Raw genomic sequence first — 144179 nt, 5'->3', positions numbered from 1 at the left:
TCCTGATGTATTCACCAAGATGAATGAACGTGAGAAGAGTGAACTGCAACTTGTAAAGAAGATGTCGAGTGACAGGCTGCTTACAGTTCAAATAAACTCAGTCTTTTAAAGCAGATATTAGTCCAGAAAGCTAATACACATTTATATAGAACATTTTTCATCATTTTTCAATAAAACACAGCACTTAAATTTGATCATCTTAAAAGAAATACATATGATAAGCTATTTTCAGTCCTGGTGCATAAACCAAGATATTCTAATATATTATATGCATAAAAAAAAACTTTTTATATAAGCTGATGTGGTTGGACTTAAAGTTAAACAATGCATATGATTTGCGAACTCACAACTGCACAACACAATGCCTGTATTAAAATCAGCACACTGTGCAAAAAAAGTTTGCTTTCAGGAAACAACTGAGGTCCATTTGTTTGAAATATTGCAATAACACATGTAACTATAAATTAAACACCACACTACAAAATATTCATATTTTAGGAAATGTAATTACCACCTGTGTCTTAAATCCTGGTGTGTATAGTCAGGTGTGAACAGCTTCTTGGAGGTCATATAATTCCAGTGTCATGCTGATGTGGTCTGCTTGCCTGTCTTTACGCAGCAGTAAGCTCATCCACATTCATGCATGAAATTCAGCAGAGACACAGCAAAGCTATAAAAAATAGAAGAATGAAGTGGTTAGATGTTAGGATTTTAGCACAATTTCCCCATTAACCATACTATTACTTATTCACATTTAAGATGGATTTAATAACCATGTCTTTAGCTATGATGACTATATCTAGATGGATTCCTCTGCAAGTAATATAATAAAATGGGCCACAACTGGGCATGAAAATGTGAAGTAAAAATGTTTCCTACTCGTTGAATAAATCCAGTGTCATGCTAATGTGATCTGCCCATAAGGCTTTAGATTAAAAACAACTTACTTTTAGCTTCATCACATTCATGCAACACAATGCAATGTTAACATATAATAACAACTACAGCAAGCTGGAACACATGAATACAGATACACTTCTTACATTCATTTCAACACAAACGCTGCAAAACTACATCTCTCAGAGGAAAAAAAGGTCCCTTTTTCAGTATTTCAGCACTGATAATCATACAACTTTTTTAGTATTAGAGAACATGTAATCAGACTTTCGTTCATCCAGATGAAGACGTAAAATATATACAAAGAGCCATTACAGGGGAAAAAATAGCCATGTGAAATGCTTCATATAGGTCAAATAAAACCAGTTTCTGGCTGGTGTGTTTTTAAGCTTGAAAAGAGTAAAGTTAGCTTACATACATTCACACAACTCAGCATAAACACTGCAAAATTATGTCTTTGGGGAAGTATATGGTCTCTTTGTTTGTTTTTGTACATAATCAATTTTCCCATTAAGAACCAAACTACAAATGATTTGTTTTAAGAACAGACAAACACCCCTTTGTAAATGTTTTTGCTCAGAAACATACAATTTACCCACAAAAGTACCAGAAATTAAGCATAATTATAAAATAATTAACACCAACTAACAACTGTGTTTTCAAATCCAGATAAGTAAACTTGCAAATAAGACGTGCAATGATCTGCAACTGTGTCAGAAAATAAATAGAATAAAAAGTAGCTTCTGAAGAGTGCAGTGCATGAACATCTTGGATAACACTTGTACAAGTCCACACCCTCCACCAGTGTGTCACTAATGTTTGCAAGCTTAATGGGATTTGATCTAAATTTAGAGGGATCATGTCTCGCTCGTATTTAAAATTTGGATGGCAGATACCTGGGAAAATTGCTACTTTGCGTAGCTTTCTGACAATGTGTCATGACAAGAAAGACTCACTGCTGCCAAGAAGGACACAAGGCTCCGGGGTCTATTTTTGGTGGGGGGTGAACAAGGAGGGGAAACAGCAACCATCCCCTCCCTCACCTCCCTCTCTCATCAGTGAACACGAGTAAAAGCAAGAAGGCACCCTGTGGCGTTGTTGAAGGACAGGTGGGGAGATGAGTTCCTGACACACTTTGGCATGTGTACGCAAAATCGCCCGTCACGTCAGCGCTTGACAGCGTTCATTTTGTGTGCAAGGATTTGACGTGACAGGTTGGCAGCAATGCAAATGATCATTTCCTGCACCTTCCTTTTTTTTGGGCTCCATAAAAGCCAAAGGTTGGCAGCAGAAAGTTGCTTAAGCATTCAGGGCTGTACGAGTTGATGTCTTGCCTGTGATTTGGGTGGGTTGATGGACTTGTGATTGACAGTATTTTTCGATTAAACTGGCAGAGTACATGCAAACAAACAGACAAGGTCAGACTCAACTTGTTTGAAATGTTGGAGGTCCAGAAGAAATGGGAATCATACTGTTTCGATTGGCTTGGCATGAATTGAAAGTGCTGGGTACTATTAACTTCGACATCATTTTGAGAGTCAAACAACTAACACTGTTTAAGGAGTCAACCTGAATCTTCTTCTGATGTATTAATCCAATAACTGTGCAAATTGGTTCATTTGGGGTCATTTGTGATTCGATAATTCTTTGAAAGTTTCTCTTTAAGGGGATGAAGAACAGGCAGAGACAGGGCTCGCTGATGGGGAGGGGAATAGCAGGCGAGGAAACACCATCTGGTCTATTCTGCATACTCTCTCCATTTGAATTGCAGATCAGAGGTGGACAGAAATATTGGAATCCAAGCAGTGGCAGACTTCACAGGAAAACAACGAAAGCAGGCGAAAGAAAATGTAAAAAGCCGACTGTTTAAGTGAACAATAACGACAACAAGGTCTTATTTAAGAGCTGGACTTTTGTTGCTCATTTTGAATAACATGAATGAACTTGTTGCCTTGGTGTTTAGCAGCAAATGAAACGAGTTACCTGTGTTTTACATCCTCATAACCTTAAAGAGAGCACACTAACAAGGTAGTATCTTGTGTTTTCTTTAAGTCAACAAACTGAGAGATATCATGAACAAATACAGAGCAATTTCTTCTTGACATTCAAATAAAATACATAATATATTTCCAAGAGATATTAAAATGAATACATATACATAGTTTTAATCACACCATTTTTTGCTGCTCATTCACTCTGATTTTGAAGCAGAGATCAAGCCTCTAACCCTGTGATCAGTGTGAAGGGCAGTGCCAATACAACTGAGTACCACTTTTCTTTTCTATATCAGCCTTCAAATGAATATTACAGATCATCTGAAGTCCCACAAAGATAATTATTTTATCTTTTGCCAACAAGAAAATCATCTGGCGCAAACAAGTAGGTATCAAGTTCTCTCAAGAAAATGATCTTGTGTGTACAAGAAAATCATCCAGAGACCGACGCATGTGCACAAGATAATTATATTCTGTGCACAAGATAAATAACTTGTTTCCACAGCATAGCTATCTTGTGCACTCAAGATAAAAATGATAACCTCATGGAGATTAATGGTTTCCACTGATATTTTTATGTTTTCAGAAAAGCAGTGCTATGATGTTGAATGGTACCAGGAATGTAAGAAATGCACATGCACACTCAACTGCACTGATTGGAAATGAAAAGAGAGCTGCAGTTTATTACCATGCTTACGGTAAAGCAATAAATCACACCATCGTTAATCAAAAGCTGTACTATGATATGTATTGCTAGTACACAGACCTTGTCTTTCAAAGCCACACTAGGGCCCTTGATGAGACCGTCAATGGCACTTTCATACATGTCATGTATGCTAACTACAGAGGTACATCGTAGACCCAGGAAGCAATTAGCTGAGGACAAAGAGGTAGCTGTTTGTTGGATCTCTCATTAGTCTAAAAATACACCGACCAACATCTTCAGAACTTCTGTATAAGGTTTATCTTGTAAATCTTTTGACTGTTTTCAAGTACATTTTCAACATGCTAATTAGTGAGCTTGTGGTGTGTTGCAGAGCACCAGTCAAACTCAGTACCTGTTTCTTGAGCTAGGTTTCTCTTGACTGGAGGCATAAGGGTATACTAGCTGGCTAAGCTTATCTTGTCTTTGTCCATCTGCATTTGTCAAGGTTTTTAAGGTTATTTTGGGGCTTTTAATCCCTTTATTCAATTGATAGGACAGTGGATAGAGTATGAAACTGGGAAGAAAGAGTGAGGAATGCCTTGGGGCAAAGGGTGGGCCATCACACACACAGGCCATCCTCTTTGAGGACTACAGCCTCTGCACATGTGTGGTGTGTGTTATTTTGACCAGTAAGCTAAACCAGCTCCCCTGCAGTTATCAGTTTAGCACCCAATTATCAATTATGGGATTTTACCACATAGTGACAGGCGGTCATAAATTGGCCAAGAGGGGATATAAACATGTATTTTTAATTCAAGATTGGTTGCCATCTTTTGAGGATCTCATTGAAATGTGCTGATTCTCTTTCAGCATTTTCATGTCAAATGTTGAGTATGCGTTTTAATCAACATAAAGGTTGTGCACTGCATTTTTACGGTAATAAACATTGACTTCATGATCGTCCATAATTATAATGGTCTTTCCATTATCAAGGATCTGATCCTTACATTCCTGGATTGTGTGCCAGACTGAACAACCTCCACCATTGACAATTCCAAGGACTTTGTTTGACTTAACACCTTAAAAAAGTCCACCATAATGTGCTACTGTGGTCAATGTTTATGAACAACCATAAAGGCAAACTTAGTGTAGTGTCAAAGCCAAGCTATTATGCAATAAAAGTTAACATCCATGAAGAGAGGAGAGGAGAGGACAACGCAGTCATTAAAAAGGAAATCACTGTTGTGTCACTCCAATGTATGCCGTGCATGATAAGAGCACTTGGTTTTCAAGAGGCATGGTGAATGCAGCACAAACACCAAAGACAAAATGGTAAATTGTTGTTTTTATACGTCTAGACGTGGATGATAGTAAGAGAATTTGGTACAAAAGACAAACCTCAAGAACATATTGTGATTTCTTGAAAGTAAAACACTTAATAACACCCCAAGGCATTGGAAAAAAACACACACATCTGTCTAGTGGTTTTGAGTGGAAGCCAGAATATATGAAACTCTCAAAACTTGGCTACTGACTCAGAGCAGACATAGGAAAAATCAATACCAGCAGATGCCCTATTTTCGTCTAAAAGAGATATGTATATTTATATATATAAAAAATCCCTCCCTTCAAAGGTTAATGCCTGTTCTTTTGGCCTATGTAGGAACACTTGAGCCTGGGGACACAAGGTCTGCTGAAAACGGGGAACTGGGATAGAGTGCACATGGTCATGAGCATCTCTGGCATTTTATCCTGCTCTGGAAGTGATGCAACCTTGCCCTGACATTACTCAGCCCTGAGAAGATGAATCAGGTGCAGACAGCGTTCGAGGCCACAAAAAGACAGAGTATTGAGGATTTTGACTGGATTCAAATTCTATTTTTAGATTCATGGTTTATTCTTGATGAAAACGAAACTGATACATACTTCTAAAGAAAAGAAAATGCTGTGACAGATCAAATCAAAACAGGCTAGTTTGAAACCATTTTCAGCCTTAATCAGCACTAAAAGCCGCACAATGAGACAATAGACAAGTCCCGCCTGGCTCGTAATATAAAAATCTTTTCTTGCCCTTGACCTACCAGCCTTGCCGTATTTAAAGTAGCACAGTTGGAGAGGTTGAAGTAATAAGAGGTTTTGTTTGAATGAGTATCATGGGTTCCAAGTGGGTTGTGCCCACTTGATGTGGGTGGCTTTCAAGAGGCAGCACTGTGAGAATGCAGTGCTGCTGTGCGCATCAGGTACAGGCGTTAACGGTTTCCTCGCCTCGGTTCAAGGTCCCAGCCACTGTACGCCTTCGTGTGGACAGTAACTTCATCAAAAGAGCTTTGCATAACATGTTTGTTGGCAGATTACATAAAGCATTCATCCCACGCTTCCCTATGGCAGCTCCAGACCACCTACTTGCTAACAATTGCTTTGGGGAACAGAACAATTATAAAGCACCTTCAGTATGCAAGAAATTATAATATCTTCTGTTTTTCAGGTCACTAATACTCTTCACATTCTGGACTTTGACTCCATGAGCGGTTCATACAGAGGCAAACTCTTACTGCAGACAAAAGCAGAAGAGCAGGCTGACCTCAGGAGAGGACACACAGTGAGCTGCCATGGACAGCAGATTACACTTTATCACATTTAAAGGACTAGGACCTTGAAATAATGCACCTTTAATATAATTACCTGCCAATAGTGCAAGAAGGGGGAAAAAAAACCCACACACATCTTTTGAGTGTCACTTCATATCTGGCCTGACCCTCGCTGAGCCACTTGGATTTTCTGCTGGTGTAAAATCTTATTGTCCTGCTTAACTTGATTTTCCTGTGAAATGGTGACCTCAGGTGAAGCAAAGGCTTTGAATCCAAGAGCGAACAGTTTAATTAAGTTTCCCTTATCACAACTTTGTGATGAGGTGCGCTGAATTGGTTTAAAAGACATATTGATTATGTAATGTGACTTGTTTCGCTTCTCAACCTTTCTCAGTTAGTTTGAAAATGGTTGTTATCAAGGATTTTTGAAAATAGATTCAGAATAAAAAAACTGCTATACCAATTGTTGACGTTGCTTTTATTTTCATTAGTAATGCTAACAACACAACTCAGTCTTAAGTAAGGCATAATGCTGGACAAGGAGTCCATTACCAGGAACTAATGGACAACATGGAAGTGCAGGAAAGGATGGCTGCCTTCAAAGAGTCCATCAATTCCCGATAATGGACACCTCAAAGGGCATAATGACACAACCATCACCGCCTTCTAAGGTTTTTCAAGTAATGAAAGCTTTTTCACTTGTAAAGCTTTGGCTGGGATTTGATCCACGTAACTAATAGCTAAAAAAGTCAACAATGTTAGTCGATAAACATTGAGTAATTTCAATTTGACAGTGAGTTTGTAACCCAAAATAATTTGACTAGCTAGAAACCCTCCAAACCAATGGGTTTCTTTACAGACCGAATATTGACCATGTGTACTGTCTTTCAAAGTAGTGACTTGAACATCAGTTTAGGGGGTTATTAATTTCTTGTGCCTTTTTGAAATTGTATCTATACAGTACGTAGTTGAGTACTGGTTGAGTATGCCTTTACTGCACTGAATTCAAATTCTGTACATAGCACTAGTTATAAACAAGAGCAAAATTTTATTCAATTTGACTGCTATGGATGACTATCATCTCCAATCTTTGTTATCAACATAATGTGTTTTACTTAAGCAGCAACCTCCGAGGTTGAAAAATGAAACCAATGCGAACGTGCAAAAACTCCAGTTCCTCCAGTGGCCACTTTGGACTAGCTCCGAAAGTGAGTCAATCCCCATTGGGCCCAATATTGAAATGTTCATGTTCAAAGCAAATTAAGCATGTTTAAAGCCTGAAAGCCAAAAAGAAGTGGGTGTGGTCTGCATTGCTCATTTACTCAGTAATTCATTACTCATTACACTACAGTTGGATGTGTTGAAGCCTCAGCTTCTTTGCCGGTTTCTATCTTGACTGAAAGTTAGGTTTGGTCAGCATTTTAAATATGGTGACCGCCATTGCTGGGCTTTATAATCCTTCTTCAGGAAACCAATGGCTGACGTCACAAAGACTATGTCCATGTCTGGTTTTAATAAATGTTTCAGTTTACACTATCCTATCCAGGGCATAACTTTTTACCTCATCTGCCATTGGCTGGTGACCCCCAAAAATGTACTGGCCAAAAATATTTTTCGCTGGCCAAATAAAAAAATCATGCCTTATTAGATTTAAAATAATTACCATACGTTTTTTTTTTTTAATGAAAATCCAACTTAAGCATTATTTAAAGAATACAGTTATGTAAAGATAAAATCAGATTATTGCTATTTTATTAGGTTATACTTCATTTCAAGGTGACTGCTGCATCATCATGTATTATAAATATCAAATATTAAAATATTAGAATATGTGTCACCACATCTTCCTCGAAATGCTCTTCCCGCTGTGCTTCTTAAAGCAAAGGGAATAAATAGAAATCCAGGAGCTGACGTCACGCCGTTACCGACGTACCAAATCACAACACAAGTACAGCACTCCGCAAGGGTCAAAATAGCCTGACAGTCGGCAGAAATGGGCAAAAGTATGAAAACAAAACCTCACATGCAATGCAAAATTTTCCATCAGCCACTGGCAGGTGCGTGTTTTTGTTTTACATGACAAACAAATTTTTTACCCGCCACTGGCGCTTGGCGGGTATTACTTTTACGCCCTGATCCTATCCTATGATTATGTATTTACACTTAAAGTGTGTTTGCTTCCCAATTTTTTCACAAGCATATGCATGTACTGTGAGTTGAAATAAAACTCTTAAACCTGTACAATTTGAAGCAGTTGTAACTAACATTGGAAACACAACATGTTGCCAAATGTATCAGTGACAGAATCGTTAAACAAAAAAAATTATATTTATGTAACATTAAAATGAATCAGAAGTTTTATACATCCAGATCTTGAATTGTGGTCAACAGAGTTCTGATTCTGAGGTGTGTGTGTGTGTGTGTAGATTCACCTTTTAAAATAGTCTGTACAAGGTGAATGCTCCACCATTAACAGAGACCTAAGACACATTAGCTTTCTGCTGCCAAGCCTCATGTACAAGCTATTGCTGTTCTTGTTGGGGTCAGCTGGATGTGATTGCCCGGCCAGATTATAACTTGATTGGCTCCCTCGGTAATGATCTGCATTAGCTCCATTATTGGAAACTATAAAACTCAGCAGAGAATGGACTGAATCTTGTTAATATCAATTTTCTTAATGGTAAAAGCACTGAGGTAGATATCTAAAGGGGGAGTTGTAGCGGATAGACGGAGAGAGAGAGAAGGGGAAAGAGATGTTCTGATGCACTGCAGCAAAGTGAATGCGTATCTAATCTGACACCTAGCACTCCTAGCTAATGCCTCAGTAGGGCATAAGTGGATCATTTCTGCCCTTTGGAAACATTTTCCCTGGTGCAGTTTGAAAGAAAGAAAAATCCTTGTGCCTTTTTGCTGAACTGTGCCCTCTTTTCTTCTACAGTTTGTGTAATATTTTCTCTGTCTCTGGTTATATTGATTTTGGATTACAGTCGCTTTATGTTTCCTTGTATTTCGTGCTTATAGTGAGACTGGGATCTGTTTCCTAGTGTAGGTTTCCAGCTCATCAAGCCCAAGGGCTGTATATAGCCCTATGTGGCATCGGCTCAAATGTCAACACAGATTTCTTTATGCTGCACTGTTCTGCCATTTATAGGAAGCATGTTTCTATGAGAAGAGTGTGCAAGTTAATGCAAGAGGTGGGAGGAGCATGACCATCCATCACGTCTGTGCTTTGTCATGGCTGAAAGTACAGTATGTTGCTAGGTGGAGCTCGTTGAAGTGAGAGGTTACCCTTCTTGCCAGGAAAACGTCATATGCTGACTTTTTTATGCTCCACAAGGCGAACATAAAACCATCTGTATATTTTAACTGTTTCTGGCTGTGTTGTGGAGGTTAGTAGATAAAATACTCAACGTTTCCTCTTGCTTTGTCTTTGCTTCAACAAGAGAGTGACTCATGGCTTAATGTATGCTTTCAGATGTAAATGTTTGACCAATATATCATTTAGAAAACGGTAACCACTCCTTTTAGTATTTGCCAAGCTAATCACATATAGGAGGCGAGAGTCGACAATGTGACAAAGCTGCGAGTCAACAATTACCCAACCGATAGTGGAAATGACAGGGTAGACATCAACCTTTTCCTGTGTCCCCGCTCGACACGATTGATGAGTTAATTTATCTCTCCCTAGCCCATCTTCTGCCTTTTTCGCCCCTCTGTTGCTATGAAAATGAATAGCCCTCCAGTAAAATGGAGAAATCATGCCCTGGAAAAAAAAACCTGTCTTTACAATACCACAGAGGCATATTTATTTCATCTTAAAGGGGAGGTTTGAGGTCACCCTCCAGTCCTTCCCCAGTGACATTTTCCAACTTGACATTCTGTGACATTTCCAGTTAAATATTGCTGATACTCCTGCAGAGGAATTAAAAGCATGTCTAAAAGGGACACCAGCATTAAAGCCCTCTCTCTCCCTCTCCATCTTCCTTCCTTGCCCCATCTTTCTCTCTTCAGCATGAACACTGTTTCCCTCCTCTTCATGCAGCAACACAGGCTTACATGCCCTACCTACTAAGTGTGGTTGACTTGCATCTCCAGGTATTAGGAGAAGTCAGTTTAATCCAAAAGGATTACCAAAAATTCTATCACCCAGAATATACCACAGACAGACACCAAGTGTGACTGGAGACAGCTTATGATGCTATTTTGAGCGAGAATTCAGAGATTAAAATGCAGTAACATATCAAGAAGCACATGTGTAATCAGGAAAAATAGCCTTAACAAGTGCCCTACATGGCTGGATGTTAAAATGGATCAGAAGAAAATGTGGAATCCGAATTCAATCTCTAGTGCTAAATATGGTTTCTGTGCATATCCATCATGAAGGCCTAAAACATGTTAAAGGCATATTTTAGCAAATGAATGACAGCAATTTGTATCTTTTCACCACTTAAGCTATAGAAGAGAGTTGAACCATCTATGGAACTTGAGATTAATATTACATTAATATATATTCCAAATGTACACAAAACAAATATATTTTTTAATAATTTAGCATTAGTTTGCTAATAACTGACACATTGAGATTTTGAAGGAATATGGTCAGTGCAACCTGACATCTCTATAACTAACATAAAGCAGATAAATGAGCCTCTATTTCATATAAATATCACAATTTACCTTTAACTACTTAACATTTTGCACTTATTCTTTCTTGACTAACCTGCAGTGATAAGGGCAGCTATGTGAGCTTATTCAGATATTTCTCTCTCACTCTACTGAAACTTATATACACTTTCCTCCATTCAACACGTATTTACATTGTATTTACAATTACATGTTACGTAATTGTTTATCGACCACTTTTGCTATCTAACTGCCAGTTTTGCAATAGAACAATTGAACAAGCTAGTATAATTGTTTAGCATTAGGCAAGGCAAGGCAAGGCAGCTTTATTTGTATAGCGCATTTCATACACGAGGGCAACTCAATGTGCTTTACATTAACACATTAAAAGCATTGGAGACATTCAGACAAGCATAAAAGAACATAATTAAAATGACAAATATGATAAAACAGAAAAGAAAAGGAAAATTAGAAATATATTAAAAATTACATTAAAATTTTAATTTAAAGTGGGTTAAAATAATCTAAGATAGGAAGGCAGAGGTAAATAAAAAAGTCTTAATCTTTGATTTAAAAGAGGTGAGAGTTTGAGCAGACCTACAGCTTTCAGGGAGTGTGTTCCAGATATGTGGTGCATAATGACTAAACGCTGCTTCACCATGTTTCGTTCTGACTCTAGGAACTGAAAGCAGACCAGTACCTGATGACCTCAGAGGTCGAGGTGGTTCATAAAGTAGTAGCAGATCAGCAATGTATTTTGGGCCTAAACCATTCAGTGCTTTATAAACCATCAGCAGGATTTTAAAGTCTATTCTCTGACAGACAGGAAGCCAGTGTAGAGATCTAAGAACTGGAGTAATGTGGTCTACTTTTTTGGTCCTTGTTAGGACTCGAGCAGCAGCATTCTGTATGAGCTGCAGCCGTCTGATGGACTTTTTAGGGAGTCCTGTAAAGACCCCGTTACAGTAGTCTAGTCTGCTAAAGATAAATGCATGGACGAGTTTTTCTGCATCCTGCTGAGACATAAGTCCTTTAACCCTTGATATATTCTTAAGGTGATAGTAGGCTGACTTTGTAATTGTCTTAATGTGGCTGCTGAAATTAAGGTCTGAGTCTATGACTACACCAAGGTTTCTGGCTTGGTTTGAACATTTCATCATTGCAGATTGGAGCTGAGCAGTAACCTTTAACCTTTCTTCCTTGGCTCCAAAAACAATCATTTCAGTTTTTTCTTTGTTTAACTGAAGAAAGTTCTGGCTCATCCAGTCATTGATTTGTTCAATGCATTTACTCAGTGTTTGTATGGGACTATAATCCCCTGGTGATATGGTGATGTAAATGTGTGTGTCATCTGCATAGCTATGGTATTTTATTTGGTTGTTTCTTATTATCTGACCTAAGGGGAGCATGTAGATGTTGAATAGTAGAGGCCCCAGAATGGATCCTTGAGGTACTCCACATACGATTTTCATCCGCTCAGATGTGTATTTACCTATAGACACAAAATAGTCCCGGTCATTTAAATAGGACTTAAGCCAATTTAGTACTGCACCAGAGATTCCCACCCAGTTTTCAAGTCTGTCCAGTAGTATCTTGTGGTCAACTGTGTCAAAAGCAGCACTGAGATCAAGTGATACCAAAACTGAGATTTTGCCGTTGTCTGTGTTTAAATGAATATCATTGAGGACCTTGACTAGAGCGGTCTCTGTGCTGTGATGTGATCGGAATCCTGATTGGAAGACATCAAAACAGTCATTTATCATTAGATAATTGCTCAGTTGTTGAAAAACAGCTTTTTCAATAATTTTACTTAAAAAAGGGAGGTTTGATATCGGCCTATAGTTGTTCATTTCAGATGCATCTAAATTGTTCTTCTTCAGGAGTGGTTTAATTACTGCTGTTTTCATGGCCTGGGGGAAGACACCTGTAAGAAGAGACATGTTGACAATTTGAAGCAGATCCGAGGTCATGCAGTCTGAAACCTTTTTGAAAAATGGTGATGGTAGAATGTCAAGGCAGCAGGATGAGGATTTCAAATGCTGTATTATATCTTGTAGGTTTTTGTAATTTATTGGATTAAATTGTGTCATAGTGATTGAGTTGTTTTTTGGTGGACACACAGATAACACATTCCCAGTACCTCGTACAGTAGTGCTGACTGCTTGTCTGATTTTCTGAATTTTGGCGGTGAAGAAGAATGCAAATTCATTGCAGGCCTTGGTAGATAAGTGTTCAGAGGCCACTGGCACAGGGGGGTTTGTTAGCCTGTCGACTGTAGCAAACAGGGCGCGTGCATTATCTTTGTTTTTGGAGATAATGTCTGAGAAGAAGGTCTGCCTTGACTTTTTCAGTTCTAAATTAAACATGTGAAGTCTTTCTTTATAAATGTCATAATGAACCTGAAGCTTTGTTTTACGCCACCTGCGCTCAGCTTTTCGACATTCCTTTTTTTCATGTTTGACCTGCATGGTATTCCTCCAAGGCGATTTTTTCTTATTGGAGACCACTTTTAATTTAGTTGGTGCAATGGAATCAATAATGTTTGTAATTTTTAAAGTGAAATCTTCTACAAGTTCATTTGCAGAGAACCTAGAGAGGGGGGTTATGGAAGAGAAAGCCTGAATAAATATATCACTGGTACTTTCAGTAATGTAACGTTTTGAGATAACCTCAGTTTGAACATTAGTGTTCACAGATAAATCACTTTCAAAGAAAACACAGCAGTGATCAGAGAGAGCAACATCAGATACCAGAACCTTGGAAATGTTTAGACCCTTGGAGATAACCAAGTCTAGGATGTGGCCCCTGTTGTGTGTGGGCTGCGTCACATGCTGAGTGAGTCCAAAGTTGTCAAGGACATAACACAGTTCTTCAGTCACTCTGTCCTCAGGTTTGTCAACATGGATGTTAAAATCACCAACAATTAAAACAGAATCAAAGTCAGTGCAGATAAGAGACAGTAGTTCAACAAGGTTATCAAAGAAATCAGTACAGTATTTAGGTGGTCTGTAAATATTAAGAAATATAGACCGAGAGGATGTATTTAACTGAAGAGCCACATATTCAAAAGAAGTGAAATTTCCATAAAACACCTGCTTGCATTTGAATAACTCATTAAAAATTATACTAACACCTCCTCCTTTTTTATGCGTTCTAGTCTCACTCACAAAAGAGAAGTTTGGAGGGCATGATTCAATGTGTACAGCTGCACTGTTATCTTGGTCTAACCAAGTCTCTGTTAAAAACATAAAATTAAGATTGTGTTTAATAATAAAATCATTTATTAAAAAAGATTTGCCTCCCAGAGACCTGATATTTAATAAAGCTAAGTTTAGTGAGTTAAAACCAGTTGTGTTATTTTTTACAGCTGTTTGTGGCTGACGAGGAAGTGGAGCTAAATTTAATAAGTTGGCAGATTTAGTCGAGTATCTTCTGTTTCTTAGCAGATTTACCCTTTTTCTATTTCCTGCCAACAGAGGAATTGAGGAGGCTACCTGAATTCCACAGGGCCCCGGCTTTTCCTGGTTGAAAACATTAATGATATCAGCTTTGAAGCCTGGACCCGGCCCATATCAGTTAGAATTGTTATGATGATGATGATTCTGAGGAGGTGAAGGGGCTTTGTGAAGTTTCTGTGATGGTGGTTTCGGGCACGGTGGTGGGCTGGGGGCTGGGCGATGGGGTAGATTTAGGGGAGAGAATATGGGATTTGGACGGGGTGTAAGCTTGATTCCAACATTGACAAGCTTTTTCATCTCATCCGTAAAATCCAGGAGGGGGGAGGAGGGAGAGAGAGTGACTGGAGAGGGCGGGGAGTTGGCTGGTGTTTGGGGTGGTGAAGAATAGAAATCTCCTCCTGTTGGGAGTGGAGGCCACTCCTCTTGTTGGGGGGTGGAAGATGGCCGCAGTGGAGGCCACTCCTCTTGTTGGGGGGGTGAAGATGGCCGCAGTGGAGGCCACTCCTCTTGTTGGGGGGTGGAAGATGGCCGCAGTGGAGGCCACTCCTCTTGTTGGGGGGGTGAAGATGGCCGCAATCTAGGACGCTCCTCTCGTTGGGGGGTTGAAGTTGGCGGCACTGGAGGACGCTCCTCTTGGGGGGGTGAAGGTGGCGGCGATGAAGACTCCTCCTGGCTCAGCGATCTCAGTCGTTTTCCTCCAGAATGTGGTCTTATCTTCTGTTTTGTTTTGTCTTGTCTCTTGTCCTTGGCCAGGGAAGCTGGTGTGTGATACACAGAGTAAAATAGGTTGGAAGTGAACAATCTTACTCCTGACTTGTTGAGGCAAAATCCATCTGCCTTAAAAAGGTGTCTGCGTTCCCAGAAAATATTAAAATTGTCAATAAAGTTCACTGATTGAGCAGCACATGTAGCTTTGAGCCATTTGTTCAAAATCAACAGCCTGCTGAATCTCTCGTCCCCTCTTCGGACAGTCGGTAGAGGGCCACTGATAAACACCACAGTATCAACAGATCTTTGAGCATTAGCGTGCTCAAAGCTGATGCATCAAGATTTAAGAGGAATATGGATAACATTTCAAAACTGACACTTTCTGTATTTAATTCAAAGCCGATAAACTGCAGTTAGGTTAGCATGTTCTAAAACTATTCTTCCTTACTGTGTCACAACCAAGCAGCAACTTCCGGTCTCAAACTATGAGGCTCATGTGGAAGTGTTATAAACTGCAATTATAACACCGGAAACCATATACACACCAATTAAAAAAAAACGATCTTTGCAGCATTAATAAACATCTTTACAGCCTGGTACAAAAAACAGCTTGGCTCTACGTAGCTAATTTTTCTATCATCACACATAGTACTGGGGGAGGGGGGGAGGGGGATTATTTTCTAATCCAACAGTTCAAAAGACATTAAGATTACGAGTTTTTGCCAAAATAAGGACATGACTGACTTGAGTCCCAGATGGGAACACATAGCTGTTGGCTAGGAGGCTCAAACTCTGCCTCTTTTTGTCACACTATGCCTGGTTGAGTTCCGCATTTCCAATATGGCTGCCGCCTTCGATTGGCTTCAAAACAACGCTCAGGAACAGATGGGTGACGTCACGGATACTACGTCCATTATTTATACAGTCTAAGGTACAGACCACTACATTTGTGTTCAATACCATATGAATAACAGAGTTTAACTTTGAAAACAAAACATGGCCCGATAAGTTTAAAATCTGTGGTTAGCATATTTTAGTAGTTCTCGCTCACTCAAAAAGAAAATTAAAACACTATCAGTACATCAGTAAAAACTACCTTTACAAAGGATAAGATGCTTTGCTTATTATCTTTTTAGCCCACTGAAATGGACAAGTAAAGCTAGCTTGTAATGCTACAGTGACTTGCTGTTTTCAGTTAGTCTGTTTTGGTTGGCAGCGTTTGTTGCAAACTGCCATAAATATTTCTCAGCAACTGATTTTTACAACACTTTAAAATTCCCTTAATTATTATTCAAGTTAAAACTAAGTCAACTTGTTTTGTCAATTACAAGATGAAAGCTAGCCAATTGAGACATGAAACAAAAACTAAGTGTTGGCTTTTTATTTGGATGTTACAGCCCTGTTTGAAGCAAAACACAGCAGCTAGTAAGTTGTAATAATTAAAAGTGCAACCCTCATCAATGTTGACATCACCTGTCATCCAAAAGTATTTCACTTCATTTCCTCCTCATGGTGGTATGTTTTTGGCCTGTCACTCACTCAGAGTTACATCAGCATGTTGCTCTTAGTGGTGATGTTTTGCGTTTACAAGGTCCTTTAAGTGTTTCTTATTGATTCATTGGACCATTAGCTCTGACACACCACAGAGTCCCTAAAAGCTATCACTGACACACTATCAGCTGTCATTAATTTAGATTAACAAAGCACCTCTTAAGTCATGATGAGTCACCTCTTTTCCAGCGCTAAGTGATGTGAGTGTAAACTACTGCTCCCCTTGAAGAGACTGCATTTTTCTATCATGACACGTCAGTATTCAGTGTCGTGCTATCTGACATTAATAAAGAAGGTAGAAAAACACCTCTTCATATACTATAGTTTTTAAACTGTGAAAAGTATCCTTGTTAGACTTTGCCTTGATTGCAACTTGAAACAGTATACTCTAATTTTGCCCCTGTATTTAAACCTGCTGTTATTAAGACGTGTTAAATTAAAATCTTCTGTTCGTCCCAGAGTGCTCATTTAGAGGATTGGTGGAGCTTGGCTCATTGATGTTGGATCATTGGTCAGTCAGAGAAAACTATCCAGTTGAAGTGAACATGGAAATGAGGAAAAGGAAGGGTTGATGATGATGTGCTTCCTTTAACTACGCTGTTTTTCAGCTCGGTTTTGAAAGTGAAACAAGCTACTAACACAATATTCCCCTTTTTATCACCTTTTGCAGATGATAAGGTGAATGCAGAAGCAAAAAGTGGCCCACTTGGACACCCAGCAGACATAACAGAAATTATGTGAATGTGTGTATCCCATTTGACACAGCAGCACTATCAGGGCTCTCAAGTTGAAACTGCTGCCTACTGCTGCTGGAAACAAGCTTGAAGGGAGCTGTAAGAGTCAAAACAGTTGGGGGCCACAAAATCAAAATAATAAGCTGGGAATGGTAAAAAGGTTTCATAGAACTGATGCAAACTGCAGAGAATGCTTTTAATTCTTAAAAGGTTTATGAGCAGCGTCTTCTTATTGCATAGTTATTTGATCCTTTATTTGCATGTTAAAAATCCCTTACAGGAACTATAATAAATGAATAAAATGATTGCATTTAGGGCTTTAAAATGTAAAATTAACATAACCTGTGGTCAGAGGTTACTTTTGTCTGCATTAAGTCTTGTGTTGTGTGTCGTTCCGCCTCTTTTGTCCTTGGTGGCACAGCCGGGCTCTGTTCCTGCTCTGACTGATTCATGTGCCACGTCTCCACTCCCCACATATCATGCACACTCATCACACTGAATCTCTGTAAATAATCCATGATAAATATGGCACTACACCCACCTATATATCTTTGTCGTTAGAGGCCTTAGGATTTCCTTTTCTATGTCCAACACCAACAGGATAATGATCAACGCCTCTGGGTGCTGAGAAAAAAGCATAAATGCACAGAATTTCAAGGCTCTTAAATTGCAGGATTTTATCACTATAAACTCACTTTTTAGGACTGCACAGTCAAGCTTTTTAACATTTGGGCCGAGACACAGGATCAGGAGATAGTAATTGATTGTATTCAAAATGTAAAGTAAGCCTGAGCTGTCTCGCTAATGGATTTAATAGTTTATTTGACTGGAGAGGTGAATCAATCTTACAATATTGACCACAGGATCCTGAAGGATTAAAGACAGGCCGAGGGGTCGCAGGGCGGACCAGTTGTGTTTGCTGCAAGAAGGCTAGTGCCTGGATAAAGTCCGGGGTTTCGGAGCAGATTTAGCATATTGAATGGAAATTAACCTTCCTCAGAGGGGGAGTCCAAGACAAGCAGATCCTCTTTCATTTGTTAATTCATTCATTAGTTCAGAGATGACGAGACCGCTGAAGACACTGTGATGCTCGGTTGGCAAAAAGTTTGCCAAAGACAAAACTTTCAGCAACTCACAGGAGCCTGTTTACCACAATGAGCTGGAAGGACACCATTAATATTGAATGGATTCCATTTTGAAATGCAAACATGAAAAACTTGAAGTGTTTGCGGCTGAATAAGGGTCTGCTATTGAAATTATGTACGCAATCTGTACGTGCTCATGATACTGGCATTGTAAGCATGGTGGTGATGGAAGGTTTCAGCTGTGTGTAGCAACAAAAACTCTTCAATAACTCTGCCAGTGTGTGAACCAATCAATGGCACAATTAAGGAACTCCAGTGGAATAAAATATGGATCATGAGCACTCTCTGCATCCGACGTTATAAATGCATGTGGCACATTTTCTCTGCAAATGGAGATAAACCGCACAACCTATTTACATGCTCTGTGTTGACGCTGGCACCCGACCATGCAATCAACACAGAGCACTCGCTTCAGTCTGCAAAAAATTAGAAGTGAAATTTTTGATTGTGCCATTAAAGAGGGCCCTCATTATGACTTGGCAAGGACAATTTGCATGCTCTATTCCACAGAATCTGAATGAGGCTCCAATCAATTATGCTCATTATCCCAGCAACTGATTGGTATGTGGTCAGACACGCAACCTCGCCGAGGTACAGCCGTGGTTACCGGGCAGGCTAACAACAAACACACACACACACACACACACACACACACACACACACACACACACACACACACACACACACACACACACAGGATAATAGAAGAAAGGGAAATGCATAACTTCAGCTGCTTGTCTTTTTCTCACGTGTGCAAACATGCCTTCTTGCAGCACACACATACACACACACACACAAGACAAAGAAACAATGCGTGATGAAGCCGCTGTACAAAGTTAATTAGCTGTTTAAAGCATTTAAATGAGGGTGTCTTTGTTTCGTTGTTTCTTACCCCCAAAAATGTGCCTTTGTTTAAATGTTATGATCCACCCAGCGCTCGTTTGCAAGAACACACTTGCACCCTTCATTAAATCATCTGTTCTGTGTTAGATATTGAAATGATACAGGAAGGATCCCAGTTCAGTTTGAGTATTGTTATGTCAATAAAGATATTTCAAAGTAATTAATATTTATACGAGGATGTCCAACATGTTGGCAAACATGATTTACTGTATGTGTTCAGACATGATCTTTAGTCAAATGTTTGGAAATGTCTACTGTATGTTATGGAGCAGTGTTGGTTTTATAGAATTGCAATAGTATGTACTTTTTCAAGCCTGGATTATTAAATCAATTGTGGATGGCCAGCAAACCTATTGTCAGCTCTCGTGATCTTTGACAAAAGAACAAAAACGTTGTTTTTTTTTAGCATAAACTAAAAAATTAAAGTTTGCAGCCTTGAAACAAAGGTGGCTGTTTTTTTTAAACCTACTAATTACTCCTCACTGGTACAAGTTGTACTACAGCAAAGGTAGTGGAGGATAGTATGACCTCCGTGCCTGGAGATGTCGTCGTTCAGCTTGTGGGCTGACTTCTTTGATGCTGCAAGGAACAAACGCAAGGAGTGTTATATTTCTGTTGTTCACAAAGCATTACATGACCTTATAGGGCCTTAAGTGTGTGTAGTTTCAGTTGTTAAATATACAGTGAAATGTAAAAATGTTATTAATTTGCTTGAATAGTCATACAAATGTAAAGGTAGTTTAATTAGACTCCTCTACTTTAGGATCAGGGCAGTAAAGTTTGATAATTATAACATCAAAATACAATATTTTCTAAAACATACATAGTCTAACATATTGCAGAAATAATGGTGTTTTTCTTCTTTGTGTATCTAGCTTATATACATATATTTTTTAGGGGGTTGGGGGGTCACACCTTTATTAGTAAGGAGAGGATAGTGGATAGAGATGGAAATCGTGGGAGAGAGTGGGGAAATGACTGAAAACTTGCCTGCTATATTGGCATGTGATTTAACCATGAGTCCAAATCCTTACCAAATCCGCCCACATAAATTAGTATATAAATAAGACATAGGACTTCGTTATTTTACCAAATAGCTGATAAACCTGAAATAAAGAAGCAACTTTTTTTGTTTAATTTTCTAATTAACTAGAATTAACTTTTTTAGCAAAATCATACAGACATTCAGCAGATATTTGACGGTTAGTCCCAAAGAAATAACATAGTGACATATTCAAATTTGGACTCTGGGAAAATGTATTTCAAGTCAAATTGTTGAGAAAATAATAGATGCTGCAAATGACATTTTGATCTACAGATCTACAACCCCAATTTGAAAAAAAGTTAGCCCACTGCGTAAAATTTTCATTACAACAGAGTTTGATCAATTTAATTGAATATACTGAAAAGACAACATTGTTGGAACTGAAAAAATATTCTTGTTTTATTAAAAATACATTCTCATTTTAATGTCAGCAACACATTTAAAAAAAGTTGTGACAGGGACAACAAAACACTGAAAAGTTGTGTAATGTTTAAACAAACATCTGTAAAAACATCTCCCAACCAAATAGGTTAATGTAAAACAGGTTAGTCAAAATGTATATATAGCACTGTTCAAAACAACCACAGTTGACCAAAGGGCTGTACAAGCTTCAAACACAATATCAACAAAAAGCAAACATGTGGTCAAAAGAATAAACATTAAAAGCACAATAAATAACATTAAATAGCCAGAATAAACGAGAGTACATAAAATGTCAGGATATGACGCTCAACAGGTATTCAAAGCCAATGCAAAAAGATATGTTTTAAGCAAAGATTTTAAAACTCTCAAGGGTCTGTTAGTAACATGACTCGCTAGAAAAACAAGCCATCTGAAGCAGATTCTCTCAGAGGTAAAGCTGGGAAGAGGTTCAACACTTTGGTGGGAGACTGCTTGAGCAAGTTTCTCAGCATAAAGTTGCATAGATTAATAATACTTAATATGGAAAATACCAATTTTTAACCGTGGTCTCCTCATGCTGTTTTTCATATAAGAGTATTCTTGAGATCTTTCTCTACAGTCTGCCTGGGATCAGTAAGTTCGGGGTGACTCCATTTGTCTCAACAGTGAAAGATTAAACTGAATTATGGGTGAAAAACCTGCTGGAGGAGATATGTAGTGTTCTTGCTTTCATGCTAAAACTTCATCTGAAATGAGCCCTTACACTGAGCAAAGTGGAACTCTTTCCAAATGAAAGCCGAAAAAAGCTTCTAATTCTCACTCTCAAGGCCAGTAGAACTCTGTAACATGGTTACAGTTAGTAAATTGAATTGAATTACTGCTTGCTGAGCATTTAATATAGTGTATTTGTACTTTAACCTTCCTTCAAATAAAGGTTAACTCCAGTTAACAGCAGTGACAATAATAGCCAGATAATAAAGTCTTAGAGTTTACTCATGTCTTCAGAGTTTTATTGTACAAGTCAGCATTATTTTATCAGGGAATCTCTTCACAGTGATGTACTACAAGTGCTGGCAGACGTTGAAAAGGTTGCTGCCGCCCACACACTGCATCTGTATCGTGGAAAAGAAAAAGTCTCACCCACTATCCGAGTTTAAATATTAAAACCAGCGTAAGAGACCTGTGTTTGTCAAAGTTTCTCGCACAATTCTCCCAGTGAGCCTCCCCGAGCAGCCAGGAGAAGTGCTTGCGATGATGCCCACCGACTGTTTGCCAACTTGAGGAATGGTTTGGCAGTTCTTAGATGTGGTTTCTTTGCCTTGTGTGAAGCCTAACCAAACTGCTTCACTGCCACTGGCTCAGCTCGGCTGCAGGGCAATATTTGCTCTCATGAGGATCTGCGAGATCATGCTGCTATCTGCGGGTTAAATGACTGGACAGCAGCCAAAAACGCACGATTGCACTGCCACAAATCAGCTCACCCCTCTGGCGAATACGCTTCCTCATCCAGGCACAGTCGGAGGCTTCCATTTAGTCTTGTATCTAGAAAAAATAAACAGGCTAATCAATGCTGCATTAACCTCTCTCATCAGAAAGATATCTGCAGCCTCGATTCAAGATACGGGCCGCTCATGTTTTGTGCATTAAACCGCAAACGCTGTGATTGCTTCGCTTATTTGTGCTCCTCTATAGAGAGTTGTTCTTGTTGACAGAGCTATTAGTCTGTGAGATACCACAAAATTCATCACAGTCACCCTGCGGTTGTTCCACAAATTCATCATTTCATTACTTTTCCACGGAGGGTGGCGGCAGGGAGACACTTGGTTTGGGATATCATCAAATTCCCCTCAGAAAACAACCCAAACCATGGGTGCTGTTGTCGCTTAGAGTGTGGCATTCTATAAAATCTTCTGTAATTGCCGAAACAACGGTAGGAATTAATATGCAAATTGTTAAGTGATTGGTTGGAGGACTTAAAATGGTTTTCATTATATCTTGATCAGAAAGTCATTTATCTCAAGGCTCTCAATAAGTCTGGCCCCCTAATCTGTGGGTAGATAATTAATATCTGAGTATTGAGTAAATGAAAGTCATTATCTTGATTTCCTTTAGATCATTTATCTGTCTGTGCTCAGCAAGGACACTCGACAGTGTGGGCCACCTCACCTCAGCAGGTATTAAATACAGTTTTAATTTCAGTTTATTTATGTAATCAGCTGCTCGGTCAAGGTGGGCTCTGTCAATAAAAACAGACAACACAAACACAAAGGAAAGATGCATGCATATAAAAAGAAATCATCCTTGTCTGAAGCTTTTTTCACCACAATAAAACTGCTCCTCTTCACTTCACTATTACAATGCCCCCACATCTCTTAAAAAGCCCACCCTCTCTCAAATGTAGATCCCGACTCACGCTCTGGAAACCATAGCAACCAGCATACATCAGACATACACTGATTGCCACATTCACTGGCCACATGCAGGCGGTTAATAATGATTTGGCACATTAACACAGACGCCAAAGAAAGAGGGGCTGTAATTTGGGAGATGTGTTTTTAAATAATGTTATAATTACTGATTTTCAAAGCGCACATTTGCATAATAAACGCAGCCATGGCCAACTGGTATTTCCAAGCTCACACTTGAAATGTCACACAGTGATGTGCAAGAATGGTCCCTGATTCAAATATATATGGACAACTTTTAAGTGTTTATTGATGGAACAACTGCAAAGTAATTTAACCTGAAAACTAATGGATGGTAAGATTAATATGCCAAATTAAAATATGGAGAATGAGTTTTCTTCTTTTGTCATTCTGCAGGGCTGTCGTGAAAATGGGCAGAGCTTTGGTCCTGATCATTTGGTTGAACTCTGAAGCAGGGGAAACTCACAGGAAGGTGTGGAACGCAAACCAAAGGTCATTTTCTTAAAAGACTTCTCTCTTAAAGTTAAATTTTTGGACATTTTTGCCTTTAATGGATATGAAAGCTGAGTGGAGGAGGACATGCAGCATATTGTTGAGGCAGGGGTTCAAACCTGTGACCACTGCAACAAGGACTAAAAGCCTCTGTATATGGGCCGAGCGCTTAAACCGCCAGGCAAACTGCACACCTTAAAAGACATTCTTTAAGGATTTCAAGCATGTCACTGAAGAACTTCACTTTATGCTCTTATTTCATTGCTTGAAATTTTATTTCATCGCATCTCTGTTTGAGTGAGTGTGGTTTCCTTCTCATTCTTATCTCTAATTTCCCACTTTTGACTTAAAATAAGTATGTTTTCACACCAAACATGGCCTCAGACAGTTGATATGTTTGCTTCTCCTCTCAATATGTTTCTAAAAAAATGTACAGCCAGACTGATACTTCATTTTAGAAACCACTACAAATATCAGAAGGGAAATATTCACCGATTACAAAGGTTCGTCTGATGAAGGGCATTTTTGAGCTGGAATGGAAAACAATAGGACTTCCGGCACAATGCGGTTGAGGTTCAGAATCGATGTGTTATTACTGTTTTATTCAAGTTTTATTTCTGAGTTCTGAATGACTTTATGCAGAGATGGTACAGTGGATAAGTAAGAAACTGTAAAGAGGGAACAGGGAGGTGACATGCAGTTAAGGACCATTAGTTGAATTGAATGTGGTCCAACCACTATGAGACATGGGGCGTGTGATTCACCCTGTTGGCCAAACCTGTGCCTCAGCATTATTGTTTTTTTCTCAGTGACCTACTATTTTGTCCCTTTCTGCACACCATAGTTAGGCTGCCACAGCGTCTTTTTGCTTCCCACTGCTGCCGTAATGGAAGGTAACCACACCACGCTTTATAAAACTCCCTGACAGCTCATTTGACAAGTCAAAAGTAAAATACACACTTTGTGTCAAACTGAATTGATTTATCTTCAAAGTACTGTGAGTTTGAGCTGCCACCTACGAGCTTAGCATCAGTCATCCAGTAAGCATAATTCTGTGTATTTCTTTAAGTATAAGCATATAACCCTTAAAAAATACTCAAAATAAATGCTGTATTTCAGAGAACAAGCACAATGAAGCTGTCCAACCTGTAAGTCATGGTTTCAGACCACACAGATGTAGCAGTGCAGTTTCTTAAAATAATATATCTAACAGGGTTCCCAAGCGTCCTGGAAAACCTGGAAAACAGTTGACCAGTTTTCCAGTACTGGAAAACACCTGGAAAATGGGAGAAAAGGTAAAATGTCCTGGAAAATCACATATAGTCCTGGAAAATTATTCCAACATGGCTGTGTGCGACCTGACCCGATTAACAAAACACATCCCCATTCATTGAAAGTTGAGTTCACGCTGTGCTGGAAAAGACAGCAACACTGCGCAACTTTTTTCACATCTTTTCTCCTTTGTTTCATAATCATGCATTCACAGAAAAGGGGGGTATATTGTCTAGTATTATGATACAGTAACCTTGTTAAGTGCTCTATTGATTCAAAGAGTCTTATATTTAAGTTATAGTGTGACTAGTGGAGTCGGGCAGAGAGCTTGGGGTTCTGTGCCTCACAACTTTCTCTGCAGGCTGAGAGCTCAATTTCCATACTCTAGCTCAGTTGTTCTCAAAGTCGGGGTCCTGGGACCCCTGGGGGTCCGCGACCCATAGTGTGGGGGTCTGTGAAACAATTTGAATACATTTCTGATAAATAAAAAAATTGTGCTGTGTCATTACAAAACAGCATATACACCATTGTTATGATACCATTTGGTGGCTCGAAGGGATATGTGAGTCTTGTTACTGTTCATTTTCTGAAAGCGTTTAAGATCAATTACTTGAAAAGTATAAATGCTGTCATGTTGAGTCCACAAGGAATGAAATGACCCTCTGTTTTAAAGTATACAAGTGGTATTTACTTGATTCAAATTGAAGTGTTATCTGTTTATCACTATGGTACAGGTCTAGGGTTAGGGTTAGGATTAGGGTTAGGGTTAGGGTTAGGATTAGGGTTAGGGTTAGGATTAGGGTTAGGGTTAGGATTAGGGTTAGGGTTAGGGTTAGGATTAGGGTTAGGATTAGGGTTAGGGTTAGGGTTATGATTAGGGTTAGGGTTAGGGTTAGGATTAGGGTTAGGATTAGGGTTCGGGTTAGGATTAGGGTTAGGGTTAGGGTTAGGGTTAGGGTTAGGATTAGGGTTAGGATTAGGGTTAGGATTAGGGTTAGGGTTATGATTAGGGTTAGGGTTATGATTAGGGTTAGGATTAGGGTTAGGGTTAGGATTAGGGTTAGGGTTAGGATTAGGGTTAGGATTAGGGTTAGGATTAGGGTTAGGGTTAGGGTTATGATTAGGATTAGGGTTAGGGTTAGGATTAGGATTAGGGTTAGGGTTAGGGTTATGATTAGGGTTAGGGTTAGGATTAGGGTTAGGATTAGGGTTAGGGTTAGGGTTTTCATTAGGGTTAGGGTTATGATTAGGGTTAGGGTTAGGATTAGGGTTAGGGTTAGGGTTATGATTAGGGTTAGGATTAGGGTTAGGGTTAGGATTAGGGTTAGGATTAGGGTTAGGGTTATGTTTAGGGTTAGGGTTATGATTAGGGTTAGGATTAGGGTTAGGGTTAGGGTTAGGATTAGGGTTCCGGTTAGGATTAGGGTTAGGATTAGGGTTAGGGTTAGGGTTAGGATTAGGGTTAGGGTTAGGGTTAGGATTAGGGTTAGGATTAGGGCTAGGGTTAGGGTTAGGGTTAGGATTAGGGTTAGGGTTAGGGTTATGATGAGGGTTAGGATTAGGGTTAGGATTAGGGTTAGGGTTTTCATTAGGGTTAGGGTTATGATTAGGGTTAGGGTTAGGATTAGGGTTAGGGTTAGGGTTGGGATTAGGGTTAGGATTAGGGTTAGGGTTAGGATTAGGGTTAGGGTTAGGGTTAGGGTTAGGATTAGGGTTAGGGTTAGGATTAGGGTTAGGGTTGGGATTAGGGTTAGGATTAGGGTTAGGTTTACAACCAGATCTAAACTTAAGCATACAGAACTAGAACCAAACTCATGCAAACAGAACCAGAATCAAACTCAACCAGAACCAAACCAGAACCAAACCAGAACCCTAATAGAACTGAACCAGAACCGACCCAGAACCGAACCAGACCCAAACCAGAACCGAACCAGAACCGCACCAGAAACGTACCATAACTGAACCAGAACCGAACAGAACCAGAACCGAACAGAACCATAGCAGAACCGAACCAGAGTTGAACCAGAACCGAACCGAACCAGAACCGAACCAGAACCGAACCGGAACAGATCCGAACCAGAACCGAATCAGAACCGAACCAGAACCGTACCAGAAACATACCAGAACCGAACCAGACTTTAACTAGAACCGAACCAGAACCGAACCAGACTTTAACCAGAACCGAACCAGAACCGAACCAGAACCGAACCAGAACCGAACCGGAACCAAACCGGAACCGAATCGGAACCGAACCGAACCAGAACTGAAGCAGAACCGAACCAGAACCGAATCAGAACCGAACCAGAACCGTTCCAGAACCGAACCAGACGTGAACCAGAATCGAACCAGAACAGAACCGAACAAGAACCTTACCAGAACAGAACCAGAACCGAACCAGAACCAAACTCAAGCAAACAGAACCAGAACCAACTCAGGTAAACCGAACCAGAACCAAACTCAACCAAACAGAACCAGAACCAAACTCAAGCAAACATTATTAATGTCCTCAGGTTGGTATTGAGAAAAATCAGACGCCTCAGCTTGGATGGGCTGATCCGATTTCTCCTCTCAGTGAGTATTTGCCCGGTCTTCAAGAAGACTCTCTCTGAAGGAACAGATGAAGCCAGGATACACAGCCTCCCCTCCATCACCTGTATCCTACATCCTCACATATGATTGGCCACATGGCCGCCATGCTGACCAATCAAAGCAAAGTTCTGCTGTGAGCAGAGCTGGGGCTGAGCACTGAGAGAGCTAAGGAGGGAAAGGAAAAAACTGGGAGCCGTCTCTCTCGATGCGAGCCGGCTCTTCTGATTCACTATAAAGCATCGACTCTCAGAGCCGCAGCTTTTGATCATGACACATCACTACTGTGCTTAATCTGTGTTACAATTATGAGGGGGCCATGGACAGTTTTCTCACCTGTAAGGGGTCCCTGGCTATTCTATTATAAATTTGCCATCATTTTTAAGTATGTAAGAGATGATTTCATGGATAGCCATAGACTACATGTCTTTCAATGTAGACTTCCACTGAGAGGAACATATTAGACTATTTAGGAACTAAATTAGGAACTAAATTTAGACGGTCATACCAGCTTGATCATCAATGAAAATGTCCTGGAAATGTCCTGGAAAATGATCTCTGGAAAAGAGTGGGAACCCTGCAATTGTGTGAAAGCCATAGAGAATATACCCTTTTATTTGGATTTTGCAGCCATATTATGGCGCAAAGAAACCCAGAGTACAGCTGTCCCAAACAAATGACCGGAGAGAAGATTGTTTAGCATGTTTATGCATTGTCAATCAATTCCAGTGCTGACTATTGTTCATGTGCACACAGAGCTGAGAGTATTTCAGACGATGTAGTTGTCAGACTTAAGTTCACAAACCATTGCTTTCTTCATCATATGTTCTGTGACAAAGTGACAAAGTTGTTGAAGTGAATATTAAAGAGATTCTATTTATCATACTTAGTTTGTTGACACAGATTTACCTGAGGTAGGATATTGGTTCCAAATTATCAGCCAAAAGAAATATCAGTCAAACTCTGCCTGTGTCCCCTCTTCTTGCTTGTGGGATTTGGTTCTGCCCAGACGAGCAGCAGCGACTCTGTATCTGCGTCCTGCTGTGCGCCCTCAGGGGTGAGTGGAGTCTACAGTGCTTATCGCCTAGGTGGACATCCAGCCACAGAGGCTGCCTCGACCGGGCCAGGCGCCCCTGCTGACAAGCCTCCGGCCAGCTGCCGTGGCTCGGCTGCTCCTTGTCGTCTGGCCCAGCAGGTGGGCTTCTCTGACAGGGGTCGTCCCTCTGCCCAGCGGACGCAGGGGTGGAAATAAAGCAGTGTGACTTCTCATCTAATGGGCCGAGGCATTACAGTGCGATCGTGCAACTGATGGTGTTGTTCACACTTTATGTGCAAAGCCAAGCAAACTTACAGTTGGTGGCTGGCAGGGCTGCGTGGGTTTTGCACGCCTCGGGGTTAAATTTAAAGCCTCTGTACAGTCATGGCCATTAAAGCCGGTCTTCACCCTTCTCATGCCCTTCATTAAAACTGCAGTTCTACAGTTCTTAACAGGATGTTAGGTGCAAATGTGTGTACAGACAAGCAAAGACTTGTGTTTTTCAGTAACATGAGAAAAGCAAACCTTTTTTGAAAACATAATCATAAAGAGGTCACCACTGCACCTGTAAGTGAAAATATTAGGTTCAAAGATCATTACTATTATTTCTTGTTTCTTAAGGGAATGTTTTTACTTTCAGAGGAGGAAAGGTCTTAAAAGGGGCAGTTAGGATTTATTTATTTATGTAATGGGAGTGCCAGCCAGCTGTTTTTCTTCTGTTGTAGTTCAAATGCTACACTAAATATAGCTGCAGTTTGAATTATCACATGCTGACGTGGTAGAAATCTTTGAAATCCTACTCTTTGCAAGAAAACAAATAATTGTGTATTTGCCTAACTGTTCCTGGTCACCATTAATTAGTACCGGTCCTTTCTCGTAAAGCAAGATGTCATTTTTATTTTATTTTTTTGCAATTTTGCAGACTAGTTTTGTTATATTACCAAGGGAGATTTAGAGGTGCTGTTAATTGTAATTATGAACTTTGAGGGCTAGCAAATAATCCATCTTTCTATCATCTTGTGTTTTCTTAAAAAATGAATAACTAACCCTTTAAAAGGCATGATATTCATAACCTAAAATACTATTAGTAATTCAGTGATCCATCTACCAAGTCCAAAGCCAATTTTGACTTTTGAAGAGAGCTAGCAAAAAAGCTATTTCGCTGCAGCCTCATTTAACTCTCAGAAGAAGAAAAAAAAAAACCTAGAAAGCTCTTTGCGGAAAAATTACATTATTAACATAAAAAAAGTAATTATTATTTAGTAACCGTTGGTGAAGCAGTGATCCATCTACCAAGATCAAAGTTAATTTTGACCTTTGAAGAGGGCTAGCAAAAAAGCTATCTCACTTTTTCTAATCTTACTAAGAAAAAAAGGTAAAGCTATTTGCTAAAAAGTTAATTTATTATCCTTAAAAAAGGCAAAAACTGGTGATTTCAATGTAATTTGCAATCTTATTGAAAATTAACTATTATTATTTTACTTTTATTTAATTATTATTATGATTATCTTTTTCATTGCTTGTTGTATATTACTTTATCCATTTGTCTTGTTTTTTTTTCTTTTTTCTTCGTTTGACTAACTGTATGTTATAATCTTGAAAAATGGAAATAATAAAAAAAAAAGGAAATTCAGTAAGCATTGGTGAAGCAGTTGTCCGTCTAATATGTTTAGACATTAATTTGAACTCTGACAAAGGCTAGCAGACAGGATATCTCGCTATCATCTCTTCTTACTGTCAGAAAAAAAACTAGAAAACTCTTTGATAAAAAATAGATACAATTGTTTCTCTTAAATAGGAAAAAAGTAGTATATTTTAACCATTACTGAAGCAGTAGTACATCTATAAGGATTCAGGGTATTATTGAACTAGCAAACAGGGTATTTTTTTTCTGTTTTTAAGCTAGGCTAACCTAAATCGGCTCTGGCATCCGGTCTGTGCTTATGAGAAATGCTTGAATGTGGTATCAATCATCTTATCTAATTTAAACCCAGAGTCATGCAGTTTTTCATGTAACGTGATCTAAATTTCTCTGGAATTGAATGGTAAATCTTAACCTGTCCAAGGACATTTCTGTCTGTTAGTTGCCTTTCTGCACCAGTCAAAACCTGAGAGAAAACATACAGTCCTCACTTTCCTGTCCTTTTGAATAGAAGCAGCTGTGATGGAAAGAAGGGGGTAAAATGGATAGAAAGCTGAGGGGGGTGCCTGTGTCTCTTGACGAAGCACAATTTTGGCCTGTCTCAGTCGAGGAGCTTGCTGATATTTAGGATCCTCTCTGTCCTGTCTGTCTGGCCCCTTAGGGATGACGGCTGGTGGGGGCTGGTTGTGATGGTGGGTAGCACTTTGCTGCAGACTGACAGGAAGCTTTATCATGACATCTCTGTCACTCACCCGTATTAGACCTTCCCTCTACGTTCCGAGAGCTGTCATGCCACAGTTTGCCGCTCAACTCCTCTTCACCCCCTCTGCCTCCTACCCCCCCTTGTTGCGTAACCTGCCACCCCTATCACAAAGACCCATCACAAACCCAAAGCCTTACACACACAAACACACTTTCAAAAGCACCATGAGAATGAGATCTGACTGCTGTGAAGGCGCTCAGTAAAGGGCGCTATAGAATATGTGGGTGAATGAGGTCCATTGCGGTGATAATACTGATCATACAGTGCTGGAGTCCAAAGCAATTTCCTTTCCTCTCCCCAGCACCTCCGCCTCTGTATCGGACATAACATCCTGAGACGGCGGAGATTGGTAGCCAGGATGCTGAATTTTTCATGAGGCAGGAAAGGTTAGATAAGATCCTCCCACGTATTGGAGATAGTGCACTTACAGATCTGTCTTTGGAGCTGAATGGTGGAAAATAAATTTGAATGGCTCACAGTTTGAATGTGACCTCTTGAAGAACATTCAGAGATAAGATTTCCCAGAGTTTGGAAGTGACAAACTAGGCACTGAAGTGGCACATCTGTGACTAAATGCTTTAGAACTGCCATGATGGATGACATTGTTGCATATACATGTTTGCAATAAAATTTGAGGATTAGATTTTTCTTGCATATTGCTCACATGTAATGTCTTACATGCTTAAATACTTTTGCAATTGTAATCCTTATTCACAGATTCAACATAAAGATGTTGAAGCTGTCCTCAGTCCTGATTTAAGTAAACAAGTCACGAAAGCAAATTGGTATCAGAAATCTAACCTCATTTCATAAGACACTTTAAAAGTTTTCTTCTCTTCTTTAGGAGAGGAATGCATTTTTCACAAACAATGCTGTTATCTCTGAAAACGTAGGTACCGTTAATTACAAGTATCACAAGGATACATGTTCCTTTTTTGGGTTCATTACCGCTGAGCTCAGCCAGAGAGAAGTCTGTGTAAGTATTAACAGTGAAACTGAGACTCATTCAAAACAGATGAACAGGTGGTACTACAGGGGAATGTAATGAACCAAAAATGACTGGGTCTCTTATTCAGACACATTGCTTTACTTTTAATCTGAACAGAAGGTCGCTTGTCAAATTGAGTGTAAATACTGTAGTGCATTGAAAAGAAAATATTTTAAGGAAGTCAATCATCGCTCAAGGTTAGCTACATCTGAATCAAGGAGAGGTGGGCCATTGTTCCTGGGGGCATATGTTGTTCTTTGTTAATAGATGATGAGTTCCATGAGTGAGAAAAAAGGAAATATTAACAATTAATGATTAGTTTTCTTTAAAGGGAAAAGAAAGTCATGCCAGTTCAATCCAATTAAATTTTTCTTTTTGTAAAGCATATTTCAACAAAAGTAAACCAATGTATGTCGCAGTAAATCGTCATGCCAAACGTATCTTTGTATTGATCGTCACTGAATTGCAGTATTTTTTTCCAAGATAAATGCCTGAAGTTTAAACAACAAGAACTTAATATTTTCAGCAAATTAAGCTTCAGAGTGCACATTTTTTAAACACAAATGACTATAGGTGTCTTGAGAAAATGTGCTTTAAAAAAAAATCCACTTAAGGGGAAAATGGGCCTTATTTTTGATTGCTGTGATTTTCTATGATAATTTTTCTTTTCTTAATTCACAAAGAACAGTATGAAAATAAATGTAAAATGTCAACAAAAGAAACACAAAGGCAAAACCAATGTTTGATTGCTTGAGTAATACCATTGTTCTGGCAATGACACATTCTTTTGCTTTGATAAGGGAACAAAAAAATCCATGCTGTCAGAATTGTAAGGATGTATTTTAAGAAGTTTTTCCTCAGTTTGATGTTAAATGTTATTTTTTTAACTTTAGAATGACATTTTGAATATTTACTGCATCAACCGATGTTTAATAGTGTCAGCACAGGTTTCCTGTGTGCAGAGGTTTTTAGTTTATAAAATGTTTGATGATAGAAAAACGTCTCACTCAGAAAAAAAGAGGCAACCCCATGGTAATACTTCTGTTTTACTCAAGATGGTTTGTGGCAGAGAAGATTACAGGCTGAGAAACAACCACAAGGCCACACTACGAGGAATCCAACACAGAGATGGGAGTTTGATTGAGGGAAAGGCTTGATGGTAGGCCTGGTAAACGCTCCCCTGGGCTTTCTCCAGGGAAAGACATCTACAAATATTTCCATAATCACTGAAAAGCTCAGTGACTCCCAGGCTCGGATCCCTGGTGTAGCAGACAACATGTTTGAGCTCTTAGCCGTAAAGGTCAGTAGCTGCTCCTCAAACATGGATAAAAAGGCATGCTGCCATTTCCAGGCAGGTTCTAAACCACAGGTTGCACGCTTTCTTGACAGGAATGAATTTCTTTCTTTCTTATGCCGCAGTCGAGATGAGATCACATTAGAGGAGAGTAAATCATGTTTTTCACTCAGACTTCCCAGCAGTATATAGATTGTTTGACTTTGCAGTAATTTCATGGAATTTACCAAGTTTGTTCTGCCCTCTTTTTTGAGGCCCCTGCAAGCTTAGCTTGAAATAGTAGAAATGTACAAATGATATCAAAGTTAAAGGTCTCATTAAGCAGTAACACAAATCATAGTGAGAGTACTTGGTATGTTGTGTAGCTCATCCTGTTGTAAAGATGATCTCTAACACCTGTATGGGCATGACCAAGTTTGATTGGCATCTGTAATATATAAGCCTGTATAACATGGACGTAGTCTCAGTGACGCCTCTGATTGGTTTCTGAAGAGGTATTATGAAGCCCAAAGATTGCAGTCACCATATTGGAAATACTATATCTAACCAACTGCTGGATAATCTGACAAAGAGGTGGAGTTAAGGTGTGCTTTTTGCATCCTGGCAAACACCCACTTATCAGATGAACCAGCTATATCCCTCATTATGCTTAATTCTTTGCCCCAATATAAACTGGTATTGGCATTAGCCTTTGAAAAACTGATATTGGTTGACCATTAATTCACGGTCACCCACCACAGGCTTTGCCTCTTTGGGTAACAAGGGTTCAGAGTCTTGCCCAACACCCTATGCTTTAATGTGCAGACTGCAGGAGCCAGGGATCAAACAATCAACCTTTTGAGTGGTGAAGACATGCTCTGCCACTGTGTCAAAGCACCCCCAATTTAGACTTTAGATTAGTCTGTTCAGAAATCCTAACATGTTCATATGACTTTTATAGATTTGGGTGTTCAGAAGCTTTAAGTTTGTGTGCATCAAATATAGTAGTCTTATCTTAAAACCACTTCTGCTCACTTTTCACTATCTCTCTTAGCTGCTAGCTTCCAGTCGCCCACCTCATTTTCTGGCTATAGGCCCTTCATTTAGAGATGTTTTGACATCAGGTCAGAACAGAATTAAGCTTACATGACACTCACAATAATCAAGTAATGGCGTTCCATTTGTGCTCGGCTCTGCTTGTTGAGCTGACCATTAGCCGGACATGACTCACCGCTTGTTTGGCGGCATCGATGACGTGTGCCAACTCTGTTGCAAATAATGATTAAATGACTTTTTATTGGAGTGCGCTTTTCATGTTGAGGGATAAAAATGACCTTTGAGTGCTTTTCAGAGCTGAAGAGTTGTCAAAGCATAATGTGGGAGGGTTGAGTTGATGGGTATGTAATTTATGGCAAAGCTATGAAATTGTTTTTTGAATGCTGGCAGAAACACAGTCAAACTTTATGGAAAGAAGTAAGTTTTCTTGGTAAGCAAGAAGTGTTGCATTCTTAATCATTCTGTTGAACAATTCAGGATTATATTTATAGAAACTTCTTCATGTCATCTCAGTCCACAGAGCCTGTAACCTGAGCTCATTTCACCATATTAGAGAGCTCTTTGATAATGGTTGGAACTGCCAAAGCAGGGGCAAGAATGTATTCCAGCAGTGCAGGTATTCACCTCCTCTGACACTCAAGGACAGAAGATTCGCAGGCAATGGAGCTCCAAAGGGCTCATTTGATGACCCCTACAGACATGCTTTGATAAATATGCATGTGTTAGTAATGTTTTGTGCAGATGGGCAAGGTAACAGTACAAAGGTGATCATTTGTAAATCCAGAAGCTACTCAGGTCATGGTGATGCACGCAAAGATTAGACAAACTTGTCCTCCCTGTGCTGAATAAAGTGACCTCTGGGGGGGTGGTGAAGTCCATTCTCCTTTGTCACAGCCAAATCAGCCTGAGGGTGAGTATGGGTTATACCCTAAATGAGACATTATTAGTCAGATATCACAGTGTGCATGGGTGTTAATAATAAACACCTGAATTCAGAAACAAGGATAAGGATAGTATGTGTTTAAAAAGTTTAGGGTTGCATTAGGTATACATAAAATACAAGTGACGATAACCAATAACATATGTTTAAAAATGTAGTTTGTAATGGATGACAATCTCTGAAGCTTTTGGAAATGGCTGGTTATGTTTTGATTGACATATACCTGGCATTGCTCACAGTGCTCAGTTAGGCATTTGGAAATTAACTTAATTCAGATATGAGCAGGAGTTTGTGATTGAAAAAACCCTTAGCCTGAAAATGATGCATTCCAACTCATTTCTCGTTACTACGTTAAGCTAGATTTCGTTACGGCACTTTGTGTTACATTGCGTTACTTGACGTTGCATTCAAGGGCGTAGGTTTGATTTTGACATTGGTGGGGACATAGGCCCCCCCTCCCCTTGTGTAATGTACATCTTTGTTAAGTACATGAATAAAGATGAAAGAAGAAAAACAGAAACAATGTTTTGCATTCATTAGCGGTTGCCTATGAGGGGGGACTATTTTCCTCTGGTGACATACACTTTGTTTGTTGAAGTAGTTTCTAATGTCCATCTTTCTTTTCTTCCCTGCCGACATCCTCAGACATGAGTGCACCGTCAAAACTGGCTAAACCTGCAGTGAAACAGCCTACAGGGAGCTAAGCCAATCAAAAAACAGACCAGTCTCAAAGACATATTTTGGAGGCGGTGCCGAAGTGGGAAAAGATTTAACCCTTTGTGTGCCACATGGAGCACATTTTTTCCCCCCATTAACCTTAATATTGGTGGGGACATTTCAGCCATCGTTTGAGATTGGTAGGGGAACGTCCATACGGACCATACACAATTCTACGTCATTGGGTGCATTACATTTTGACAAGATATGACAAGTTAAGATGTGTTTCACAATGCATATTTTAACAGGATATTTGGATTGTGTTAGTCAGAATCAGCCAGCAAGAGTCCTATAATCTCAAAATTTTGCATTCCAAACCGATTTTTGCTACTATTTTCTAAAGAGGTAACGATACACTCAACTAATGATATGATGCAATACAATACAATGCAATGCAATATGATATGATTAGTGATGCTGGGTTCATTTATATAATTCATTCACATTTCTTTTCAGTATATGAGTTATTCGATGTATGTTCAAGCTTCAGAGAATGTCATTTCTCATAAAAACTATTATTTGTGGGGCTTTCATTTTGCCTTTTCACTGACTTATGTTTTGGTAGCTTTGTTTTTTTGAGTTGATAACAATTTTGCTGTCATTTTGTGATGACACAAGAAGTACTTCTGCTGGATTCTAATGTTATGTGTAAAGAAATACAGTTCAGAGTGTAATTCACAGTCAAAACACTTAGCACCCCCAAAGAGGCCTTGGCTCATGAGTTGTCAGATATCTATTTTTTCTCTAAGTGACCTGCAGAGTAGTTGTGGAGATACTGCTATTTACATGGAGCCTACAAGAGGATTTGAGTGAGAGAGAGTGAGCAAGAGAGGGATTGTTGTTTGATTAATAACACATGTCAATCACATGAGTAAAGAAAGAAAAATGTTAAAACAGTCAGCTTAGTGGGCTGCCCAGGTATTGTCTGTGTTAGAAGCACTTGCTGTGAACTCTTGACCACAAAATCTTTATCTGCTTCAGATGACAGACATGTAATGATATCAAACAAAAGAAGTCAACAACAGATAGCGCCCTACTTGTTTGGCCTTACTTGGCTGAGATACCCTCATTTGTTCTCATTTGCTTTGTTCGTTTTTTTGTATCAGGTACGAATAACCAGACTTTTTGTCCTTCTTACAAGAAATACATGAGCAGTTACAATAATTCCTGTGTTCCAGGCAGTTTTATTTTTCATGTAATGTCAGATTAGCCAAGCAACAAATCGATTTTACTTAAAGGCAAAGAAATCATTTACAAAATCTATCTGTCCTTGCTTGCTTTTTTTCCCCTAGAGGAATAATGGACCGAACAGTGGAGCATTAGGGCTGTCCACCCCTTTCTCCAGCTTAAATGAAAAACATCACCAGCGGAAGATTGTATCAGCTGTAGTTGCCAAACAATACTGTGAAGGAAATATGTCTGAAGACCAAAATGAAACTGATGGTTGTCTGCTTAATATGTTTTCTGCAAGTCATCTTCATTCACCAAACATCAGTTTAAGACACCAATTTCTTACTCTTTTCCAAATCCCTATTGTTCAGTTTTTAAGCATGTTGACATGTTAATTGCAATAACAACTCTGCTGTTTGGGATTTCACTACTAGTAATTTTCCTGTAACATCACTACTGCGCACAATTTCCTGGAACATCACTAGTGACAAATCATTTACAAAACTACTGGTGATATAATAACCCTGACGTCACTGGTGTGGGTGGCTGAATTGCTTTTGACACAGTGACTTTATATGTCATTGTTACACCCGTTCATTTGCTCATGACAAAAATTGGTGTCATTCTGACTAAGGCTCCACTAAATAGTCTTAATGCCTGGTTTCATATTCCTCGTGACTTCACTGGTCTTACAATGCTCTTAACATCACTCCTGGTATAACGCCAGTGACATCACCAGCATGTCGTGGTCAATTACTCATGACTTGACTTGTTTCATATTCTTTGTGGCATCACTGTTTTCATTTGGGTGCAATATCATTGAGGTGCAAATGGTTAGGAAACCGCTGGTGTCCCATGTTATCTCTTCAGTCATTAAGCTTGTGACGTTACTGATGTCATATTACTTTCATGTTACATAGGCATCATCTTTATTTTAGTGACATCACTGCACTGCCTTGCAATTCAAGATAAACGTGTCATCTTTCCTGCAGCTATCAGTTGTTACACTGGCCTATTTGTTTCAAAGGCAGTTTGGAGGTGGAGATAGAGTTGAAGAACAGGAAAAGTGGGGAATAGGTCAGATAAGTAGTCTCAGTGACATCACCCACTGATTTCATAAGAGGTGTTATGAAGCCTAAAGATGCTAATTGCCATATTGGAAATGCTGACCCAATGTAGCTTCAGGTTAACATAGAAACCTGCAAAGAGGTAGGGTAGCCTTGCCATCTTGGCCATGCTAATTCTCACCTCTCAATCGAATAGCCTTGCCCATAATTCAGCCTGAAATTGCATAACTCTTAGCCTTAATATAATAAAAATGGATGAGTTATGAAAAAACACCTTGTTGTGAAAAGATCCTTTGTTATATTTTGCAAAGGATGATATTTAGGGAGTGGGGGGTTATGCAAACTAGAATCCTACAAGACCACGATGCTTCACATATTCAAAACCGCATTTAGAATAGGAATGGGAAATAATGTTTTTGCTACAGTGTCAACAGGCAGACTTACATGACACACAAGATCAACTGTTTTTATAATTGGCATGGGATATGTGTCACATCCATCTGGGCAAAATACCACAGCCAGTGTTTGGAAAGGACAGAACCTTTCAAAATCAAACTCAAAGGGTGATTGAACAAACATGCTGTCAGTCACATTCATTATAACGTAGAAGGCTAGGAGTAAACAACATATTGCAAGCTCAACGGGCAGCAGTTGTCATGTCAATACCGGATTCTTGACATTTTGTAAAGAAAATATGTGCATTAAAAGCCTTTGCTCTTATTTTAATACAGAAATGTCCACTTCTGATCTATTTCTTCTATGGCTGCAGCCACAGTAATCTCTTCACGGGCCACCATTGTTAACTGGCTTGCAGTAGCTTCCCCTTTACTCCACTAAAACCTCTTTCTCCTACAATGATGCTGATTGGTCCGGTCATTTTCAGACCAGGCCTCTGCTTATAGTTTTGCAAGATGGTTAAAGGCAGATGTGAAATGTGTTGTACTCCTTTCTGCATATTGAATTGATATGGAGTGTGAGATCAGGTTGTCCCTGTTGCTGTTGAGAATGCATCCCTGTTATTATCATGTTTTGACCAATCAGAATCAGGCATTTAATACAGCTGCTAACGCTGAACCACTTCCACCAGAAAAAGAATCAACAATACTGTAACATCTACTACACTTTACTCACCCACCTTTTTGTCTGTTCAGCCTTGCCAGTGATTATGAATGACCCATAGTCCTAATGTTATCAGCATGTACAAGTTCTAAAAATATTCACCCCCTGTAAAGTTGTCTCTTGAGGAATTGCATTTTTTTTTTAGCTTCTGCAGTGGCTATATTTTTTCCACTGAAGAGGAAGCTGGGGTACAACATGAATTTGTATCTTCTTATATTATTATTATAACCTTTATTAAACCAGGAAATGCTCATTGAGATTAAAAATCTATTTTCCAAGAGAGTCCTAGCCAAGATAGGCAGCAGCACAGTTACAGAGTTACAATATTACAATAGACACAAATAGCAGACGCATACAACAGCTACACAACAGGTACCTCCAGAAAAACAGCATGTCACATTTAAACAAAACATCTACAGACACACTCTTCAGCCTCCAAGTTGTTTAAGGACCGCTTAAAAGCATTCAAAGATATCATATCAGACAGTTTTAAATCCTTTTGTAAGGCATTCCTGGTCGAGGGAGCAGCAAACCTGAAGGCCTTTTTTCCCAAGTTCAGTCCTGACCCTCGGAACAGATAATATTAAAAGATCCTGAGATCGAAGATTATGATTTCCTGAGTTCTTTTGTGCAATGTATGAGAGGAGCTAAGAGGGAAGTAGTCCTAGGATGCATTTATGAATTAGAAGATGCCAATGTTTTTGCTAGTCAAACCAAAGCAAGGATGTAGTTATTGTAGCATACTGTTACACCTCAGCTACCAACCGTGCAGACTATGCCTTAAAATAATGTTTACAATGTGTTAATTATATATCATGTTTGTTGAATGTATGTGCACAGAAGAGCCCCTCTTTAGATCACTTTGGCTATACATGGCCTTCTAAAGTCCCAAGGGGGTAATCACTACATTTCCCAGTGATGCCTGCTTGGCTAAGCAGGTTTAATACACAAATCAATTTTGCATTACCCCCTCCTGGCTGTGAGTGCTCATAGTGTGAGAGCCATGAAAAATTGATGGGCCTTAGCATGCAGATTTTAACCCCAGTGAATCTTAAATCTGGTCGGGCCTTTTTTTTTTTTTTTTTAACAAGACAATGTCAAAGGGGTGGGCTGACTGTTTGTTTTGCTTGTAAAACCATTGTTCTGCTTTTTCAGCCGGGTTGAAAAGAGAGACAGCTGCTCGAGTGAATAAACAACTTTAAGAGGCACAGAAAGAAAAGTAGGATGATTAGAGGCGAAGCAAACTGAGTGAAAAGTTTTCCGCTACCACAAGTGACACACTCAGTCAATATAAACAAACACTGGGCTCTGAGTTAAAATGTATTAAGCATGAGGACCGGTATCTTAAAACCATTTGTTTTTGCCACAGCAATTATATTGTGTCATTTGGCAAGCCGCTCTGTATTTGACCAGCTGATGACTCGGCTGCTGGAAGAAATTATAGCGCCCATAATTAGCTTTCACTATGAAATGAAGCCATCATGGGAGAGAATGAGGAAATTTCACACTATGGAAATTAGATTTTGCAAGGTGCTGTGTCGATGTCCTTGAGTATAGTCACATCAAAAGACTCTTTCTTCCTCTCTCGCTCAGTCTTTTCTTTGGCAGACACAGACAAAAATCTGCACTGAACAGTGAATTGAGCAGCGTTGTGAGGGTCTAGCTGTCACATTTGTTAATGAAATGATTACTTTCAGTCCTTCAATAGAGAGAGTATCTTTATTAATTCACTGATGCTGAAATCTACACAATTGGTAATTGCAATGAAGTCTTTTTGAAGCCTGACTTTGATATGACATTTTGTTATGACATTTCATTTTGTTCTATCAACATTAAATTAGCATTGAATTACTTGTTATCAACACTATTTGCCTACATTTTAAATTGAACACTGTTTAAATTAAACACAGTTCATGAAACTCAACTCCAAACTAAAGTCTTCAGAAGCTGAATACGGCGGCTAGTTAGCAGCCTTCTCTGTTAATTAGCTTCACTTTTTCTTGTCCTCAAGTGGGAGGACCTATGTTCAGACAGGGTTAGGATTAGTAAGTATGATGGGCTTAAATATATCTTGATGAATCCTGCTAAAATACATTTGTTAGCTTAATGCCACTGCACCTGATTTTCTTTATGTTCACATTTTGGCAGCCCTTGTGGATGAAGCAGTACATCCCATCTCTTGGCTAATCATGTCATTTTCTGTGCTATTGGCCTAGTTACTAGTAAAATGTAATAAATTAAGCTACTACTTACCATGCCTTAGATTAAGCTTCAACACAGGAAGACAGAAATGTTTGTCTCTCAATCCAACAGAGACAACTTTTAGCAACAAGAGGCATGCAGTCTGACATGTGGAGATAGATCAGGGTGTAAGTGGATGTAAGTACGCAGTGAAGCGCAAATACTGTAGGAGGCAAATGCATGAGGGTGAAGCCTTATTAGGTTCATTGCATCATTTATAAAGTTAACCATGATGATGTTTGTTAAGTTGCATGATGTTGACTACAGCTAGCTGGCTCCTCTGTTAGCCAGGCTGTCTTATTTCAGTTCAGCCTGAGCAGTCTACGCCAAGCGGCAACCTCTTGTCGTGAGAATTGAAGCCAATTCAAAACTGTTCAAAACTGCAGTTCTTCGATTGTCCGCTTGAGGCTGGCTCTGGAAGTACCTGAAACCACATAAACACCAATTGAAAAAAAACAGATCTTATCAGCATGAATAAACATGTTTAGAGCCTGGTACAAAAAAATAGTTTAGTCTGAATTGCTAATTTCTCTTTCAGCACATACTACACGGGGGATTCATTTTTTAATTACACGGTAGTTTCGTAAATCTTGAGATTACAAGTTTTCCATTATGAGAGGAACAGCTGACTTGACTGACAAGCAGGAACACTGTAGCTGTTAGTGAAGAGGCTCAACAGAAGTTAGTTTGAGTTCAGCATTTCCAATATGGCTCCAGCCGATAATTGGCTTCAAAACAACGCTTCAGAAACAGATGGGTGGCATTACGGATACTACATGCATTTATTATTTATTATTATTTATTATTAAGTCTATGATCTATGCTGTCTAGAAAGGGTGGGGTCTGTTGTAACCTTGGTCCTCTGAATGATCCAACCCCTGAATAAGGACATAGTTAAACTACAGTGCCAGTTTTGTTACTGCTCCACACTTGGGATACATACTGTACCTGTGTTGGGTTATCTTGTAAAAAATGTCCTGTTTTTCTTTAAACGGGTTAATCTACTAATATATAAACAAAGGCTCTGTTTGTCTTGTATTGTTTAACAGAAACCGACCTGATGGCAGCATTGAAAGGTTTCCAGGAAACCTTCAGTAATAGTCAGTCTTCTAGCTGATGGTCTGGTTTGCTTTTGAGCATCAGAATTAAATTAACACTACTATATAACCAATCAAAGTCTCATTTATAGTCAATGGATTTGTACTTATATAGTACTTTCCTAGTCTGTCTGACTACTCAAAGCACTATCACACACTACTCGTCACATTCACCCATTCACACCCATTCTCTCGCTGATGGTAGTGGTTGCTATTTAGTGAGGGACCATCAGTATTAGCTAATGTCATTCATTCACAATCACACACCACTGAACACCAGTGGGAGCAATTCGGGGTTCAGTGTCTTGCTCAAGGACACTTCAGCATGTCACCGCAGGAGCTGGGATTGAACCGCCAACCTTCTGATTGATAGTTGACCGACTACCCACTGAGCCACAGTGAGCCATCGGCTTGTAACTTTACAATGTCAGTGAGTGTAAATTGGAGGAATTGGCATTGGCAAAGTGAGTAGGAATAAAGAAAATGTAAATGAGTATTTTCAGAGCACAGTAGTTTGCTTAGGTTCATGTAGAGCTAGCAGGGTGAGGTTTAAGTTCAGGTCTCTGAAGCTTGTACGTGTGTTGTTAAACTGTCAAACAGTACTGTTGAGGTCATACTCCACTCTTCACACACTGTAGGACTCAATGTGCATACTGAAAGAGACCTTGTGTGTTAAAAGTCACCTTTTTTGATGTGCACATATCTGAATCTGATTTACCTGCCTCCTAAACCAGGATGTTGCATTCTACAGCTGCTCTATTGAGAAAAAGAGGTTTGTTGCCATGACAATAGTCATGTCACTTCAGTGGCAGAGATGTGAAGATGGCGGCTGTGTTGCATTTCATATGCAGGTGCTATGCACAGAGGCAAAAAGTGATACAGATAATGGAATCAATTTCCTGTGATTTCTGAAGCAGAGAGCTTGCTGAGAAATAATAAAGGAATTAAATGAGCTGGCGCTAAACATCATCCACCGGTTACCGACGGCTATTTGACTTCAGATTGCTACTTAGCTGGCAGAATTGAAAAAAGCCAGACATTGCTTTCTCTCATTATTGGCTGTGATTCCTTATAAGCTCATTTTTAACCCTATGAGGAGGATACAGAAGATGCTTTGAAGGAAAGCAGGAGAGCAGCTTTGTATTGACAGGCAGGGGGGTTTGTTTTTGGGAAGGCTACACACAAAACCTCCTTAAATCCGTGTCCTCAAAGAAAGATCTATAAGTGACTCCACTACTGTGATAATGTTTCTCCTTTAACGCATGGCTGGCTTGCAGCTCTTATTATTGCACATACACGGGAAAGTAATGTGATCAGTTGCTGCTGTATTTGGCTATCTGATAGCTTGTTGCAGGTCAATGACAATGATTTTTTTCTTACCATCTGCCGGCTCAATACTAACATGCTTATCTTGTCCTTTTGACCTGCTCGGCCTTGTGAGCAGTGATGTCCCCTGAAAAAACACAGATTTAATTTACCATGGCAAAACAAATTCCATACAGGCTCAGCACTTTCTATCGAATCTGGTGTCACCTTTGAAGGGTCAGAGTGTGACGTACACAGACTGACGGCTGAAAATGAAGCTGGATCGACATCTTTTGGCTGATTCCCAAGAAGATAAAAACACTCTTATCAAACTTGTGGTTGAGTGTGAGTGTGGAGATGTTCTTTGGCTTCACCTTCATGCATTTGCCTCCTACAGTATTTGTGCTTCACTGCATACTAACATCCACTTGTGCCCGGATCTGTCTTCGCATGTCAGACTGCATGCTTGTTGTTGCTGGGAGTTGTCCCTATTGGATTGCTATGTTTTAAGAGAGACCAAACACTGTCTGCTCTGCTTTTTGTTTTTGTTTTGGATGGCTTCTCTTTTCACAAAGCATATTCCAAAAGTAAATCCAGATTAGAAACATACCTACCTTACTTGATTCATTTCTGTAGATTAAGAAATGTTAGCGGATTAAAGCCAGGCCGAGTTATAGTAGAAATATTATGACTGGATCATGTAACAATGCTTAATTTGAAAGGACTCATTTTTTGTGGATTTTCAACATAACCAGCATTTTACTTGTAGAGTAATGAGCTGGTGTATTGCAATGCACAACAAAACAAGTAAAGAAAGAAAATAAAACGTCAACGTTCAACGTCCATTATCTTCCTTGTTTCATGCTCCGGAAGGCAGCTGCTATCTGCAAAAACATCTCTGATAATCCACTTATGTGCACCATGTTAAGCTTTAAATAGTTGACAGAGTTAGTAGCTATTTGTTGCAGAGCACTAAGCATCTAAGAACCAAATGTTCTATTGAAAAGTTGGTGGAGACCAAAATTGAGGCATAAGAAAAGTAATATTTTGGTTTTCAGAATAAATACTTCTATATCTCTGTGTCTGCGGTATTTGTAAAGCCACATATGTCAATGTTTGTTTTAAAAACCTATTAAAAAGGAGAGGATGAAAAAACATGGATACAGACTTTCTTTTTAAAAAAAACGATGTACTTGGAATACAAAATCAGTACAACATGTATCAGTCGGCTGTTTTTAAGTAGGACTGCATAAAGACATGGGCGTGTCCAAAAGGGTTAAGGGTCGGCATGGCCCCCCCTTGGAAATCTGATTTGCCACCCAAGGTTCCACCCCAAAATCATAAACTTGACAGAGGATAGACTTGAATAAAAATCAACTATTTTGACTGTGTTGCCACCAAGGCTAATATTGTTAATGAACACTAATGAAATTACAGAAACTAGAATATAAAACAAAAAATGTTAACTGAAATAAAAATGAAAACTACCTTCACAAAAAAGACAAATAACTAAAACTTTATGGTACAAACATTTACAAAACTGAAATGAAATAGATTTACAGAGGAAGGTGTATCTCATTTTTTGTGCTTGACACCAGCACCCCGACTGACATTCCTTACCATTTGTAGTGCAAGCTGTTTAATTTTGGCTAAACCTCTTAACAGCAGAACATAAAACCCTTTCACACACTTATGACACCAATTGCTATGAGTATCTGTGCTACACACTAGTATGGCTAGCCTAAATGTCTTGCAAATGATTACCTACAAACATGCACACATCTTTTAACAGAGCTAAAAACGTGAACCCATATATAAAGGTTTATACTAGAGATGAAAACACCCCAAACTTTCTTCAGGCTATGCTAAAGGCACAATGGCTCAAGGTAGGAAGCAAGATGTCCATTAATGTAGCTCAACAGTGTCATGCTTCCCCTGCTGGAAGCACTCAGTAAATACAAGAACAAGTCTTTACACTGCTGCTGTTAAAATGATATTTTTAACAAACACAGAAATACGATTGTACTATATTGATATTAACTACTGTGGCTGAAAGTACATTTTAACCATCATATGAAATTCTGAGGTATCAGAATACTGGTGATACATTGGCATATGTTGGTATAAGTTGATTTCACAAGCTGATAATGTCCATCTCTCCATGCATCTCATTCAAAGTTTGTTTTATCCTCATGTAGTCAAAGAAACATATAAATTAAAGCTTCTTTAAAGAAGAGCATTCTGTATTTTCATATAGATGCAGTTGGTAAGAAGAATAAGCCTCCCTCTATGTGGGAGCATTCACCCTCATTGTTCTGAGAATTGCTCACATTATTTTTTTTTTGCAACTTTTCCAGTAAGTTTATGAACTATCAATAACTTTCACACTGAGCCAATGTACTGACGCTAGAGTCTTCAGTGTTTTTGTTGTCTCCAGCTCTTTTCAATTACGCTCCTGGTATCTGGAAATAGCAGAGAGAAAACTATCTGCCTCCCCCTCCACTCTGACTGAACCCTGCAAAGACCAATTCCGGTGCTGCAATAAATTTAGCTCACCATTATGAAACGTCGACTCATTTGGCTGCAAGGTGGCTCGGTCTCCCATTGCTGGACAATCCCATTGATTGGACAGTCCTCTGAACATAATTTTAGACGTGTTGAAAGGGACATTAGCTGCCTGTGCAAGCTGTTCGGGGGAATATTGCTCCTCTACATCAAGTCAAAGAGGCTGGAGAGCCAAGAAATTCTCTCTCAGTCTGCTCAGTGACAGAGAGCCGCACGGCAACTTAATGTACAATGGTTGTTATGTTTGCTGCACACCCACACGTCACTCAAACTGTGCTTGGAGTTGCATTTAAAGCAATTGGCATTAAAAAGCAATGTTGTATGTGACATGTTTTTTGGTGCAAATGAACTGAGAGCTTTTAATACATTTTGCTTGGAAAATCTATTTCTTTAAATATAATGTGCATCTGGTTTTGTAGTCACTACATAATTTAAAGATACATTGAATCTTTAAAAGTTCATGTTACAATATCCAATATCAACAGGCCCCACAGAGGATACATTGGATTCACAGGGTGTTTTGTTGCAGTGTCTAAGTCTGTAAGTTAGGGATCATCTTCCATATCTTTATATATGATCGATTGTATTTCATGGGATAAATTGTATCTCTGTAAAAAAGCACAGGTGAAAATGGGTAACATTTCAAAGAGTTGAATTACATGTGCTTTGAGGAACCTTAAAGTTAGATTACATTTATCATCAGTAACATGGTGCAACATGCATAACTGTACAGTAGAATATTTAGATGTATGTGTAATTACCAAGGCAAAACTAAGACGGAGGATAAGGGCTGCAATTAGGATGGAAACAAATAGACTTTGAGAATAAAATTGTGTTTTTAAAAAAATAAAGTCGGAAGAAAAAAAGGCAAATATTTACTAAACTCAAGTTGTGATATTAAATTTAAGTCCTTTTTTTCATGAGAATATCGTCATGTCAGCAAAAAATTTAAATTTACGAGAATAAATTTGGAATCTGATGTGGATTAAAGTTGTGATTTTTTAGGAAGATTTTGTCATCACAGGCTTTAATTAATCTTTATGTATGCTAAAACAAAACAAAGGGTGATAGAAGAGCAGCCAGCCTCCCGCAGAAGAGAAATTGTCTTCCTGTTAGCTTGCCTTTCTTCAGAGTAGATTCAACTTCTTGCACAATTTATTTAGAATCCTGGTTCTTGTATCAGTGCGGTGCAAATTTGATTAAAGATTAAGCAATCAGTTATTTATGAAACTCATACCAAAGTAGGCCTATAGGCAGCTGGCTGCTCTTGTGACCTTCACCATCAAGATAACATAGAGACCAACCATTACCAAGATTTATGACTTTTTTTTTACTCATAAATTTCAGCTTTACTCTCGTATTTTGTAATTATGTAAGTACGTACGTGTGATGTGCTGTGTTGGCCATATCTTTGCACTGCACATGCTAAAGGAATAGCGCTGTTAAATCTATCATTATTTGACTTGTACCGTGTGAAGTCTCTCACATGTGTGTTATCAAAGACAAAAAGAAACACCAGAGTTTGAAAAAATACAGGGATTGAAATAGAATCTGATATGATACTTTTAAATACTGGGAAACAATATCAAAATGTATTTTTTAGAAGCCCTTAATTTTGTCATCCTTTTTTTGACATGCTTTGCAGAGCCAGCACTTGTTATTTATCTTGAAACAGCACATTTTTCTGTAGGATCCCAGTTTTCACTTTGACCAACCTGATCTGTGTGCGCACCTTACTGCATTTGTTGAACAGAGCCAATAGTAATGGCTTCTGCCTGAAATAACATGGTCAACTGTCACAAGAAAGATTTTCTAAAGCCTGAAAATTTGATCAAGTGGTGCAAAAGTCTTGGTTTGTACACCACTGAAATTACAAAATATTAAAAGCTTTAGTCCAGTGTGTAATTGTTGCCCAGTGTAATGAAAGAACCATATCTGCCTACCCCAGCTTTAATCCCTGAATCCTCATAAAATCATTTTGATCTCAAAGTGCTGAGAACACAACCATGCTCTTTCAAGGTTATGTCATTTCTGAAGTAATGATGCATTTAGCAGAAACTCAGGAGGTAGACCTTTAGTTATAAGTAATGGTGAGCTAATCACAAGCTAATGAGGCTTTCCTTGTAACAGCACGGTATGATGCACTACTGTGGAAAAGGGGACACAAAAATAGTAACTAATATGTCGAACAGATATGATTTAGTTTGTGGTTATGGGCCATTTAGCAGCTAATTCAGAATTAATTTGGAAGAATTCATTAAGAAAGTGCTCATTATGACTCAAATGTGAACTACATTTGGTTATTACTTGTTAACTATTTATTACCAGTTAGTTCCTGATCTGTTCCAAGTCATATATTCACATTAACTCCAGACTTAGGGTGTCTTATTTTGAAGAGTTATCACATCTGTTGGTTATTATCAGTACTTTTTCCTTGTTATAAAACATGGCTTGAAATATTTTAGAAACATTTACCATAGAACCACTGAAAATGATAATGTTGCTCTTGTGTAAGTGTTGTGTGTGTGTGTGTGTGTGTGTGTGTGTGTGTGTGTGTGTGTGTGTGTGTGTGTGTGTGTGTGTGTGTGTGTGTGTGTGTGTGTGTGTGCAGTATATTTTTATGAATGTGTGTGTCCGTCCGGCCAGAGAGACGAAGGGGAAAAAAATGTTGAAGGAGAATAGGAGAGATGTGAGTGGCCCATCTATGAAAGCGCCATTAAATTGTCAGTTATGATGGATGTTCCGCCTTTTCTGCATTAACTGGTACATTAGAAGTCATTAATTCTTCAGGATGTGCGCTGGAGATCAGAGCCTCCCAGGGGGTCTCACTGCCTTGATAAAGCAGGGAGAGGGAGAGGGGGGGAAAAGAGAGGGATGGAGGGAGAGATAAAGAGGGTGGAGAGCACTAGCTGAAAGATGAGAGAGGGAGAGAGATCTTTGCAGTGTGATGACCATTCCTGATTTTGGTCTGTTTCAGTGGCCTTTAGCAGAGACTGATGTGAGGGGGACGTTTCATAAGGCATGTCAAAATGAGTCAGAAAAGGAATGAAAACATGTTTAGCACCGGTTTGCTACAGCACTATTCTACTGAAAACATTTAGTAAAGTTTGGTTTTCAGCAGCTTTCAATTGATTGTTGAAGCCACTGGCAACCAAAATACACCTTGTACTATATATTTAGCGTCTTATGTGTGTGATAATAAGAGTATAAAAGTACTGAATAGAAGTTTTAATCTAAATAATGTATTGATTAATAATACATGTACATTTAAGTGTTAGCCTTTCAGATACTGGATGTGAATTGAATGTGTGATCCATCCTTGCAATGAGTTGCTAATATTCAAAGCGAGACAGCTAGCTGAAAATTGCAAGTCATAAAATATGTACTGCATTCAACTTATATTGAAAATTTTGAAAACTGCAACATAGCACTAAAAATACACTGGGCTAGTAATCAACAGATAGAGACACAATGTAATTTGTGCCTGACTGCCTTGTGCTACTAGCTTACAGCTCTGCCAGCCATCAATTGACTAGTATCAAATTTTCTTGGGCAAAGAAACTCAAAATGCTTAATCATGCTGCTCGCTACTAGCTTACTGCCCCAACTGCATCAGTTGACTAAATATGTCAATTTTTCTTAAGCAAAAAACTAGCAACCAAAAATACTGAGCCATGCAGCTAGCTACTAACTTAAAACAAAGAAGTCACAAATGTAGTACTCACTGATAGTTTTAAAGAGCAGAATGTTGAAAGGTAGTTTTTAAGCAGAAGAGGCATTAGCAGTCTGTATTTGATCACACATTCACTGGCTTCGAGGAAATTAGCTTAAATGCTGCTGCTGTAAGGAGGGAACAGTATTATAATCACAAGAACTGGAATGTGCTTAATAAAGAACTGGAAATAGTGTTAAGCTAGAATATGTCTAACAAACTAATTTAGGAATGTCACATAGCAACAACTTTTAGCATCTTCTGCTAGCTAAGTATTTTCTGCCCTAGGGGTCTAGAGTCAACCATGATTGTCTAATGTTGACTGCTGTAGTCTAGTTCTGGTTTCAGATGTCATGTGTAGCCTTAAAAAGCTTTGTCCATTATGATACTGCAATAGCAAACACATTACAGCATTGTTTGTATTCATAGTTTTGAGAACAAATAGAGGTATTTACTGTGGGCAGATGTTCTGGCTCAGCCCAAATGATCTTCATAAGGGTGTTGCAAATGCCCAAACAATGCGAATTCATAAACACATGCAAAAGTCGAAAACAATGTTCCGCTGAAAGGTGCTGCAAATTTTTTAAAAAAGTGCTGCAATAGGCATGACAATTGTATCAACAGCAAACACACAAACATTGCAAAGCCACAAACATTGAAAAGCTGAAAACCTCTGCAAAATATAGATGCTGAAAATATAGTATACAAGAGCCCCAGGCCTGTAGGTGCGCTGCCTAAATCAGTTTTGTTATCCTCAGGACACAGAAGACCGCGCAGCAATTCTCCGCCGAAACGCCTGAGGGCAGTGCGGTCTCTCTGATAGCCGGCCGCCTGCTTCCGGTCCCGCTACGATCTCTGTTTACTTTTCCACAGAGTTTCAGAGCGTGTTATGTCAATCTACAGCTGATACATGTTGCTGTTTATCATACAGACATGATTACATGAAGAATAGAGAGGAGGAGATGGAATACACGGCCGATGTGCGGCCGATGTCCGGGATCCCGGAAGTGCTGTAAATGTGGGAAAGACAAAGCCGCCGAGCGGACCAATCACTTTGGAGTAGGTGCACGTCAGCTACATGCGTAGGCCTCGGTGTAGGTACGGGAGGTGTGCGGACCCCCGGCGTAGGGTACGCCGTTGATTCAACGCAGAAGTATAAATCAGCCTTAACTGCTTACTACGATGGGGGCAGAAAAGCATTGTGAATCACCCCTTTAAGCGACCACTTGAAATGAACATACTTAGATGCCACAGGACTGCTTCCTCCTCTAATGCTGGCATAGATGTCTCTGAGCTTTGAGAACAAATAGGAGTGTTCAGTCTCACAAAGCTGGTTCTCTTTTAACCTGGCTAGCTCTGCATGCTAACCCATTTAGCAGAGCTAACCTTGTCCGCATCAGGTCAGGTTCAGAGTTTCAGCTTTACATAGGCTGAAAAGCGCTGTCCTTTCAGTAATTACAGCATGACAGTGTTCTTTGTGGACAGATTCAGTTACAGTATCACTCATTTCTTAATCTATTTAATTCATATCATATTATATTATAAACCAGAAATGTGTATAATTCCTGTGTATAAATGCAGAAAAATGGCATACCAGAAACAGTAAGAAAATGCAATGTCTTTTTCTCGTTAAGTGTTCCATATTTACACACTGTGAGATGATTTTCTTGCTTTAAAGCAATAAGACAGTTTTCAGAAAACAGCAATTAGTTCTCTCAGTTTTTCATAAGCATTAGAGAGAGATATGGTGCCATCAGCCGAGTCACTTCTCTATCAACATCTTTTGTAAACTGTCAAACCAGAAAACAACATTTCACTGCCAATTAAACAACAATTACTGGACATGGTGCACTTTGACGGGTGACTTGGAATTGTTCACAACACTGCTAATGTGGCTCTCTCCCTCTCCCACACACAGGCCGCTCTGATTTTCAAGTATAACCTTGAAAGTAGCAGAGAACGAGGCTCAAACATCACTAAAAAGCTAGAAGAAGAAGACAACAAACAGGATCAAATAGAGCTTTTTCTGTTTCCTAACTGTGTAGACAAACTGAGAACCAAATAACACCCAGAGGATTTGAAATTGTTGTCCGGGGCCTTGAGATTTTATTTTTGTGACCTGCTTTGTGCCAGGGCCATCCCACCATCTGCTGTGTTTAAATGCAGTAAATATGTGAAATTAGGGGTCAAGAGGGACAAATAGGAGAAGGTAGCACCTCATGCCAAGCTGAAACAAAGCTGCCATCAGTGTCCCACAATCCCACTTTTGTTCAGGTCGACCACATCCTCCGCCAGGTATTTATCATGCAGTGACAGGAGGTCAGAGGCAAGTCGTACAACTATTGTTACCATCCTCTGTGGGTGCTGTCAAACTTTTTGGGCTCGGGCCACAGTAGCTTCTTCACTGGGTTTTTGATTAATGGGGTCTCTCATCCTAAAAAAAATGCAGAGAAAATTGTTCTAAAGTTGGGCGGCAAGTACGAGTGAGAGTCCAAGATTGTCCAAATTACAACACACCCACGTTGCACAACTTCTTTCATTCACAAATCCTTTTTTGGCTTGCTTGCCTTCATTATGAAGATGTCTGAGGATGTGTATGATATCAACTTTAAGTCGCGTTCATAATCGTTCAGAGAGCATGTAAGCATTAATTATAAATTCAAGATGTATACAAAATTGCAGCCATCCAGAGTACAATTATTGTTTCGTAAGTTTTAATTCTTGTCAAAACTTAGCTGAGAGACGTGATAGACTACATATTCAACCCCAACCAATCATGGCTTGCCTTCTTCAAAACAAGTTCGGAAAATTCTGAAAGATACTGCATATCTAACTGATGCATATCAGATATGCAAACCACATCAGAGGACAAGGGCCACTTTAAAGAAGGAAAGAAATATATGGTTTTGAGAATAAAGTCACAAGAGAAAAAAGTTGTATATTTATGAGTTTATTCTCATAAATTAACAAGAAAAAAGTTAGAAACTTATGAGATTTGAGTTGTTATACAACAAGAAAAAATTACATTTACGAGATTGCAGTCTGCTTCATTTTAGTCTAACTGGATATGCATATCTATTATAGCTGATTTGTTTTTGCACCCATTCATTAGTAAACTGACACTGGAAGTGATGCCTGGATCATCATTCTTTGAGCATTGGGCCAACCTTCTGTCTATGAGAAGAGTTAGTAGTTGGAGCTTTTGGCATATTCACTTTATATTCAGGGTGACAATTCTCTAAGTAGCGACCGGAAGTTATTGACTAAAAATATTCCATTAAGTCACTCGATCAGATGAGAAGTTTTTGACGTGGTCAGGATCCATCTTGATTCAAAACAGTCTCGTTATAGCCTCCTCTTTCTTGCTTCTACGTAGAAACAGTGTGAGGCTTCAGTGTCACCAGCCCTTCTTTTCACCAGAGATAACTGCCTCACACTGAGTCACACTTTTTACTTTTGCTCTCATCAGCACAAAGCCATATGGTGGAGAGCTCCATGTTCCCACCTATTAAGAAGTGTCAAAAATATTTCTTCTCTGTTACGCAAGCAGAACAAAAAGTTATCTCGACTACACCACACGGAGATCTTTCCCCCATCCTTTCCTGCCATATTGAATCTATCTTTTCTACTATACAGCTGTATGTAAAAGGAAAGCCCTCCCAGTGATTGTGTGTGTTTTTTCACTTTGTGGTTCTCGTGTGATGATGATCGCGGCTGACCTCGGGGGCGTAAAGCGTGCCGAACCTTCACTCCATTACTCCACTTCAATGCAGCCCACACACTCTGAGCGCTGAGTTGAATGGAGAGGGGGGCTCTCTAAGCACTAAACCCTCCACTGAGCTGGCTGACCTGTGGCTGATTTCTCTCATCTCCCCAGACCCTCATGGTATCCACACAGGGCCTGACTAATTACTCTTAAAAACAAGTGGGATGTGGGCGGTTTGTAATTGGCAAGTGTCAGCATCCAGTGAAAGATCACTCGTCTTGAGGGCATGTGTGTCTGAGCCTCCCATTCATGGAGTGTCTGCTCAGCCGGCTGATATCTGTGCTGCTGTGCCTCCCCACTGTTTTGTTCTGGACTTAAACTGCAGTTTTTTGTAATTAAAAAAGCATTCCACACATTCAGATGGTGAAAATAAAAATGTTAAGAAAAAAAACTTTTACAATGTTAAAATATTTTTTTATCGCACAAAGAAAATTGCTGAAAATGCCACATCTCATGTTTTATACTTTATCCCAGTTAAACATTAACCTTATTTTACAGCAAATTGTGTCTGCAATTATATGACAAAACCTTAAAAAACATCAATTAAACCTCCTGTGGTGAACTTTCTGTTTGCGCCGACTTTGGCGCCCTCTGTAGACAAAACAGTCTGTGCTGATCTTACCCTTTCAAATTATTGTTTTTATTATAAAGGCTGATCTTGCTCAACAGTCAAAGGTGTTATTAAGCCAGAATTTTTGACATGAAAAAATGTTGAAATAAGAGTTTCACCAGTGCTAACAACTTCATTTGACACCTATCATGTGGCAGCAATTTTTTAAATAGCAAAATAACAATATAGAACCAGTCAATCTTTATGCCCGCATTCTGTTTTACACTGTATGCATTTGCATATAATAAACAATGCCTTTTTTAATAGCACTATTTCAAAACGGGGGTTTACAAAGTGAACTGATACAAGCAAAAGTTAACTTAAGAACAAAGCAAAAGAACCCACGAGAACAACAAAACCTAAGCAAAATATTCACAATCATAGAACCCCAAAACTACAAAAACAAAACATGAACGAACCCTAATAACAGCAAAAACCAGATCATTATATAAACCCAACATCATATGAACTCAAAAAACAACAAACACCCAAACTTCATATCAACCCAACATGAAAGATCCCATATAACAACAAAAACAAAGACATCATATTTACCCAACATCATACAAACCCAGAAAACTACAAAAAGCAAATATCACATTTACCCGACATGAAAGAGCCCAAGCAACAACAAAACCCCAAACATCATATTAAACCAACATCACAGAACTTAGTAACCCAACAACATAAATTGAGATCAAAAGAACCATAGATGTTAGATGACATAAGCAGTTACAACAGACAGCTACAATTTAAAGGAGGTAACGGCAATAAAAACAAGATAAAAGCAGTTAAAATATATATAAGAGCAGTAACATAAATGGAAGCAATAAAATATGTAAAAGCCTTAAAGCAATAAAGGAAATAAAAACAATTAAAAGAGATGAAAGCATTACAAGAGAGATAAAAGCCGTCAAGATTTATAAAAGCAATTAAATAGATGAATGCGATAAAATTAGACAAAAGCATGAGAATTAAAGCAGTTGGAAGAATAGTAAGAAATAATAACTGTTTACAAAGAGCAAGAAAAGAAAGAAAATATGATTTTTTAAAGAACTTATATGACAAAAATCCCATTTCAAAATTGTAATTTCAAAAAAAAATATGATAAACAAACAAGTAAAGGACTTCAGAGTGTTCACGTGGTTTCTTTCAATTTCAAACACAGCCTGTAAAAACATATTTTTAGAGTATAAACAGAAAGCAGGGCTGTTTGAACTCATGGCTGCACATAGTCCTGCCTGCATGTCCAAGAAATGTGGAAAACAATTTTAACATTAATTAAATGTGTGATCTGAAAGTGAACATGTGGGTGGGATACCTTACATGACATAACGCACACACTGACAGCAGGCATCGGGGATCGGGTTTGATTCCAATTAAAATGCAGCAATAGCCACATGGCTAATAATTACATTTGTTACAAATTGACGTTTGTTTTCTTCTTTTTCTCCCATTTGGGAAAATCTCATATCAACATAATATCTTTAATTTTCGGCAATTCCTAAAGATATTTCAGTTGGAGATTGAATTCCTGCTTTTGAATTCAGCAAAACAGCTCCCATGAGAGCTTCTTTGTTTGCCTTATGTATGAGTGCAAGTTGTTTTACTCGCTTTGACAAGGCCGCGTATCGACGTTTACTGAAACCAGCTGCTTCAGAATGTGGGACACCATCCATTGAAAATGTGAAACCTATTTTCCCCAGCACAAAACGACACAGGAACCCAAGGACCGCTGTTTAAGTCAGTGTTCATCTTTCTCAATAAAGCCGAGCGTCCGATACTTTTTCAGAGGATGTGTAATTACAGCCCATTCAGGATGATTATGCAGGGCCACCGGACAGCAGGCAAATAAAGAATGAGATTTCACTTTGGATGTCACTGGTCACGCTGCTGAATGACAAAGGAAAACATAAAACGAAGGAGGTTTCAAAAGGACTTACAGTATATGAGAGTAAATCAAGGGAGACCTTAAACTTTTAAAGGGGAAAGATATTAGAACTGTCACCGGTGAAAGAAGTAAGTAATTTCCTCTTCCCCTGTGGCTATTCATGGCCTTTACAGTGAGTCTAATATTAGAAAATATTACTGCAAGAATTATTTTCTGACATTCAAATGTTATTGCTTCACCACAGTGTGTGCAGTGCTGTCACTCATGACAAAAAAAATGCATTATCTAAGGGATTGTTGTTGGTTTTAGCTCACTGTCCTACTGCCCTCAAACTCCCCAGATTCCTAGTTAGACCATAAATGTATCAATAATTGAGTGTCTCACCAAAAAGGGTGGGGTGTGCGGGGCATTTAAAATTTTATGGCAGGTCATTTGCCCCCCCCACCCCCCCACCCTAAGCACCACTAGTACAAGCTACCTTCAGGAAGCAGCGTGATATTTAGACATCTCTAAGGACCCGGGTGTCTCCCTCAGCTTTACAGGAGCACTGCAAAATAAAAGCTGCAGAAACGCCAGAAGGCAAAAAGTGCTTTACAACTGTTTTAGATGTTAAGGAACGATGTAGTTTCACTGCAGTTTAAATTTGGACCAACACACACTCAAAAATACAACAACCTTTTACCACTGCTACAATGGAAAGAAATACGATTGTGAAGATGCACTGTATGTCTATAGAAAGGTTTCATCTGTTCATGGTTATAAAGATAGATGCCACTGTGCTAGCATTGCTGCTGCTGCTGCGTCTGCTGCTGCCATTGTTAATGTTGTCACCATCCTCCAACAACTCAAATCAATTTGTAGATCAACTTAGCTCTGGTGACAAGTGCAAAACTCACGCTGCAGGTCATGTCAAGCTGCATGACATGACCGTGGGCCGACCTCTCGCTCTCTCCTTCTATTTTTAAATAAGATTTAAGAATACATATACGTGGGAAAACAAGAGATTTGACAGTAGTTTGTGTGTTAAGTAAAAAAATAAAAGAACAGATAATATTAACTATAAAACTAAATGTATTTAGATTTTGAAAAAGACAAAGGAGTTGATGGATCCAGTCAAATAGGTACCAGTCTGGGAGGTTCAAGCTCATATTAAATAGCATGTTGTTGACATTGTATTGATTGCATTTTTCTTTTTGGCAAATTCACTCAATCAGAATCGTGAGGTTAGTTCCCAGAAAAGTTTGTATGTTGCGTTGATTCATGGCCTCATTGCCAAACCTAAAACCAAATTTACCATCTGAAAACATTGTCTGGAAAAAGAAGAGGACTGTTGTCTATGTTGATGTTGTATGTATGTTTTAAGGACACCTAAAAGTGCTAACTGTGATATAAGAGCTGGCTCATTTGGCTCCAAAATGGCTCTTCATCGTGCCACTTTGGCTTTTACTCAGTCAGGCATTTGTAGCAATTTATCGACCTATGATTTATGCATGCATTAGGGCTGTCACAACAACCGGTTTTGGTTGATATATATAAAAATAAGCATACAATAATATCGTATAACTAATTGGTTCATAGTAGCGGAAGGTTGGGGTTCTTTCCCTTGTTGCTTTGCCATTAAACAAAGAACAGACAGAGAAGAAGCAGCAGGAGCAAAAGAAGAAGACTTGGTTGTCAGCTAGCCAGCTAATCTTTATCGCAGTGTGTGGCTTCTACTGAAGCACAGGTAACGTCAGAGGAGATGACAGATGAAAGCAAGGTACTCTACTTCAATGCCAAAAATGCTTCCTTGCAAATTTAGTAATTTGTAAGATTTAAGGTGTGTTTGTAGTGACTAGAAAAGGGAGAAAATGAAAACTGGGCAAAGAAAAAGCTAAAGACATGGTTGGTGGATATTTAGCCAAAGATATCAGATTGGTTAGTTGTCTGCATAAAGCAATACTAACTTATACTGGTCAGTTGGTGAGTGTTTTTGGCATAGTTATCGGGAAACGTCACAATATTTGTCACTAAAAACGTACATGAACATTATTAAGAAAAACAAAAGATTAAAAAACAGAGAAATTGGAACAGCTACTTTAATCAGAGTGTTCATCGAGCTGAACTAATTATGTAAATACTTGAGTGCTGGTGCATCAGCGAGTCAGGCGTTAGTAACACAGTGTTGTGTCTAGACACAGCATTTAGATGTTTTCTGCTTTATTTTTTTAAGGGGGGGTTTGGGTTGGTCAGTCAGACGCTCAATAATTTATAGCTGTTTTTTCCATTTTCCACTTCATGTGTGCTCTTGTTTTTAGAGCCACATGTGTCATCTTCAGCTTTTACCGTGTTAGGGAGCTGTGTGAAAAAACCTTGCAGCTATGATTCACTCTCATGTTGTCCACTCTGCTGAAATGAGGCTGTGGATCTGACATACTTTTCTGTTGTACAAACTATTCCGTGTTTTTTCTCCTTTGAGTAGTTTGAAGCTTGTGGTCAGCCTCTTCCTTCTCCCGCTGACCCGTCTTGACAGGAGGCCATTTTGTTTCTCTTGGTATGTGTCAAGATCTTCTATTTTTTGCTCTTCACGGTTTCTCTGTGTGTTGGCTGTGACACGGTCGGTCCTTGCATGTTCACCAGAGCGTAAAATCCTGTCGTTAAAGACACCAGGACTCTGGTACAGTACCTGGTGTTTGACAGCCTTTCACACTGTCGCTGCATTTGATGACATTTTTCCTCCGCGCCAGCCGCTGTTTTTTGGCATTTCACCACGCATACAGATTGTGATTGTTGGCCTCTAATAACGCCCTCTCTGGAAAACTGTCATATTTGGACTTCTAAGGTGAGACTCCAAAAACTCCCACTTTAGCTAGGATATTTTTACCTATTTCTAGGACAAATCTGGATTATTTCGTGTTCTCCACGCCCACACGGTCTTTGATTTCTAACTGTGGGGTCAGCTCCTCCTCCTCCTGAAATATCCTCACTAACGTAGTGAGTCACTGGGTCAGGGGGATTCCCCCCGCAGCCTGTCATGCCACAGCGTCCAATAACTCATCTTTCTTCCCCTAACCTCCTTCTGATGAAGCTTTGTTTTACCAGCACCATTCCCTGAAAACACATCTCCGCTACACCAAACCTGTCAGTACTAGAAGGAACCTACTTTGCCCTTCCTCTTCCTCTCTTGTTACCTTCCTCCCCCTTTGCCTCATTCCCCGAATCCTCCCCCTTTTCCTACACTGCCTGTGTGTCATCCTTCTGTTCTAATGAGAGGCAGGGATCAGCAAAAGCAGACCCCTGGAGTTTGACAGAGCTACCTGTTGTGCCTCCACATTTCTTGCCTCCATATCTAGCTCTCACTTGCTCTCTCTCTCCGTCTCTCTCTCTCTCCCTAAACACCAGAGCTGTCGACTCCTGGCAGTTTGATTCTAAACTGTTCCCCCGTGTCGGGAGTAGCTGCCATGACAGAGAATAAAACGAGTGAAATGTAGAGTTTGTAGCTAACAGTGTGAGGATTGGCTTCCTCTCTACATGGTGTGTGTGGAAGGCCAGAATATTCTCTTTTTACTCAGTCTAGGAGGGATTCTTTGTGCTTTGTTCGCCTCAAAGAACGAGTGCAAAATTTGGGAAAACACATTTGTTTGCTTTCCTTCCAAGAGGTAGGTAAAAAAATGTACACCAGTCTCATGTCTGAATTAAGCAAAGAGCTAGAGCTGGGCGCAGTTTAGCCTAGCATAGCATAAAGACTGAAGGTAGAAAAAAACAGCTTGTATGCTTTAGCCTTGCGTTGCATGAAGACAAAAAGCAGTACTGCAGCTCCGTTATGATTCAAGCACAGATCCAAATATGTTTCAAAGAGTTTTGAATAAGAATACAACTGAATAGAAAAAATCCCACTTTTAATCCAAGGAGCAGCCTTTGGGTAACTTTTGGTAATCAGATCATTTTTATTGGGATTTTTTTACAAAGATTCCCAGAGGGAATTTTTGATGGAAATTTTCAAGATTTTTTGGAGACTTACACAAATTTAAACATTTCTTGAAGACTTTCAGACTATTTTATGAACGTTTCAAACACTTTTTGGGATTGTTGATGGTATGTTTTTAGAAAATGTTTGATAATAAACTCTTTTGTAATCTCTTGTGACTTTTCTAAAAAAAAATATTTTTTTAAAGTTATACTTTTGGGCTTTTTGCCTTCATTTGATAGGACAGCTGGAGAGAGACAGTAAATGTGGGAAGCAGAGGGCTGGGGAAGAAATGCGGGAAATTGTCACGGCTGGGAACCGAACCAGTGACCTCTGCGACGAGGACTGAAGCCTCTGTATGTGGGGCGCTTAGACCACCAGGCCACCAGCCTTTTCTGAAATTTTTAATTGAAATTTTGGAAATCTTTTGTGAATTTTAAAGAACAACTCTTGGAAATGATCAATTACAACTTTTGCAAGCTTTTATGTTAAATTTACTCTAATACATTTTCTGGGATTTCTTTAATGAAAATATTAAAAAGCATTTCACAATTTGTATGTAATATTTAAGAAAACCTTTGAGGACATTCATTGAAAACTATTAGTAATTGTCAGTCCCTTCCCTACAGTTTGTCCTTTATTCGAATTTTAGATTGATAAACATTTTCAGAAAGCAGGATGAAAATTTTCAAAAGTTTTCCGACACATTTTTTTAAAATATCCATCAGTCTCCGTTGAAAGTGTTCAACAATTTCAGAAAGCTTAATTCCCATTCATACATTGCTGGTGGCCTAGCGGTCTAAGCGCCCCACATAGAGGGGATATAGTCCTATAGACCAGAGGTCGCTGGTTCGACTCCCAGCTGTGACCCTGCTGCATGTCTTCCCCTACACTCTACTCCCCACGTTTCCTGTCTCTCTACAACTGTCCTATCAATAAAGGCAAAAAAGCTCAAAAAATACAACTGAAAAATAATAATAACTGCTGAAAAGTGTCTGAAAGATTGCTCCCTAAAGTTTATTAAAATCCTCCTCCCAGTTATTAACAGTTACTTCTAGCATTACATGTTGGTCAGTTTAAAGAATGCAGCTTATTTGTTTAGAGAGCACTTCTGTGAAGCATCTCTTGCTAACTCGTATGTCCATGCCAAGCTTGATTAATCATCCTTTGTCCATCACCTTTCCGCCATACCTGACCCATAATTGGATTTTAAAAAATACATCCTGTAGTTGTGCAGGAAGTGTCTTTTTCACCCTCTGTATCCTGTTGTAATTCAGGTTGCCAAATCTTTATCATATTGTTGTGTTTTGGTCTTAAGGTAAAATTGTGCCAAACCTGACAGCTTTAACGTGACAAAAACATGGATGCAGACTTACTGCACCCAGCTGTCGGCTTGACACACACTGCACAGAAGCAAACTCCCTCAGGTATACAAAGATGCCAGACTCAATCCTGAGCTTGCTGAGACATGTTTTGACCACAGCTCAGGATTAGTCGATGCAGCCTTGCTACATTGCTGCTAACGGATGAAAGGAAAATGTAGGTGCAAGTTAGCAAACAGATCTGTAGTGATGTGTTATATGTATGTGTTGGATCTGGCTTGTGTGAAATTTAGAAATGTCAGCGGTACAGTGAGAAGTCCCAAAGTAACATGAAACACAAATGCAGTGTAGGATTCTGATTCTGATCCAGTCACACATCAGAGGGGTGGAGAAATCACTCTGTAAACGTTGTCACACATGTGTCAATGTGGATTTAGTCTAAGGCATGGCCAGGAAACACATACTTTAATTTTACGTTTCACATGTTCAAGCTGAAACGTTATATTGCCTGTTACCATGGCAGTGAGGGAATGAGTGACAGCGAGGGCTTATGAGCAACCACCAGTGTGCTGCTCTATTTCTGTCTGGATATTTCCAGTATTAATGTAGATCTGCTTAAGGTCAAGTAAGATCATTTTTATCACTTTTACTGTAAAACTTCAACAGCTAAGACTGGAACATACAATATAATCCATACAAGTCATGTATTCTGTGTAGGAATTTAGAATAAGATGGCAGAAGTGTAAAAGGTTACACACTGCATGTTTCTGTACTAACTTCCTTCCCATGGTGCCCTTGGTAACTTTTTCTTTGCTTTCCTTCCACTCATATACTTTCAGAGTTGCTTTCTTTCAACGTAAATGCTTCTAATTAGCTTGTTCAACTCACAAAATGAGAGCTGTGATATTTAATTAAACTCATGAAATCAATTTGTATTCAAAGTGAAATGCCACTTTGTCCTTTACGGTAATGGATTTATCTGTTCAGTGTTTTTTTTTCTTCTGGTTTACAAAATGCAGCAAAATAAAACTAAACAAAATGGGGAATCAGAGAGAAGGAGGACAAGGAGACAGTGAGAAAGAAAAAGACAAGACTTCTCAAGCTCGCACTGTTCAGCTCACACACTACTGTCAAGTAGGTCAACGCGACAGGCTTGACTGATTCCTCCTCTGTATAGTGTTTTTGTTCAGGCTCTCTCTGACTCTGTGCCACGGTGGATTCACCTGTTTGATAAAGCTTACACAAATGCAGAGTGAACTGCGTGTCGGATCTTGTGCGAGGAGGCCTCCGTGGCTGTTTTTACGGCCGAAGCGATAGATCATTCATACGCAGACACATTCAAAGAATTCACTTAAATCAGCGAAAACTTAAGAAACCACAATGGAGTTCATCTAAAGTTCATGAAATGCCATGGGACACATGATGATCTTTAAGCCCCGGTGCTCTTTTTTGGGACAGTAATCTCCATGGGAACCAGCTGAGCCATTCTTATTGGAGTCACAATTGTACATTTTGCAGAATGTTAAGCATAATGACTTGTACTCTCCACTTCATGGGGTCTCTTCCTGCACACTTGGCTGCTTCAAAAAGACCACATTTGACTCATAATAGACCTCATTAGACTTGTATTGAACAGGCTCAGAGCTGGTGTAACTTAGCCCCAGTGTTAGCTCCTTTTGCCTCTGTGTATGCGTGTGTGTGTGTGTGTGTGTGTGTGTGTGTGTGTGTGTGTGTGTGTGTGTGTGTGTGAAATCCATTAGAGAATTAAAGATTAATTGGCAAATTTCTCCAGTTTAAAGCATTGATTAATTACAGTGCAAATCACTGGTGGATCCAGATGATTAATGTCTTAAAATTTGCACCCTTTAGATAGCTATTGATTTTGATTTGCTCAAAAACGCCTGTCTTCTCTTCCCCGGAGAGCACAGGCTGTAAAAAGCACAAGCAATGTGCCAGCCAGCGCTAAATTACATTTTGTGAGGCGTAGCTTAAAATATGAGCGTTGTGAATTAAGACTCATTTAATTGGGCGGCAAGTGGTTGCACCAAAGAGGTTACCAATGGCAACAAAGGATCAGGTATTTTAGAACATGAAAAATCTTCATTCAGATCAGGTATTAGCAAGGCGGAGAAAGATTAAATCTAGGATGTTTCTACTTTTTAGATAGCAAGTGGCTCTTCCTGATTTTAAAACCAAGGTACTGTCTATAACATTTCTATTTCTGTCTCCTTTCTAGCTTCTGTTTATGTTGTCTCCTGCTGCCCACGAAGGATACACAGTACACAGCAGCGGAGGCAAAGAAGAAGACAATTGTCTTTTTGTGGTTGTCACATTTTCGGTGTTCAATCTCAGTCTCAGTCACAACAAATCAGAGCGACTGAAGCATTTCGTCTGTGGGAGACAGAGGCTTCTTTATTATTTGTGCGCCACTGGGAGGTAGTCTTCCAAACACGGGATTATGCCCATTGTGATCTGCCTAAGCACACCGTATTAGCCATATTCTCATGAAATCACATGAAAGCCACTTTGAAACGTAGGATGCTTCTGATATGCCTGTGTCAAGGGAACAGGCGCCATATCTGGGAGCGAGCGCGTGATCTCAGATTCAATTATGGTTCCATTTTAAATGAGATATCTTTGCTGTAAAAATCCCAGATTGTGGCGCTTTGAAATGGAAAGGGAGTAAATTTACGAGACCTATGTGTGATCTGCAAAAAGAGGCTTGTATCAAACGGATTTGTGATGCCAGTATCTGTAGAATATTTATCTTTTTTCCACTGCAAGTGCAGGTATATTTAACTCTGCATGAGAATGGAGGGTAGATATGAGAACATGCATGAGACCATGTGAATGGAAAATTGTAAATACATAGCTGCTCCAAATGTTGAACCTGAGCTGAAGCTTTTTTGGGAGGGGGCCTTTGCTGGTTTCAGCACAAATCTCATAACTATCTGAACTTCAAAACTCAGATGGAAAACTTCAATTGCAACAACCAGGATCTGAGAATAAGAACTACAATAAAAAATAAAATAAAAATATAATAACAATAACCTTAGCTATAAATACAAAGAAACAACAAATAGGCTTGACTAATATGTACAGGCTAAAATAATATGATAAAGTGCAGTGGTGAGTTGCAGAGGTAGTTTTACATTATAAAATAGTAGTTAAATAGTACAAAAAATACGATACAATGCCATGCAATGTGGTGTGGTGTGATGTGATGCAAAGTGATACAGTTCAATGCAAAAGCAATGCAATGCAATACCATACAATATGATATAATGCAAGTTGATGCGGTGCAGTTCAATTCCATGCAATGTACTATGATACGATACAATGTGATACAATACGATATAATGCAATGTGACGCTATATGATACAGTATACAGTACAATACAATAGGATATGTTGCGAATGCCATGCGATACAATGGGATGCAATACGATCACATGGGATTCAATAGGATAGGACAAGATATAATACGATATGATATGATACCTAAAATGTTACTTATGTAGAAGTGTCATCCCATGTACTTTTAAGTTCAACCTCCGTTGTGTCTGTCTTCTATGTATGTTTCCGTTGAGTGCCAGGGACTCCCACTCCTGCCAATCTTGCTCACCTTACCAGAGCAGAACTATGATGAGTGATGTTTATGAGTGGAGTCAAAGTCATGTGCGCCACATGACTGTTGGCCAAAATCACATTTAAACATTTCATATTCTCAAGCTGCAACAACTGGTGATCAAAATAAATTAGACCAATACATATGTGCAAAAAAGTGTCTACTTGAGGCTAGCCCCTAAAACTGAAGTACCATCATTCATGTCCATGTTAAAATGTCCAGTCTTGCAGTAAAGTGAAACATGTTAACAGCCTAGTACAAAAACTGGTTTCTGTCTGAGTAGCTCCTTTCTGTATTTGTCACACTGTATAGGATTTGAATTTTCGAAAAATTGTCTTTTTTTGAAGATATTAAGACTAGGAGTTATGCATACATTTGCATAATTGGGATAGGGTTGAGTTAAATGACAAGTGGGCGAAATTTAGCTGATCGCCATGAGGCTTAAGGCCAGCCTTATGTCCATCTTTTGTTCTGTTTGGGTGACCGAAAGGATGTTGAGTTAGCTTAACTAATGGGTGATGTCACTAAGCGTTCTCCCCTGTTTTAGACAGTTTATTTACAGTATATTCCATGTGGCATATGCTGTTCAAACAGTCATGAAAAACCTGGTCTGACTCAAGCATGAGCAGAAAGAATCTGATATGGGTCCCTTTTGCCTCCAGTGTGAATGTAGTCTTACTTACTTTGAGTTTCAAGTTGATGTCAGAATGGCTCACCAACCCAAACCTGTTGAACTCAATCAATAGAGCTAAGATGAACCATTGGTTGCAGGTCACGTAAGCCATGTTGAGGGAATGTTTGTCTCTGTGATTGAACCGTCCCCTGGGCCTGTGATAATTGAGCTCCCTGTAATCACACGCAGGCCTGTATGATCAGTGCCTGCAGCCCTGGGAAAGGGGGCTGAGATTATCCCCTCCCTGGATGTTCCATTTGGAGACTGTAATCGAAATGGATTTTTGTCTTCTTCCTTCACATTCTGACAGACTCCTAAAGATATCTGACACACAAAGCACTTGAGAAACATAGACTGTATGTTAGATACTTTTTGATATGTCTTCTGTAGAAGTGGTTTAGTGGCGCTTATGAAGTTTGGATCTGGTGATGGCATTGTTGGCTGGTAGGTCCACAGCTTTGGTCTTGACTAAAATAACTAAACTGGAGGACAGGTTGAATACAGCTTTGTACAGATGTCCTCAAATGATGAATCCAACTGACATTTGTGATCCTCTGACTTTATCAAGTTCTACCTGCACATACGCTTTTTCTCATATCCAGGGAAAGAACATTTACTGAAACCCACTTTTATAACCCTTTGGCAACAACCATAAAGCCTTTGGACACAAACACAAATAAATTTGGTCTTCCAGTCAAGCCAGTCAATATCCCAGCTAAAACTACATTTTCTGTTTCTTACAAGTCTTCATTTTCCTGTAGGAAACCACCTTGACTACAAATGGAAGCCATTACACCTCCAATGGCAAAGTCTTGTCTCACGCCTAATAATTCTGACTTTTTATGCAGATGTCTGTTTATAGAGATGACAAGGTGCCTGACATCATTACAACAATTTACATTTGATTACCTGGAATCCCTCAGATTACTTTTGGGTGTCTCAGAGATGATACCAACATGTGCACATTGATGACTGAATACAATTGAAAAACCTACAGCATAAGAACAACCAAAACAATGTGATGCTACCTGAGTAGATTCCTATTTCTTATAGCTCAACATAATACACAAATTTTTGGCATGTCATTATTTAATAGTCAACATTTACAGTTTATTCTCAATGCAGGGTTCACACAAAGAAAGATAATGTATAGTAAATGGGTGCAAATTGAAATCCCAACAGGGTGAGCAAGACACTGAGGCAAATTTGTTATAACTCAAATTAAACTGAACATTTCCATTAAAAGTAATGTTAGAAAATGTGAACAAGATTAATGCAGGAATACTTATATTGACTTATCTGTTCATATTCAGCTCTCCCTTATCCCAGAGCTTAGCAGATGACACAACTTTTAACAAAATTTCTATTAACTCCAGCACTTATAGTTTGTTACTCTGTGGTGATCAGCAACTCAAAGGTACACTCACCAGGTCTGCCTGGATTGCAGGACATGCTTCACTTTTCCCCATCCGAAAGAGTTGGGGCCCAGTAGCTGCTCAGGCTGCTCTCACATCTGTTTCCCAAATTAGAATGCCAACAGAAAACTAATGCTTTGCCAAAGTGTCAACAGGCAGAGATGATATGTGTCTGACTCCTTTACACAGATTGAATTGATACAAAGTGTGAAACAGTTGTCCACCGTGTTGTGTCGTTGAGAATCAATCACTGTTGTTACGGAAGTTTGACCAATCAGAATCAATTATTAAACAACCTGGTAAAAACTAGGAATTTCAATCCAATTGATTGGAGGGCACCTTGAACACAACAGAGCATTCAATCCGTGGATTGTTGCCAGTACTCCCTGCTTGATTTCCACATTTGAGAGTTGGGACTTTGGATGTTAGCAGATGGAATCAGCAGTGTGGTGTGGTGTGGTGTTTTGGTCTTATCTTGGCTGTCCACACACAAACTCATATGTTGGCTATTAGCTATTTATTGTAGGGATTGTGTTTTGTTGACTTTGGTAATCCCATAACTTTCCCTGCCACACCAAAGTAAGGTTGACTTTACCAGGTTCCAGTAGTCCATATCTATTTTTTTTAAATGTGTTAAGGGTGATCATTGATGCTGGTACAAAAGTAAAGGGACATATCTCTCAATACATAGCATTTTTGTTAGAGGGTTTTAAGGGTCAAGCTGAATTTGTCTGCCTTACAGTACAAAAGAAATGGAGCATCATTGAGAGGAAATAGAAGTTAGTAAAAAAGACTTGAATATCTCTTTAATAGCTCTTTTACCTCTTACTTTATAGTGACTCTAAATGAAGGTCTTGGAACAAAGTTGTAAATGAGCAAGCAAGTCCTTTTTTGTCCTCTGTGGATGTGTTTCCAATCACATCACAGTAAATCCCTTTGTAATATTGAATGAGATCCGTGCTCGATTCATCTTCTCAGGAAAGCTGGTCCGTCTAATTTGTACAAATATTTCCTTGGGTGAAAGCAATTAACTGTAGTGATGCTCTAAGTGACACTGCAGAGCTGAATCATACCTCAGACTGAGAACAAAAATAGGACTCAACATGTTTCTCTTTAGTTAAATTCATTAAGGCAAAGAGGCCATTATCTCAGCAAACTGCCATGACTGAATAATTAATCATCCCATCACGTGTGTTTGACCCGAATGTATAACATTTATCCCTCGCTCTTCTTCTCCTAATGAAATCCTCTCTTTAATTTGTAAAAAATGTTGGCTCTTCATGTGTAGTCCAAAAAGTACGGCTCTTGATTTGGTTAATGCATAATGAATTGCAATTATGCGTTCCTTTGGGGGTCAGAAACACGTGGGGAAATAAGTAAAGGGCTTTTTAGATGTCTAAGATATGACCACACAAATCAAGTAAAAACAGTGGGTTGTTATAGCAAATTGGAATCCCTACAGGGTGAGCAGGACCTGACGTGAAGCAGGTCTTGTTTCTCCTGAAATATAACATCCTTAGATAACAAAATGACCACTGTATTATCCCTTAACCTTCTCACTGGCTTACTCATTTAATACCAACATGCTCAATATACATAATCCTCAAATAACAACCTGCTCACTGTACATAATCCTTAAATAACAACCTGCTCACTGTTCATAATCCTTAAATAACAACCTGCTCACTGTACATAATCCTTAAATAACAACCTGTTCACTGTACATTATTCCTTAATACCAACCTGCTCACTGCACATAATCCTTAAATAACAACCTGCTCACTGTACATAATCCTTAAATAACAACCTGCTCACTGTACATTATTCCTTAATACCAACCTGCTCACTGTACATTATTTCTTAATACCAACCTGCTCACTGTACATAATCCTTAAATAACAACCTGCTCCCTGTACATAATCCTTAAATAACAACCTGCTCACTGTACTTTTTTCCTGAATACCCACCTGCTCACCATACATTATCCTTAAATAATAATCAATTTGCTATACAATATACTGCTAATTACATGGCTTCTTACATAGGAAATCAATGACTTTACAACAGATATTGAATTGGATATTATTTGATTGATTAAAAAAAAAGTCAGATATCTTTACTTGAAAAAGATCTGATACCTTCACAGTTTCAGCTGTGTCCATATTGATGGATAACTGTGTTGCCTCCTTAAAATGAGCTTAGTCAGCTGTTGCAATTAACTATTGCTATGGGCTGACCAATCAGAATTAAGGACCTAACATAGCTGTGTTAAGTATTAGAGTATTCTATCTGATGTATTTATGTGTAATGAGCATTTCACTGTACAGTAAATGTTGGTTGAGGAAAGATAGTTTCTAATCCAAGTTTGAAGCTCTGTCTAAAAAAATGGTACAGCTTCTGATTGTTTTCATGATAGACTAAACTGCTAACTCACCTTAGTTATTTTTTTCTAACCAACATCAGTGAAGAAAAAAAAGATTGAATAACAATTTCCAAACCACTAACTAAATCTAGTATTTTAACTAAATGTAGAGAAGTTAAGAATGTAATACCTTTCCTATGTTATGTAGTTATAAAGTGGCATTAATTATGGGCATCTCTTTGCACTCATTCTGATTACAGCACTTGAGCAAATGTACTTCATTCCTACCCACAACTGAGTTTTATTACTTCAATAATTGTTGCTTTTTGTATTAGAGACCAAAATTCTAACATTTTCAAGCTAAAGTGAAAGGCTTTTACTAGGCATTAATCAAAACACCACAACAGTAGCAGTAAAAGGTGGAAGGAGATTTTGGCAAATAACAACCAAAATTAAACATGAAACCAGCCATGCAGTTGAATGTTCCTATTATTTGGGCTCATAAAATCTAAATACTCTGATGGCACTGATTTTTATACTTTAGCTGATCACTTGGTGAAATATTACAGGGATTGACTTAAGTGGCAGGTAAACACAAGCTTAAAAGCAGTGATCATTAATAGGCCTGTGTTTGTTGGCTGCTAATAAATGGCTGGCTTATGAAAAACAACAGTTAAAGGAACTTGCAATACCGTAAAATAAATTAGCTCGCGGCTAACTCTCCATGGGTCACAGTTTGACCCCTGTGTCTCCAGTGTCGCCTGAACTATGATGCTCCTGATGAAGCACCAAAAGTCGTGTCATCAATTAAGACGCAATGTGCTAAAGCGTTACCTAATGGTGTTATAATGAGCAAAAGTAAACAAATGCTGCAGATAGGGAAAAGAAACTGCTGCTCATCAAAGAGCTTTATTTTCAGCTCAGTGTATTTCTCGGGTAAAGACTTGTGCCAGAGGCTGAAGGCAGAGACAATTGGCTTTCAATCAGACAGCAGCTCAGAAACTCCCTCTTCTTCTCAGACGTTTGGATTTAAAAGGGAGCCAAAGATCAAATTGCACTTAAGAGACAAAGTGTGAGCAGTCTAGAGCCGCTGTGTAATGATGCCTTTTGTTTGTTTTCTGGGAACTTCACTTTCTAATCTCCTGGACCCCTGTGAAAACTTGCCAGGGAACAGAGCCACATAAAACCTCTTGATTTCTTCTTATATCTACGGACAACCAAATCGATCCTTGTCTCCTCTGCACCTCCCTCCCCCAAAAGAGATGTCCATCCTGCTCTCCAATCAGACTATTTAGACTGGGCTATTTCAGGAGGGGAATGAGGTGCTCGGCGGTCAAGAGCTCCTCCGTGTCTCCCAGAGACTAGTGTGTTTAAAAAAAAGAAGCATTGAAATTTCCCAGGATCTTGACATGTCTAATTGAGATTTCATGCCCTATTTTCCCAGTGATTCAAAAAGCCTTGCTCTGTTCTACCACAAGCAGTATTTCCCCCAGGATGGAGATGAAAGAAATTGTTTTCAGGTTTTATTTAATTTTTTTGCTAAGGGCTTTTTTTTTAGCATGCTTGAACAGCTTTTCAATAAAAGTTTATTTTTTGTTCAGTAGACAAAGTGACTGTCAATGACTTAGTATTGTAGCAGAAGAAGTATATTTATTCAAACTTTCTATTTTTTCCCTATCTGAGTAATTCATTTCACTGAATGCATATATTTGTTATGACTTTTGCATTAGAAAAAAGCAAGTCTCTCCAGTGCTGCTCTCTTTCTGTTCATTTTTACTCACTCAGTACATTTACACAACAGTTAAGTCGAGCTACAGTTATAGCTCAATTAGGTGATTTAATTGGACTGCTGTATTTGTTCCAGTATAGAAGCAAGATTGGATTTATTGACACAAGTATGTCAGTCTCAGCTACAGTAGGTGGCAATGTGCCCCCTTTCAGTTGGTTACTAATGGACCTTCTTCACTTGACCTATAACATCACATACCAAAATGATCGACAAACAAGTTAGCTACAGACTAACTGGTTGTATGACAAACTGTGACGGAAAACTCAACAGCTCTGTACCTTTCAGACGAACATGTTATTAAAAGTCCAGTTTTAATCAAACTAATCAGTCAATCAAGTTTTTTTAACATAAAGTAAATATTCTGAATGTCTTTGTATTTTTTTTTTGTATTTGGAATTCAATTCAAAACGTTGCAGAGAGGACTTTTTTTGTAGATGACATTACCTTTAAAGGAAATGTTCAGTTTAATATGAGTTATAGCAAATTTGCCTCAGTGTCTTGCTCACCCTGTCAGAATTTGAATTTGCAAAGCAACCCATTCACCATTATCTCTTTTTGTGTAAGCCCTGCTTTGTGAATACATTGTAAATGTTGACTATTAAATAATGGAATGCCAAATATGTGGATATGACGTTGAGCTATAGACTTTGAACTGAAATATATGGCAACTGATTTCATTACATGTAGGGAAAAAGGAAAAAAACTGTATTGGAACCCTCTTTTGAAAACTATTTGTCTGGCTATGGAACCATTTCCCTTAATCATCTTTTTTATTAATATCATGTTGTAAGGGTCTCTCTTTTTAGGAAATTAATAATAACAATAATAATAATAATAATAAAAATAGATCCTTAAATGAGTCGATTCCTATTGTGGCCCATTTAAGAAATCCTAATTGATCAGCATAATTGAATGTGTTTACAGTCTGGTACAGAAATTACCTTTGTATTTCTCTATTCATAAAAACTATTTAACTCACTGGTTTAACTTATACTGGAGATTCAGTTTATACATCATTGTGGGAGTGGCAACCGTGAACAGCAACCAGGTGCAGCTAGCTAACTGCTAGGTTTCACTCAGGCCAATTCAGACAATAATTTTGATATATCTGCCTTCATTTTGTTGTTTGTTTCTTTTCGGGATTTTTCCATATCATAACCAGACACATTGTATGTTTAATATAGTTTTTGTGGGATTTATTGTTCTAATACACCATCCAAGAGGTCCATGCTACCCTGTGTTTGTTGTTTACCCACTACTCTCTCCTCTACTTCAGAATCAGAATCAGAATCAGAATCAGCTTTATTCGCCAAGTATGCTTGAACACACAAGGAATTTGACTTTGGTAAACTGTGCTCTCTTTGTACAAGGCATAAGAATAGGAATAAGAATAAGAACTACAATAAAAAATAAAATGAAAATATAATAACAATAACCTTAGCTATAAATACAAAGAAACAACAAATAGCTTGACTAATATGTACAGGCTAAAATAATATGATAAAGTGCAGTGGTGAGTTGCAGAGGTAGTTTTACATTATAAAAATAAAATAGAAGTTAAATAATACAAAAAATAGAAATATGGAATTCTGCTTGAGAATTGTTGCATTGTATATCTACATGTATATTTACAGAGAGTATTTATCTGACAGGTATGACACTGTTATGGTTTAGTGTTCATCAGAGTGACAGCCTGGGGGAAGAAACTGTTCTTATGGCGGGTTGTTTTGGCGCACAGTGATCTGTAGCGCCTGCCGGAGGGGAGGAGTTTGAAGAATTTGTGTCCAGGGTGTGAGGGGTCAGCGGTAATGCTACCTGCCCGTTTCCTGGCCCGGGACCGGTACAAGTCCTGGATGGGGGCAGGTCGACACCGATGATTTTCTCTGCAGTCCTTATAGTCCGCTGCAGTCTGTGTTTGTCTAGTTTGGTTGCAGAGCCAAACCAGACAGTGATGGAGGTACACAGAACAGACTGGATGATGGAGGTGTAGAACATGATCAGCAGCCCCTGAGGCAGGTTGAACTTCCTGAGCTGACGCAGGAAGTACATCCTCTGCTGGGCCTTTTTTCTGATTGTGTCTATGTGGGAGGTCCACCTCAGGTCCCGGGAAATAGTGGATCCCAGGAACCTGAAAGAGTCCACAGTAGACACAGTGCTGTTCAGGATGGTGAGGGGGGGGAGTGGGGGGGGGCTTCTCCTGAAGTCCACTGTCATCTCTACCGTCTTGAGCGGGTTCAGCTCCAGATGGTTCTGACTACACCAGAGGGCCAGCTGTTCCACCTCCTGTCTGTAAGCAGACTCGTCTCCGTCCTGGATGAGACCGATGACGGTGGTGTCGTCTGCAAACTTCAGACCAAGCAGCATGTCTGCAATGTCCCAAATGCTCCTAGTTCTTTTGTCTCACATTCTGGTCAGCTCCACCGTAGACAGCATCACATTTTGTATAAAAACACATCAGCTTACCAGCTAATTTAGAAGTGATTAAATTATCAGGGGCGCCGGTGGCCTAGCAGTCTAAGCGCCCCAAGTATAGAGGCTACAGTCCTCGTCGCAGAGGTTGCTGGTTCGACTCCCAGTTGGTCGACCATTTGCTGCATGTCCTCCCCCCTCTCTACTCCCCACATTTCCTGTCTCTCTTCAGCTGTCCTGTCATTAAAGGCAAAAATGCCCAAAAACAGAGGCTTTCAAAAAGTCAGTCTACTAACTAATGGTTGACATTTCATTGGTTGTGTCAAACATTTAAATAATCTGTGACCAAATATCATATACAAACACCCTAAATATACTTGCAAAGAACCCACTTTACCCTTTATAGGCAAATTGGCCTTCCACCACGTAAAACAACCAAAACACAAATAATAAATATTCAATGAAACCCATTTGTCCCATCTCACTTATCCCATATTATTTTTCTTGCTGCATTATGTTTCCTTCTTGTCTTTATATAGTCCCCAGTGCACCTGCAATGACATCACCCAGTCTTGCATTACATAGCGCTAACAGCCACAGTGGGAGCGCTGGCTTCCCAGCAGGACCCATATTGGATGGTCTGCAATCAATGACATCATGCACAAGCATCATCCTGTAATACCATTGGGAAATAGACACAAAGAAACAGTGATCTCAGTCCCCCTAAAGCTTTTTTTTCTCCTTCTGGTTTAGAGCAGGTAAAAAGACAGCAAGGCATTAGCATCAGAGGAGAAAAGATATGAAGTGATCATGTTGAGGTTTCATGTTCTTTCTGTTTGTTCTTTTTATGTTTCAAACCAACAATTTTCACATAAAAAAAGTACAAAAAGCTGTTGTAAGTCACTTGAATGAAGTATTTTTGTGTTATTTATCAAAAAATGTAGTACATGAATTAGGGATGGGCACTTCAAGCCTATATGCTTTTCAACAGTCACTGGAAACTATTTGAAGACCTCCCTTGTACAAAAAAACACTGACTATAGCTGAACAATATTGACTAATATTTATCATTTTAGTATTTTAGTCTGTTTTGCCGGGTTCAGCCCTCTGATAGCAGCTCTGACAAGAGTGGTAGAGACAACAGTGACTCACACAACACTTTATCGTGTTCACAACAGATGTGGATCAGCGGTACACTCATCCCATTAACTGTCCGTTTTTGTGGAAGCAGCATTAAACAGCATCGGAGTGAGAATAAATTACCTCAGATCCACCTGTCATAATTGACCATCAGCCTTCAGCATCATGTTGATGTTAACAGGACACAGCAGTCTACAGGTTTACATTTTACAGTCATGTAGACTGCATATGCATGGTCTTTGCTCTTCTCTCCCTTCCCAGATCTAACATGTACTCATATGGGTGTAGCTGGTTAATGTTTAGTTCTTCTTTTGATATCAAAAGAGTTCCAGTTATTTTATTTTCGTTATTTAATGCAGTTAGCATTCTTCTTGTGTTCTTTAATGTGGTTAGCAAACAGCTTTCAGTCAGGCTAACGCAACTGTCTGGTTTGAGTACTGTGTTACAACCAGGCATTGGTTAAACATTTTTTTTAAATGTCCCTGAACCCCTGAATATCAATTTTTTGGAAGGCAACTTGTTGCAGTTGCATTCAAGCTAGTGTTGCAGTAAAGAGACCACAAAGATGTGACAGCAACAAAGAAGGTTTCTGGTCTTTTGTTTCAAAGCACCCCAAAGAAAAAATCTCAAATGCTAGTTTGTTAGTCTAACTTCTTGTCAAAAAATATGACATTATAACTATTAAAAGTGAGGCCCAGATAAACATCTTATTTCAGAAATTAATTAATACAAATATGGGAAACAAGAGACCTGAAATGCCTGAAATGTATATTAAAAAAGTGCAGACTAAATTAGGTTTTTATCTTGATTGTAGATTCTACTATTTTGTATTCATTTCAAGCAATACAATTAAATCCAAACCTCACTTTTGCTTTTTAAATCTTTAGATAAGATGTTTATCTAGATTTTCAGGGGAATGTGGCTCGTAATAAGTGTAATGAGATCATTTTAACTAGAAATTGGATGAATACACTTGGTCAGATTTGAGTTTTTGCAGACGTCTGATGCATGAGACACCCGCAAAGACTTCCAAACAAGACCAAGTAAAAACGCTTTCAATTCTGGGACCGAGACCTTAAAGAAGTGGTCTGTAGACCAGTCATGACTACAACAATAGTCTCTAGTACTACAACACTAATATTAGCATATTAGCATTACTGCTAATCACAAGAACTGGGTAAACGTGTACGTGTCAAAACTCTGGTCCTGTAATTGGTGAGAGCCCTGATTTGTCAGAGAAATTGTTCCGAATGAATGAATTAGAAGTAGCATCAAACCCCACAAGTTTGAAAATTATTCCCTGTTGGATGTCTTTTGGTTCCCAGAGAGTGTTTTGAGTGACAGGTAAGGGATGCAGGGATCCTCCACAGAACATTAGGAAGTATTTTTGATGACATGTGGAGTGATGTGCCTTTTTGCTGTGATGTGGATTGTGTTTTTGACATAAATTGTAAGGTCTGACAAAGACAACGCTAATTTTTTGTAGTTTCACTGATTATAAAGCACTTCTTAAATTTTACACTGTGATGTTTCATTTATGTGAGCACACGAAAGTTGTGTTTTAATACTGCCAAAATTTATGTTGCAGAATCTGAACCTCATTTAGCTGGAAGAACTCCAATTTTCCGCCTCAGTAACATCACGAAATAAAGATTTGTTACTTCATATTTTTTCCTACAGCTGTAGTGAGATGTACGTTTTTGAAATGGGTTGTATTGACCTTTTCCTTTATTATTTATACATAGTGCTGCACCCAAAAAAAAGGTTATAGCAAGAAACATTTTAACAAAGCCTCTTTTGGCCCCTGAAGTGGACCCCTGACTCCACACTTCTTTCTGATCATCAAATCTTTGAGCTGGAAGAATAAAGATCACTTTTCAGAGAGACATTCTACCGCAGTGCTGCTTATTACCCTCTTTTACTGCCTTTCTGGAAGCTCATCTCAACATACTTCTGCCCAGTCCCAGCGGGGAGCGTTAATAATCACCTCCATGGAACACAGAGACCATTGTCACACAAGAGGCTGCGGCGCAGGGAGCGTTAATGTCTCAAAGGAACAACTATTGACATCTTTGTCCCTTTGCCGGGATCTATCGCAGAGTAAGAGCGCCCGGGTCTGATAAAATGCCGGCCTGTCAGCTTCTGCAGGTTGTTTGTAAGTGTGCGGGGAAGGCGTGGGGGTCAAGACTGCTCACCCTTGACATTTAATAGCAGAGGGTGGGACCCACTGGATCAGTCATACAGATTATCAATGAGAAGTGGGGAGATGAGAGGAACCTAATAGGGCACAGGAGGAGGTAGGAATATTTGATGGCTCTCACCAGGTCAGTGTAGTGGTACTTTTTATTTTATAATCTGGTAATCATGTAGAGAAGGTATTCATTTTTGCTAAAAACATACATTCTTCAGCACAGTAGCTTACTGTAACACACACATGGACTCAATTAGTTTTCATTCACTGTTCTGTTGGCTGCCCTTTGGATTAATTAGGTGCTTCTCAATTCAAGTGTACAGTAGGTGATCAATAAGTAATATTATGATAGTATCTGAAAAGTCACCTACCACATTTTAAAAACAGTCCAGTACAAGCCATTTTATGAACCCCTCCTAAAAATAAAGAGCATGACCAATAATGCTATCTTATCATCACAGACTGTATAAAACATGGACTCAGAACCCATTGGTTTCTGAAGACACTTCATGAAGCCCAAAGGGGGTCCCAGAGGCAGTTGCCATTTTGGAGATGCTGACTCCAACAAAATTTCAGTGAATCTAAAATCCAGCAAAGAGGCTGAGTTAGGGTCATAGCCTTGACACAAGTCAAATACAACACAACTACATGAATGACTTGTAAGTCAAATCAGCCACGGCATTAGTTCTGCCAAATAATGCATCACTCTGAGGCAGAGGATGGTGGTCACCATTATTGAACATGCTGACTCCAACAAACTATGAGTAAATCTAGAAACCAGCTGAAAGCTGGAGTTGAGGGGGACCTCAGACAGCTAAATTGCACCCACATGTCATCCAAATAGGCCACGCCCTTAATTGTGCCTTATTATGAATGACTCACACAGCAATGGTGATTGCCATATAAGGAGTGCTGACTCAACCTAACCTTGATCAATCTTGAGACTGGCAAAGAGATGGAGTTGGGGCCTTGTCACCAGACAATCAGTAACACTTTGCTTAAATCAGCCACTCCCCAGTTAATGCAAGTGTAGGCATGACTCTGAGCCTGAAAAAATTAATCCCTGAACAGCTGTTTTGAATGAAGAATTGAGCTACCAATTTGTACCAGGCTGTATACATGTTCAACTCAGCTGTAGAAATGGAGCCATATGTGGACTGACTCACTTTTTGAGCCAGCCTCAAGTGGCCACAGGAGGAACTGCAGTTGTTCAAATTGTGATACAATTTCAGCAAATGCCCCTTTTTTGCATTGTGAAGTTAGTTGTCACTCTTCTCAGATATTAGTTTTCAACAATTGTGTCAACCCTAGTGAGCCAGATAAGCTTCAACCTATAATAACCACACACTGTAAATGGAATACTTTCTGAGAAAACAGCGCCCCCATTCTGTGAGGAGTTAATGCCTGAAGAAGCTCCTAATCCATACTGTCCAAATGAGACCTTGGCGCTCCACATTACTGAGATGGATTAGGTTAATGACCCCCAGCATTGACCCACAACCCCTCTGAGGGGGCGTACATATTACATGTTGGTTCATATTTGTGGCCCTGAAATATAGATGGGTATTTGATCTGCAGCTCTTTCTCTCCATTAGGGGTAATATTGCTTTACAGTAAAGAGTCCCCTGATGAGGCTGTTGGACACCTTTTAGCCCTTTGTCTTGGAGCACTCTGCAGAATGATAGTATAAGGATGAGAAGGCAGACATTAGGTTCTTGATATCTTACCAAAAGTTCCTCCCAAAATCTCTTGAATTAGCACTCCTGAAATCCCAATATTAATTTCTAAATATAAAAAAGGGACCCTAAAGTGTGGACTGTGGACCCCTAGTGGAGCAGAAAGGCACTAAAAGTAGGCCTCAAGGGGCCACTTACTATAAATGGATTGAAAGTTATTATCTTTTAGTTTTAAAATGAATTATTTTTGCTTATTTTGTTGACATATACATTATTATATGCAGTTGGATGCATTAATTATTTACACTCAGTGCTGTATTGCCCTCCTTATTCAAATACATCTGTTTATAAAATAAATATATACCAGGAAATATTTAATTTCAGCCCTAAATGTTGATCAGAGTTTTAGGTTTATAAAGTGGACTCCAGCTTTCTTTACCTGTAGAATCACTTCTTGTCAGTATTATTTGAATCCACTTGATATTGTTTATAATCAAATGTTTCTGTTTCACAAATGCAATCATTAAAGTTAGCTGTTTTTATAATATAAACTGCCCAGCAATGTCCTAATATTTTTGTTTGATCCTTTTCTTTTCAGATCTATCCCTTTAAGGACACGCCCCTCCGGTCATGGGTGTGGTCAAGGAAGTGTTTGCCAAACCAACAGGTTTCATGGTGAGTACCAGACCAGGAAGTGCAATGATATGAGCAAACAGTGTGGTATAAAAGTAACAAAACAAAGGCTGCTTCTGCCTTTAAGAACATTTGCTTTTGTTGGTTAGACTGTGTTGAACAACTTTATTAAATACTGTTCTAGTCTTCAACTCAGATGGTTTTTCTACTTGAAACTAACAGAGTCAAATATGTCTACTCTCCCACACTGCACTGTGCTTCTTTGTCTTCTTCTTGGACTCAACATGGTTGTTTCCTTACTGCTCCCTGGGTGCTGTGAAGCTCTTCCAGCAGCATGCTGTGAGGCCCTGACAGGAAGATGGTGCTGGACCAAACTACAGGAAGCCTGGTAAGATTTTCCAATAAATGTTGCCTTCGAGGGTAAAATCTCCCCAGTGGCTTCATATTTAATGCACCAGTGTTCTGAGAGTTTTTGTATTTGCTCAACCCTGAGCCAAAACTATGGACTGCTACACTATGATAATAATGTTTAAGGAGAATTAGCGAGTCACATTTTTAAGAAGAAGCCCAGCAGTACCTGAAGTGAAAGAGTTGATTTGTCAGATGGCAAGAAAAATTAGCTTTGCAGCCCTTTTTATTAGCTGTTAATTTGCTGCCTCCTGTCTAATTCTATTCCTAGGAACACCACCCAGAAGTTCTGGCGCCTGTTTTATCCTGATACATTGACCCTTCTTTGTGTCTGATCTTTTAAATATAATCTACCAACCCAGTAAGTCTTACTGACATTCTTTTGAGACACACTTTCACAAATCACCATTATAAATAGGGCCAATAGGTCCATGTTCTCCTTCATTTTAAGAATTCTTATATGCTATCTAAATGCTAATGATCTAATTGATATTTGTGGGCATGAATAACTTCGCCCAAAGCTAAAAACCAGAGCAGCAAGTCTTAAACATGTGCTGTCATAAAGATTTAAAAGCCTGGAAATACCTTTAAGAAGATTGATTTCTCTGACCTTAAAATGTTTGAGTATTGTCATGCTAATTTGAAGAAGTCTGAGCCAGAAAAATGGAACTGCGTCAAACTAAGTTTACTAATTTTCTGAAAGCTGTTTTTCAACATAATGTCCAAGATTGGAGCTCTAATGTCTCCACTAATGTCTCCTCTAATGACATGCATGTTCATTAGAGGCCCCTTTATATGCTTAGATATCATATGCATTATGTTAAAAGTCAACTTTTTCAGCTATTTCTTTACTGTGATAATTTTTTGCCAACAGAAAGTGATGCAGTGCAGGTACAAGAGGATACCATTCATCAGTGTGAATTTACCAACAGAACAATCTGCATTCCCATGGCGACTGCCAGACATTTTACTAGCTGTGAGTAGCATTTCCTGAACATTTGAGTCAAAGATAAATCCAGTTGTTCTTAACTTTTTAATTACACATATTTCATCACAATAAAATACTATGAATCTTTAAAGATTAATGGAACTTTTGATTTGTTCTAGGAACCTCTTAGACCATTTAACCCCATGAAAGTGCATTAGGTAAGAATAAACAGGGGCACCTGATGGGGGAGAAATGTTAGGATTTTAAGGACATTGGGGCTATTAAAATATATATTAAAACATTTCCAGAGCCCTATAAATCCCCTGCTGCTGATCGAATTTTCTTGTACTGCCTGCTACCCCATTCACAAAATACTGAAACTTACATGTAGCATCCCTGACAAAGGCCCTTGAAGAGTAAGCACACATATTCTTGTACATGTTTAACTCGTTAGTCTTAATATCTTATAAATTATTGTTTAAATAATTTTAAATCAATTAAAGAACATCGACCATTCTTCATTGTTTTTGACAAGTACAAAAAAGGTTTCACATTACTTTGAGTTCATGTTTTGGCAGCATTTAAACTTCCTGACAATTTTTGTTCAATTTTCATATTGAAACACTTCTAAAAATAGAAATCTGTGTATGGATATCCCAAGTGGAAAATATGAGGCAAACATAAAGTGAGAGATTTAACATCTGAGAATATAGTATGTTGTCTCACATTCTGTACTCTAATAATATTAGTTGTCAGTAATGTATGGAAGCCCCACGTGGACATGCTGCTATACATTTTATCATTATGATAAAAGGGAATCTGTGGTTCTTTGATTGAGATGTCAACTTTTTTTTCTTATTCTAAGATAACAAAAAATGTGCTTTTATTAAAATTTAGATATTCTGGTGATTTAGAAAACAAAACAATAAGCTGGTTTGATGTGGTATGCAAGATGCAACCATTGCTAACACTAATAAAATTAGTTAATTATATCCTATTTCTGTTAGTTTTGTGTTTTTGCAACTCTAGTATGACATTAGTTATGATAAGTCAACATCTTGTGAAAACAACTCAAATGTATCTGTTATCACAGGAAAACAGGGTAAATGCAATGTATGGATGCATGTCCACTTAGGGCTTCCATATAACTGATATTGCTGTATTTAAAATATGGTAATCAAAGAAAGAGTGGTGTGTCTCTTTGATTTCTGTTTGCAGACTGGACCAGAGTTCAACATGGTTCCAAAACCTTCTACATTACTCTTATCTTCATGTAATGCTTTAAAGTATGAATAGAGAACATATTTTCCGTTAGAGGTTCTGATTTTTCTCTTTTTATGCTAAAGGTCAGTTTTTCAGTTTCAGTTTTCACATTCTCAGGGATCCTGCTTCGCTAATTTCCTCAAGCCTTTATCTGTTGACAACACCACTCATGTTTCCTATCATATTTTGCTTCATATTTTTCATAAAACTCTTCAATTATAGTTCACTTTATGTTAATGTAGATTTTGCACATACAACTTCTACATTATTACTTACAGATGTTTGTCATATAGGTTTTTAACTGTCATTCCCTGTAAGTAAAGTGTGTTTGATTTGGTTTTACATAAACATTTAATCACACTCATGATGCTTCCTGGTTTAGTGATGGAAACAGCATAAGTTTAAACATACATTAAATAGCGTATAAAAAGCAATAGCATAGCTTGGACACAGTTCCTGTTGTGTTGCAGGTTTTCTTATAGCCCTTGTCCACGGCTACTGCATCAGCTTCGAGAGCATCGATCTCCCTCTCCACCCGATCCTAACTGTTGCTCCACCCTCTGAAAGTCGACAAAAGAAGAGCATGTGATGAGCTTCCTTTTGTACAGTGTGCATCACGCTGATTAAATATTACCACGAGAACAGCGTTTTATATTGTTTCAAATCCGTCAGGGCAGCCCCAAACTAACGCCCACCATCGTTTTGCAGCACATAGGTCGAGCGCTGAGAGCTGACCATTGACTGTAACTGACTAAGTCTAACAGGCAGACAGACATGTGGGCTGATACACGGATACTGTATTGGAGCTGTCCGTGGTGCTGAAACCAGCACAAACAGGGTGTGCAGCAAAACGAGGCACTGATGTTCAGATATTTGGCTGAGAAATGATTATGTGTGGAATCTGAAATGGCGCAGACAGTGAGGGGGCATGATGGATAGGAGGTTTCTGGAGTTGTTGTATTGTTTCACGTGATTGCAGGAGTAGAGCACAATCTCTTGTTGAAAACCTGCAAAAATCACGTTCAAATGACTCGAGTTTGGTCCTGATTCTCTGTCTCTCGGATGGAGGGAACGCGTAAAACACATTTGTGGGAGCGACTACTCTCAAGACACGGTGTGTCTCGGCGAGGCGATGTTTGACTTCAAATGCCATATTTAGGAAAAAGAAAAGCTTGATCGCTTTGAGTGACTGGGCCGACGACGAATGGCGTCCTGTGATTTGTAGAGACGCTCAAGCCCCATGCGGGGACTGCGCTCGAGCCAATGGCAGTGAAGAGCTCGTGTGTGCATAAGCGGTGGATGGAGCTACTCCGGGTATACTTCCGCGTGCAATGCGTGTTCGTGTGTAGGTTGAATGGATGAAACAGAGGGAGCGGAGAGGTATAGGCATGCTGTGATACGGCCCTATATATTCGCCGGCAGGACTATCTTCCTTTTAAAGACAACCTCCTCCTCGCTTTGGTTTCCACTCAGTGATGTCGCGTATTTGTGTGGCGCACCTGTAAAGAGCGAGACAGGCAGAAGCCGGCTTTTTTAATTATTTGATTCCTTTTATTTCTTCTGTTCCTTTTTCCTTTTCTTTTATGCATTTGCTGAAAGGAACTCATTTCTGTGTTTTGATTTAATAAATATTTCATTTCCTCATTTTATCTTGTTTGTGTTGGCTTTTTATGTTTCCAAGTTTGAACTAAAGAGAGCGGAATTCATCCTTTTACGAGCTATTGGCCAGGTGTTGTCATTCAGAGATTGTTTGCCCTAAAGGACGTCCATAACTTTCATTTATAGAAACGGTAAGCTATTTTTCCACATTTGCTCATTCACCTGAACCATTTTAGATCGATATTTTCTCCTTTGTCAGTTCTTTGAGGACACTGTGTGGATTCAGATCATGCATCCACTGTAGTCTCAGGCAGCTCTTATTGCATGTTAACGCGACTGGAAAGTCACCGTGATCTGATGCATTCATGTTTCCACTGACGCCTGGTGATTTTTCTACTCTGAAACTGCGCTGCCTTGGCATATCTTGCAAGATAGGATGAGAGGGCGATCTCCGCACATGTGCTCAAATCTTAACCATCCGAGGCTGCAGACGTGGTCGGGCGCATTTATTGCTCCAGTCTTGAGAAATATGGGCCTTGGTAGAGTGCTGAAACGTGGGATCCGCATAGTAGTGGGCTACTCCACAGCATCCTATAAGGAAACAACGATATGATTGGCTTTGGGAGACATTAGGATTAACCCTCAGTGTTTTACAGGTTTATTTGACATGTAGCCTATACTATAGTAAATAGATCTATTTATGCCTTTTATTTTATCTGATTCAAAGCATTTCATTTAGAGTATTTCCTTCAAAGCATGTGCAAATTAAAATGTGATTTAAACAAACTGTTGGAGTAATGGAAGGTTGGCTCCTGCGATTTAAATGTAAAATAGCCTCTAGGGCTGAGGATTCAGTGTAACTGTAAGAGGAGTTTGCTATATAGGTTAAGTGTAGCTTGTGTGTTGCGCTACTCTGAGTTTCTGGTTCATATGTTCTAAGTTGTTTTATGATTCTCATATTTGTATGCATTTTTCCCAAGTTCCATGTCGATATTAACTGTGAGGTGGATACAAGCAAACCCCAAAAGCACAGCTCTTGTTAATATTCTGACCTTTTTATCCTAAAATTAATTCATCAGCATTCCCATTTTATTAGGATTTGTCTAAAATATGATTATTTTAATGTAATTAGCATGACTGGTCTGTACGAGCAAAAAGTAACAGCATGGTCAGCTGAATTAAACCTAGATGTGAATCTTTTTATTCTTTAAACTTGATTTAAATGTAACTACCTATTTTAGCTCTGTTCTTCTGAACACCCTCAGGACCAAGCTGATGTGGCAGCGTGACGCAGTAAGGGGCCACTGCATCAGCAGTTTCCTTGATGTGCATTTTGTTTTGCTGTAGAATGAGCTGAAACACCCTCCCCATGCTAGGTAGCATTTAGCTCAAAGTACACCTGCAGCAAATCAATTAGTTAATAGTGTATTTCCGGGGTAGAGACGGGGTCTTTGCTGATTGGCTAAGGGTCTGATTAGTTTACTTAGGGTGGCCACGTTCCCGCCTCCGCCCCTTTTCTACTGCGCAAAGACTGCAACGAAAAGTTTGATGTCTGCAGACTTTACATCAATAAATACCCGCGACGCCTATACAACATCTCAAGGTAAGACACCAGAGAGACATAGCGTCGCACAAGTTGTCAGAATACACTGTGCAAAATGTACATTAAACGATAATGTTATTTTAAACATGCTAGCATGGCTGGAGGAAAGCTGCAGTAGCAGCAAGCCGCCGAGTCGCACATGTTGCGTGCAGAACTTCATAGGACGAAACTGGTGTTTTAACTTTATGCAACGACGCCCTTTTTGATGTAAACCTTGAGCCAGAGAAATTAAGTTACTGCAGGAGCGAAACGAAACTCAGTGCTAACTATCGCGCCAGAAAGGAGTCGCAGAAACCGCTGATTCCTGCAGCGTCTGGTGCTCAAAGCTTGATCTCGTCGACTAGCTTGGATGATAACGCCGCTTGGTGGTGCCACTCACTAATGCATCGAGCTGCAGTATGCAATGACTTAAAACAAAATAATTAATGCGATGAGTCTCCACTTTTTGCATTGTGCAGGCCGTTTTGTGTGGGAAATTTGCGCAATAGTTCAGACTTGGTTGAAACCGAGTGTTGGTCGTACTGAGTCATGTTGCGCACTGACGCGCAGCAGCACAGGTGTCACTGATGAACTAATTAAGCAAGGCAGCAGCTTCCATCTCTCCCCTTTGTATCCATTTCGCATTGAAGTTCATCCAATTAGCAACACCACAGATATAGAGACAGACAACATTTGAACGTTTTGTCTTTTTAAACTGCTGTGCAATACCTCATAACCATGTGCAATATTGTAATTTATCCCATAACATATTTTATTATTATATTCATCTACTAAATGTGCACTCTGGCTTGGGCTAAGTTATCTTATTTACCTTTCTTTGCACAGATAGTATTTTTATTTAGAACTTTTGGATTTGTGTTTAGGTTTCTATATTTATTGTCCTTATTGTCTTGTTAAGTATCAGTGTTCCATTCACCACGTCAAATTCCTTGTGTGCGAGCTCACTTGGCAATAAAGTTTTCTAGAATCTTAAATCTTGAATCTTATAGGTGAAATTCAGACAAGGTTTAACATTAAAATGGTTGCCTTGAGTTGTGCAGCTTTTGTACTTTATAGAAATGGGTTTCTCCAAGGCTTTAATGATTTCTATTACAATCTATCCATACCTCACTTTAGTTTAAAACTGCAGAAATAGCAGTATTTATTTGGACTATAAATGGGTTCTTGTTGTGCATTACCAATTACAGTGATATTAGCTGTGTGTGTTTATTCATACTTGTAATTTTTGATATCTCAATTTACAGTCTGATCTCACTCAGCTATTGTATTTTTTGTGGTTTGAGAACAAGTTTTACACGTTTACCTCCTGTATGAAAATAGGTATATTCTTCATTTTTGCTTTTGTCGGTGCTTGTGATTGAAGTATCTGGCCTTGAATCTTGAGAAGGTGAATATGTTGCAGCCGCAGGCATCCGAGTTGTAGTTGGCAGTCAGCGGTGAATAATCTTCAGTTGGTGGGTCATGAAAAGATTACATATCGTCGAGCCAGCAGCTAAGAGCCTGACCAGTTAATTTAGCGGGAGGTTGCCAGCACACAAAACATCTGTGCTCCTGTGGGGATAGGGGTGCACACCAGCAGAAAGAAATCTGGGTGCTTGTTGAGGCTTAAAGGGTGTGAAATAGGTGACTGTATGAGAGGAGATTCCTAGTATTTGTTAGTTTTAAACATCACTTTTAAACCTGCTATTGCATGTTGATTTTTCTGAGGTTTCTGGATATGTTCTATCTGCAGATTATCTTCTTGATTTGATGTTTTGTGACAAGTGAGAGATGTGCAGTACAGAAGTCAGAAGCTGGAAATACATTATCTGTGGTTGACTATTTTCTTTTGTCTGATCATCTTATTTTAATGTGTATTTGTGCTAATACAACATCAACTTTTTGTGTGTAAAAAACTGAATATTTAACGTGAAGAGTGCTTGAATCCGGCATGTTAAGAGCAGATGTTAAATTTAAACTTTCCTTGCAGATTTTCTGACAAGTTTAGCCTCAGTAAAAATAGAAGGAGGCCTCTTGTTCCCGTTTCTATATATCTGCTCCTCTTAGGCTTTTCCCTCTTCTGTTCTCCCCACTTCCACAATTTCAGCAGCCTGTGTGCTCCTGAGAGGGACAGGAGATAAGAGCGGCTGTCTTTATGTATTATTGAGCCCACACGTTTGCCTTTCTAAATAAAGGCTGCTGACAGAGTGACTAAAATGCAGGACAGTGAGGGAACTTCCAAAGGCCACATCACTGCACTCTGTACAGCAATGTGTGCTGCTGGCAGAACTGGGTTGGCATACAGTGGGTGGCTTTACTGAGGGGAAAAAAAGCAATTTTGTCCCCTTTGTCCTTCTTAAATGTCTGTCCCCTCCCCCCTTTCTTCTCCCTGTGGCCTCCCTTTCGTCTCCCCCTCTGCAGTGATCTAGTCTGGGCTCTGGATGCTGCTCAGGACTGTGTCTTTTTTTTTTTTCATGTAGCCCTTGTGTGTCGGCCACAGGGTGGCCCTCCCTCTGCATGTGTGGGTCATTACTGCATGCAGCCATGCAGTGTTCTGTAGCCTGTCACTGCATCCCAGCAGCTTCTCTGTATCACCACACATCACGCTGTATAGGTGTTATGCGGTGTGTTGTTTTGTGTAGTTTAATATTGGCTGTGTCAGTGTGTAGGCCTCTCATGGTGAGAAGCTGAGGGAGTGTGAATATACCCAGCGCTGTCTAAACATTACAGACATTTCTTTTGATTTGTAGTTTATTGAACTGGAGCTCATAGCAGCTGTTTTAATCTCCAAACTCAGATTTAGTGTTTGATGTTTTACTCCCAAATTGACTAAATCAGAGTAACTCGTTTTTCAGCCTAATAGTCCAAGACCCTGTGTCAGAAACAGTCAAAACAGCGGCGCCTGACTGAAATGTCAACCTCACTCCTGAATCAAAAATCACATTTGTCACTTTATATTAAGGCGTAAATAATCTCTGTTTCCAGTGTTTGAGGTTACCATAGATAGGGATGGTTTGTTGTCTTGCATTTCTTGTGATTCTGTCAGATAACTCAGCTTTTACTATCACAGTGTCACAGACACTCTCTGTCTTAAACAGCAGGTTGGTCATTATCTGAGTATTTATCTCTGTGATAGTGGAAGTTTCTCTGCCCATCTGTTCTTGCTGGTGTTAGTTTTATAATTGAACTCCGGAAGTTGTCACAATCAATACGTTTGACGTGATTACTCTCTTTGAAAAACATACTGGAGTGGCTGTGAACACATTCACAGCCAGTGGTCACCTAGAACACTAAGGCAACGACTTCAGTCTTAACACAGTCTCATTATCTGATTGTATTTTTCAATCAAACAAAAGGAACACTGTGATAGAGGAGCAAAAATAGGATCGTCTTTTAAGAGGACAGTCTTCTTTCTAAGCATCGACGTGTTGATGTTTATTGACATTGGCTCACAGACGGCATAAGGCCAGAACAACTCCAAAATGCCTCTGGTCATAATTTCAGAACAAGTCGATACAGATGAACATGTGTTGCTGTCTCTTGAGCTCTCTCTTTTTTTCTGAAGCGCTGTGGTGTAAATATGATTATTTAGTCTGTTCACAATACTGAATTATTCCTGTCTTTACAAGTGTTGGTGGGAAACTGCTCCTCTCTTTTCGAGGCAGACTGATTATCTTAACTCGGCCTCGCATCACTTTTCAGTGTTACTCTGATCGGCTCAGACATGAGGAAGATACGACCTTAGTGTAGCTTAGTAGCTTTCAGTACAAACTGTAGCCTGACATGTTGACAAACAAACAAAGCTGGGTGGCCATGAGATAAAGTGGAGCTGTACATTGAAACACTGAGAGGAGTTTAAACAGTGCTGCCATGTTGGCAGAGCTGACCTGGTGCACTTAAAATCAGCAAGTTAAGAGTCAAACCTCAGTCAACATTTACAACATGTCTTCAGTGTTCTGGAAAGAACACACATTTAAGGTGCATTTTTTAGGGGACAGATACCTTTTGTATTACTAGTCAAGATTCCAGCTCTGCTCCACAGTTGTGCTCTCATATCTTCTACCTCTGAAGCAGTTGGGCTCATTTTCCAGTATTGCATGTTGTAGCCTCCGTACGCTGCAGTGTGTGTGGGTAGACTAGTCACATCTGTGTTTCCAGCTGGGATATTTTGAACTGTTACTTGTGGGCTTTTAGTTTTCAAGGACAGGCCGTGCATGTCAGCATGTGCACTCTGGAGTTCTTCACTCTGCAGCTTGTCACGCATACTTGGTCAATTTAATCCTCTGAGGAGCTCGTAGCAGAGATTCGTGCCTCCTCACTTTAAGTGCTCAGTGTCACATCAGTACAAGCTGATCTCACTGTTGGCTTCAGGTTCGACTTCAAGAAGTTCTGCAGTTAGTCACTTCTGGAAATACTTTTTTGTCTCTTGATAGATGTTTAATGTTAAGATCTTAAAAATGGACTCTGATTTGATCTCTTGTAGTGGTGGCAGTGTTTATCTTTGCTTTCGATACCATCAAGGATTTTGTCTTTAACCTCTGAATTTAGCAGACTGGCCGTAGAGTAGATGTTAAGTGTCTCTCATAGACTGTATAAAATATGGACGTCTCGTGACGTCACCCATCTGTGTCTGAAGCGCTGTTTTGAGGCCAATCGTCGGCTGGAGCCATATTGCTCCTGTCGAGCAATTGTGACGTAAAGAGGCGGGCTTTGAGCCTCCTAGCCAACAGCTACAGTGCTCCCAACAGTCAATCAAGTCAGCTGTGCCTCTCATTGGAAGACTTGTGATCTCAATATCTTCAAAATTGCCGCGTTAGAAAAAAATTCATCCCCCGTACAATGTGTGCCGATCTAGAAATGAGCTATCCCGACTACACTCGTCTTTTGTACCAGGCTGTAAACATGTTTATTTCTGCTGTAAAGATCGGCTTTTTTGAATTGGTGTGTATGTGGTTTCCAGTACTTCTGGAGCCAGCCTCAAGCGGATCCTGGATGAACTGCAGTTTTTAGCACTTTCTCATTAGACTCATATTTGTAGACCGGAGGTTGCCGCTTGGTGTCTCTTCAAAAATCGAACGCAACAATTTGTTCAATATTATCAGCAGAAGAAGAAAAGAATAAATCTGTGTAAATATACTGTAAAGGTGAGAAAAAATAAAACCTGTCGCTGCCCAGTCTGACAAATGTGGATCCCATCAGGAGTAAATACCATTTAATTAGTTGCTGTGTTCCCTTTAAAGCACAAATCTTTCAAATGAAGGCAAACCATTTTCTAAAATCAATACTCACCAGTATAGAGTGAGAAACTTTTTCTCAGCTGGTGCAGACTGTTCTGTGGCTTTCATAGTAGCTGTTGTTAATTGAAACTAAAATGGCAGCCTCAGTATCCTCAAGTGGCAGCTGGGACTTAAATACATCACTCAGACTGGCTTTAATGTGGAGCTGAAAGAGGCCCGAAACCTCTGGTTGTTGATGACATTCATCTTACACATTCAGGTGGCAGTTGTACAAATAAACAGAACTATTGCTCTAACTGTTGATTTATTAAAGGGTAATGAGTGTTAAACTGATAAAGCACTGTAGTATGTTAAAAATTCATATCTTAGCTCAATGCAACAATCACTTGATTTGTCTAAACAGCCTAACCCTAAAGCGACAGATTAAAAATAGTCTGAATAATTTCTTTAAAATCCATGAAGCGACTAATTAGTTTACCTCTGTAAAGGTAACAAGTATGAAACACAAAACAGCTTCCATTGATTCCATATCAGCTGATTTACATCTGTACTTTGTCAGGAGTTTGATCAGCTGTGAAATGTCTCTTCCACAGACCCACTCAAAGTCACTTTTCCATGTCATTAATTAGCTCAATCAGTGAGCCGCTAAAACGGAGCCAGCAACACCAGCTTCAGAGGGTGAAGGGTGACATAAGGCAAAGGCTCAGCAATCACAGAGTATCTGAGTGGACCACTTGCATGTAAAGTATTGACAGAGCTTTGCCCTCAGTGCTGAATGTCCCCTGTTCTTCTTTGCATGTTGTCATAGTGACAGTATTCATAAAAGTTTCTCTGGTAGGAAGGTCAGAAGCGATCACTGTACTTGGAATTAGGATCTCTGTATCTCTTAATAGTCAGACTGCGTGCAGAAGCTCCTCTCCCCCTCATGAGACGTCTGTGGGATCTGAGAGTACCAATAACTAAACACGCTACACTGTAATGAGTCCTAAAAGGCAGTCTGCTCAGTGGGGTAAAACTGTGGAGGTGGATGGGTTTATTTTAGCGATGATGGGAAAACAAAAAAAGAACCTCGTGGTTTTTATCTGGGGCTGGTTCCTGACGAAAAACTGTGAGGGGAGGCCTCTGGGGAAACAAGATGCTCCGCTCTCAAATGCGTGCACTAAGAGGAGGCTGCTGGCTGGCTGCACACACTGAAAGCTGACTGAAATTTTTTGGGGAGAGGCGTGTTGCCAAGCTTCCTCTTCCAAGTGTTTATCTAATGAAATATTTCTGCCTTGTGGCGCTATCTCAAGTGGGACGCTAGCCAATGTTTGTGCTTTGTACTTCGAATAAAAGGTGAAACATATGAAATGGAGATTGAAGTAAGTCATTTTCTTCATCGACAATATGTTCCCTCGCGACCTGCTTCTCTCTGTTAATCTGCACATGAGGGAGGCAGCATGTGGAGACCGGATCTGCTTAACATTGTGGTTTTTTGGCATATGGGAAACTTTGGCTGAATATCTCTTCCATTTTTGAAATATCTGTTTGTGTGCACTTTTTGTCATGTTAACAAAAAGTTAACGTGTGAAAGCAGTTTTTAATTATCCTGGTTTTTATACTGCGAGACAAATATCAGACTGGAACTACAGCAAGAGGGCCGGGTTGACCTGTAATGTTAAGGCCACTGTCATAGCAAGACTGAGATGCATGCACTAGTTTGACTGTTGACTACTCTTATCTGATCAGTTATTATACAGCAGAGTATCACATTGTTTGACTTGAATCAGTCGGAGTTGAAAACTGATGAAAAATCATGTCCTTTGTTGTTTGATGTTGTTCTCTTTCATCAAAGATTGCCCTCAGAGAAAACATTCTGTATTTATGAAACATTTCCAGCTTTTGGCCAGCATTACGTGTTACACAACACAACATGAAATACTGTCATTTATGATCACTCTGAATGCAAAATACAACTGTGCATCATAATTTAACTATGTGAAAATATTCACATTTTTCAGATTGGTGCCATTAGGACAGGAGATGTTTATAAAAGACTTTGCCGTTGAGAAATGGAAGTTTTGGATGTCTAGATTATCATCAAGCAAGTTTGAGTTCATGGGGTTATCAGCATACTACCTTCACACTAGGGCTGAACAATTAATTGAATTCAAACTGACATCGCGATGTAATAGAATGCAATTTTCAAATTGCAAAGGCTGCGATTAAAAAAAAAAAAAAAAAAAAAAAGTTTCATGTACACAGACGCAACCTAACGTGGCAAGCATGCAGTAGGTGGCTGTAATGCACCTTTCCGCTGGTTTGCCGACGGCCAAAAATCTCCTTAGAACGAGACACGTGCGAGAGGGGGATGAAGAAAGCAACTTCTTCCACGCTAAGTTTTATTTGTTGTTGAAATCTTTAAAAATGGCCTCAGCAGAAGAACCGATCATATTGAGGTGTACAAAATAATCAACACGCTGAATATCAACATGTGGAGCAGGCTTATAAATAATCTCTGCAGATGCAGTCAGTGAAGATCCAGACAACATGTGGATTTACTGCAACAGGACAACTGAACAGAGTCATATTTTAGACTCACAGTGTCCAGTTTTCTGTCTACTGGTTCTTATTGAGAAAAAATAGCATGTTTACGTGGTCAGGTGTCAGCCAGGAGTGCAACCGGGTCAGAATCAGTCTGGCAGCGGAGAAAAAAGCTGAGTGTCTCCGCTGCGTGCAGTCAGCTGATTCACATCGAAACATGCTTTAAACTTAAAACACTTGTTTGGCAGAATTTTGATAAGTAGTTGTGGTGAACGCTTACAAGACTGCAAGTCAAAGTATTTAGTAAGTTTACAACTGTAATTGAAGTAGATAAATAAACCGTCTTTCATATTAATTCATGCTTCATTTGCCTTTATCTTAACATAAGTCTAGCCTATAAGAAAGAACAGTTTGTGTATAATAAATCTGATATTGTTTATTATAATACAGATTGATTCATTGCTTGTGTTTGTTGAAAAATACATGAGAAGAGGACCTTGAAAAATATCCCATATTAAATCGCAATCGCAATATTAAGGAAAATAATTGCAATTCGATTATTTCCAAAATCGTTCAGCCCTACTTCACACCTACCATAGCATCCTTCTAAGAAGTCTTCAGTCATTTAAAGCTGTTATGAGTAGGGATGGGACATGATTTTCAAATGCTCGAATAATCGTTCATTTATTAAAAATGGTTGTTAATGTTAAAAAAAAATGTTAATGTGACTTTCATTTTAAACGAAGTATTTTCATCGTTTTTACTGGTGCTTGGTTGTAATGCGATAATCTCACCAGACTTAGGCTATAGAGCGTCTTAACCGCATTAAATAACGGAAGAAGAATGCTAAGTGCATTAAATAGTGAGAGAAGTCAACACTAGCGACAGTTGCTGGAAATACATAGTGGTGTGAGAATGGTATTTTGGCTTGAAATGCCCATCCCTACTCTGTGAGGAGTTGTAAGCTTGTTATTAAACAGAACAATAAAACTGACAATGTCTGTACAATGAACTTAAATGCCTGCAATTGCTGCAAGGGGGTAGGAGTCAGACCAGACGACTTACAGCACTAGCTTAAAACAACCCTCCTTTTTAACCTTTGTCCAAAGCAAAGATTCAATGGATATGTTTGACTTTTAAAGATGACATACATTTTTTGTCACAACACACTACCTAGATATACAGGATAAGATCAGCAAAGAGAAAAGAGGTACTAGTTTGTCTGCAGGGGGCTCCAGAATCGAAATAAAAGGTCCTCACGGGAGCTTTAAAAAAGAGATAACGTAGAATCTGTTATGTGAAATATAGAAGACAGATGAAGGGATTCTATTTCACATAACTACCAGCTCAGTACACATGATCCCTCTTATTACCTGGCTAAGAACTTAAGTTGACACTAAGTATTGATTTAGAGATGATTTTGATTGAAAACTAAATATAGTCCCTCAGATTCCATGGTTGGTAACTCCTCCATGTTGTCTTTCCTGCGGTGGTAAATGATCAGCCATTAATCATGAATCAAACGCATTCTGTTCCTCAGATACTTTTAAGGTAATATACAAAATATCAAGCATGTCTTTAAGCCTACTGATTTAAAATGGGTAATGCCAACGGGAAGAGATGAAAGTCTTCACAGATGGTCTGAAATAACTCTTCAGAATTAATTTCTGTTGTGATGGGGTTTTGACCAATCAGAATCAAGTATTTAACATAGCCAGGTAATAACCACATGTAATGTTTTCATTCTAAGTTTGCTTTGGTAGAATATTAGTTCCTTCATTTTTGTTTCCTGTGTGAGTGAATCTGATGTTGTCCTGAGGCGTTCACTGCCAGAGCACCACAAAGTTGAAGTAGAACATTGCTTTTTATTTGCTCTTTATACTTTAATGTTACTTCTTCAGTCTGCATTGTACCATCTTATATAAATATAGAACTGCTTCATCTGTCTTGTACAGTTTTTGTGCATGTTGAAAAATGTTCAGATCACAGGTTACAGTTCCAGGATGTGCTGTGTGTGTGTGTGTTGTACTTGTATAAATCTCATGCACGTGTTGCCCCCTCCTGGCGAGGCACCATGCAGGGAGGGGGAAAGACATGGCTTCTAACACCATCCATTTTAAGTTGTAATGCCTCTGAATCATTAAGTGATGTGTTCCTGATATAACAGGTTTATATGCTTTCAAAGACACAAAGTGGCTCACAGCGGACTCTGTTACACACAGGTGTGGTTAAAAGTGACTGCTGTGATCTATGAGGCTTCTTTTAGTAAAGCTGTTTTGTGTAAGGCTGGCTTTTACATTGAACTGAGTGAACCTCTTACTAGACAATCGACTGTGTTAAGACCCTAAGTGACAATCATGTACACTCATCTTGTTTTGTTGTTAAGCGAATGAGATGTATTTGCGGTAATGGGTCGTGGGGGTCAAAGCTGTTTGCTGTACGGCTGTAGTTTCTATTTTTGCTGGGTTATGTAGTCATGGATTTTGACCTTGGCTTAGGGACATGAATCAAATGAGTCACGTACTTGCACTTATGCACTGCAACACTCGCAATGCAGTTTGTCTACAGTCCATTCAGGAGATAGACAACAGTGATGGTAATGGACGTGTTACGTAATGAAGAAGTACAACAAACAAACCTGAGTGTACTCACAGGTCTCCCCTAACCTGCAAGAGATGTTGGCCTGAGTGTTCAACTTTTATACACAACTTAAGTCATCCTTGTGCTTCAATCTGAAGAGTACTTTAAAAAATGTTTAATATTAAGACCCAAATCTGCTGTCCAAAGTGAGGCTTGATTTTCTCTGATCAGTATAAAAATTTAAAGTAAGAGATTGTATCATTTCCAGGATCTGTTATAACTCTGCTACAATTATAAGGCAGCTGCTTTTGTATGATTTCATATCTACACTTAAGATGCATAAGATTTTTAACACACAGTTAATGAGCATACACAAGTGACAGGAAGTATTTTATTCAGATAAGGATGTTCTGTCTGAAGGTTGTTGCTCAGACTTGACTCCACAAACACGGCTGACTCAACCTGAGTCGGCCTGAGTTCACTGTTGTCCTGTCGCAATGAATAGAGTTTTTAAAGGGAGCCTTTGTGCCAAAATACACACTGAGGTTTTGGTAACTATGTCAAATATGTGGGCATGGGACATCAGGAAAATTGAGGCAGAGAAGTCATTCAATGATTGACGTGTTTTCAGATTGGTAGGGAGAAAAAACTGTGATATGTAGCTTAACATTACGTTTCAACTCTGACTGCCTGTGTTGCCATTTTGGGGCAAGTTTTGTAGGTTTTCATGAAAATGTTTTATGCAACATCTGTAGTTTCTTTTTTTTTTTTTTAGACCTCCAAATATTCTGCTCTAAGCTTGGATTTACAGACTTTCCATATCATTTGTAATTCTCTAAAATCAATATGTTAAGGTCTATAACAATAGTGCTTTGAAGATGTATCTCAACCATAGACTGTATGATTAATGGATGTAGTCTCTGTGACGTTACCCATCTGTTTCTGAAGCGCTGTTTTGAAGCCAATCGTCAGTGGGAGCCATATTGGAAATGCTGATGTCAACTTAACCTCTGTCGAGCTAGTTAGACGAAAAGAGGCGGGCTTTGAGCCTCCTCACCAACAGCTACAGTGTTCCAGCCTGTCAATCAAGTCAGCTGAGCCTCTCGTTATGGACAACTTGTAATCTTAATATCTTTGAAATTGCAGCGTTATGAAAAAATCACCCCTTTGTACAGTGTGTGCCAATTGAGAGATGAGCTATCCAGACTATACTTGTTTTTTGTACCAGCCTGTAAAAGGTGTTTATTTCTGCTGTAAAGATCGTCTTTTTTGAACTTATGTGTATGTGGTTTCCAGTACTTCATAGCCAGCCTCAAGCAGACACTCGAGAAACTGCTGTTTTTAACTCTTCCACATTGAATTCAATTCTCACAGCCAGAAGGTTGCCGGTTGCGGTTGATCTCAACTCTACCATTTTGCACTTTGATGAAAAAACAAAGCTTTAACCTATACCTGTTTTCTTCATCCACACAGTGTTCAGCTCTTAAAAGTTATTCTGTGAATGCTCTGTATTCTGTAAAAAATCTGCACAGCTCTCCTCACGGATGAGCTTAATTGTGCTGTAAGGTGCAGGCTTATTGAATGTCGAAACAGAAAGATATGTAGTTTGTTGATGAATAACACTTAAGTACATTGTCATTTTTAGTCAGGATATCACAGTAGACAGTCATCAAACACACTCACAGAACACCTCCAGTTTTTCACACTTGAATAAGCTGAGGTTGTAATTATTTTCTAATCGAATGTGAGTCCAGAACGCATCTACAGCTGTTTGATCTGACTGACACCAAGCTGTTTGCTGCAATTTGTAGCTTCACGTGTATTTATGTACATTATGATGCATAGCAGAGCCAATCAGTGCATGTGACAGTGACAGCTGAGCTGCCGCAGTGTTGTTGCACAATTAACAGCCATAAAGAGCAGCACATAAAAAAGAAACAGCTTGTTCAAATAATGAAAGGTGGTCCTCTTCAACCATGACAGCTGCACTGATTTCATTCTTTGTCAGGATTTGAAATAGCATTCAAACAAAAAAAATGAGATTCAGGAAAAAAGTATTCCACTAAATGTGTCAAAAGAAAATGTCAGAGGAGTGATGTGTGAATGCTGGAGTCTACAGTTAATGTTTATTGACATGCAGAAACTTGCACAGACCACAGTGTGAGAGCAGAAGACATTTTAGATGTGAAATTTTGACACGCCACAGTGCAATCAAGACTGAACAACAAATCAAATCTCCTCTCCTGACTTTCTGAAAGAATTAATAAGGATGTTTAAAATGTAATGTTTTGATTCATACATTATCCATCCTTTTGGCTGACTCTGGTGAACACTAAAAATGGCACATAGGCGGCTTTAATATGACCCCACTAAGAAATATTGATCAGCTGTATTGACTTCCAGCGGTTCATCTGACAGTTGCAATGCTGTTTTCATCACTTGAGTAGAGAAAATCAATTCACATTTGAGAGGTTGCAAGCTGACATTTTCACAAGATGGAACCAACAAGGTGAAAGAAGTTCATAAATAAGACACTAAATGCTCTGTTATGTGCTGTTTATTTGAACTCTGTTGTATATATACAATTTACCAACACACAGTTTAAATTATTTTACTTTGTTGTACCTGTTTGAAGGTACAGTAAGACTTCTGAATACAGAAAATCAAACAGCATGTAACGTTTAAATTGTATCTCACATTGTACTACTTGACTTTTGTTTGTCCTGACCAAGCGGCAACCTCCAGCCGCAAGAATTGAAGCCAATGTGGAAGAGTTAAAAACAGCAGTTCTTCGAGTGTCCGCTTGAGGCTGGCTCCGGATGTACCGGAAACCACATACACACCAATTCAAAAAGACGATCTTTACAGCAGAAATAAACATGTTTACAGCCTGGTACAAAAGACGAGTGTAGTCTGGATAGCTCATTTCTCGATGGGCGCATACTGTACAGGGGCTGAATTTTTTCATAACACAGCATTTTTGAAAATGTTAATATTATGATTTTTCCATTACGAGAGGCACAGCTGACTTGATTGACAGGCAGGAACACTGTAGCTGTTGGCTTGGAGGCTCAAAGCCCGCCTCTTTACCTCACTAAGTTAGGTTGAGTTCAGCATTTCCAATATGGCTCCCACCGACGATTGGCTTCAAAACAGTGCTTCAGAAACAGACGGGTGACGTAACGGATACTGCATCCAATATTTACACAGTCCATGGTCCTGACACTGTAGCGCTGCAGTATGGGACTGATTTCAGTTCGTCAAAAACAGGTTGTCAATCAGGAAATGGAGTTTATTGTGATGCTTGCGGAGACACTCATTATTGTAGCCATAGTCGGATACCTCTATTTTAAAATGGCAGGGGTTACGTCTGTTTACATTAAGAACACATTTGATAAGTTGATCAAATGAGTACTAAATGAGCATGTGACCCTGATGTGTTGTCATTATATGCTCAGTGGGGGTTTAATTATTCCTTCAACAAAGATTAATCTGCAGATTATTTTCACAAACAATTATTTCATCTATGAAATGTGGAAACACATGTTCAGACACTCAAAACAAAAACATTTTGTCAAAATTGACATCTTGAAATAGCCAACCTGAAAATATACATGTCTAAAATCCTAAATGAAAAAGAGAAGCCTTAAATCTTTATGTGCAAGAAGTTTGAACCAGCAAATGTTAAACATACGTGTGCTTGAAAGAAGATAATAAAACTCCCTAATAGTTACTGATCATTTTCTTTCACTTGTCTTACAGTCGCAGCTTTTGTGTCCATTAATGCCAAAGTGTATTGATTTAGTCAACTGAGATGCATTTTCTGCTGTCCTTTTTTTAAAGGGTCAAGTTTGCGGTTAGTACAACATCCATCACTCAATAACTCTAAGCTCTTAAGAGGAGTTTTTAACTGGCTGTGAAACAAACTTCAATTAACTGTGATGTCTCTTTGTGACCTTCAAAAGCAAACAGACCAAGTCTCAACACCACACTGAAGAAGCAGACCTTTCTTTAATTTCTCCACAGCAGATATTCATGATGACTGATACTTGTGACTGTTTAAAGACAGCAGGGGGTGTTTTTCTGTCAGAAACACCACACACACATGTTAAGGACAGGAGCAGCAGAGAGAGGAGGGGTAATATCTTGTTCACCTGAGGGGTGATAAAAGGGAGTTCCTCACTGGAGCTTTATATGGGGAACGTATGTATGGCCACTAGCAGTTTGATTGTGTTGATGGTCATATGAAGTCAAGCCTCTCCCTATTGTTTGCATATAAAGTAATTTTAATCCGTGTTGAATGCTGTTCCTCTTCCAACAGTTTGTCGTGGTGATTGAATTCAGACTGGAACTCTCACTGTTGTTCTTGCCTGTTGAGGCTCTCTGTTTGTGGTGTCCTCTGGCCTCTCCGTTGTCAGTGGTTTGCTATCAAAGTATGAACGTGTAAAGACTAACAGGAAACTTGTGGATGGTTTCACTGTGGGTGTCAACAGTTTTGATGCTCTGTGTGTGCTACAGACCGGATAACAAATGCAGGAAGTGACAGTAAAAGTTTTACTGGATGTGAGCAGTCTGAGCAGATCTATTGATTTCTGCTTCCCAATTTGAGTGATCATCTTGATGCCGCGTGCTTCTCCATGTTGCTAATTGTCACCCCTCATGCTTACTGCCAGTGTTGCTGTGGACATGTTCCCCTTCAGTTTTCTCCAAACTAAAGATTGACTGACAGAAACTGCTTCTTCCTTGTTGAAACCAACTGCATGGACAGACACCTGGAAAAAACCAAATCTATAGCCTCATTCTCCTCCCCCCAATAATGACATGTGATCACCTCTGACTGTTGCTTGTGTTCTTGCTGATCTAACATGAAGTACTTTTTGTGTCCACATTTTCAGACGGCAACTCCAAACTAACATGGCAGTCAGACTGTGCGATGTGGCTTCTCTGCTTAGAAGTGGTTCGTGGGCGCCTGAGCCTTGGACTGGGGTCTGTGGCACTTCTTTTCTCACAAACATTTGGTGTCTCAGTGCTCAGGCCATACCAATGACGTTAGCTTTAAGTTATTCTTTCGATACTCAAATCAAATTGATCACATTTGTTGACATAATTCTCAATTTGGGTTCTACGTTCTTTGGGTTTTGTTTCTGAAAAGCTCCTATGTTGTGGCTGTTTCTGTATTGGTATGGTCTAAACCTGTGTGCTATTGTCTCCTCTGAGGTCATTATTTTATAGAATTAACTGTTACAATGGCTTAAAGCCTCTGTGTGTAAGTTAGTCAAAATGTGATTGCCCAACAACAATATGCTCTGTGGTGTGATTCCCCTGATCTGCTGTCTGCACATGGTGACTGTGTTAAAAAAGGATGACTCTTCCTTCATTGATCTGTTGCTGGTTGCCCAAACTAACTACCAGATCCTTTAAGGTCTGCTGTCCAATGCTAGCTCACTGATGGCTTTGCAAATGAAGTTTTTATTGGTAAATAAATTGTTTCACTTTAGCCTCAAAGTCTGCTCCTTCTAAACTTCAGTATTGCTTAACCCTGTTGTTTAATCTGACAAATTAATGGACCACATTGATTTCTCAATCAAGTCTCCTAAGTTTGCCCAGAAAGCAGCAATCACTTCTACTTTAGAGGGACTTCCTTGTGTAGTCTTCGTTGTCCAGTTTTCAGCTTTCTTTTTCCATCCACGATATCAGTTTTATATGCAATTACCATTAACATCATTAATGTCTCAGTCTTAAAGGCACAAATTGATATTATCAAATAGCCTTTTTTAAAAGTGAAGAACTTAAGTAATTCATAGCATCACTGTTTCTCCTTGCAGAAGGTAACCCATACCTCAAGTTCCTACTGTATGTCCCCTGTAACTTAGGTGCTTTCATTATGCTTTAATGTTGAGACATGAAACTAATGAAGATTAGAAATCCACTGTCCCATGAGAAAAAAACAGTCCTTGTGTGAAGAGTCCTTTTTTAACAATAATTTGGTGTTTTAATGATTCAGACTGGTCTATGTGTGATTTTGACTTGATTTCTTTTTGTCTCTTTAGCAGGTAATTGCTGCCATGGAAACACAGCTGTCCAATGGGCCAACGTGCAACAACACGAGCAACGGTCCTTCAACAATCTCGAACAACTGCTCCTCGCCTGTAGAGTCAGGGAGCATAGAGGACAGTAAAACTAACTTGATAGTCAACTATCTGCCTCAGAACATGACCCAAGAGGAGCTGAAGAGTTTGTTCGGGAGCATCGGAGAAATCGAGTCCTGTAAACTAGTTCGAGACAAAATCACAGGTAACAGCTGTTTGCTTTGTGATGATCAACAGCGCAGGGCCCAACAGATACAACATTAGTGTCTGAATTTAGTGAATGAATTGAATTAAATTTGCACACAAACATGTTTTTAACTTTCATAGTGGATTTACTGTTAACTGTGAAGATTTGTTCCTTTCCTTATTAACTTCAACATTTAACATAATGCATCAGTCGGGCCCTGCTGGCAGTTTTGTCAATGCCATGAGCTTTTTTGTTTATGCATGCACAGTATGGGAAATTCTCTTTGTGTATTTGACTCCTAGCATCATAAATTATAAATTATGACCTTTCTACCTCCAGTAAATGCAGAGGCATTCATTTTGAAAAGCAGCCAATCATTCTGCATCTCATTATGGAGAATTTATGGCAGTGTCTTCTATCCATCTATTACTAAAGCTTCCAAGCAGCGGTATAACACTGATTTTAATTGCTATATATACTGCTTGAATATGCAGGATGACACAAGTGCCACGAGCAAAATGGCATTTCCAAATCAAAACAGGCCCTTGGGCAATTGAAATGGATTCTATGGAAATTGGGCTTTCCACTTAAAAAAGGATATTTCTGTAGTTTTAACCCAGAAATTTAAAGGGACATTCACTTTAATTGGACTATTAAATCTCTTCTGTTTGAGCAGTTAGAAGAAATGCAAATAATTTCCGGATGTTTTAATGGGAACTGGCAGAGACTCTCACTGACATGGACTGTTTGAGGCTGGTAGATAATGGCTGAGTCTTGTGGATTTTTTTTTACTGCATGCTGTTTTTGGTCAAGGTTACCGAAACCTTCCTCCATCTGCTTGTTGTGATGCGGCTCAATGGCTCGGCACACAAACCTCTGTGGTGTTTTTAAGGATGCATACACATCTGTTTCATTTGCATTTGGTTGTGAAACTTGAGCAGCCTTTGTTGAGTGAACAGATCTTCCCATCAAAATGAGGCTGGAGGGCAGGGGGACTCTTATTAAACCCACAGTTGAATGAAGAGGCGGGAACTATAATAATCACAGGTTGTCTTTATTCTGATGCAGAGGTAGTCAGCCCCACCCATACTTGATTTTGAAATCTTAATAATATTAATACTTTTGAAAGCTTATGTACAGCTGACCAGTTTTCAAACCCATGAGCATCAATTCTACTAATTGTCATGTCTACAAAGTGTCTTTAGCTAGACTACCTCTCTTTCTGCTTCTATTAGGCGTTCTCTAAAAGGCCTTTTTGTCATGGGTGCATCTGTTTTGAAGATATATGGAAGTGGGAGCTCCATTCTATGATTTTTAAAACATTGCTATTTTTTAATACTATGTTTTAAAACGTAATTGTCTTCTGGTTTTTAAGTTTTTTAAGAGCTAAAGAAAGTATCTAAATCAGCATTGGAGTCAAATTCTGTGTGCAAGACAGAGAAGTGGTGATAATACAGCTACTTGGGCAGTGTGTGAAGAGAAGAGGCGGCGCACCAGAGAAATTAAAATTGGTTATGATTGTTTTACAGTGGTTATTTCTACACTTAATCTTACTGTCTGCATGTAACACCTCTGTGTGACAGCAGTGTAACCTGGTCAGTGTGTTTGGATTTTCCTTTGAGTCCAAACCTGCAGACTGCTGGCTGGAGATTTTATACTGCAGCCTAAAGGTTGAAACCTAGAAATATCCTTAATTTAGATAGCACACACATTCATGTGGATCATCAGGGATTTGTCTTGTTTAAGTTCAGACATTGTTTTTATTTATTGTGAAATCCTTCTTATTATTCCTTTAGTGTCTGACTTGCTGTACCTTAGTTTGTGCAGGTTGATAATGAGATAAAAATATCATCCTGTTTGTCGTGGGTTTAAAGAGGCAGTTATAATAATCTATGTATTCTAGTTTTTCATGGTAAATTGAAAGTACAGTGTTGTGGTAACACTTGTTCTGCCAGCATGGCTCATTTATGTGCTCAGTATACAATATGAAAACTTGAAATAGCCACGTAGAAAAGATAAGAAGAGGTACACCACATGCTATGGTCCGTGTTAGTGCGTGGATGGAAGCCGTGGGGGGCTCTCATTATGTATGCGCTGAATTTCGACTTTTGTCATGCAGAGATGACAAAACTGTCAACTGTGTCGTCTTGCTTGGAATAAATGTCTTTGTGTAGTCATGCATACAAGAAATACATTTGATTGTTAATGTGTGAAATGGGTTGAGCTGAACTGACAAGTGATCCTCGTCTAAAACGAGTGCCGAGCACAGCCTGCCCGGGTGATTGAACATGAAAATGCTTGATAGGTTGCGTAGGAAGGAGGAGCAAGTGGGAACACAGCACTCCCAAGTAATTTAAGTGCAAGGAACTAAATAAAACAAGTAGTTTGAAATCAGCCTGCCCTCCAGTTAAAAAATACTTGAGGTAATACTACACGCCTCCGTGATGAGGGGGTGCGGTAGAAATGTAGACTCTAGATTTTGAAGTAACATCAATGATCATTTCTGAGGTTTGACCAAATAAACAGTTTGCTGTGAGCCCCCTGATGACTCACATTTACAGACTAGCACTTGAAAATCAGGTTTGATCTTTTAGCTGACCTCCTAAAAAAAAATAAAGACATAAATAGAAACAGAGAAATTGTGCCAAAAGCGTAGGTTCCTATATGGTGTGCTATGTGTGTGGTTTTGTAACTTTCTAGACACCAGTTATTAAAACCTCTTCTTTAAAGCAGAGAAACAGATTGAAGTAGATTCAACTAGAAAGCTTGACCTTGTAGGCTGGCTTTCCTTTCATGTTGATTAAGATTTTTGGCACAAGTAAGTTGTTTACAGGGATTTGAAAATAGTTCAGGGTTTTGTAAATTTAGATGTTCTTAGTGGTTAAAGTAGATTAAATCGTACATTTAAATAAGCTGCATCACACTGGCTCTGCTATTTTAGGCCAGTAGTTAAAAATTTCTGTCAAGATTTTGGTTTCCTGGGATCCTACTTTTTTTTTTAACAGCATGTTAAGGCAACAGTTCTCTTTAAAGGTAACTGTTAAAAATGATCTGTCTTTGTGTGGAAATAACACTTCTCTGATGTTGCCCATGCTACCTTAGATTGTATAGTGATTGTGTCTAGAGTAGTTTGTTTGGTGTGTTATAGTTCCTGTCCTGGAAGAGGAATCCAAGCTGCTGATTTGGATGTAACCGTCTGCTTCATGTGTATCTATGTCTGTGTAGCTTCGTTCATTGGAGCATCAGACAGTTGTGCACATCCAAGGATTTGCATGTGTTATTTTATTTATTTATTTAACCGTTATTTAACCAGATGAAACCCATTGAGATCAAGACTCTTTCACAAGGGTGACCTGGCCAAGAGGTCGGCAGCACACGTCAAAATAAGTAATACACGGTATAGAGCAGATTTACAGACAATGAGCAAAGAACAATCAATAATTTAAAAGGTGCAGCTAATTTGCAAATAAAGTGCAGATGGAGATCACAAACACCAATTTTTATTCACCAGTGTGACGTAAAAATTTAACCTGGTTGAGTGAGTTCTTATCTCCCTCTAGCTTGCAGTAGAAACCTTTAAAAAATTTGAGGAGTCTTTTTTTTTTATTTGTTTTTTTCAAGATATCAACACACAAGCAATGCCGCATTGAAGAACTTCTTTTGAGAACACTAGTGTGTCTGACCACACCAGACATTTTACACATACATTTGTAGAGCAGTTATGCTGCTTTCACATGAATTTAGGCAGACAGAAGATGTCAAACCAGATATTACTTTAGCAGTTCAGGACAGAGAATCAACTGAACCCAGTGGAGAACACACAAAAAAAAACGTAACAGAAGAGAACATTTGTATTCTTTTGAGAAATATTTTAAATTTCTAGTTTCTTCATCAGAAGAATTTACAGTCAGATGTTAATTAGCACTTGTGATCTCAACAATGAGACACTATCAATTCCAAATTCCAACTTGAGTGTGTTTGGTGAAAACAAGGCCTGCACAAGAAGAGAAAAACATGTAAAATGCAATGACATGGTTCAATATTGCAATACAATTTAAAGTGCAATGAATACACAAATATTTAAGAGAGCGTATTATTTATCTCAGTTTCTTTGTTCATTTGCTGTTCTACATGTTTTACAAAGTACCTGTGTTTTCAATAAATCCTAATGCTTTGCTTTTCACTGCTAAATTGGCCCCTTTAAATCTGAGGGTAGCTGATAGCTAGCTGTGGCTTTATTTGACTGCATCAAAATATTTTCAAAGCATGACCATTAAACACCAGCCTCCATCCAGCCACTAACACCAAATGTGCACATAAGTGAGAAAGTATCGATTGTTTACACAAAACACCTTTTCTTCTAGAACGATAACTTCAGTCTTTCACAATGTGTTTATTGGAGACTCTCAAATCATGATAGTGAAAATGTGATTAGTTGAGTAGTTTAAGTGAACGTATCATGACTGGCTACCATGCTTGCTCTAAAGACGTTTTTCTAGTGTCTGCTGGTTTATGCTCAGTGTGCTGGTTCCTGACGTTTTCACCATTTGTCACATTTTAAGTTTGAGCTGTTTGTTCATGTTTGCTACATGAAGGACTTTGAAGCTCTGAAATCCTTGCACTAAATCCGAAAAGAGGATTGATGCCTACTGCTCAGAACTAGTTTTTGTCATTGCAGCTACTAAAAGGCTTTCTGATGGTATGTTTCAGTACGGCTTGATGCACATGAAGAGCATCCAACCAGCAGTCTATAATAAATGAAGCTGTTAAACTAGCATTTTCAAAAATCCTTTTCATCTGATAAAAGCTTGAATTGGGACGAGAAAAACTGACTTAAGACTCAGTTGGGGGAGAAATTGGGCCCTTAATGTTATTCAAAGCCTCCAAGTCATTTCGCAGGAACGATGCTCTGATTTCAATTTCGGCTCTACATAAAATCCTATCCCCTCCAGACTGTGTTGCTTTTGTCTCTCCCTTGGCCCTGTGGCAATGGATTTAAGCCAGCCTACATCTGTGTGCTGGTGCTACATCAGATGTTAAGTAATCACCAGAGAGATGCATGCTTTCTCTTTGCTTTAAATGTTCTCGCCTTGGCTGCTGCTGCTGCTGCTGCTGCAGCAGCTTAGCCTTGTTGTCGTTTTTTCCTCCCACTATGGGCAGCACTCGTCTTTAACTGGAAGCTGGGTGCAGCTCTCTGTTTGAAAGTGCATCACAGCATGTTTCCTCTTCTCCTTGATGACGACTGAAAGTGAGCAAGTTGTTTGTAATGGAACCTGTGAAAGGCCTCCCAGTCATGAACATTGATGTTGCCGATACTTGACGTTCCATAGGAAGACATCACCATAGGGGTGTGGCGTGCCCACATACAGCGTTTGCTGTAGAACACAGAAAGGCGAGTGGGGGGTTTGCCCTCCAGGCCTAAGTAAAAGTGTCATTTTACCAGCTCATTTCAAAGGCTCGGCATGTTTCTCCTGGCTTTAACAGTCCCACAGATGCAAGGTGAAATTAAGTTTATGAACTTTATTTGATCACCGCAGAACAACCCATGAGAGCAGTGATTCATGGTGCTAAGATAGATAAAGACAGTATGGCTGCATATAGGAGGCTCAGATGGAGCTCAGTGCTGCAAGCAATAATTTGACACTTAGCTGTGTGTTTAAATTTTCCTTGCTAATGCACAAAGCAGTTGTTACCACACACTTGCTTAGAATGTATATTTAATTTATGTATCACATATTCTTCACATTGTGCAGCATGTTAAAGCTAATGTGGCCTACAAGAATTACCTGAGAAAACCATCTGAGTTTAAAGTGATTAAAAAATAAAATAAGTAATTTATTTTTTTGGTTATGGACAAGTGGCGACCTTGTGGATTTCCCACTACTACATCCATGCATGTTGAATCATTTATTTAACATGAAATTAGCCCAGTGAATATATTAATCACATAAAGTCTTCAATAAATCCCAAGTTGTTTATGTGCAGTTTTAATATGCTGAAGCAGCTCAAGCTGGTGAACTTGACCGGCAGTGGAATTGCAGAGAGACCCAGCAGTGTGGGTGGAGGAAATTGAATTGCCTCTGTGCACATAAAGAGTGGGTGTCAATCTATTGTACATTTTAGAGATAAACTGCGGAGGGAGGGGAACGCATTGAGCCGCGGCTGCCGCACTGTGTCAGAGATGAGCTGCTGTGAAAGCAGAGCAATTGCCTGTCGTTTTTAATTTAAGATGTCTGTCTAAAGAGTAATTTTGAGACTTTATTGTAGTGGTTTGGCTAATAGATGTTAGTTAGAAATGAGCTTACAACTTCTGTGTTTAAGCTGTGCCAAATAAAAGATAAAGATTCACTGTTCATCGCTGTATCCTTGTGCTATTGGGACTTAACTTTTGAGTAAGGCTGCTTTGATTCTGTTCACTGGGGTTTTGAGAAAAATCTATAACCTTCAGTGTAATGAAATTAGTGTTTTTGAGATTCTGTGCAGAATATAAACCTATCAGATGTTACCTGATAGTTCATAACAGGCTAAGACCTTTTACATTCTTCAATAACAGTGCAGACCTGCGCTGCAGAGCTCACTGCGTAAAATAAGTTTTTTACCTGGCCTTGAAGCATTGCTGGTGTGTTTTTGTAGCTTTGACAGGTTTCTCTGTCAGATTTTTAGAATATCCAAAAATCTTATTGTGTGCTGTGTACAGTATAATATGCTTACCCATAATACCTATGCAGTGATTTTTACCATCAGATTCGTGCCCAGACAGTCTTGTAAGGCAGTTTTGTCTGTATGTATTAATGTCTGTGTCATTGTCTTTAGAGATTACTTTCTATTAAGTTTTTCTCTTCTGGTCTTGTAATTGCAGGGCAGAGCCTAGGATACGGATTTGTGAATTATGTGGACCCCAAGGACGCAGAAAAAGCCATCAACACCTTAAATGGCTTGAGACTTCAGACCAAAACCATCAAGGTAAGATGTGATGCGTGTTTTTCTTTTTCAGGCTAACAGGCGCCGACATGTTCATCCTTATCTCCAGAGAGCGACCTAATCAGGCAGTCATATTTCACTCACTGAAATCCGTTACCATTCATGACTGGTAGCAAAAACCCGAGGCATGCCGCTCAAGACCGGCTCTCAGGGCTGGAGTCGAGGCATAATGAGGCTGGAGAAATGTGGGGTGGAAAGGGAGCCTATTGTTAATCTGGGCACATGCAGCTCTGCCTGGGCCTCAAGTAGAGCAGAACTGTTTCTATGGTTGCATGTGCTGTAGCACTGCTGTATGTCTTTACAGGGAGGTGGCTGCCATTAGCATTCATCAGGCAGTGTAGCACTCAATGTGCTGCTGGAAAACCTCATTTGCTTCGTATAGCGCTGCAGGATTTGTGGATGGTGGAGCCAGATTATAAGATGTGATATTTTTGCAGTGGTCTTACAAGGAGCAAGCCAGATTCCTTGTCACATCTGCGGAGGGGTATTACTGAAAATGTCTGTGAGCAAAAATCACATTTAGTGATAGAAAATTCATGTTTGAATAGCACCAAATTGTGAGCTGCATGCTAGGTTATTTCTGTATTTAACATTTGAATATTACAGCTGACGATGAGGCGTGTTATGAGCCTTACCTCTTCATTCTTGAATCAAACAGCACTCTTCTTTTTCTCCTCACCTCATTCTCAGTTCATACCTCTGAAAGTAGAACATGGCAACATTTTTTTTTATATATATATCACACATCCAAAATCCTCTAGCCGCCCTGTCAGAAGTGCAAATAAACCCAGCGAGGTAGAGGAATATACTTTGCAAACATTAGCATTAAATGAAGTGTGAAGGTGAGACTGGGAGAGAGGCAGGCAGGCAGGCAGGCAGGCAGGCAGGCAGGCAGGCAGGCAGGCAGGCAGGCAGGCAGGCAGGGAGAGAGGGAGGGAGGGAGGGATGGATGAGGAGAAGCGAGGGAGTAGCCTGGCTGTGGGCAGGGAGCTTTAGCTTTCACGTTCGCTTTGTCAGCCTTCCCTTCAGGGTAGGAGCTGGGCGAGTGTGAGAGAGGTGGGGTGAGCGAGTGGAGCTCTTATCGATCTGAGAGCACAAAAAGGAATCCCTTTTTGAAGGTTTAATTAAAGTGAGTAAGTCCTTTTCATACCATCCATTGCATAAGACTGCAGAGAGGGACCTGCTATAGGACAATTTAAGACTGTAATTAAATACAGCGCTGGTGCTATTCAGGTAATTGACAGTAGAGCCAACAGACAGTTTTTTTCTGGTGTCCCTCTCTGTGATTTTCCGTATCAATCCTCCACACAGCCATCCTGAACCCATCGGCTCCCGAATTTAGTCTGCATGGGTTCCTCCTGCATGTTATTGTATAAATGTCGACATGACTGAAAATCGGACGGTGCACTGGGAAAAAAATGACTCTGACTACTCAGGGGTGTAATGATGTATTGATCCACAGGACCTGGTGGAGGACTCTCTGGTCTCCCTCTCTCTGTTTTCTATTACCTGGCTGTGTTTATGGACAAATGTTGATTCATGCTGCATATTTATCCGTCCGGGCGCTGGGGGCTCTCCTCTCATCTCCAGACTTTCAGGAGGAGACTGGATGAGATCGGTTTTAAGAGGCAGCCACATCCCTCTGGTGTCTGTAGCCGTATCAGGAAATTATGAATTTATTTTTAAGTGAGTGCCGTCTAGACGGGCCCTGATGCTGCATCCATCTCTGTCACATTTCCAACTGAGATGATGGACAGAAATGAACCAGTTTAACTTTCCCTCTGGAGGACTGATTCCTCACCGCCCATAAATATTACAGGAAGACAAACAGGGCGGGGAGAAGACAAATATTGCAGCATGTTGTTGTAATTGCAAGGTTGTTTTAGAAACAATGATAAAAACTGAAATGCGTAGTACATTTGTAAGAGCATCTCTATCGATACCTGTTAACAGCTTCATTTTACACAGATCTCCATCAATGTTTGCTTTTTTAGTCTCAAGACACCTCAGAGTCTGACTGTCATAACACAGGCTTTTATTTCACTTTGTACAGAGACAAAACTGTAAGTGCTATCAATATCAACTGTTTGCCTTTCAAGAAAAATGATTTCATTTCTTCATTCAGTATAATCAGTCTGCGTCGGTATTCATGCAGATGGACACATTGTGATTGATAATTAAGTGTGGTATACATATTTTATCGAAGAGCTATTTTTTTATAATATGTGATTAAAAACTAAATGAGCAGTTTTTCACACACATAAAACCACATGCTCTGCATTTAAGTGTTTCTTTAGGTAAAGTAACCACAGGGTAGTCTTTGTTTCTCTCTGCTTCTCATCTTATAAGTGTAACATAAAAGGGGGTAAACAGCTCACCCTGATCTAACTCAACTTTGAGGAGAGGTTTCTGAGTGCATTGCTACAGTTTGTATCTGTCATAATAATGTACAGTTGCTCATGTCTCCACCTGTAGGTTTCCTACGCGCGTCCAAGCTCCGCCTCCATCAGAGATGCAAATTTGTACGTCAGTGGCTTGCCAAAAACCATGACTCAGAAAGAACTGGAGCAGCTCTTCTCTCAGTATGGACGCATCATTACCTCACGCATACTGGTGGACCAGGTGACCGGTGAGTAGGACATGACAATGGCTTTTTCCCCCTTCTTTCTCCTTCTGGAATAAAAAACACAGCCAGGCCTGCAAAATAAATCAGTGGTGGTCGAATCGGGCCTCCAGAATCACAGTTTTCTACTAGGTGTTCATAAATATGCTCACATAGGAACTGGGCGTACAGTAGCCAATCTCATTGCTTTATTCTTTCGTTTTCCATCCAGTCTCCTTCTCCTTGTACTTACCGTCTCTTGCTTTCAGCCCCTTTCTATTCCCATCCCCAAGGTGTACATGCAATGCCCGTTTCAGGCAGGAAATGAAATGCACTTAGAGCAGTTATATTCTCTATTTCCAAACTGTCATGTGGAGCAGAACCCTCATGAAACACTGATCAACAGAATCTTTCACAGAGGCATTTCCCAACAGCTCCGTGCTGTGGAAACTCATAATATCCCTCCAGGCATGCACGATGGGAACGCTGGTCTTTATTTTCAGCACATGAATCCTGTTGCTTCAGGAGAATTCACTTTGAGTTTCACTCTGGTATTAATGGAGCACTGGAAACTGAAATGTAAGTTAGGGAGGAATTACAAAGCAGAGTAACAACCTGTTATTGCTGAGAAGTTAACAGGTGCCTCAATGCTTATGCAATTTAATACAATGGGTCTCTAGTTTTTAAAACACAAGTATTATGGAAATGTTTCAGATATCACAAAATGACTGACTTTGTGAGAAATGTAATTATTTAGGAAAACAAAACAAACAACAAAAAGCTAAGTGGTTCAGTGGACTACTGTGAGTGCGACAGTGATGGACAACTCTTTGACCTGGTGAACACTGACGCTGAAGGCTGAATGACAGCAGGAAGACAAACAAGACAGAGAGCGAAAAAAAACATGCGCTGATGTCCCAAATTGCAATCAGAGGTAATAAATAAACAAACTTCAATCTGTTAAACACAACCTGTTCAACTTTTGACATTTTGCTTCAAACCTTAAACAGCTAGCTTAACTACAAAACAAACATATGTAGATAATACCTCTGATAATGTTAGCTTGTGAATGAAAGTCACCTATTTTGTTTTTATTGTCATTCTTTTCTATACCTCTCTCTGTCACCTGGGTTGTCTGTGCGTGTTTTTTCTCTTGGTCTCGATCTTTCTGCTCGACACGACTTTCCTTTGATGGGACGCTTCTTTCTGGTGCTCAGTCAGTACAGGCTCACCTTTCCTCCTCCCTCTTTGTCTCGCTGCACGTTTCTCTTATGCTGTTGGTATTTTCATCTGTCCTTTTTTTCTTTTCTTGTGTGTGTTTGTTCTTCAGCCTCTGGTGTTTCAGTCTGAATTTCCAGCATCTTCTCATGTTTGTAAAACAATCAAATTCACTTTTACTGTGAATAATGGATGGAGAAACATTCAGAATGTATAACTCATTTGTACAATTTGTCTTTATTTTGGTCAGAAGACATTTCATTTTGCTCATTTAAACTTAAACAACACACCTGGTCTAGCAAACTCAGCCATCATAATACATTTAAATGTTCTGCTTTTCAGCGTTTCGAATGATCTGTACCTACTGCAGTGCATGGCTGTGAAGGTGCAAATGTACAAGTTTAAAAAAAACAAAGTTTTTCGACCGAAGAGTTTAAATAACATAAAAACACAAAGAGGTTCACGCTGCATTCAATCACACAATGTTTTCATGAATTTAAAGACAAACTCAGAATACAGCTGGTTTGTTTATCTCCTCCCAGGCGTCTCCAGAGGAGTTGGTTTTATTCGTTTTGACCGGCGAGTCGAGGCCGAGGAGGCCATCAAAGGTCTGAACTGTCAGAAGCCGCCAGGTGCCACCGAACCAATCACAGTCAAGTTTGCGAACAACCCGAGCCAGAAGACCAGCCAGGCCCTGCTGTCCCAGCTGTATCAGTCACCCAATCGAAGGTACCCAGGACCCCTCGCACAGCAGGCACAACGCTTCAGGTAAAAGGGGCACACCAAAAAAAAAACAATCTGATTAGGGCCAAGTCTAGTTAATGCTGCTTGTGATGTCTGAGGCGTTTTGAAATTAGCATTTAAATAGTCTCACAGCAGTATTCTGAAAATATTCTGTGATGGAGCTCATCAATACTCTGGACAGAATAATTCATCCCCATTCCACATTTCCAACTTTGCTGTGTTCCTCCTGTAGCAGATTCTGGCCTGTGACACATTTTTAGCAGACTTTTGACAAATACATAAATGAGATGAGTAATACACTGGTGGCTAAATCACTAGATGGTCTAATAATTTAGGCTTTTTTAGGAAAATTTTGTCGACTCTGGGCTGTAAATGTGGAGACGAACCTGCGGAACTATAATCTGCATATTCTCGCCTAGCCTGCTCTTTCTTCATAAACTGTCAGTCTCCTGCAGGCTCTGTTTGTGTAGGTTGAGTACTGATAAACAAGTTCAGTCAGCAAGTTAATAAGGACACAGTCTGGGGAATCACCTGACTGTAAACGATATCAGAAGTATTACTCATCTCTGTCATCCTGTCCAAAAGCATCATCAGCCTCATAAAAAGCTTTCTTTATAATCACATTAATGCATCTGTGTGCTGCTGTTTGTGTTTCTTAGGTTGGACAATCTGCTGAACATGGCCTATGGAGTCAAAAGGTAAATAGATTTTGTGCTTTAATTGAACCTGAGGGAAATTCAGACCTAACATGAGGGACATGCTGGGATATATTTTTTCTCCTTTTGTTTATTTTTTCCTGTATGGGCTCTTGGCAGCATTGCGTAAGTAGTTAACACTGCATAAGGTAGCCTTGATTTAATTCAAAGAAGCTTTTGTGTGCCTGCATCAGTTCTTCCTTTACAAACAAACATACATGCATAATCCAGTCGGTGTCAGGCTATTTGTTTTACCAGGATGTGACGAGGTAAATATTGAGCATGTGTGCAGAGTGCAGAGAGGTAGACTTTGTGCAACCGAGCTCCAAGAACAAACCGGTGAACAGTGTCACTTAAGATTACTGCTCCTCTGACCTGAGACAGTCTTTCCTCTGCCTCAACAAAATACAACACATCACAGAGAGAACATATATTCAATATAATAATAATAACTATAATAATTATAATGTAATTTAAAAGGCTCCTTTCTTATCACTCAAGGTCACCGTACAGGGCAGAGTTTAAAAAAACAATATAAAAATTAAGCTGATAAAATCAACAAGGCATGATACAGTGCAATTAATAAAAACAAATATCAAATTAACAGGATCAAATTCAATGCAGTGAAGAGGTCTAATCAGAATGAATATGACAGTTTAAAAAGATGTGATTTAAAAATGGAAAGAGAGTTGATGTTACGGATGTCTGGTGGGAGGGAGTTCCAGAGGCGGGGGGCAGACCAGCTGAAGGCTCTGGACCCCATGGTGGTCAAGCTGGCGGACGGCGTAGTGAGGTGAATGTAAGAAGACCTGAGAGTGCAGCTGGGTGTGTAATATATTATGTGTCAACATAAAGGACGTGAATGAAATTTAACATGCGGATACTAAAATGCATAAATACTCACTTTTGTCCTGCGGCTAAATGGTGATGCCTTTACTACTGGTGTCATCAGCTGGAGTTATTAGTAATGGATAGAAACACTTTTTATACAGAAAACTACTTTTGTTACAGCTTCAACAATCACAGTCATGACATCACATCTGACTCTGAACATAACAATAACAAAAGACACAAACTGATTTGAAAAGCTGATTTGAAAATAAAAAAAACCTACACAATGAGATAGACTGTAAGTACATCGATTATTTGAATTTAATACAAATTTACTTTTAAAGTTGCCGAATGAGTGCATGACTATTTTTTACAAATTACTACACTGAAAACAACAGTTTTAGCACAGCAGCTAACACATGTTTTCATTCACTTAAGTAGCTTTTAATACACGTTTTAGATGAGCAGCATTTGAAGTTTGTCAGGTTCATGCAGCACTTATAGCAGGTCTGTTATCTTATTGCAACACTCATAAGTTAGATTAGAAGAACAGACTGAAAACTTAGAGGTACTGAACAATGACTGAACTTTTCCTTTGGGGACATGTAGGTCAGTTTAAAAGGGGAAAAAAAAAATTCCATCATATTTTATATTTATTATATTTGTTAATCTCAAGAGAATATAAAATATATTTGAAATGGAAATAATGTCATGCTGTGGCTTAGGTGGTATGATCATGTCATGTTGCTTCTGTTCTGGTGATTATCATCCCTGATTTTTCAGGCTTACACTTATATGTGGATAAATGCAGTTACTTAACTACTCAAACATTTAAAAACACTACAGAACGGTGAATGTCACACAGACTGTTTTATATAGCTTTTTCTCAAAGTGAAACATTTTCAATAAAAAGAATTACTATCATACCATCAAAATGTTTTCATACCTTAAATGTAATATATCATCTACTATCTGTGTTTGGCTCCTTAGTCAACATTCAGTTGAGCAAAACAAGGGCATCACACTAGACTGTTAAAATAAGAAAATAATATAAAGGAACAAACAAAAACAAACGAAACTGTAGTAATGGGATCAAGAGATCAAGAGAAAAAACACAACTCAAGCCAGCAGTCATTTTCTAGTGAGACAGTTAAAATATTTCATGGCCGTGTTGTTCATAAACATACTTCATATGTCTTGTGTTTAATACAAGCAGGTTGTGTCGGTGGTGTTTTAAATTATCAGTCCAATGCAGTTTAATGTGTCTCGGCCTAAAATCAGGTTAGTGACAGTGATGTGCTGAAAAGCTTTAATCTCAGCATTATGTCACAACATGTCTAGATTAAAGCGTTGTCTCCACTGCTTGTCTACATAACAAAGGACAGAATTCCTCAGTCTCTTACTTGCTATTGCACAAAATTGCATACTTGTATTTTGAGCTTCCTGCTCTTACCTTGATCTATTATGGACAGCCCTGTCCTGTTTTAAACTTTGTTGCGTCAGACAGCTTTCAGGATTCGCCAGGATACCAGTTTGTCTAAGTTGAGTTTTATAAGAATGCCTTCCTCGAGTATGATTGAAGTCCAATCCCCTGAAAGCTCAAAGGCCCATCACGGGCGACAATAGACTTGTGATTTTCTCTTCTGCCCGGCTCATCGGCTGACGTCTTGGTTGCCAAATCTCTCTGCGTGTCCTTGATGCTGGGAGCACACCTGTCATGGTGGATGTTCCCTGAGAGGCCAACTGGAGCAGCTAATCTTATGTGACACCTGCTGCAATAATTCATAGGCTTTCCATGCACTTTGAATTTTGTTTCATCAAACTGCAAAACCACATTTACCAAAAGCTAGGGCTTCTGCGTGACTCTTTATTTCAGGTCTGGCACCGTTTTCAGCTTAAATGTGGTACTTACTCTAATTTGGCACCTTCTGTTCTTGGATAAATGCTTTTCACTCGGGTCTTTGTAGGCACATCATGAGCCCAAAAAGAGCAGAACGTGTAGAAAGCTGGTCGTCACTTCTAGATCTGATGTGAGATCCGGTTTGTGTGCAGTCCAGGAACAATGACACCTCAGCGTTTCCTGTCTTTTTTCAACACAGCAGACATCTTGACATACGGCTCAGCTGGAGAAGGTTTTCTCCTGAAGGAATACTCTGATGATCTAATGTTTAATAAAAGAGATTTCTGAGTCAAAGTAGGGCGTGACTTCTTACTGTAGGAACAAAAATACTGCTCATAAAGATCTCTGTACACTTGTCAGACTTTGTTAGACTTGTTTGCATGATCTCATGTCTTCTGAAATTGCCTGTTTTGTGCTCATTTTGGCTCTTGCCTGAAACTGTTACCTCTCTCCACTTACAGCAGGTTCTCGCCCATGGCCATCGACGGGGTGACCAGCCTGGCTGGCATCAACATCCCGGGGCACGCGGGCACCGGCTGGTGTATCTTCGTCTACAACCTGGCTCCGGATGCAGATGAAAGCATCCTCTGGCAGATGTTTGGGCCGTTTGGTGCCGTCACAAACGTCAAGGTTATCCGCGACTTCAACACAAACAAGTGCAAAGGATTTGGTTTTGTCACCATGACAAACTACGACGAGGCGGCTGTGGCCATCGCCAGCTTGAACGGATACCGCCTCGGGGACAGAGTGCTGCAAGTCTCGTTCAAAACCAACAAAACACACAAAGCCTAATACCCACTGAGATTGTTTCTAGAAAACTCAGCAGAAAATGGAAACAGAAAATGGAAGCGCATCGACCGTAACTTTCTACATTAGTAAAAACAGCTTTGTAAATCAGTGTTACGAAGAAAAACAATATTTAGCGTCCAACAATGTGATTTATTTTTGTTCTTTTCATTGCTACGCTTTGAATCTTCTCAATATACTTTAAAACAAGAAAAAAATCCTGCAGGTCTGAATGCCTGTGATGTTGAATTCTCTTGCTGTCTTGACAGATGGACCATCGTTAAAAAACGTTACTATAGGTTTTGTCATTTTGTTGCACATCTGCTTTGAAACAGTAAGTCTTGTAAGGTTTGTGTAGTGATTTTCTTTGTATTAATCTGTGTCCTGATTTTTTGCCTTAGGTGCGTTATGCCTTCAGTGGTTAGCAAGTACTTCTTTTGAACTCTTTGCAGTTTAGTTGATTTTGTAAGTATTCCGTTCATTGTAATATAAGTTGGTTATTGGTTGGCTGCATAATGTTGCTTATTGTAAACTTAACGGATAAAAGACAAAAAAAAAATTCTTAAAGCAGTACCTTGCCAAAGAGCTAAGAACCTCTTTGATGTGGGTTTAAAAAGCATCTATTTTTATAAAAAGAAAAATTTGGAGAAACTTTTTACTGGACCTGGAACAAAATATTTTGACTTGGATACTTTGAGAAATATCTTCATATGACACCTTGTGAGCTTTTGAACTTTACAGGAAAGTTTGCAGTGGTTGAAATTTCTGGGGAGATTTATGATGTAAAAGATACCTTTTGAGATCTTTGTATTATCTTTAGATTATAGAATCAATGGCAGTGCTGGTTTCATTTGTAAAATCATCTGTGGGTCCCCCCGTCATCCTGATTGTTCTGACTAGCGACTCGCTTTCCGATTTGATTTGGAAACGGACAAAAAAACAAAGTTTTTTTCGCTTAAAGTGCATGCAAAATTATAACGTAATGGAGAAATCTACAAGGTCAACGGGGGGATCTAAAATCAGTTCTTCCTAAAGGATTCCCTTCAGACGGATCTCATGGTGTTTGTGGTGTACCTACGATATATCATTAGACTGATTTTGTCTTAATATTGACCAATAAGGGTTTTTACATACTTTGTATGAAAGAATGAGGGCAGCCAGTGAAGGCAGCAGCTTAAGAAAAACTAGTCTGAAGAATAGAACGGATTACTCCTGAGCTTTGAGCTCTGTAAATAAGTCCTTTTTTATGTTGAGTATTTGCCAGACTTCTTTTGGTTCTAGTTTGGACTTCATCGGAAAGTGTGATCTTATATATCGTTTCTTTTTACTTTTATGGAGTATGTAAGGTACTTTTATTTTGAATATTTACAGTTTAATTTTAAAGTTTGCCTTCCGTTTAAAATATTTGATTTCTTGTCCCATGGACTAGCATTACAGTGCATCAAATTTGTTGGTTGTTTGGTCTGTAGATAGTCTTGCTTCGTAAAAAAAGGTATTAAGAAACTATAGACATATGTTTTTGTTTTTTATATATAAACATTATAGATATATATTTATGTGGTAAAGAATGGATATAAACCACAGTTTTGAACTATTTGATTAGTTTTTTTTTCATACTCATATATATACGTAATGCATATAACCTGTCTTTAAAATCGTAAAAAGGTGTATATTGCTTTATTCACTTTGGGGGAAGGTCAGTGAAGCAGTTCCATTTAGCAAAATTTGGTTGCAAGAGTTTGTGGAACAACATCTAACTCATCTCGAACAAACAGACGGAGGCCGGTGGAGCCTCAGATGCACTGAAAACTGCACCTGCATCCTGCTTGGCATTTAAACCAATTACTAGTCATGCTTCCCCTTAATGAGCAGTGTGCTATGCATTATATAATTATCTTTGCGACTGCTTTTTCTCGTTTATCTATTCCTTCTTTGTGTTACTTGTAAAAGTTAAATTTAAGTCTAGATGAGTTGTGATACTTGCTGCTGTGGGGTTGAGGTGACATTTTTCATGCCTGACCAGCCATTGTTGAAAAATCTTTTCTTTCCTTCATGATTATTTGGTCCTAACAAATTGTGCTGATGGTCCGGCATGAAAAACTGTTTCCTCCCGCCCCTTTTTTCTCAATTCTTAATATGAGAATGATTATTTATTTGAAGTTGTATAGTCTGACTCGGTTCACAGCATTTTTGGAATAGAATATCTTTTGTTGAGTATTTAAAAGGATGTACATGTTCTTTACTTTGTGTTTGAATACTTTGGATTTTTTCCATGTTCAGTACATCAATAAATAAGTTGAAGGGCAATGAAGCTTTGTGATTGGATCCCATCATTCCTTTTTTTCTTGTTCTAAAAATGTTTTTGTCTGTAAAATTTGAATTATGGCAACAGTTCATATGTTTCAAACCATGCTTTTTGAATCCAGTATTGTTCCCCTCTGATTATAACTAAACAAAACAGAACCTTCAAGTCAGCTTCAGAGGTACTTTACTCACTATTATACAAAACTATAACAAATGACAAATGAGTGGTATCAGTCTTCTTATTTAACGCTTCGACAAACCCAAACCTCAGACTGTTCTTTGGATGTACTCTGACTCAAACACATAACTGCAGCTTCTCTTTTGTTTGTGTCTTTTTTTATCTGTGTGTGTTATTGACATTATCTCACACTTGAGTTCAACGCTCCTTTTTCAACCACAGAAGAAGTTTATTGGGTTATTGATGAAAGAGTGTTCGGCAGCCGTGTTGACCATGCTTGCTGCACTTGTCGATTTAAACTCTGGTGAAAAGTTGAATCTCAGACGACCGATCAGCTTGTGCATTCTTTTCATCATAAAGGCAAAAACTTCACAGTTTGAATACAATGTTTTTAAGCTTTTAAACTGTTTAGATTTTTGAAGAAATTTTGCGATATCACAACAGATAATAGGGTCAGAGTTCAGATGCTGGCTTGGATGTACCGTCACAAAGAGCAGCACAAACCTTGAAGGAAAAATCCTGATATAGAGTATTGATTTTTTTCTCCATTTTCCTTTTCTTTTTTTTATCTCATGCTCCACTTGAGGCAGACAGCCTCGCTGGAGATGAAATGGCCTGCTTTGAAGTACGCTTCCCCACTGCGCAGCCACCTCACACTGCCCGACTGTCATTTTTAGGGGCATTGCAAGGACGCAGATGGGAGCTGCTGAAGAAACCACAGTGCCTTTTGTAAAGAAAGCTTTTAAGTGTGCACTGTTCCCCGTTAAAAAAAAAAAATCCAATGTGTTGCTCGGTTTAACGAAAACAATATTTATGGCACGCTCAATCATGTAGTCATTTCTGAACTGTGTTTGGCTGGCAGAAGATAAGGAGGCTAATCTGTGAGCTGCATAAAAAGCTTTCTGAGTCTCTCCGATATTTACTGTTCCATTAGCGTGCATGTTAGACCAGAAGTAATCTTTCCTGACAGCAGTTTTCACTATGAAAGGAGTCATTTTTGCAGTTTGAAAGCATCCTTATGTCAGTGTTAAGGTTGCATGGCAGTTCTCCGGTTTGTTGTGCTTTACTGGAAACAGATATTGATGTGAAGAGCTTTGGCTTTGGAGTGACAGCGTGTTTGGTTCTTATCTGGCATGTTTGAGGCTCCTCTCCACTCTGAAACTGGTCTTATCATGGCAGACAAGTTATGTGATTGGACTTTCTCTGGGTATATGTTGTGATTACATGCTGCTGGTAAAAATAGGATTAGGCTTCAGCAGTTAATGGCCATCACAGATGAGTTGGTGTAACTTGGTGTCACATCCTTCTGGGTTGTTTGACGTAGAGAAAGTGTTACAGTCAGTGAGTTTCTGATAGCCGAGCACTGAATCATCAGAGTTTTGACTGGGAGTTGAAAATTACTTTGACTCCTTTTCAGAAGCTTTGGACAAGCAGTCATTCAGATCAAAAGAATAAAGTATAAGTGACAGAAAAGAGCCTTTAACTTTGAGGAGGACACTATATTATCCAGAGTGACGTCCTTCTGCTTGCAATTCAAAGGCCAAGATACTAAATCGTGTTTTGATGGATGCTGCCAAATAAAAACTAACTAATATCTTAAAGGAGAGTTGTTTCTGCTGAACTATCTGGTCTGTCTGACGCGGTGCTACCAGCCTTTTGTGTCGGTCGTAGCCCCGCAGCCTTATCAGACACACCTTAAAATCATGTTAATAACATGTCAATAATGTGTCAATGGTAACAGATTGTATAAATCAAATTTTGAATGATTTGAAAGTTAATGTATATTTTTCCCAAGTTAGCATTTTGTGCTATTTTCACTTTCATATATGTTAAAGCATGCTTCTTCTCAAATTCCATGTAAATGTAGCAATTATATGTGATTTTATCCTCTTGATCCCTGTCAGCTAATTCACCTATTATTTGATTACTTCTAGCTAACAAGTTGAACTGTTTTTCTTTTCTTTTTTCGAACTATATCCCATATCTTTAATTATTTCAACCATGTATCTATTAATGTTAGCCTCTCTGACAATGAATCCATTACTCTAACATAGCTATTTATGAAGCTTAGCGAAATGACACTATAACTTTGAGCTGGCTACTGGAACCATTTATTTATTGTTAGCTTAAAATGTCAGCTTTTTACTGTTAGCTATTATTATTCGTTATTTTTAGTACATTCAACCTTTTATCATTTGCTTGTAGCCATTTATGTTACTTAACTTATGCTGTGCTCTTAAACTAGCTTTTTTAATCATCTAATCTTTTAATTTAATCCAGCTTTTCCATTACTTTTAACTGTTCATCCATTGTTTTATGCCATTTCAACATTCAACCAAAACAATAAGATTATTATTTTCACTATTTTACAGCACTTTCTTTTAGCTAAATAAACAACATGTTTATTATTATTAGTTATTTCCAACATTTCTCCAACACTCTTAGCTAACAGCCTCAACATTTATCCAGTCTTTATTTTATTTTTTTTAAGTTATATTTTTGGCCTTTTTGCATTTATTTGACAGGACAGCTCAAGAGAGACAGGAAATGTGGGGAGTAGAGAGCGGGGGAAGACATGCAGGAAATGGTCGACCGGCCGGGAATCGAACCTGAGACCCCTGCGACAAGGACTGTAGCCTCTGTATGTTACACTTAGATCGCTAGGCCACAAGCGCCCCTTATCCAGTCATTTTAGATAACCATTTTTCAGGCCAATCCAGAGTTGGGCAAGTTACTGAAAATCGTTAGTTACAATTATCAGTTGCTACTTTTAAAAACAAACTGGATTACTGTCCGAGTCTCTGCATTATGAAAGTAATTAACTACTTGGGAAAGTAACTTTAGCCTTACTTTTGCTTCACAGCCTTGCTCTACGGTAGAGATGTAGCTTTGACCTGCATTTCCCAAATGACCAGAATGTGTAGTGTTGAGCTCAGGGAGTGTGTACTCTTTACATCTTTACTTCACCCAACCTTACATTTCAGTCTGTGCAGCTAAAGAAAAGGGTCACACAGATGGTCCTCTCCATTATCATGCCACCCTATTTCTGCCCCCACCCTCACAACCCCTTCTTGCACTTGTGAAACCTAACACATGGTATGTAATGGGACAGGAGATAAATAAAACATGCTGTACATTTTGTACAGAGCTGCTGATGTCAGCAGGCGCACGTAAACATATTTGCATAATGCTGTCTGCTGATGTGATTTATGGCCCACCAGGTTTTCTATTACGCTCATTTATAATTTGCACCTACCCTCCTGTTCACATTTCGACGTATAGCTGAGGCACAAAGGCCTTTTTTCATCTCCTAGTTTTCTTCTTTTGTGTAAGTTGAGAGCTTTGTATTCAGGCACAGAACAAATGGTATAATGGGAGTTTGTTAATGACAGGATGTTTGTACTTCTGAACACAAAAGGAGTAAATATGCAAATCTGCAAATGCAAGTATTTAGTATGAAACATATTTCTTTTAAGGTTGTCACTCTGAAATTGTGAGATAACGTTGCATTAAATGTGACGTACTGTCCTCGAGGTCAAAAGGAGACATTTATCCAGACTGTTCTAAGCTTAAGAAGGTTAATTATTAACAACAAGGGTGGCTTAAACTGAACATTTAAGCAAGATATGAATTATGGAATGAATTATAGCTTCTGTAGAATCATAGGAATCAAATGGAAAGAATTAAGGGTTCTGTGTGTATTTTTCTATAAGTCCGTTGGAGGAATTCCTTACTCTATGACCTCAACCCAGAGGAAGTTTGTTTTCAAAGTTAACCCTTCAAATGTGTTTTATCAACATTTTACACAGCTTCTTAAATGTTTGGAATCTGTTGTATTTTCACACTTGGTCCTTGACATTAGGAGAATAGAATCTTTCTTGTCTCGCCCTCTAGGTTAAAATACCTTTGTGTCCCTCGTGACCCTTTCCCCTGATTTACAGTGTGCTCTGTGCGCACTGTTTGTCCTCTGTACAACATTGTCTTTCATCCAGCGATGAAACGCTCTTGAGCATTTTCAATGAAAGGCCTTTGAGCTGATGGGGTGGAGTGGATGAATCGCGGTCCTTTATGTGACTCGTATATGATCCCTTTAATGGCCCGGTGTCACGGATAATTCCCAGGTAAATCCACAAGTGCCTCCTCTTTGTGTGAGGTTCTTCCATTAAGCACGGCCTGAAATATTCTTTTTAACGAGCGGTTACGAGGGGTTACACATGTTGCACCTGTCTGCATGAGAGGATAAGTGGTGATCAGCGGCCCTTGTTGATCGTGCTGAAATTCAAATGAGTCAATTACAAAGTTAAAAATGGGGAAATTGAGTTGAAGTAGCATTTTTGACTCGCTTGAAATTAATTAAATGTTAAGTTCAAAGGAAATACAGCCCTTTTTTATGAACTAGACAGAAAATGTCCCTCTATCCACACTACAGAGAGCACTGCCACGGTGCAGTATACAATATTGAAAGCTTCACTTTTGCATCATATTTCCATTTTTCAGACATCAAAGACGTTCGGCTGTATAAAGGACCTTGTTCTGCTGCGTATTTCTCGCTGTCCACGGTCAAACATGTTCAGTGATTGGATTTAAGTTCTTACATCACAAATGGATGGAACTTGGCTTCATTCGGCCCCGTCAGATCTGCTCTGACTTCCATCAACAAGGCATCATCTATGTTTCCTAAGGACTCCTAACAGGGCTCCACGTTATTCTCCCTATGAGGCCTTGGCACCTCAGCTCCATAATGAGGCAGTGAAGAAAAGGGGCACAGATTAGAATAACAGCCTTAACTAATCCATAACAGGCCGATGAGGCGCCACGTTTGGGGAAACCGTGTCATTTCTCATTTTGCAGCACCATAGCAAAATCTCTCTCCTCTCTTTCCTCTCACTTGCTCTCTCTCTCTTGCGCTCCCCCCTACGCAAAAACAAGCCCCCAGAATAGCAGCTGTGGCAAGCCGCCGGCACAAGGACGGCAATCAACACAACATAGCTTCTTCCCTGTCTCTCTCCTCTTTTCTTTTTTCTCATCTCCCGACAATAGTGTGAGGAGAACAGAGAGGAAATCCATGCCCCTGACTGTTGACTTTGGAATTCAAAGAGGGGGTTCAGCTCAGAGGAAACAACTTAGGACTGCAGCCCCCTGTCTCAGGGACAGAGTCCTGCTAGGGATTGCTACCACTAAGACTTGCTCTGTAGTGACGGGCAAACAAGCATTTCTTCAGACAGCAAGGATTTCCAGCAAGTAGTTTTTGAAAATTGGTTCATTTCTCCAGGCTACGAGTGTTCACTAGAGGCCCCTGCTGGTCAAAAGGATTTTTAGATGGCAGTTTTTCATAGAGTGAGGCTGTGGTGTTAAAAGATAGAAAGTGTACAATTAAGCTTTCTGATACCACAGAACTATAAAACACATGGTAAACCCGATGAAGATCTTTGTGGGGAGAGCTGATAAATCACGTGTGACTTGTGGCTCAGGTCGGCTCCTCAGCAGTGTTTCTCTGCTTACTAAGAGTTCAAAGATCAAATCCCAATTTAAGAACATTTTGTGCTCTGTGTTTCGGTTCAGACTTAGAGCAGCAAGATACATCTTTTACAAGTGTGTCCAGATTGCAAACCAAAACAACACTTAAATAGAAACCACATTATGATAGATTTTGTAGGTTTTAAGAATGAAATTGAACACGTCTTTAGATAAAATCAATTTATAACTGAGAGACGGAAGGCTCTGCTGACTTAGGTTTGTCCACATTTTAAAGGAGGAGCTTTAAAATATATGTTTTTCAAGCGATTTTATAGTTGTAAATCATCAAACATCAAAAGGACCCAGAATAGTTCCTTAGAGAACTCCTTTTTACACTCCATTTAATCTCTGTTTACAGTATCTACATAAGTGCAGAATCTGTAGATGCAGGACTAAACTTTGGTAGCAAAAGTGTTCTTGTTTTTGGTTATAGTAAAATAAGTTAAGTGTTTCAGGAACAGCCCATGTGTATAGGAAAAGATACAGAAGCATTGGAAACATGGAAACAGTCTCAGTGACATCACCTATGGTTTCTGAAGCTAAATTAAATTAGACATTTTTGAAATGATGATTAAAAGTAACTTGTGGTCAATGTAGTAACAGACAGAGAGGTGGAGTTGAGGCGGTCCTTTGGCCTCCTCAAGCAGCTGCAGCACACCTGCCTGTCAGTCAACTCAGCCAGACCCCTAATCATACAAATCCATACATAACTCTTCCGTAATATCTTCAACAGAAAGGTAATCACAAATATTTCCCCCTGTACTGTATTCTACCAACATTTTTAATTTTGCTTTAAAAATGGCTGTAAATGGGCCTTTGGAGCCAGCCTCAAGTGGTAACACAAGGAACTGCAGTTGTTTTGCACTTCTGCAATTGCTTCATTTTCAGAGGTTGCCTCTTAAGCAAAACTTGGCAACCATATTGCAATCTTGGAACAGTTTGATTGACAATTTACCTTTAATTCATGTCTTAAAAATACATATATAGACATACAGGTGCAATTAACAGTCCACTCTTAGATCTTGTTTCCCAATCTGAACTCCATTCAAGCTTAAGTTGCTTGTCTGACTGAGGCAATGAACGAGCGTGAAACTGCCAGCAAGAGTGGTTAAAAAAAAAGAACACAACTTAAATTTTCAGATTTAAAAATCTGTCAAAAAAACAATATGGCAATATATGTTGGCGTCCTAACTTGTGTAATACACTTATTGTGTCACTGGTGCCAAGCATCAACACTCAAATGTATAAATGATACAGCTTTACACAGATTTCCTATCCTTCTTCATGACTCCTACAGGTGGAACTAATGACATCAATCCTGCTCTTTACATAGGATGTAACATTACATGGTTGCTTGCAATTTCTCCATTATCATAGAACCACTGAATTGTCATTTTATCATTTTCATTGGCGTAACGTATCATATCCCATCGTATTGTGTTGTATAGTATCGTATCGTATCGTATAGTATAGTGAGTTACCACGGAGTTCCCAACCCTACTGTCGACTTTTTTGATTTTCCCCCACATAATGCTTTCTCATGATATGATGAGTGTAACTTGTCGCTGTTCTGTTCCCTAATCCCAAAGATCATGTGGAAGATTTGTAGTAACGTCAAAGAATCGTCTCACTTCAGGACATTCACTCTGCTGTTGTGCAGCAGCTGCAGCTGAATTTAACATGATTGTTAGCTTCTCTCATGTCTTTATGATAATCTGCTGCAGTTCTGCCCATTTTCATCCAATTGCACAGCAACTGCAGGCAGCAATATGGGTGACAGTGATGGGTAATGTTGCATGCTAGAGTTGGGTTTTTCTACTGTAATTGAAATTTTCCCTTTGACAGCAGCAGCAGTGTTTAGCGGTAGACAAATTTGCACATTAAGAAAGCATTTTGAGATTTCCATCTCTCAGCAAAGGATGAAAGAAAGCTACAAGCCAGAACAGGATTACTTTGGGTAAGCTTTCTATATGTTTTGCTCATAAATCAATGCGTGTGTGACTCTGAATGTACTTTGGCTTGAAACAAAGAGACCAAATGCAGGTATGAGGGCAGAGACACCCTCATGCTGTGTTTCCATAACTGCCTCATGCATTTATCAACACGCAGTGGGGTGTCTGTTTGTCCTAGAAGCCGTCTCTTTATGCTTCACATCTGGATGCATTATTGCATGTTTATGATGCATCCATACATTTATATGATGTGAGTTTCGCCCGCCCTCTGTGTACTCAGAGAGTGGAGTAGCTGCTGGCTGCCTCTCCAGCTTTGGCTCTGCTGCAATAAGGCCTGATTTAAGGCTGACCAGAGCGCACCAGGAATAATGCTGCATCCCTCATTTCCTCTGCAGCCAGGCGAGATGAGATCTCTTCACAATATTTACCCGGGGAATAATGATGTTTGATTTCACTCTCTTCTGGGTGTGTCTCTGAGAGGGCTATTTTGGTCCGCTGCCGCCACCGAGAGAGAAAACAGACAGAAGCTATGTCCACAGGAAGAAGGGAAAGAAGCCTCAGATCATTGTTTATAGATGATGCTGGGTCGGTGTATTTCTGTGCTTGGCCTTCAGAATGAAGAGCGCCTGTGCTGCACTGTCGGTAGCGTGACTCACACTCAGTTTCTTAGCTTATTGCGTTTCACTTAGACACTCCTGACGAGCCCAGGTTGGATTCAGTGTGAGGATGCTGCATTAAAGATGCTCTGAAAGGAGAATTGTACAGCTCACAATGTATGGACACATAAAACAGCCACAAATAACTGTATACACAGGTTCCTCCTTTCTCCTTCTGCCTGTCCTTTGTGTCCCTTTCTCCTCGTATTTATTCAAAATATCTGCAGTTTTTCATCATCTGTTTGTAGTCAGTTTGTTGAACTCATAACTGATCTTTAAGGGTGCAGTTTGATGATATGACAGTCACGTTTCCTGTTACATGAAGCATCGGTTTATCTTTTTGTTTCTATTTGTAATCATGTCATACCATCTTACATCCTAGATGATACATTTTGCTTCTAAGTGGTTTTACATTTGACTGATTAACATAAAATGGGTTAAATTAATTAAATTTTAGTGTTTTATAATTTGAAAAAATGTATCTTTGGCAAAAAAGAGGAAATATTGTAAAATGTTGTGTATAAGACACACTTTTGATACCGTCTTTGTCTTCTAAAAAGAGGGTGGCATCCTGTACATCAGTGTGACCAAGGCCCTCTTCACACAGAAACATTTTCAATAGAAAATGGTAAACTACTGTAGCGTTTCGACCATTAATTTGCATTGAAAGGGCATTTTGGGTGACTGAAACTCCATCTGACACTGTGTAAGATCCTATGAAAATGGTGACGTCAAAGCCGCATTCGCACATGTGTGTAATATTCCCAGACAAATGGCAGGAGTAAGAGGGTAATGATAACAATGGAGAACATCCGAGCTGTGTTTGCTGCTGACTCTTCTGAGTTTAGTAACACTTCTCTTGACAAAGTAGTCTGTTTTTCAGTGTGCGCTTGCCAAAGCCTTCTGCTTTGATGATTCTCATTCCTCTGTTGAAGAATGCCTTTATGCAGAGTCGTGTGGCGCTCTTTCATACAAATACCGCCAACTACTGGATTGGCATGCATACTGCAGGATTTTCTGTAATTTTTTCAGATCTGTGTACACATGGATCCCTTTCACTGTCAATGTCATGTGAACCTGGATTTTCTTTTTCCATTCTCACGTGACAAGGCCTAATACACTAGTATAAAATGCAAAGAGGTATTTGTTTGTGTTACAGCCCTTTACCCAGGAGCAAGTGACCGATCCGATTCACAACTGGACAGACCAGCCTGGCAATATCGATTTTAACTGCTTTTCTCCCTTATTAGCTCATAATTATGCATTTAAAAAAAAAAAAGGTGGTTTCTCAATAAATAGATCAACTTTGTGGAGTGCAGGTTTGAGGGTGAGAGGGGTTTGGCTCCAGTCTATAACCATTACTATAGGCTGCCCTCAACTGTCTTAATGATAGCTAGCAAGATAGACAATCAATCAATCTTTATTTGTATGGCGCCAAATTACAACAAATGTTATATCAAGACTACAAACAGAGCAAGTCTAGACCGAACTCTTTGGTATGTTATTAAGAAAGACCCAACATCAAGACAGAATAAGATCCAGTCCCATTTTACAGACAGGATTTATCTCATCTTAATCCACCATGAGCAGAGCACTGTGCAGCATTTAGTAAGTTATAGAAGCAAGGGAAAAACTTCCCTTAACAGTCAGAAACCTTGACTCATGTCAGACAGCCATCTGCCTCGACTGTGTTGGGGCTGGAAAGAGGGATAGAGAGAGATGATAGTAGTGAAATGGATAGTAGTAGTTGTATGGTAGACTAAGATGAGACTAGAAACTGCATCAAAGCTTTGTGTTGCTGAAGTCTTCAATCTGGAACACAATGAAACCTTTTTAAATACAGACTGCGTCATACACTGGTGTGACTTCTATTCTGGATTTACGGTAATTGTTTGTTCATACTGAGGTAAACCCGAGCAATAGGAACTAAAATAAAGCAAAAAGTGACAATCAGACTTATTAGGATCTCTAACAAAATACGTGATTATAATGTCTTCTCTAATTGGAGTTTATTATGCGAAGCAGCTATTTAAACTATAGCAGGGCTTTGAAACCCTCTGGGATGCAGTGTTGTATTTACCCACCTTTAGTTTCCTCTGCAGCTCAGCTCCAATGCTACAGAAAACACAGTGTAGTATTTACCTCATTACAGCCTGCACGCTCTCTGAGGAGCAGAGTCATTTGCATGGCTGCTTGTCGAACCGTGTTAATATTGACAAAGATTTGCATCCATTTTAATCATGTCACGTAAAAGGTATACAAAGTTGTTTATGACTGCTGAGCAATAGGCACGCTCTGTACTGCAGTGCACATTAAGAAAGATTGCACTTTGCTCAAAGCAGCGATTGCAAATCACAGACGTCAGAGGAGTAGAGGAGAAATAGATGAGTGCGATGGCAGTTTGACTCTAACGAAAATGCATTTACATATTAAACCACACAGCGGTGTGCGGAACGAAGGCTCTGTTTGAATTGCACGCTCCATTCTGTCTTCCCTCAGAGTCGGGAGGAGCCGAGGCCTCGCCGCTGTGACTGCAGCACCGTAAATTTCAAGTTGTTTACGGATGCTGCCATCTTGGAGCGCTCCGGGAGGGAAACTTGGAGCGGGGCCATTTACCGGCAGCTTGATGAGAGTGCAGTGAGGCGAGTTAATTAATACAACATCCCTGGGCCCACAGGCTAGGCTGCAAAGCTAACCCAGGAGGGAGGAAGAGAGAGGGATAGAGGAAGACACAGAAAGGGACGGAAGAAAAGACGAATCATGCGAGAGAATCAGAGATACATGCAGAGAGGGAAAAACGGCTACAGCACCTGCTAGGACTTTGAGATTTAAGGCAGCAAAACATGATTAAATCACCAAATAAGATGGACTGTAAAGCTTAATTAGCCATCTTAATTAATTTCTAATGCAGGGATTGGGACTACAAAATAATCACTAGAATATACTCCACTTCCCCTTTACTCTGACATACATTCACAAGTTATTCCTTCTATTATTGCAACCTGGTCAATGAGCCAATGTTTACAAATGTACCTTAGACTAGACTTTTGAATACCTTATTCATTCACAACAGTGGACAACAGATCTAACCGGGTCATATGGGGCTTTCCATATGGATCTGGAAAGCACATTGATGCCCATTTCTTAGCCAGAGGAAAGAGGTTGAATGCAGCATGTAAATATCGAGCAGGTGATAGTTACGAAAGTCTATCTGGCAAAAAAAGAAGTCACACAAGCTGCTCTCTTTGTGGCTTTTTAAGATGGCGATTCAGGCCACTATTGCTTCATTGAGTTAGTGTTTGGGTTCCTTTGGTTGATACTTGCCTCGCTGTGTTTTTCTTTTGCATAAAGATGTAGGGAGAGAAGTCTCAGAGGCTTAAACCCTGAATGAAATTCACAGTGTGACACAGAGCAGCTCTGCTATTCAAACTACAGTGTGTAGAATATTTTAGATTTGATGTTTTACACTTAGGTAAATCATATGTGCTAAAAATCCCACTGGCTTTCCTCCTACTGAAATATCTGGCTAGCACCTCTAAGCAGGGTGAGGTAGACAGACAGCAGGCGTGTGCTCCAGCGAGAGAGAACTTTTCAAACTCTGAAGATGCTCCAGATCCAGCCCACACCCACATAAACATGAAACAAACAGATCTATTGGCCTCCACGACCTCTTAAGCAAAGTGGGAAAGGAGCAACTTTGGTTTCTGCCTCTCCTGCTACTGATTTTTGGTGAGCCACGGTGCCGCAGCTTTTTTACACTCCCCCTTAACTTTGTCTCAGTGAGAAAACTCTTGTCTGTTGAGCTTCATCAAATAGGAGAAAAACTTGCCTCGAGACAGAGGAGTCCGCAGGGAGGTCCTCGCCTCCCCCTCTCTCTTTCTCTCTCAGTCTGTATCCATTTATTTTAGCTGGCAAAAAACAACTTTAGGCCCAGGGTTGTCAAATAACACTTTTTCTCTCAGTCTATGAGAGGAAAAGCAAATACGAATGTGCACACTCAGCTTTCTAAGAGTATGTTTTATTGTAATACACAACAATACATGTAGACTATAGAATAAATATGTCTTCAAGACTAGCTCAGGCTGGTAAAGGCTCTCTTATTTTTAACAAAGATATCAGTCCTCAACAATAAGCTCCCTCATTCATTGACTAAGTTTATCAGCAAATCAGCCAAATGACGGCAGCAGAATACTGTAAATAGCGCGCCTGCCAGCGCACACAAAGAGATAGGGGCTAAAAATACCCTGAATAAATCCTCCTAATCAGGAAGCGGGAGAAGCATGAGTTGTGTTGATATAGGAAAACTGGTGGCTGAATCCCATTTGAAATGCTTTCGCCAGCTTTTTTCCTTTCGGTTAATGTTTAGAATTCACCCAATAATTACCATATTAAAATGCATGTAGGAGTCTGTGCAGTTGTGGTGGGGAAAGATAAGACTGCAAGAGAGTAGTGAAAGAAAAAAAGAAGTCCACCGGAGGCCTATCAGTGAGTTCCGAATTGCTTTATAATTACTGAGATGCACAGACATAATTTCCTGCTAAAAATAATGCAAAGTTTCATTTCCCTCCCCCTCCCTAATACATTCTCTCCCCCATTTCTCTCCCTCAATCCATCCCCGGAATGCTTCAACTTAACCTCTTCCTGTATGAGTCGGTGTGGTGCCATGTTAAGCACAGCGTAGCCTAGTTTCTGCACAGCGTGAACGTTGCTCCCTCACTGTTTTGGGGATTGCAGAAGAATCCAAATTGTGACACATTGGGGTTGTGCTCATGAATATGACACACTGTCTAGCTTAAGCTCTTTTTCGAGCTTGTTGGACTTTTATTTGCATGATTTTCTCATAAGTTTTTATCTTTTGTGCAAAGCAACATCATTTATATGTTTATTCAGTACAGAAACAGCACCCTTCACCTCATTCTGTTGGATCTTTTCTAACTTAATGAGACTGGACCTGGAAACACTTTGACAGAGTCTCTAGGTTCCGTGCATTATAATAGGGGTCTGTCATTAAAGTAAAAACTAATTTTGAATATGTAGGCCAAAAGATGACAATAGATCTTTTTAAAAACATTTAAGGCAAAAAAAGTATTTGCCCTTGTTAATTTTTTGCAATTTTATTTGAACAATAACTAATTACAACTTAAAGTAAGATAAAAATCCATCGCATCAGTTAATTTAATTATTTTAAGAATGATTTTTGTCTTGAATTATCAGACAGAGTTCAATATTTATACGTTTCTCTGCACACATACTACATTTGTCTGAGTTGAACACCAAAACAAATGTCATGCCCTGCATTGAAATCATGCTTGCTAGCACTATGTATACTATAAGAGCATACTAGGTCTTTATAACTTTGTACTTCAATCTTGAGCTTATTAACCCATTGTTGTCTATTGTACGTTTGTTGGTACTTTCTCCCCAGAAGCCAACCTCATGTATCTTGGGGCCCAGAGTATTCTCAAAAGTATGCTAGACTTCATACTAAAATTAAGACATCCTGTTATTTTTGAACAATGCACTATGCTTGTGAGACTGATTTGTCTGCATTTATGTCAATCAATGTCATTGCCTAGGCTGTTGCTGTTTTAACCAATAGTAAATCATCCCTAATGCACAGCGAGTCAAAGTTCATACTCATTTGTTTGTACATGTATAAATCAATCTCAGAGTGAGGCTGTTGCCCAGCTAGCCCAGCTATTCATACTGACAGGACCTGCTGGGTAACTTCAGGTAGGCTTCGCTGCATTTTGCACACACTGAAAGTGTCCAGTTTTAGTTGCCGACATTCAAAGCCATATTGAAGATGGTAGGTACAGACTGGTTACTCTTGTGAATAGAATAGCGCCTTAACAACTTAAACAGGCTGCTCCCTAACACTTCAATAGCTTACATACAGTGAACTGTACAGTGGGCCTTGTGAGAACATTTCACGTTGACGAGGGAGTTCACCAGTGGTGGACAAAGTACACAGCTTCATGACTTAAGTCAAAGTATAGATATCCCTGGTCAAATATTACTCCAATACAAGTGAAAGTTGCTCTGTCAAATAATTACTTGAGTTAAAGTCCTGAAGTACTTGCTTTTAAAAATACTGAAGTATTCAAAGTACTTTTTAAAATACCTCAAACTTTGTATTTTCACAAAGTATGATGGCAGTCAAGAATACATAGCAGTACATTCGGTTACATTATGTTACATTATGTGAAATCTCTAAAAACTATACCATGGAATAAAAACAGCAACTTAAGGCTGATTTATACTTCTGCGTCTCCCCTACGCAGCATGGTCTGACGCGGACATGTGCCCCACATACTTGTGCGTCGGTGTGTCCGTGTTGCGCAGCAATTCTCCACCGAAACGCTTGAGGGCAGTGCGGTCTCTCTGATAGCCAGTCCCCTGCTTCCGGTCCCGCTACGATCTCTGTTTACTTTTCCACAGTGATTCAGAGCGTGTTATGTTAATCTACAGCTGATACATGTTGCTGTTTATCATACAAAAGTACAATAATTGTCTTCTAAATGTAGTGGAGTAAAAGTAATAAGTTCCCCAAAAAAATAATAATCAAGTAAAGTACAGATACTCAAAAAATGTACTTAATTACTGTACTCGAGTAAATTTACTCTGCTACTGTCCATCACTGAAGTTCATTGAGAATGGATTGCGGCTGCTAATAACATCAATAAATTACACTTCTCTTATGAAATTCAGATGTGAGAAAAACCCTCAAAGTCACGTAGTTTCTTCCAGTTTAGCGCCTGGTTGTGACTGAGATGAAAGTCCTTCCATTTAAGGAGTCGACTTATGACAGATGTGACACAAATTTCACTGTCTATTTCTAGCTTACTTCTTGCTTCTAGCTAGCAAACAGAAGCTTGTTCAGATAAAAAAAAATAAGTACAACATAGTAAACAAGATTAACGTATTAAATGTTAGCTGATGTTAAGCTAAACGTATTACCATGTTAAACAATAAGTCGTATTGCTAACTAGCTTAATTAATTTATCAGGACACCACACAATTGTAATGATTAAACCCCAAGCTTTATTGAAAGGAAGAAACCCTCCCAAATATTCAAGAAACAAGAAAACCAAAAACTAGAGACCAAGCTAGCCGTGCCATGGGCTGTCACTCCCAGCACCTCACCCTAAACTAACTAGGAACACCGTTATTGAACCTAGGGAAAAATAAAACCAATAACTAGGCTTGCAGAAGTCTCCAGCTCACACTGACATAACAAACTAAAATAATAAAACCCAACAATCTAAAACAAGTTGAGGAAAACAAAACCTGCTTGGGAAAAACAAACCGAACCCTCCTTATCCTTGTGCCACTCAGTGTGTCAGAGACCTACTCAGCTCACTCTGCCACTGTACATCACCTCCCCTACCTGAGTGCTGATAGCACTCAGGTGTGCAGCCGGCAGAGGGAGTAGGGACCAGAGAGACAGAAAGAGAAAGCTAGGAAAAAGATGAGCCAAAAATATTTGTGTTAACATGCTAACATTAGCTGATGACATGAATATACACCCCTGTTATCTGGACGACGTCTTTACATTTGAATGAATTTTACAGTTTACAAAAAGATCAACATTATTCTGAGATATTGTTAGTTAGGGTAGTGACTTGGGCTTTAGAGCTGTTGTGTGTGATTTGAGGTCTTTTGAATACTAAAAATTTGGAGAAAAAAAACAATTGTTCCTCAGGAGGCCTGAAGCCAACAGAAATAGTAGCCTTGAAAAAGAAAGGACAGAAAGGAAAGGTTGCAGGAGGGGGTGTGGGACGACCAGCAGGCTCTCCTATGATGAAATATTGATAGCTCTGACTTTGATTCTGCAATAGGTACTTTTGATCCAGATCTGTCATGGCAGAAGAGACACCCTCCCCCGTTATTCTTCCTCAGGTGCATCACTGGTCTTTTCGCTTTCGAAAAATGCCATCCACCCTCCCCTAGCTTTGATCAAACGTGTAGACTTTGAAGAGGGACTTAAAGAGATCAATGATGTGTGTATACAGGCGGGCTAATGCTGTAGCTCTATAACTCAATATGTTGCAGTGGGCGATGGATGAGTGCCAACGACAGGGCTTTGCTGTTTGTCAGCTGTTGACTTTTATTTATCACGACTGCTGCAACTGTACGGTAATTGACGACTGAATCAAACTCAGAGTGGAAGAGTAACCGCTGACTTCTTTGTTTTTTCAGCTGAACAGCTATCGTGTCTCTTTCCCAGCTTTGCACTCAACTGAAATGTTAATCCAAAAGAAGGGAAAAAAAACAATCCCAATTATTGAAAGAGGAAGATTTAATTTACAAAAAGTATACAAACTGTAGTGAAACAGGCAGTGTGTCCATATCTGTGTAGACGTGTAGATTCATCTCTGCACACTTTTCTGCCTTTTTTTAATCTCTTAAAAGAGTCAACTGCTTTTTTTCTTTTATGTTCTTCTGTATTCTGTGTTTGTGTGTGTGTAGATGTTGAGTAAGGAGTGTGATGTGTCCAGTGCACTGCTGTGTCACTGGTTAATGGAGCGCAGAGCCATCTGTCTGTCTTGCCATCCATCCATACGCGTCCTCGGTTCCTATCAGTGTCCTACCTGCTAATGATAAGCTAGCTGCTGCTGCTGCTTTTAAAATGGATGACTTCCGTGCACAGCAGAAGTTGCTGAGCACACCTTGCTCCCCCATCCCTCTTCCACCTTTTCTCCTTTCCTGCCTGTAGCATGCTGCCCCTCAAACTCACTGTTAACTTACTAGTAACTCATAAGTAAACCCCTGTTATGTCCTTGGGAAGATAAGTTATTGTTTACTTCTTAATAACTTCCTACTAACTTCCTAGTTACGCCTTGTAACACTCTGTTATTACCCAGCTTTCTTGTTCATTACCCAGATTTGTTTAATACTTTATTCTGATGGGTTGAAACCTCATAACTCCAAAAACTGCTCAGGATTGCAGTGGCTCTTTTTTCATTCCCTGTTATCTTTCAGCAACTCCCTCTACATTCCCTGTTAACTCCCCAGAACAGAAACTATCTTATCATCTACCTTCCAACTTCCAACTTCCAGATATGGTCCCTGTTTTCCCTAATACTTTGGAGTTCAATTAAAGAATCAAACTAGGGGCGCTGGTGGCCTGGCAGTCTAAGCGCCCCACATACAGAGGCTACAGTCCTCGTCGCAGGGGTCGCCGGCTCGATTCCTGGCCGGTCGACAATCTCTTGCATGTCTTCCCACGCTCTCTACTCCCCATGTTTCCTGTCTATCTTCAGCTGTCCTATCCAATAAAGGCAAAAAGGCCAAAAATATAACTTTGGGAAAAAAAAAAAAAAAGAACAAACTAATGTTCTCAGAAAAACAGACTTCTTGTTTAAGAAAAATCAATTTGACGTGTGTTTTCTATTTTACACTTTGATATGGATGAGGCGGGCTCTGCATAGCACTTATTCATCATGTTTTTACTGTTAAATAGGTTTAATGATTTAAAGAAACAAACAGCATTGGCAACATAGAAATCTTTCAGTTATTTCTTTTTTTCTGTGATCAAATTTTTATTGTAATTTCTGCAGTTACATACAAACATAGATTAACAAGGAACATACAGAATAAAAACCAAAACAAACAAACAGACAAAAAAAAGGGAAACGCAACAAAACAAAACTACAGGCCCAGAAAAAGGCAGAAAATTAATATGTTGTGGTAATGTGGTGAAGTTATGGCTATGTAGGTGTGTGTATGCGGGTACAGTATGTAAGAAAAACAGTGTGAGGGGGATTGCTCAGTTCAGCAAGTTCTTAAGATTGTCCACTGTAGCACACCATAGCTCAGTTATGTCCTCTTTGGCTCCATGGATGCAAGCTGTAGACAGTTCCAAATACACAATATCAATAAATGCTAGTAACCATTGTTTAAGAGTAAGCAGTAAGGGGTGTTTCCATCTGGTGGCAACCAACTTCTTAGCAGCCGTCAAGCCAGCTAAAAACACACGCTTCTGAGCTCTATGAAGCTTCAGCTGATGCAAGTCATTTAAAATCAAGGTGGAAGGAGTTAACGGGATAAACACATGTAACAACAGGGACAAATTTACCTAAACCATTTTCCAAAAAGTGGCAGTTATTTCTTCAAGGACTTCTATTCATTTCATATAAATTTCAGACCTGCCAATCACAGTTTGAGGTGGCACCTGGTGGAGCCAATCAGAGTTCAGGGCCGGTCAAAGCAAGAATCCTCTTATTTTAACTACATTTGGGCCCTTTCCTCAGGAATTTGCCAGATTTTCTGTTCTGTTTCCTTCTATCATTATGAAATTCTCATATTGGTTTTGAGGCTAAATTGCTTCGTCATTGTTCTGTTGTTTGAAAAGATGCTCTTCTTATTTTTTCTTCCCTCTTCAGTGGCCTCACTATATGTTTGAAATGCAAAGCAGGGAGATGCAGAAACGCTGCTTCGTTAATAATTGCCATAATTGTATAAGTATGTGGAAACTGCTACACAAAATGGAGCAATGACTATTATCAGGTTGATAACCAATAATTACTTACAAACTCTGTGCTCATTAAGCAGCTCCTGTGGAGAAACTGAGCTCAATATAGCCCTCCAGAATCCCCTCCCCTCGCCCACCATTATCATGCTGCTTTCTCTCTCTCTCTCTCTCTCTCTCTCTCTCTCTCTCTCTCTCTCCTCTTTCTTCTGCTTTTTGTTACATCTGTTCTCCATGTTATTTTGTCTCAGTCACTCAGGCCTGCTCTCCTCTTTTTCAGCCCTCCATCCTCTATCTGTGTAATCTTCCTTCCCTTCACACATTTTCCTGCTAAATCCCAACATCCTGTTTATTTATGTACATGGTATGCTGCTCTCTTCCTCCCTCCCCCCTCCCTCCTCTTTCTCTCCCTGAAAGATTAACCATCCCCTCTGCATCTCCTCTCATCTATCATCCTAATGGGGGCTACAAGAGGGAAAAAACAACAATTTGCTGAGGGAGAAAACAACCACAGAAGGGAAAGGAAAGTGTTTGGATTGTGGCTGTTGATCGGTCTGTCAGCAAGTTTATTCAAACTGGTGGTAACAGCTGACATCATCATCTGCAGAGGTACCCATACATTCACACAAGCAAACATTCAAGCTTGTATTAAAGTGCTTGTTCGACATACAGGCCTCATTTTGTATTCCCTGGGCTTTTCTTACAACTTGTTGGTTAGGTTTGATGACAGTTTAAAAAATCAAGCCAAAAAAAATAATAAAAGAGAAGAAGGAAAAATTATGAGGACAAAAGAATAGAAAAAAAAAATGCAAACAAACTAACAAACAAAAAGAAAAGAATAACGCATCAAGGTATAAAGAGAAGGGGCACTGGTGGCCTAGCGGTCTAAGCGCCCTACGTATAGAGGAATTGTCCTCATCGCAGAGGTCGCCCTTCGACTCCTGGCCGGTCGACCATTTACTGCATGTCTTCCCCCACTCTCTACTCCCCACATTTCCTGTCTCTCTTCAGCTGTCCTATCCAATAAAGGCGAAAAAGGCCAAAAATAAATCTTTTTAAAAAAAAGATATAAAGAGAAATACCATTTCCCATGAATCATTTAACAAAGGATTTTAAAACCACCATAAATATTGAAGAGTTTGAATTATTCTTGTCCAAAATAGAAATTAAATGAGGCATCTGCACATAAACCCTTAAATGAGCAGATAACCCTTTGGTGCTAGTTTGTCATTCAACTTTTTGTATATGAACAAAATAAATCCCCATCACAAACACAGTTACAAAGGTATGACATCTTTTTGAAAATCATTATCAGCTCCAAACTCTGATAATTTCCATCATATCCCCGTTGGCAAGTTCCAGTTTGTTACGACTGTTTCTTTTTGTCTACCGTTCGATATGTTGCTGTCAATTTGTTCCCTGAACTTCGTTTTCTGAGCTCTCATTGAGCTTACACTGCTGACATCACTGTTTTGACTTTGTAAATAACTTTACCCATATTGTTATAGTTACAGTTATTTACTGGGAATTAAAAACCAGGCCTCCTCTCAAGCAGCCTCCTCTCCTGTAAGTGGGAGCAGGCGGCTGCGGGAAGCCCCTGCTTACCACATGCTATCACAGTTCGGCCTCCAAGCCTCCAACCGCGATACGCTTACACTCATCCACTCCACAGGGGAAGTGTTGAGCCTCACTTGCCGATGTGAGAGCACAAACACAGAAACATTTACCCTCTTCTAAAAGGCTGTGCTACGTACAAGCGATGCCCTTCCCTAGTTTTCCAAGATTCTCACACTCTCACTTTCTTTCTCTGCTCCTTCAATTGTTAATCTCTTTTCTCAAAATACAGTTTCCTTGAAATTGTCATTTTCTTGATATTTTTGCTGCTGCAGAGCTATGAGAGAGGGCCTAATGGAATCATCATACATATGTATGTATGTATACATAAGCAGAGCAGACGCGGGGGCAGAGGGTGCCTCCGCCCCAAGGCCGAGTTCAAGCAGGGGCCCTCTACTGAGCTACTTGTTGACCTATTTTAAGACTGTGGTTGTAATGTGTTTTCAAGGGCCTATTAGGGATGTTAACAATTAATCAAGTATCTTTAGGGTTAGGGTTGCGGTTAGGGTTGCGGTTAGGGTTAGGGTTGGCGTTAGGGTTTAGGGTTAAGGTTAGGGTTAACGTTAGGGTTAAGGTTAGGATTAGGGTTAGCCTTAGGGTTTAGGGTTAAGGTTAGGGTTAGGGTTACAATGAGGGTTAGGGTTAGGGTTAGAATTAGGGTTAGGGTTAGGATTTAGAGTTAGGGGTTACAATTAGGGTTAGGGTTACGATTAGGGTTTATGGGTTAGGGATACAATTAGGGTTAGGGCTATGAGTAGGGTTAGGGTTACGGTGAGGGTTACGATTAGGGTTAGGGTTGTGGTTACGATTAGGGTTAGGGTTAGGGTTAGGGTTGTGGTTACGATTAGGGTTAGGGTTACGATTAGGGTTAGGGTTACGATTAGGGTTAGGGGTAGGGTTACGATTAGGGTTAGGGTTAGGGTTAGGGTTACGATTAGGGTTAGGGTTAGGGTTAGGGTTACGATTAGGGTTAGGGTTAGGGTTAGGGTTACGATTAGGGTTAGGGTTCCGATTAGGGTTAGGGGTAGGGTTACGATTAGGGTTAGGGTTACGATTAGGGTTAGGGTTACGATTAGGGTTAGGGGTAGGGTTACGATTAGGGTTAGGGTTAGGGCTACGATTAGGGTTAGGGTTAGGGTTACGATTAGGGTTAGGGTTAGGGTTAGGGTTACGATTAGGGTTAGGGTTAGGGTTACAATTAGGGTTACGATTAGGGTTTAGTGTTAGGGTTACAATTAAGGTTAGGGTTATGAGTAGGGTTTAGTGTTAGGGTTACGAGTAGGGTTAGGGTTACGGTGAGGGTTACGATTAGGGTTAGGGTTGTGGTTACGATTAGGGTTAGGGTTAGGGTTACGATTAGGGTTAGGGTTGTGGTTACGATTAGGGTTAGGGTTAGGGTTACGATTAGGGTTAGGGTTAGGGTTACGATTAGGGTTAGAGTTAGGGTTACGATTAGGGTTAGGGTTAGGGTTAGGGTTAGGGTTACGATTAGGGTTAGGGTTAGGGTTAGGGTTACGATTAGGGTTAGGGGTAGGGTTACGATTAGGGTTAGGGTTAGGGTTAGGGTTACGATTAGGGTTAAGGTTAGGGCTACGATTAGGGTTAGGGTTAGGGTTACGATTAGGGTTAGGGTTAGGGTTACGATTAGGGTTAGGGTTATGGTTACAATTAGGGTTACGAGTAGGGTTAGGGTTACGGTGAGGGTTACGATTAGGGTTAGGGTTGTGGTTACGATTAGGGTTAGGGTTAGGGTTACGATTAGGGTTAGGGTTGTGGTTACGATTAGGGTTAGGGTTAGGGTTACGATTAGGGTTAGGGTTGTGGTTACTATTAGGGTTAGGGTTGTGGTTACGATTAGGGTTAGGGTAACGATTAGGGTTAGGGTTACGATTAGGGTTAGGGTTAGGGTTACGATTAGGGTTAGGGTTAGGGTTACGATTAGGGTTAGGGTTAGGGCTAGGGTTACGATTAGGGTTAGGGGTAGGGTTACGATTAGGGTTAGGGTTAGGGCTAGGGTTACGATTAGGGTTAGGGGTAGGGTTACGATTAGGGTTAGGGTTACGATTAGGGTTAGGGTTAGGGTTACGATTAGGGTTAGGGTTACGATTAGGGTTAGGGGTAGGGTTACGATTAGGGTAAGGGTTAGGGCTACGATTAGGGTTAGGGTTAGGGTTACGATTAGGGTTAGGGTTACGATTAGGGTTAGGGGTAGGGTTACGATTAGGGTTAGGGTTACGATTAGGGTTAGGGTTACGATTAGGGTTAGGGTTACGATAAGGGTTAGGGGTAGGGTTACGATTAGGGTTAGGGCTACGATTAGGGTTAGGGTTAGGGTTACGATTAGGGTTAGGGTTACGATTAGGGTTAGGGGTAGGGTTACGATTAGGGTTAGGGTTACGATTAGGGTTAGGGTTACGATTAGGGTTAGGGTTACGATAAGGGTTAGGGGTAGGGTTACGATTAGGGTTAGGGCTACGATTAGGGTTAGGGTTAGGGTTACGATTAGGGTTAGGGTTAGGGTTACGGTTAGGGTTAGGGTTAGGGTTACAATTAGGGTTACGATTAGGGTTAGGGTTAGGGTTACAATTAGGGTTACGATTAGGGTTTAGTGTTAGGGTTACAATTAGGGTTAGGGTTATGAGTAGGGTTTAGTGTTAGGGTTACAATTAGGGTTACGAGTAGGGTTAGGGTTACGGTGAGGGTTACGATTAGGGTTAGGGTTGTGGTTATGATTAGGGGTAGGGTTACGATTAGGGTTAGGGTTACGATTAGGGTTAGGGGTAGGGTTACGATTAGGGGTAGGGTTACGATTAGGGTTAGGGTTACGATTAGGGTTAGGGTTACGATTAGGGTTAGGGTTAGGGTTACGATTAGGGTTAAGGTTAGGGCTACGATTAGGGTTAGGGTTAGGGTTACGATTAGGGTTAGGGTTAGGGTTAGGGTTACGATTAGGGTTAGGGTTAGGGTTACAATTAGGGTTACGAGTAGGGTAAGGGTTACGGTGAGGGTTACGATTAGGTTTAGGGTTGTGGTTACGATTAGGGTTAGGGTTAGGGTTACGATAAGGGTTAGGGTTAGGGTTAGGGTTACAATTAGGGTTACGAGTAGGGTAAGGGTTACGGTGAGGGTTAGGATTAGGTTTAGGGTTGTGGTTACGATTAGGGTTAGGGTTAGGGTTACGATAAGGGTTAGGGTTAGGGTTAGGGTTACAATTAGGGTTACGATTAGGGTTAGGGTTAGGGTTACGATTAGGGTTAGGGTTAGGGCTAGGGTTACGATTAGGGTTAGGGGTAGGGTTACGATTAGGGTTAGGGGTAGGGTTACGATTAGGGTTAGGGTTAGGGCTAGGGTTACGATTAGGGTTAGGGGTAGGGTTACGATTAGGGTTAGGGTTACGATTAGGGTTAGGGTTAGGGTTACGATTAGGGTTAGGGTTACGATTAGGGTTAGGGGTAGGGTTACGATTAGGGTAAGGGTTAGGGCTACGATTAGGGTTAGGGTTAGGGTTACGATTAGGGTTAGGGTTACGATTAGGGTTAGGGGTAGGGTTACGATTAGGGTTAGGGTTACGATTAGGGTTAGGGTTACGATTAGGGTTAGGGTTACGATTAGGGTTAGGGGTAGGGTTACGATTAGGGTTAGGGTTAGGGCTACGATTAGGGTTAGGGTTAGGGTTACGATTAGGGTTAGGGTTAGGGTTACGGTTAGGGTTAGGGTTA

General features: G+C 39.5%; 1 protein-coding gene across 6 annotated transcripts; it reads left to right on the top strand.

Annotated features, from left to right (window-relative positions):
• The first annotated feature begins 79842 nt into the window (after positions 1–79842).
• On the top strand, positions 79843–120076 carry elavl2 (ELAV like neuron-specific RNA binding protein 2). 6 transcript variants are annotated; one of them, XM_034677056.1, is made up of 10 exons: positions 79843–80000; positions 80292–80381; positions 80895–80996; positions 100628–100718; positions 101783–102026; positions 108868–108971; positions 111465–111618; positions 113352–113577; positions 114213–114251; positions 117441–120076. In XM_034677056.1, exons 4-10 carry the CDS (start codon positions 100647–100649, stop codon positions 117769–117771), a joined length of 1170 nt encoding a protein of 389 aa, XP_034532947.1. In that variant the 5' UTR covers positions 79843–80000; positions 80292–80381; positions 80895–80996; positions 100628–100646; the 3' UTR covers positions 117772–120076. The 6 variants fall into 6 exon arrangements, with proteins under 6 accessions (XP_034532947.1, XP_034532946.1, XP_034532948.1 ...); XM_034677055.1 differs by lacking the exons at positions 79843–80000; positions 80292–80381; positions 80895–80996 and adding an exon at positions 84073–85413; XM_034677057.1 differs by lacking the exons at positions 79843–80000; positions 80292–80381; positions 80895–80996 and adding an exon at positions 85282–85413 and having other exon boundaries at positions 101786–102026.
• Positions 120077–144179: the final 24103 nt, after the last annotated feature.

The sequence above is a fragment of the Notolabrus celidotus genome, chromosome 23 (assembly GCF_009762535.1).
Source record: "Notolabrus celidotus isolate fNotCel1 chromosome 23, fNotCel1.pri, whole genome shotgun sequence".
Classification (NCBI taxonomy): Eukaryota; Metazoa; Chordata; class Actinopteri; order Labriformes; family Labridae; genus Notolabrus; species Notolabrus celidotus.
This window is presented reverse-complemented; position numbering and strand designations above follow the sequence as displayed.

Bases quoted from the DNA above. Each gene is read 5' to 3' on its own strand.
- elavl2 (XM_034677056.1), top strand. From the start codon at position 100,647: ATGGCAGTCAGACTGTGCGATGTGGCTTCTCTGCTTAGAAGTGGTTCG. The intron at 100,719-101,782 runs GTCTGTGGCACT...TTGTCTCTTTAG, and splicing joins CGCCTGAGCCTTGGACTGGG to CAGGTAATTGCTGCCATGGA. The intron at 111,619-113,351 runs GTGAGTAGGACA...ATCTCCTCCCAG, and splicing joins ACTGGTGGACCAGGTGACCG to GCGTCTCCAGAGGAGTTGGT.